This window comes from Gordionus sp. m RMFG-2023, chromosome 4 (assembly GCF_954871325.1).
Source record: "Gordionus sp. m RMFG-2023 chromosome 4, tfGorSpeb1-WG-v2, whole genome shotgun sequence".
Taxonomy (NCBI): domain Eukaryota; kingdom Metazoa; phylum Nematomorpha; class Gordioida; order Chordodea; family Parachordodidae; genus Gordionus; species Gordionus sp. m RMFG-2023.
The window spans coordinates 18,927,227-19,071,405 of record NC_088778.1 but is presented as its reverse complement, the minus strand read 5'-3'; the positions used below and the strand labels follow the sequence as shown (position 1 = coordinate 19,071,405).

Sequence of the window (144,179 nt, the reverse complement as noted above, 5' to 3'; positions counted from 1 at the left end):
TAAGGGGTTTATAAGAATTAAATCTGTCTAATATATGTATATATTAATGGTAGTTGAGAACTGAAATAAAATATATAAAAAGTTTTGCATAGGCCTTGGTTTATGATCAGGCCTGGCCATGTCTTCAAAATTTTTCAGGCCAATTTCTAGCCCATATTTAAAATTTAAAAATTTTTTGAAAAATGTTTAGCAAACTATTTCCAAGTCCAAATTAATTGTGAAAAATATTTACCATGCCCAGAAAAACTCAGAATAATTAATTTTTTTCTTGGATCCTGAAAAATAGTAAGGGGTTTATAAGAATTAAATCTGTCTAAATATGTATATATTAATTGGGAAAATTTTTCAAAATTATAATCAAATAAAGGGGAAATATCTGATTTACCTATCATTATATGAAATTCATGAATACATATTAAAGATCGTAACATTAAAAGGTGCTGGAAAATAAGGATCTACTATATGTCAAACAATATATATGGTTAAAAAAAATAATATTCTGAGTCAATTTTAAAATTGACACAGACAAATGTAAAATATTAAAAGGCAAAAATATAAAATAGTTCTGCATCATACCTTAATGAAATTGCTATCCCTATGTCGGCCATGACTAAAATACGAATTGCTATAAACTACGAATTGCCAGGTAAATTGCGAATTGCCATGTCTAAACTACGAATTGCGTAAATTAATGTTAAATTTAGATAAAATTATGGAAGATTGGATGACTAAACTACGAATTGCCGTATATAATGTTAAATTAAATAGAATAAACTACGAATTGCCGTATTTTATGTTAAATTAAAATGACTAAACTGCGAATTGCCGTATTTAATGTTAAAATAAAATGACTAAACTACGAATTGCCGTATCTAATCTTAAAATAAAGTGACTAAACTACGAATTGCCGTATCTAATCTTAAAATAAAGTGACTAAACTACGAATTGCCGTATCTAATCTTAAAATAAAGAGACTAAACTACGAATTGCCGTATTTAATATTAAAATAAAGTGACTAAACTACGAATTGCCGTATTTTATGTTAAATTAAAATGACTAAATTGCGAATTGCCGTATTTAATGTTAATAAAGTGACTAAACTACGAATTGCCGTATTTAATATTATAATAAAGTGACTAAACTACGAATTGCCGTATCTAATGTTAAAATAAAGTGACTAAACTACGAATTGCCGTATCTAATCATAAATTAAAATGATATAACTGCGAATTGCTGTATTTAATGTTAAAATATAGTGACTAAACTACCATGACTAAACTACGAATTGCCGTATTTAATATTATAATAAAGTGACTAAACTACGAATTGCCGTATCTAATGTTAAAATAAAGTGACTAAACTATGAATTGCCGTATCTAATCATAAATTAAAATGACTAAACTGCGAATTGCTGTATTTAATGTTAAAATATAGTGACTAAACTACGAATTGCCGTATCTAATGTTAAAATAAAGTGACTAAACTACGAATTGCCGTATCTAATCATAAATTAAAATGACTAAACTGCGAATTGCTGTATTTAATGTTAAAATATAGTGACTAAACTACCAATTGCCGTATTTTATGTTAAATTAAAATGACTAAACTGCGAATTGCCGTATTTAATGCCAAAATTAAGTGACTAAACTACGAATTGCCGTATTTAATATTATAATAAAGTGACTAAACTACGAATTGCCGTATCTAATCTTAAAATAAAGTGACTAAACTACGAATTGCCGTATCTAATCATAAATTAAAATGACTAAACTGCGAATTGCTGTATTTAATGTTAAAATATAGTGACTAAACTACCATGACTAAACTACGAATTGCCGTATTTAATATTATAATAAAGTGACTAAACTACGAATTGCCGTATCTAATGTTAAAATAAAGTGACTAAACTACGAATTGGCGTATCTAATCATAAATTAAAATGACTAAACTGCGAATTGCTGTATTTAATGTTAAAATATAGTGACTAAACTACCATGACTAAACTACGAATTGCCGTATTATAATAAAGTGACTAAACTACGAATTGCCGTATCTAATGTTAAAATAAAGTGACTAAACTACGAATTGCCGTATCTAATCATAAATTAAAATGACTAAACTGCGAATTGCTGTATTTAATGTTAAAATATAGTGACTAAACTACGAATTGCCGTATTTTATGTTAAATTAAAATGACTAAACTGCGAATTGCCCTATCTTATCTTAAATTAAAATGACTAAACTGCGAATTGCCGTATTTAATATTATAATAAAGTGACTAAACTACGAATTGCCGTATCTAATCTTAAAATAAAGTGACTAAACTACGAATTGCCGTATCTAATCATAAATTAAAATGACTAAACTGCGAATTACTGTATTTAATGTTTAAATAAAGTGACTAAACTACGATTTGCCGTATCTAATCTTAAATAAAGTGACTAAACTACGAATTGCAGTATTTTATGTAAAATTAAAATGACTAAACTGCGAATTGCAGCATCAAATCTTAAATTAAAATTACAAACTGCGAATTGCCGTATCGAATGTTAAAATAAAGTGACTAAACTACGAATTGCCGTATTTTATGTAAAATTAAAATGACTAAACTGCGAATTGCCCTATCTAATCTTAAATTAAAATGACTAAACTGCGAATTGCCCTATTTAATGTTAAAAAGTGACTAAACTACGAATTGCCGTTTTATTGTTAAAATAAACTACGAATTGCGGTAATTACTGTTAAATTAAAATGACTAAACTACGAATTGCCGTAATGAGTAAAATAATATGACTAAAAAGTGCGAATTGCACTATATAATGTTAAAATATATTGACTAAACTACGAATTTAGGTAATTAATGATTGAATTAGAATGAGTAAACTACCAATTGTGATAATTAATGTTATAATATAATTACTAAACAGCGAATTGCCGTATCTAATCTTAAATTATAATGACTAAATTGCAAATTGCCGTATTTAATGTTAGATTTAAACTACGAATTTCGTATTTAATGTTAAAATAAAGTGACTAAACTACGAATTACCGAATTTATGTTGAATACCCAACTGCTAATTGTCATATTTAATGTTAAATAAAATTACTAAACTACGAATTGCTGTAATTAATAATAAATTGTCATGACTTAACTACGAATTGCCGTATTTTATGTTTGATTAAAATGACTAAACTACAAATTGCCATATTTATTGTTAAAATAAAATGACTAAATTACGAATTGCCTTATTTAATGTTAAATTAAAATGACTAAACTACAAATTGCCGTATCTAATCTTAAAATAAAGTGACTAAATTACGAATTGCCGTTTAAATGTTAAAATAAACTACAAATTGCCATATTTATTGTTAAAATAAAATGACTAAATTACGAATTGCCCTATCTAATCTTAATTAAAATGACTAAACTACAAATTGCCGCATTTAATGTTAAAATAAAATGGCTAAACTACGAATTGCCGTTTTAATGTTAAAATAAAGTATGAATTGCGGTAATTACTGTTAAATTAAAATGACTAAACTACGAATTGCCGTAATGAGTAAAATAATATGACTAAAAAGTGCGAATTGCACTATATAATGTTAAAATATATTGACTAAACTACGAATTTAGGTAATTAATGATTGAATTATAATGAGTAAACTACCTATTGCGATAATTAATGTTATAATATAATTACTAAACAGCGAATTGCCGTATCTATTCTTAAATTATAATGACTAAATTGCGAATTGCCGTATTTAATGTTAAATTTAAACTACGAATGCCGTATTTAATGTTAAAATATAGTGACTAAACTACGAATTGCCGAATTTATGTTAAATACCCAACTGCGAATTGTCATATTTAATGTTAAATAAAATTACTAAACTACGAATTGCGGTAATTAATAATAAATTGTCATCACTTAACTACGAATTACCGTATTTTTTGTATGATTAAAATGACTAAACTACAAATTGCCATATTTATTGTTAAAATAAAATGACTAAATTACGAATTGCCTTATTTTATGTTAAATTAAAATGACTAAACTACGAATTGCAGTGTTTAATGGTTAAAATAAAGTGACTAAACTACGAATTGCCGTTTTAATGTTAAAATAAAATGACTAAACTACGAATTGCCGATTTAATGTTTAATTAAAATGATTAAACTATGAATTGCCATATTTAATATTATATTAAATTGTCTAAACAGTATATGATGTAAAATTATAATGGGTAAACTGCGAATTGTAATATATAACGTTAAATTATTCGAAATGCGTTAATGTTAAATTATAATTACTAAAATACGAATTGCCTTAATTTTTGTCAAATTAAATACAATATATGTTAAATTTAAATTACAAAACTGCGAATTACCGTATATTATGTTAAATTAAAATGACTAAACTACGAATTGCGGTATTAATCTTAAATTAAAATGACTAAACTGCGAATTGCCTTAATTAACATTACATTTAGATTTTGATAGAAAATAATGATGATAGCTAATCGTTTTAATTGGTCAAAAATATAAGATTTTATTAACTATATTACCCTACATTCATACTATCTCTGCCTTAATACAAAATTTAAACATTTTCCTATTTTATTTATAAAATTTATTGCAATTATTAGCGTTTATAGACATAATCCTCTCTATATATTGAAAAAAATTTAGATTATTAAAAATAACATAACATATTAAAGAGATATTTTATTTTACAATTTCATAATATATGAATCAAAAAAATGTAAATATATATTTAGAAAAAATTATAATTATTGACTAATTTTATTTAATTTCAATATATATATTTATTATAAATAATTTATTTAGTTCATAAATTTACAAAATAAAGATGCATTAATAATTTTCATCCGATTTTTTGTTTTTTATGTTATGAATGCACATTATAAATTTACTTAAAATAAAAATGAGTTATATAAATAATTTAATTTATAAATTTACAAACATTATTGATATCTGTTTGGATTTCCTTGTGATTTTTGATAGGGGACTTCTTTGTCGCTAAATGTTAAATACAGCATATATAAATTAATATATTTTATAGCATATTTTATAAATAAAAAAGGAATATTACGATAGCAATTTTTTTTCTTGTTGCAAGCTCAGGATATCCATAGTTCTACTAACATATTAAAAAATTATAATCATAAATGTAAAAATTCTATCTCAATTTTATTTTATAAATATTAAATTAGTAAATTTAAATAGTTTTCTATAGAAATGAAGGTTTTGTAAATAAAATCACCTTATTTCTCCTTTATTATAAAATAATATCTATAAACCTGATAAATTATCTCAAATTATTAAAAAATATTATTTGTGAAATATACTTTGCATTTGACATTTAATCACAGCTAAATATTTTTACAATTAATATAATTAAATATTAATTCTCAAGATGTGAGATTTAAAAAGTATTTAAGCTAATAAATTGTTTTTTTGCGATGTTCTTCTGAATTATAATTTTAATTTAGCATAGATAGGACCCTGCCAGCTAAAATTCTTTTATATAAAAATGTTTAATCTAAACCTTTATGATTTTTGGTTAAGAATGGTGGTTTTTCTTTTGAACAATATACAGCTGAAAACCATTGCTAGGAATATATTATTAGCATTTTTAAACGCTAGTTGAAATGTTAAATGTACGAGCGCTGTAAGGATCATCTACTTATATTAAAAAATTATATTTATAAATATGAAAGAATCCATGTGATATAGCTTATAATTACCAAGACAACGAACTTACATCTAATCAGTAGCCAATTATAATACTCGTTGTTGTAACCCGTTTATGGCATTGTAATATTTTATTTTTGAAATTATGTTTATCATTCATTTAAATAAAATATATTACTATTCTCCTGTAGACTTCTATATATTATTAAAAAATAATATCAAGCAAGTTTTGGAGGCCTGTAAATAGCTGCTTAAAATAATTAAAAACATTCGGCTAACGGATAAGATAATAAATATTTTTAAAAAAATAATTTGAAGATATTCCATAATTTATAATTTTAACTATATATTTCAATTTAAGATATTCAGTTAAACCAATTTAACTAAATGGGTCTCGAGGATTTTTTTAAAACTATTAACAATACATATATTATACTTTTATTTACAATATCAAAATAATTCAAAACAAAAAGAAATATATTCGTAATTATAAATATAATCATTTATCATTATTGGTGCACTATTTATATTACTTTATTTTAGACTGTTGGATTTTATTAGCTGATTATCTCCACTCTCCTTATTTATTTCATAATTTAACCATGATTTACTAGAAAACTCCACCAAATTTATCTTTATAAATCTCCTAATAACCGATTCAAATAGATGTCATTGTTTATGATATAGTCTAAAATACGAATTGCTAAAAACTACGAATTGCCAGGTAAATTGCGAATTGCAATGACTAAACTACGAATTGCGCAAATTAATGATATTATGATAAAATGTTGCGAAATAGGATGATTTATAATATAAAGTTAAAATGAATAAACTACGAATTGCCGTATTTTATGTTAAATTAAAACGACTAAAGTGAATCATGCTGTTATACAATAAATATTTTTATATATCACTAGAAATCCGATCCAGTGGATAATAATATTATATTTTTGTAATCTAATATACGCTTATTGACTTTTTTATTCATCATTTTTATATCTAATAATAAAATAATATTTTATTTCTGCCATTCCATGTCAAATCGATCAAACATTTTCGGCCGATCCCTTTTAAAATTCTTAAAAATTTCATGAATTATTAAGATAAGTAAGTAAATGAATGATAAAGCCCCCCCCCCAAGACCAAATTCCTGAGTCTGAGCCTCGAACAAATAACTTGTCCTAAAGACTTTTTTGCCTATTGTAAGGAAAATATTAAAGGTATAAGATTTATTTATTAATATATTTTATAATTTTTTTTTAAATAGATTTCTCTTACATTATGAAAAACGAATATGAGAAAGAGCTAATAATTTTAGAAGAGAGATTCAATAAAGCGCGTGCAATACCTGAAACGCAAATATTTCATACGTATCATCTAATTTCTCAGAATAAAATTGAGGCTAAATTTTATACAAATTCAACAGACTTCAAATTTTAAATTATGGATAGAATATGATTATCTATCTATATTTCTATAATATTAATAAAAAATTAAATTTAAGATAGTTAATATCGTAAATTTGATTTCAGTCTAATGGGCATGTATCCACACTGCCCCTCAGTTTTTGGTATATTTAAAAGAAATTGGAAATTTTTTAATATAAAAAGTGAAAATATACTGTTATAGGTAATAACAAAATTTTAACCTGAAATTTGTAATTTCCTATAGGGCCATCTATTTTTTCCAATTTTTGATAAATTGAAAGTCTCGAAAGCTTCGCCAAGGTTATGACATAGTATATATATTTTTAACAAAGGTGTTAAAATAAAAAGATAAAAAAAATTTCGAAAACAAACTCCCTTGCCAATGTTTATTGTTTTATGATTACTTATAACTTTATATATTATGTACCTTTTTACTATAATTAGTTTTTGAGATATAAATATTTTATATTTTACAGATTCTAAAATGGCTCTTTTTTGCACCATTGAGCCTCTTATCCATGGAACCAGGTGTGCTAGCGAACTAAAATAAATGGCTTTCTAATTTATGTAACCTATCTAAATAATTCCATAAATTTAACAAATTTAAAAGGGGTCGGCCGGTAGATGATCGATTCACGAGGAATGACCTTTAAATAATAAAATATTATTTTATATATATAATATAATAAAAAATAATAAAATAATATTTTATATATATTAAATGTCAGCCACTGACAGCAAAACTTTATAATTCTCAAAATTATACGCCTTTGGCTTTCACAAAACTTTCTTTTTCCTACTTTATCACTGACAGATAGTAAAATATCTACCAAATCTAGATAATTCTCCAAATACCAGCTCATGCCCTATATATAAATTATATTATGATATAGTAGATTCAAATAAATTGATGATAAATGATGTTGCATAAGGATAATAATGATAAAGCTTATCGCCAATATGAATGGATAATTAAATTAACTGCAATAATATATGCATTCGAATATAGGGATTATTGTATATTTCAGAAAATAAGTCTAAAGATTTTCAAATTGTTAGAATATTAGAATTTGGCACGTTATGACCAACATTTTTCATGATATAATTTAATTTTGAATTTTTTTTCTTACCATTATTTTCACGTAGACCTGACAAAATGTATTTGTCAAAAACATCTAATTAGAACTTAACCCATTATAAAATAGAATTGTTATAATTCCGAACTTACTCAGGGTGTTTAATCAGTATTGGGAGAGCAATTTAAGAATTATAGGTTTGTTAAATCTTTCTAAAATTAAATAAAAGATTAATTCTAATAATAATGATGTTTAATTACTTACCCTTGAGTACCTAAAATATATATGTCATTTCGCTTAATAATTATAATTTATCAAATTGTATGTTTACCTTTTCTTTATTAACTCTTTCCTTTGATTTTATTAATTTTATTTCCAAATATCGTTCGTTAAAAATAATAACATAAATTTCGCAGAATCCAAAATTATTCAAAACTAAACTTTTTTGAATTAACAATGTATATATATATATATAAAAAAATTAAACAATTTTCGAAGAATTAAATATATAAAATTTGCATATTTGAATATATATATAAAATTTATAGAAAAATATTATGTTCAATTTAAGATTATTTACATAGACAAATTACCCCAAAAATATTATCTTCGTCTACCATTTATTTATGAATAATCACTTTTCAAAATTAACATTCGAATTTGCATATACAACACCTCCTTCCTTTAGATCTCCCTTGCCCCCGAAGTGTTCGCTGATTCAACCATATTTCGCATCGGTAAATTCGTATTATTGTTCGCTGTCAACTCTACACTGGGACAATATCGTAACTTGTGTCCTCCCCCACAAGCCCAACATTCCACTCTCCTTCTTGTGTTATATGGTGCTATCCTGTGAACCCCTCTCGTTGGCGTCTCTTGTAGCCCATCTCCATATCTTTGTTTGGCTTCGTTCCTAGCGGCTTCTACCCATCTGTTGGACTCTTCTGAACCGTCAACCTCTCGGATCTCTATCTTCATTATTTTGTTACCCACTCTAACATAGGAGGCCATCTAAATCAAATACTTTATACACATATATATATATATATATAAAAATTAAACAATTTTCGAAGAATTAAATATATAAAATTTGCATATTTGAATATATATATAAAATTTATAGAAAAATATTATGTTCAATTTAAGATTATTTACATAGACAAATTACCCCAAAAATATTATCTTCGTCTACCATTTATTTATGAATAATCACTTTTCAAAATTAACATTCGAATTTGCATATACAACAATTATAATTGCTGAATTAATTAAATTAATCGTTTGGTAATAATATAACCTTTTTAAATTAAATAAATTAGAACAATAATGCATAGATAAGTAAATTATTAAAATATAATCACATATTTATTCTTATTTTTGATATTAATATTTATAGAAGAAGCATTTAATACAATGTTAGCCCACGCCTTATTTATATTAAATATGTATTTTTTTCAAACAAAGTAAAAATTTGACACTATTGTCTGTAACCGTTGTGGATATAGAGGGAGGGCAAAAAATTTTTGTAATTTTTCCACTGAGAAGATCAATTCCTTTTGCAATTCGAAATATTATTTCCTCACTAGGAGTGGGGGAAAGGGGGGGGGGGCTCAAACCCCTTGAAAAATTTCAATAGCCTCTTGAAGCGAAAAAATTTTCTGAGAATTTATTTTTTTCATAGCTCCCTGAACGTAAATATAGATTTGATTTGATTATTTAAAAATTAATAAGACTATCTAAGTTTTTATTAAATGAGTGCTATTTCATTTATTAATTTAGATTTATACATATAAATTATATTTTCACTATGTCGGCTTGCAATCAATTTCCATTTTAAAAATGGAATATCAATATCACTCATAATGTCTAAATATCAATTTAACATTAACAGTTGACGCTTAATTGATTTTAATTATTTAATTATTTTATAACCCCACATCTAAATAAATATAATTATTAATTGAAAATTAGCAAATTTATTGTAATTAGTCAAGTTCAAAATCTCTAATCAACTTATTATTCATTTTTAAATTTAATTACCATCTTCATAAAAATAGTCCAAACAAGTATAAGAAATTTCTTTATAAAAAAGTAAGTATTCATATAGTTGATAATCCTCTAATATATAGAATTGTTTACAAAATATTAGGTAACCACTTTTACAGACATATTTGATAGTTACAGAATATATTAGTTAATATTTTAATAAACTTTACTAATCAATGCTTTTGATAATAAATATAAATTACAATTTGCATTCAATTCTTTATGTTCATAATTAAACAACTTATTATACATCACATGATGGATGTAATCTTATTATATATCTATTTTCCCTTCTCTTTTTCAATGTGTTTTTAGGAAAGCTATTATTTCCTTCTCTCTAAAACAGTTTTGAGTTGAATAATTAATACGAGTATATTTATGATATTATTACACATTTCTATTATTTTAGGATATAATATACCAATGGTGCGACATAATTCCTATATAAAGGTAAAAACTTTTAACAACATTTATATAAAATTTTGATTTATTCATTTAAAATAACTAATATTCCATCCGCGGTCTCGGTGTGGGAGCTTACCGATAATTGTGATGTACAATATACGAGAGGACCCGTTCATGGAGACATCTTCTTCGAGTTTTATAACTTGAAGGAGATGTTACGTTACTATAAGGCCTTAAATGGCAAGTTTTTTGAATACCATGATTCAGAATTCGTGCAAATAAGATGCACATTTGTGAAGATTTGAACATCATCATTTTTATATTACGAAAAAATACATTAACATTTTTGTTTAAGATATATTATGTTAATGTAATATTTATAAAAGATAATAATAAATAGATATAAAATTACCTAATTACACACCTTATAAGTTTCCGAAGGTTATTGGACCACTGACTGAGGTTTACATAGAAAGGGTACTTGACTACTTTTCGACCAGCACATCACCGGACTCCGTTAAAATAAATACTTTCTAATTTATCTGATGTTGTGTTTGACAATATTAAATCTAATTGTTCAAATACTGAGATTTTAGATCTTAATATAGTGATTAAGAAATTAGGATACCTTTTACCAATACAGGATAAAAATATTTCAATTAACAAATTTAACTTAGCATGCCAAAATTCTAATGAAAATTTTTAGAATGGTACGTTAGAGTATCTAAATTAAATAAAAAATGTCATTTTTAAGATGATAGTAGGATAAAAGAAAAGTTAAGAACGTCTACCTTAAACGATAAAATAAAATATAAATTAAGTAAAAATATTAATTTAACCTTAAATGAAATGGTGGAGATAGGAAGTAAATTAGATAGCATTAATAATAAATCAGATATTGATAATATAAGTTATGTGAATTACGATAAAAAGTCCGATAAAGATAAAAACTTTAGCATTAAAAATAATTAGCACAAAGATTTGGTTCCATGTCAATTCAGCGAAACTTTTATCACGAATGTCGTTTATCGCGAATGAATTTTATAGCGAAACTTTTATCGCGAATCCACATTAGCGAATATTTTTCCGCGAAAACAATATAGCGAAACTGTTATCGCGAAACCTTTAAAGCGAATACATTAAAGCGAAATGTTTATCGCAAAAATTTTATATCGAAGTCAATATCGCGAAACATAAATCGCGAAGACAATATAACGAAAACTATTTTGCGAAATATAACGAGGGCTATTATTTTTATTAAAATAATTTATTTTATTTTATTTATATTTAATGTTAATATTTTATTTATCAACAAATATTATATGGGGTATGATTAAATACTGCATTGCTAAACTGCATTGCTAAAATGCATTGCTTAAAAGCAATTAATCATAATCAATCAAATTTTAATTATATAATTTTTTTTTTAAAATAATTTTCATAAACATTTTTTTTAATGTACATAAATCAATTTTTAATTAAGTAAAAAATTGATATTAAATATCAAATAATTTACAATTCTATTTTTACTTAATATTATTGGAAAAAAAATATAATTACTAACTTATTACAACTTAAATTTTATTTTTCGATTACAAAATTTAACAAATGAGGGCGTTAAATGCATATATATGAAAATATATGCTTAGGAAACCAGAATAATTATTGGATAGCGCTTTTTTTGTATTTGGGTGTAAATACATGTGAAAAACCTAAAAAAAATTAAAAAATATAGGTTTCTTTGACATTTAATTAATGAGTAGGTTTAGAATCGAAAAATAGATGAAAATTTGTATGGAACATATTTCTAACTTTATTGATCAAAATCTCTTCATTTTAAGTTTATACGTGTATATTTAGGTGTTAAACATTATCCTAAAAATTATTTTGCAAATATTATGATTTGACCGAATGCCGAGCTCAAAACCGACCACTTATTAAATATTCGATCGACCAAATTTCGTATTAATATAATTTGGAAAATGATCATTTTTGGTTTATTTATCTATAAATACGTGTAAATCATTATCCGAGAAAATATTTTAAAAATATCGTGATTTGACAGATAACCGATTTGAAACCGGGCCAATGACTAAATACTGCATTGCTGGCGTTATCCATGGAAAATTCTTCATTTTTGGTTTATACGTAAACAACAACGTGTTAAGCATTATCCTAAATAATTATTTAAAAATATTATGATTTGACCGAATGGCGAGCTCAAAACCGACACTTACTAAATATTCGATCGACCAAACTTGGTAGTTATATTATTTGGAAAATGTTCATTTTTGATTTATAAATACGTGTATAACATTATCCCAAAATATATTTTTAAAATATCGTGATTTGACCGATAACCGATTTGAAACCGAAATACTGCATTGCTGGCTTTATTCATGGAAAATTCTTCATTTTTGGTTTATACATGAACAATAAAGTGTTAATCATTATCCTGAAATATTTTTTAAATATATTATGATTTGTCCGAATGACGAGCTCAGACCCGACCACTTACAAAATATTCGATCGACCTAATTTGGTATTAATATTATCTGGAAAATGATCATTTGGGTTTATTTATTTATAAATACGTGTAAATCATTATCCCAAAAAATATTTTAAAAATATCGTGATTTGACAGATAACCGATTTGAAACCGGACCAATGACTAAATACTGCATTGCTGGCGTTATCCAAGGAAAATTCTTTATTTTTGGTTTAAGGTATTAAGCATTATCCTAAAAAATATTTAAAAATATCATGATTGACCGAAAGCCGTTCTAAAAACCCACCACTAACTAAATATTCGATCAAATTTGATAATAATATTAATTGAAAAGTTCATTTTTGTTTAGTTCGACGAAATGTTAAATCTAACCGATGACAATAAAACAGTCGGATCGGACGAACTCTTAGACAATGAGGAATTCTCCCCTGACTCGGAGGAACGTGTCTTACCTCCCCCGCAATAACATACTCATTAATGCTTGATAGCCTTTGGCACTAATACATTATATAGCAATCATAAATTGATATAGTACACATATTTTTGTAAATAAAACACAATATAGGGGGTAATAGTCCACCAAACCCAAATACTTAATTTTATAAGCGCCGATAAGCCCCTATATATCGATAGATCTATTTGCTATGCATTGTAAATTCGATAGACTTCCCTTGTCTTAGGGTCGGAAACTTATTAAGGATACCCTTCTCGGGTGAGCAAAAATAAAGTCCTATGCATATAAATGCCAACACAAGGTTATAAAATTAATTTTTATAAAACTTAAATCCTTTTTAACTCACCAGGGAACCCTAAAAAATTTCCGACCATTTTGTAATAAGCCATGATTTATATACAATGTAAACTCCGCCATATTTTAGTTTACCAAATTGTAACCAATTGTATTATATTGATAATTGTTTATATCAATCGTCTTTACTTTAAAATTGTAGATATATAGTTTAAATTAAGACAATTAGAAGGGCCTAGCACGGCCTCAGTTTACCAAATTAATTATGGCAGGAAATCAGACATTTTAAAAACAATATTTATTCTGGTTTCCTAAGAATATATTTTCGTATTTATGCATTTAACGCACTCTTATGGCTATATATTTGTTAAATTTTGTAATTGAAAAATAAAATTTAAGTTGTAATAAGCTAGTAAATATTTTTCTTTCCAAAAATATGTAAAAATAGAATTTTAAATTATTTGATATTTAATATCAATTTTTTACTTAATTAAAAATTGATATATGTAAAATAAAAAAAATGTTTTTGAAAAAATTTTTTTAAAAATTATTTATATAATCAAATTTTGATTGATTGTGATCAATTGCTTTTTAGCAATACATTTTAGCAATGCAGTTTAGCAATGCAGTATTTAGTCATACCGTAGTATATGATATATATTTTTTTAAAATTTATATTATTATATTATGAAATGAAAAATGGATTTCTTTTATTTGATATTTTTTTAATAAAAAAAATGATATGCTACTATTCTAATATTATTTTTGTTACAATTTATTAGCGATTTTCACGCCCAAGATTTTAAGTAAAAAATATTTTTTGAAGTTCAAAAAGATTTTTAAACATATTTTGATAAAAATTTTAAATCTTTTTTGACGAATTCTTTTGTGAATTTTATTATAAATAAACAATCTTTTAGGTGAAATCTTTTATAGTTTTTTTTATCATTTTTGTAAAATTATCTATTTTTTAAGTATATTAAAAGAGGTGGGTTTTCTAAATAATATTTTATAAAAATATTTTTATTTAACTTATTTATGTATATGATATTTTTAAGGATAATAATTTAATCTGACAATTTTTATATTCGTTATTGAAGATGTTCCTTGGAAAAATGACAATTATCATAATCGGTATTTTTAAACATATTAGATTTTTTTACGGTAAAATTAACATGTTAAATAAAATTTTAATTAAGATGCACAATATAAAAGTGACAATTATCATAATTGTTATTTTTAAAGTTTTTTAAATTTTTTTGACGTAAATCGGTTAAAATTAGTATTGTTTATTAATAAAACTTCAGTGAAGATATACCCTAAATGACAATTGTCATAATCCTTATTTTTAAAGTTTTTTGAATTTTTTTGATGCAAATGGGTAAAAATATAGATTGTAAACTTGTAAAATTAAAATCATGAAGATGTACCACAGTAAAGTGACAATTGTAATAATCGTTATTTTTAAACTTTTTTTGACGTATATGGGCCAAAATAAGTATTGATAACATGTTTAAATAAAACTTCAGTGTGAAGATGTACCCAAGAAAAGTGACAATTCAAAATCATTTTTAAAGTTTTTTGAATTTTTTTGACGCAAATGGGCAAAAAATATTGCTAACATTTTTAAATAAAACTTCAGTGAAGATGTACCCTAGATAAGTGACAATTGTCATAATCGTTATTTTTAAAGTTTTTTAAGCAAATGGGCAAAATAGAAATTGCTAACATGTTAAAATAAAATATCAATGAAGATGTACCATAGATAAGTGACAATTGTCATAATCGTTGTTTTTAAAGTTTTTTGAAATTTTTTGATACAAAAGGGTAAAAATATAGATTGTATAAATGTCAAATTAAAATTTCATGAAGATGTACCATATAAAAGTGATAATTGTCATAATCGTTATTTTTAAAAGTTTTTAAATTTTTTTGAAATAAATGGACTAAAATATAAATTGCTAACATGTTAAAATAATATTTCAGTGAAGATGTACCCTAGATAAGTGACAATAGTCATAATCGTTATTTTTAAAGTTTTTGAATTGTTTGACGCAATTGGACAAAGATATAAATTGTTAACATGTTAAAATAAAATTTCAGTCCAAACAAGATATTTTCATTCTCATGATCGTTGTTCCTTTTATTTTGCTTAAAATTTGATAATAATATGCAAAGTGATTATTAAAAATAGTTGTAATCTATGTTAAATTCTAAACTTTTAAGATATGGATTCACAATCTTATTCCTTTAATTAATAAATTTTAATTCTATCTTATAAAAATGTATAACCTTGCATTCACAGTTAGCAAATATTTTTGTATACTCGTGGCAAAATAGTGCTGAGTCTGAATTCAGGGTAGGATTTTTATAGAAAGAACTTAAAACCATATGAATATTATTTAGTAATATGATACAATCAACATCCTATATTTAATGTTAAGATTTTATTATGGTTAAAATGGCTAACAATCTATATTTTAACCCATTTACATCAAAGAACTTAAAAAATAACGATTAAAAAAATTGTCACTTTTCAATGGTATATCTTCATGAAATTTTAATTTAACACGTTTACTCAATATTTTAACTCATTTGCAACAAAAATAAAACCTTATTAACAACGATTATGACAATTATAACTTATCTATGGTACATCTTCACTGAAATTTTATTTTAACATGTAAGCAATTTATGTTTTTGCCCATTTGCGTCTAAAAAATTCAAATAATTTTAAAAATAACAATTATGACAATTGTCACCTTTCTATGGTGCATCCTCATGAAATTTTAATTTAACATGTTTACAATCTATTTTTTTACCCATTTGCGTCAAAAAAATTCAAAAAAGTTTAAAAATAACGATTATGACAATTGTCACTTATCTAGGGTACATCTTCTCTGAAATTTTATTTAAACATGTTTGCAATACTTATTTTAGCCCATTTACGTCAAAAAAATTCAAAAAGTTATAAAATAACGATTATGACAATTATCACTTTTCTATGGTACATCTTCATGAAATTTTAATTTAACATATTTACAATCTATATTTTTACCCATTTGCGTCAAAAAAATTCAAAAAACTTTAAAAATAACGATTATGACAATTGTCCCTTATATAAGGTGCATTTTCACTGAAATTTTATTTTAACATGTTAGCAATACATATTTTAGCCCATTTACGTCAAAAAAAATTTTTTAAAGTTATAAAATAACTATTATGACAATTGTGACTTTTTATGGTACATCTTCATAAAATTATAATTTAACATGTTTAATATTTATACTCATTTGCGTTAAAAAAATACAAAAAACTATAAAAATAATGATTTTAACAATTGTCACTTATCTAGGGTACATCTTCACTGAAGTTTTATTTAAATATGTTAACAATACTTATTTTAACGCATTTTGGTCAAAAAAATTCAAAAAACTTTAAAAAGTACGATTATGACAATTGTCACTTTTCAATGGTAGATCTTCATGAAATTTTAATTTAGCTTGTTTACAATCTATATTTTTACCCATTACAAAAAAAAATCAAAAAACTTTATAAAGACGATTATGACAATTGTCAATTTTCAATGGTAGATCTTCATGAAATTTTAATTAAGCATGATTACAATCTATATTTTTACCCATTTACAACAAAAAATTCAAAAAACTATAAACAACGATTATAACAATTTTAACTTATATCTATGGTACATCTTCACTGAAATTTTATTTTAACATGTAACAACTTATATTTTTGCCCATTTACGTCAAAAAATTGTAAAAAAAACTTTAAAAATAATGATTGTGACTATTGTCGCTTTTATATGGTACATCCTAATTGAAATTATAATTTAACATGTTAAAAAATACATATTTTTGCCCATTAGCTTTAAAAAAATCTAATATGTTTAAAAATACCGATTATAATAATTGCCATATTTCCAACATCTTCATTGAATTTATAATTTAATCGAGTTTCTTAAAATTCAAGTTAACATGTTGAGTTCACGACTCAAGTTGTAAAAATGAGTCGAGTTTTGAGTCGAAGTCGGGAGAAATTGACTTTTAACAATACTAAGTCAGACGTTAAAATATATTTATATATTATTTCTTTTTTTACCTCCCCTTCCCTACCTTGTTGAAAGAAGAAAAAAAATTATTTATTTTTCGTTTTATTTAACTTTTTCTTCCTTTCAAAAAAATAATTACATTTTTATATATTTAAATAAAAATATTATTCGTACTTACCTACCATCTTTTATACAAGCATCATATATAAAAATTGCACAAAACAAAAATCCTTAATTTTTTGTATTAGATTTACACAAAATTATTTTTATTTATTTATTTTTTAAAATAGTACTAATGATTTTTTTTTCTAAAAGTTATTTATAATACTTCAAAATTTATAAATATATTAGTTTTTTAATAGAATTAACTTCGGATTTTCCAAAATTTTAAGAGGCATTATTTTTGTATTCTACAATTAAAACCACTCTTAGCAAATAGATTATCTCGGCATGTTAAGTCTTAATAATTATTATGTAAGCCTTAAGATTGTAGTCATAGGTGGCACAAAAGTTTGGACATCTATCAGCGAAATGTCGAAATATAGGTGATAATAATAATTAAAAATACTTAAATCCCCGAACCAAAGTGAAATTATTTTCTTTCAAATATATTTAATATTTTTCTTTATTAAATTTAGCCTTTTTTGAAAATCGAGCCGTTTAACAACATTATATTTATATAAAATTCTCAAAAACATGATTAAAAAAACAAATTTATCTTTCATCAAAGGTAAGGTGGGACTATGAAGACCACAGTCATTTTAAAAATTTCAGTACTTAAAACAAGTATATGTGCGTAAAATAAAACTAATTTTCATTTTTTTTCAGTACTTCAAGAGTTTGGGTAAAGTCTTACATCCTATATATTTAACAATTTAATTTTGTGCTTTAATTATGGTCATTTTATAATTAGTATCCCTTCACCTAAATTTCATTAAATAAAGTGGTAAACGGTTATATTTGAGCCGATTTTTTTAAACTCACTATTTAATTAAGAAGAATATTACGCGAGCCATTTTTCTTATATATGGTACTAATATTTAGACATCTATTATCGGAATCTGAGGCTTAATAATTATTTTTCTACCTGAATTATTGACTTGATCGTTTTTAAAAATAGGCTCAAAACGAGCTATTTTCCAATATTACTTCGCTATATTCAATTTTATATAATAAATACACATGCAAATATTACTCTTTTATAGATTAATATTAAGAAATCTACATAACCTAGTTTCCAAAATAATTTAAAATTTCGACGATAAGGAATTGAAAATTAATTTGGTACAGATAATATTAAACAAAGTTATTTTGTACAATGATAATGTAATTTCCTTTAATCTCGATAAAAAAAACACAAGGTATAAATTTCATTGTTAGTTATTCAGGTAGGTTTTATCACCAAATACAACTAGTAGCTGGCCAAATATTTAAATTACAATATTAATGTGTAGTCCAGTCCAGGATTGCCAGGTCAAAATTTTAAAATTGCAGTAGAAATATAAAAATTGCTAAAAAAAATTTAAAGTGCCGGGTTTCGCCCGGGATTTTGAATTGACTTAGTTATCCGCCTGTTATTTTTTATAATTACTTTATATAAATACAAAGTCGATAACTATTTTTCAAAATAAAATAGTTACATATTTTTACTTATTAACATCTTGATTTATTAAAATATATTTATTTTATGCGAATGTATAAATAAGATTTTATAAAATATTGAAAAAACAGGGATGCGAACCCGACAAAATTTTTGCCCGGGTTCGGTTCGGGTTCGGTTCAGGGAAATATTTTTGAACCCAGGTTTGGTTCGGGTTCGGTTCGGGTTCAAGAATTTTTGAGTTGATAAAAAAAATTCTATATTTAAATCATAATAAAAAACTAGACATAAATTTGATATAAAAAATTAATTTTTTATTTTATTTATAGGCAAATATAGTTAAAAATACAAAGCATATAGTCATGTATCAATTAAAAATTTTATTTAGACGTATTAGCATAATATCTTCCAAGAGTTGTTCACTCATCCTCGATCTATGTGGTGAAAGAATGAATTTCAAATGTGAAAAAGATCTTTCAACGCTAACCTATGTTAAATGTATTTATATGTGAAAATATGAAAAATTAACTTGGGTTGCAGGAACAGCAAATAAGATTTTAGATAAAATATATAATTCAGGGTGTTCCAGCTTAGCAGACTCCCAAAAATGCAAAATATTTTCCTTCTTATCTAATCTTTTATAATCGCTAAATCCAGTAATTATTGTTCCAATACTTTTCTCAGCAATCGTTGGCCCTCTTTTAAGTATTTTCTCCTGCCTTTCTTTAAGTTGTATCAATTTCTCTAAATCATCTTCTTGTTCAATAACTTCATCGGAACTAATATCATCAGATAAAATCGGCGTTGTTAAGCTTTTAATTCGTCTCCATAAATTGACAAGATGTTTTTTCGCACAAATCTTATCATCATCACTAAGTAATACCTGTAATATTTAAGGATTTATATTGTTTATATTTAAATATTTCATAAAATAACAATTTTAATATAAATCTAAAATAATTAATTTACTAAGCTTTTAATTTTAACCTTGTATCTTGGGTCCAGGTATATGGCAGCTAAGAGAATTTCGTTCTTTATAAACCTTTCTTCTCTGTTCTTAAGACAAGAATATAGTAATTGAGCAAAATGGTTTGGATTTTTTTCCAGTTCGATGCAGCATCTTAACCATGCTGCATAAAAATCTGTCAGTGTTAACTGTTCAGATTGGAATTGTTTGGTTGCGATTTTTAGCGGTTTTAAAATTTCAACAATCGTTATTATCTCTTTCCAATCTTCAGTCAATAAATAACCAGATTGCTCTGTAAAAAAATCTTCGATATTGGGTTTTAGTAAAATCAGCCTTTCTAACATATCATGGGTTGAATGCCATCTGTGGCAATCTAACACAGGCTTAGGGAGTTTCATATTTTTTAATAACTTTTGGTAAGTGGGATGTCTTAATTTTAAATTTAGGCTCCTAGCCTTTGCAATGGTTTCCACAATAGGTGATAATTTTATAGCATCTTGAAGTGCCAGCTGAAGTGTGTGAGCTGCACACCGTACACTATAAATCGGATAGGATATAATAGTTGATAAAAAAGTATTTTGTATATCATCAATATCATATTTATATACATTTACATCCATATTTTCCTCATCTGCTGATTCATTCCTTATATCATAATCAGTTTCAGGTTGCAGGAGCTTTATAGCTCTTAAAAAATTACAACCATTATCAGAAGTAATTGTGTATATTTTTGTATTAATTTTAAATTTTAGTAAAGTTTTTAATATATTCTCCTGTACATCTCTCTTTCAGCTCTACAATTCCAAGAGTCCTCAAATTTATAATGGACTTTGATATAAATTGAATATTTACACCAAGAATTGACCTATCTAGTCGTTGAACTGCATCAACTTTTAAACTTAATAATTTTCCTTCTACCTCTCTCGATATTTTGTCTCTAATTGATTGGGCTGTTTTATTAATAGTTCTGGATAAATTTTCTTTGTTTATAACTAAATTGAGCCCAGATAGGAGTGGATTTATAATTCTTTGAAATCCCGAATTTTCAATAATTGATAAAGGCCGGCCATTTACAGTAACAAGTTCTAGTATAAAACTCATCAAATCATTAGATGATATATTTATACTTATATGCTTTTTTGGGAAAAAGGTTTCTATATTAATTTTAGGTTTTTTTGTCAATAACAATTCCTGATATTTGGTTTTTTTATTTAAATAATGAAAATATTCATTGTTGTGATTTCTTTCCAGGTGTCTTTCTAAATTTGACAAGTGATTACCAGACATTTTTACTTTGCAATATGAACATATTGATTTTTTTTCTATTGTATTAAGGGTAAAATGCCTATAATCTTAAATCTATAAAAAGAGAACAATTTTTTTAAATAGCAATGATTTCAGAATTAAAAAAGAGATATTTATAAATTTAATTTCATTTATAATATGCACTTCATTAATATCTTGTAAAAATTAAACTGAACCAAAAATAAATGATTAGCATATATAAATTTTAAAATCATTTTAATAAGTTCATAAAAACTGCCCTACATTTAACAATTTTTAGGTTAGATGTTTAGAATTTTTTAAATTAACAATATAATAATTTTTACTTTGATTTGTTAACCATTTTCTTCTAATTAATAATCTTTAAGAATAATAAGATAAAAATTTAAAAATAAATGGCGTAAATTAATTCAATTGTTTAAAATTTTTTAACACTCCAATAGGAATCGAGTATAAATTTAAAAATGGCATAAATGAATTAAGTTGTTTAAAATTTATTAAGACTTCATTTAATTGGAAATTTGAAAATATAATATTTGTATTTACATTGAACCCGATTGAACCCGGGTTCAAACAAAATTCTTGGGTTCGGTTCGGGGTTTTGAAAATTTTATAAATGGGGTTCAGGTTCGGTTCGGGTTCAGAGTTTTTTTCTAAAAACCCGGGTTCACTTCTCCGGGTTCGGGTTCGGTTCGAATCCCTGTGAAAAAATATGGAAAATTAGAGTTATAATAATATTAATTATATTTTATTTGAGATTTAAATAATGGAACTAAACGTTTACCATCGTTATTGAGATATTTATAAAATTGCTGGCATGACATATTATAATTTTATTTAATCATTAGTGCGGCCTCTAATGTTGTTAGAGCAATCCGATTTCTCTCCTTTCTCCAGGCAGTCTATACCAGGCTAAATCAACCATTAAAATGAGATAAGGAGAAAATATACCTGTTTTTTCCAAGTATGGGGATTTATCGTTATGAGGAAACTATTTCACCCATTTCTTCTCTGATTTTAGACCATCTAACTTTAAATATTCTGGCGAATCATAAAAAAAGAAGAATTATAATCTCCTCAAACAAGACATCAATATCTATCGGTATTTTTAATATATTTATTAAATTACAAAAACCATCAATTGATGGTTTCTGTTAGAGGTCTGGATTAGGCGGGTTAAAAAATTTAAGCAGGCGGGTGGAAAAATTTAAAATCATTTAAGTAAATATTTAAAAAAATGATTATTATGAACTTTTTGGATATTAAATATTAAATATTAAAATGTCCTTATTTGATATCATAAAAACTATTTTGTATATTTAAAACTACTTTGGTGGAAACAACAAGAAAAAGATTTGCTAAAGCTATAAAGATTAGCAAGTAAAATATTGGCAATTCCTGCAAATAGTACCTCTTCTGAACGAGAATTTAACATTGCTGGAAGGTTTTTACAACAAAAAAGAAAGTGTTTGAATCCATAAAATGTCGATTCATTATTATTTCTGCATTATAATTACATATAATATATTTATATAAGTATTTTATTTCAATGAATTTATGTGATAGTTGATTTTCTAGCCCAGTCTCCGGCAATAAGATATTAAAGAATTATATTATAAATTAAAATTACAATAAATAAAAATATATTAAGATCTCATTTTATCACAATAAGAACGATTATTTATTCGGATTATACTTTCTGATCGCCGCTCTAAAATTGGGGATGAGTCAACATGGATATATTATTATTAAGATAGTATAAAAAATAAATTATTTTTTTATTTGTGGAAATAGAGATACTTAAAAAATCTTTTAAAAATTTTTTTGAAATATTGTAAAAGGTGGTTAATAAGACGCTAATTTTTTGAAAAAATAACAGAAACCTTTGTAAAAACACGCTTTGAAATTCTAATTTTAAATAAAATCAGTTTTCCGAAAATAAAGAGGTATTTATTAGAGAATGTTCGCCCCATGAATCTTTTTCTACTGTTCAACTACACTGAAATATTAGAAGAAAAGGTTTTACAATATAGATTTTTGCTCTTTGATTTAATCAAGTTCATAAATAATAATTATGTCAATTGTCACTTTCCTTTGGTATATCTTCACTGAAATTTTAATTTAATAAATGAATATTATATATTTTTACCCATTTGATTTAAAAAAAATTCAAAAAAGTTCAAAGATAACGATTATGACAATTGTCACTTTCCTGTGGTACATCTTCATTGAAATTTTAATTTAACATGTTAACAATATAAATTTTAACCTATTTGCGACACAATAAATCAAATAAGTTAAAAAATAACGATTATGACAATTGTCACTTTGTGTTATATTACATCTTCATTGAAATTTTAATATAAACTTTTTTTTAAATATAAATTTTTACCCATATATGTCAATAATGATTGTCGGTAATTAAATTTTTTAAAAATAAAAGATCTTCAAATTTTACGATCTTCAATCTATTTTGAGCAAATGTACTGAATAATAAAATGTTTTATTTTAGAAATATTTTTAAATAAATAGATGGCGTTAAAGACTTGAATGTAAATTGTTACTTATATTCCGAAGGAGTTCATCAAGGGTCGGCTCTCAGCCCACTTCTCTTCATTACAGTAATAGATGTATTAGCACAGTCTATACCTCAAACAGTCCCGTGGAATATGATATTTTCAGATGATATTGTGATACTTGCCGAATCTAAGGATGAAATGAAAGAAAGACTAGTGAGTTGGATAAATATCCTAGAAACGCACGGATTAAAAGTAAATAGAGAAAAGACGGAGTATATGGTGATAGGAGGAGATGAAACAGAGAGTATTGATATAAATGAATGGCAGATATCGGCTTGAAAGCTGCAAATATTTGGGCTCCACTATACAAACAAACGGCACAATAGAAAAAGAGATAAAGAGTAAGATTAATCAAGGGTGGCTAAAGTGGAGATCTTTATCTGGAGTGCTATTTGATAAAAGAATCCCACACAAATTAAAGGGAAAAATTTACAGTTCCATAATACAACCAACTATTCTATATAGTTCGGAAACATGGCCAACCAAAGAAACAGACGAGAGAAGTCTACAAACCATGGAGATGAGAATGCTGAGGATGATTGCTGGGGTAACAAGAAAGGATAAAGTGCGCAGTACAAGAATACTAAGTAGTTTAAAAGTAGTGCCCATTAAGACTAAGTTAATGGTAAACAGACTTAGGTGGTATGGGCACACAATGAGAAGGCCTATGAACTATATAGTAAATAAAGTTAAGAGCTGATGGGCAAACGTAAAAGAGGAAGGCCAAAACTTTAATGGGGCCATAAAGTTAGAGCCAATATAAAGAAGTATAAATTAGATAAAAGAGATTGTATTAAAAACATAAAGTGGAGAGAGATGTTGAAGGAGCTTACCACCAGAAAAGGTGAAAGCTAAAGAGAAAAAAAAAATTTATTATCAAAAGCTTTTATTAGCAAAATTTTTTAAAATATTAAATGAAATATTTTATATAACTTACAAATACGCCTGTAAAAGTGCATTTTACCTAATATTTTATAACCAATTATATATAATAGAGGATTTTAAACTATATGTCTACTTATGTTTTAAAAAGAAATTTCATTTTTAGTAAAAGGATAGTAATTAAATTTAAATAGAATAATATAGTTGATTAGTGATTTTGAACTCAGCTGATTACAATATTAAATTAGTTAATTTTCAATTAATAAATGATTATATTTATTTAATTAGGGTTATAAAATAATTTAAATAATAAATGTCAATTAAGCTTCAACTGTTAAAGCTAAATTAATATTTAGTGAGTGATATTGATATTCTATTTTTAACACAGAATTTAATTGCAAGGTGACATAGTGTAATTTATATGTATTAATCTAATCTAATAATAAAAATAGACTTCATTTAATAAAAATTTAGATAGTCTTATTAATTCCTAAATATTAAAATTAAATCTATATTTACTTAATAAAATTATAAAAGAAATCATTCAGGGGGCAATTAAAAAATTTATTTTTAGTTCAATGGGATATTAAGGAGCCATTAAAAAAAATTTTGCTTCAGGGGGCTATTCAAATTGTTCAGAGGGCTCTGGCCCCTGCGCGCCCTTCCCTTGTGACGCCTTTGCGCTTTAGACAATAATAAATAAATAAATTATAATATGACATTAATGCGTTTATAAATATTATACTTTAAATTGAAATAAGACATTATTTTTTATTATATGTTACCAACATGTAACAAAACTAAGGATAATTTATCTTCATTGTACCTATGAATTCATTATCAGTTAATTTCAATTTATGATCATAATTCAACAAATCAAACATATGAAAAATATAATCATGTAAGTTATTAAAAAAATTAACTGTTATTTCATCGTTTAATAGATATATTTCAAGGTTTTCTAAGCATACATTTATATTAACTATAATTGATTAATATTACGTTATAAGTTATTATATATTTTATATTATAAGTTATTACTTTATTTTGGAATGGTATTTAAATTTATAATAAATTTTCTTCTAACTTTGGAATTGCTTGTAAATCTTCATTGATTTTACTAAATGGAATTCATAGCATATTGTCCAACTTCCATACATCTTCTTGATCATCACATTGAGTTGCATATTTGCACGAATTATCATATGAGATTTTTTTTCTTTTTATTTTAACATGTTAATTTCCCCATTACAACAAAATGTGAGAATGAAATTAATGGAATAGTCAGAGAAAAATTATCCGGAGTCTTTTTTCCAGGACCGGGGCACCATGCTAATATAGTGATGGAAACTCAAATTTTATTTTTTATTATTTCTAACTACAACAAAATCTTTTTTCAATTTGAATGCTTCACAAAAATGAATATAAAAATATATAAATAGTAAAAATAAAAGCTCAGTTATTTCATTGTTTAATAGATATAGTTCAAGGTTTTCTATGCATACATTTATATCAACTATAATTGATTAATATTTACGTTATAAGTTTAAATTTATAATAAATTTTTTCTAACGTGTATTTGGAATTGTTTGTAAATCTTCATTGATTTTACTAAATGGAATTCATAGCATATTGTCCAACTTCCATACATTTTCTTGATCATCACATTGAGTTGCATATTCGCATGAATTATCATATGAGATTTTTTCTTTTTATTTGAACGTGTTAATTTCCCCATTACAACAAAATGGGAGAATCAAATTAATGGAATAGTCAGAGAAAAATTATCCGAAGTCTTTTTTCCGGGACCGGGGCACCACGTTAATATAGTGATGGAAACACAAATTTTATATTTTATTATTTCTATCTACAACAAAATCTTTGTTGTATTTGAATGCTTCACATAAATGAATAAAAGCTCAATTAATCAAATACCCAAAAAAAGGTCAATACAAAGTTAATAGTTTAATTTTCATTATTAAACAACAATCAACAGTACAATATCAATCAAACTCTGAACCGAATGCCGTTAATGATAATCAACAGCTCAATGACAATTATATATAGTCAAGAAAAAATATGGAACTATAGAAACAGAAGTAAGAAAATTATTATTAAAATAAATAATAATAATTAATCATTTATTAGAATATATGTAAACATTTACTTACATTATTTTTATATATACGTAAATTGTATTCCTTAACCCGAGTTTGCCCTGTTGTATCTGTTGATTTCTAATTGACAGATATGGACGGATTTCAATATATTTTAGAGAAGATATTATATTACAATTAATTGTCTTTGTTTTAAAATCAGGTGATTAAAGATAATTTTAAACAGTAATAAATCACGACAAGTATCTATCCCTTTGAAGATTAGGCTATTTAAAGTTCTAATAATGGCTTCCCTTTACTATGGCGTGGAAACATGGAATGATACCAAGTCGAATAATAGCAAGATGCAGATATTTATTAATAAATGTCTAAGATACATAACTAGCACCTTTTACCCTCGTAATACTACAAATTATATGTTATGGGCGAGTTGCGATATTCTTCCTCTTCATAGAATAATAGAATATAAAAAATTGAGTTGGTGGGTCATATATAAAGACACCCTATACATCAGGCCCTTATAAAAAGAAAGACACTGCTCTAAGCCTTTTTTATCCTATAAAGGCAGCTGGTTTGAAAGAATTATAAGGTCTTTGGTGGAAGTAGACCTATCTTGGGAGTTTTTAAAGAGAGTTTCGACTGACAGGAAAATATTCAAATATATTTTGAGACTTATAAGCATAATGTAACAATTGGAAGTTTTTGAATTGTGAACTTAAGACCTAAATATAAAATATAAAAAAATATATATACTAAAATATGATTATTAATCTTTATTAAATAAATAACTATAATCAAATACAAAGTGAAAAACATAATCAAAATAAAAGAAAAATAAAATGAATATAAAAAAAATAAAAGTAAAAAATTAAAATGTAAAAATTAAAATCTAAGTTAAACAAAAAATAATATCATAATTTTTCCATTTATATCCTTTTTCTTTAATCAACATTTACATAGTCTCCATTTGCATCAAAATTTATTTCTTTTTTCTTGAGTAGATTTGAATATCTTTCGGCTTCGTAATTTTGTTTAAAAGTAACTTGCCTATCTTTCGTTTTTCTTAATTTAGTAAATTTGAATATTACCAAAATTACAACACATATGACAAATATCTGCTAAGTGAGGTAAAAATTGATAAACTATTCAATAATATGTATTTTAAGTTATTAAAACAGTGAGTTACTTTCTTGAAAAGAGGTTTTTAAGGAAATTTCTATTACGACAAATATTAGTTAAGCGAAAGGTTCGATTTTACAGCTGTATGAATTGAGAATACAATAAAACACTAGTTTAACTATGCAAACCTGAAGATGAGATGCAATAAAAATGTCATTATTATAAATTTAAGTATACACACTCTAGTTCCACTCACCATCAGCCAGTGGCGTAGCTACGGGGGTGGCTTTCGGGTTTAGACCCCTCCCAGAGCAAATTTTTTTTTTAGATTATACGTTCAAAAGACTTAAAAGTGACTTTGTATCAAATAAATACCATTAATATTTATATTTTTCTGGTTTTGATGTTTGTGAAAGGATATTATATTACTATTGAATTATTATTATAAAGTCATTGAGAATAATCTACTAAATTATAATAACATTATCTGCTAATTTATAATAACATTATCTACTAAATTATAATAACATTGTCTACTAAATTATAATAACATTATCTACTAAATTATAATAACATTATCTACTAAATTATAATAACATTTTCTACTAAATTATAATAACATTATCTACTAAATTATAATAACATTATTCATGCATTTAAAAATATTTATATATATTGCCGAAGATGTGGTTATGATTTTTAAGATAAACCCGGCCGAAGGCCGGGCAAAAGGGCCGAAGGCCCGTTTAAGGGGTCTGGGGGCGAAGCCCCCAGGATTTTATATGTATGGACCCCCTCTAAGGAAAATTCCTAGCTACGCCACTGCCATCAGCATTTCTCCTTCTTCATCACAATTCCCACAATACAATAATGCTATCACTAATGAAAATTTAAATTTATCAGTAAATGGATTATAAAATTAATGGCATTTGTCAGCAAAAATTTTATCACATCCTACTTATATGAATTTTGAATTTTAATTTACAGAACAATACATAAATTTAGCCATAAACATATCTGTGAATTTTAACCTCAAAGGTTTTCCCTCCTTGAGGCATATTATACTACTCTATTGCATCTTGGTGTTCAAGTATACACACTCTGGTTCCACTCACCATGAATATTTTTCCATCTTCATCTCAATTCCCACAACACAATAATGCTATTAATAATGATATAGATCAATTACCCCATTGTAAAACCATCTTTGCAATCAAAGCTTACATATCATGATCACATATAATAAACTGAAGATGGACAATGAAAATTATAAAATCATTCCAGATAGAAAATTTTAAATTTATTAGTAAATTGTATAAATGACAAAAATCTCTTCACATTCTACTTATATGAATTTTAATTTACAGAACAATACATAGATTTATCCATAAAAACATCTGTGATTTTTAACAATAATGATATTCACCTTCACCCTAAATATGATAAAAATTCATCCATAAGCCTACTAGACCTCAGCACAGCACCTACCAAATGCAACTGCCCATTATGTAATAAACTTATTAAAGTAACCAAATTGGGGCTATTGCCATCAGTAACCATAAAATAAAGTGTCGTCAATCTGGGTTACACATATCACCAGCAATTCCTAGAAACCTTAATGCCTCTGCCCTTGCTCTCACAATTAAATAACCCATAGTCATCATTCCCACATCATTGGCTGACGTGCTCACTAGCCCAATAATCCCTACCTTCACTGTCACAAAGGCTTCGACGTTTGACCCAGCCGACTCAAATGTAGGAATATTTCTAACGACACCAAAACCATTTTTAATTTTACGAATACCTAAAGAAGCAAGGCTTCAAGTTGTGAGACACCTGTCAAAAAACTTGATTTCCTTGTTAAATAATTATTCGTCTGTAAAACACTGGTTAGACACCACTACCTTACAAGTTCTTAATCCTGCCAGCAAAAAATCCCTGACCCAACAAATTAAGGATGCTACTATCTACCCCTTACCCATAAACCACATTACCACATCTTTTACGAGTGATGACACCGATAAAAATATAAATCACCAAAATGACCTGCAATTGGATAACCTGAATGTTAAATCCGCCATACGTCTGACAATATCCTTCAATAAGCTGGCACCCTACGATTTAGTAACTTATCAGGCCCTTCTCCTAAAACACCACTCATACGATTTTAAAAATGAAATACCGACTTACCCTAAAACTCCTATAATTGTGGCCACTTATACCCCAAGCGACGTTAGAAAGGCTATTCTCTCCTTCAAACGCGATTCCTCGCCTGGGTTCGATGGGTTTCGCCCAATATTCTTACAAGACCTAACCGCACCTTACATAACACAACAATGTGACGTTCTAGAAAAAATTACCCAATTAATCAACCATATTCTTACTGGAGGCATACCGCCTCCATTATTCCACTGCTATACGAAGCTAAACTGATCGCTCTCCATAAACCCAATAAAGATATTCGCCCAATCGCTATTGGAACCACTTGGCGCCGATTAACTGCCAAACTAGTAGTTAGCAGATTATTGTTCACAATATCCAATCACCTTTGCCCGAATCAATTAGGGGTCAACGTAAAAGGTGAATGTGAGGGATTCCTTCACATGACCCGGATGTATCTACAAACGGATCTCACCAACTATATCCTAGTCAAAATAGACTTCTGCCTTTAACTCTCTAAGGCTTGGAGCTTTTCTAAATCCTATTCTCACCCTCTACCCAGAATACTCACAATTTATCTTCGATTGTTATGCTAATCCCTCACATCTTCAATTCGGAGATAGATTGATTCCTTCTAGCGATGGTATACAACAAGTTGACCCTCTAGGTTTCTTTTTGTTCTGTCTGGGCATTAATAATCTAATACGAGACAATAATGACCAATGCAAGCTAAATCTCCATAATTGGTATATTGACGATGGTATACTAGGCGGCCCACCGACTGAAGTTATGAAGGCAATCCAAATAATAAAATCCAGCGAGAAAAGTTTGGGACTTCGAGTTAATCAAGACAAAAGCGAATATTGTCCTACCTTAACCACGATACTATGTTCAATCATACACCATTGATCGCTTTAACACATCTCGGATCTCCAGTAGGTAAAGACGAGTCCTTTATCAAGTTCTTTGCCGATATTCTACGAGAGATATCCCTTATGCGCGATACACTATCTAGCCTCCCAGCTCACCAAGCTTTTTTCTTATAACGGACTACCTTTTAATTCCAAGAATTTTATATACACTCCGAGAGTCACGGATCTTTCAATATGACGTCAACTTCGCTTGAACTGGAGATTAAACCCCTAACAGAAGATACACTCAATCTTAAATTTGGGGAATTATCATGGCTACTGGCTACCTTACCAACCAAATCCGGCGGCATTGGTATAAGGTCACCTTCCCTACTTTCTGTTAGTGCGTTCATATCCTCTCGCTTGTCCTGCGAGCCCATAATTCAAACACTAACAAAACACCTGACTCCTTACTCCTACAGGAAATTGATCTATGGAAGTCCCATTAATCGATCCTTCATCGTCGGCATTACAGAAGGATTGGAACTAGTTGGCACCTCCGTTGCATTCCTTAAATCGAGGAGCCAACCAGAGGACCATTCTCTACTCTTCTCCATTTCCGAAGGTAGTGGGTACGAATTTCTTAAAGCCTTCCCATCCCAAAACCTTGACCAGCTCCTAAGCAATGATGAGGTACGTCAGGCCAACGGTCTTAGACTGAATTGCGATATGGTAATACCTTATCACTGTATCCTTTGTCAAACGTTGGTCAACTCCAAAGGCCGTCACTCTCTAAACTGCAAGCGCTGTAAAGGCAGATTCATTAGACATTCAAAATGCAATGATACAATTGCCAGGGCCTTAAAATCTGCCGGCATCCCATCAACCCTCGAACCTACTAGCCTTTACAATTCCAATAGTAAGCCGCCGGTTGGTTCGACTATTGGAAGAGGGGGAATTCCTAACTTGGGATTTCTCATGCATCGATCCTCTTGCCCCTTCCAATATAAATAGAGATGCCATACTAGATGCGGAGGCGATTAAACTAGCTAAATATTCGTCATCTCTTCCCGCCAATTATACATTCTTACTATTAATCGCGACTACTTTAACGTCGTTCGGCTCTCATACCCTAGACTTCATTAAAGAGCTAGGAAAACGGATCTCTGCTAGGACCGAGGATCCCATCGAGTGATTCTACCTACGCCAACGATTAGCCATAAACATGGTAAAATACAATTATCTCAGCTTTATTTTTCAATATCCGAAACCCCGTGTTTAAACATCCTATGCATAGTATAGACTTTGGCCATTTTGTTGCCTATTATAATGTTAGCGCTAAAAGGGAACTTTAATCTCAATCAAAAAAAAAATAGCAACAATTAATGAATTTGTATAATTGTGATTTACTAATATTATATTTTTTTTTACTATTATTAAATTATCTTGATATAAATTGACGATATAACGAAATTATAACAAATGGACATTATATGAAAGTTAAATATCTATTAATTAATAAAATATACAAATCAAAAAAATAAATAAGTAATTATACTTATTACCAAAGTATTTTATTATTATAAGCCTGCTATTTTCCAGAAAAGGGGGTCCCTTAAAGGGAATTTATATTTCGATTTATTTCGGACTTTTTTCATAATGCATTCTAATCGTATCTAAATTGTATTTTATTTTAATTGTCACACTAAGTTTATCTATTTGATACTTATTAAAAGATGATCAAACTTCTACTTTAAAGTTATAAATTAAATTTAATCAATTGTGATTTTAGTTTTAAATTTATTCAATTGTGTTTTTAAGTAATAAATTAAATTTAAGCAATCATGTCATGCTATTAAAGATCAGAAGATACATTTGTTTATCAGTAAAATGATAATGGCTTCCCCTTAATGCCCTTTATAAATTATATCTTAAAGTAATATTAGACGGTTGTATTTGGAAGACTTTAAACAGTTTTCTACATCTATTATATTTCTCCTTATAATATAATTTCTACCTCCTGTTAAATCAAACTATTCACTTTATTGGAAGAGGGTTAGTTCCACTCATAAATTAGTTTCCTTGGTACAAGGTTTGTCGGTATCCTGAGAAAAATGGCATATTTATATGAAGGATAGACCTTCGTATAATTCACGTTCTCTTATTTTGGGTAGGTCTATGAGCAACGTGCAAGATAAGATAAGATTTACATGATCTGAAATACTGGTGTCAGAAAGTTTCAAAATTATTATCTTGATACAACAAATTATATATAATTTTTTTTATCATTAAAATTATTTATTAAAATTTTTATATATAAAATCTAAAAATATGTAAAAAAATAAAATAAACTTTAAGGAAATGGTTTTATAAATATTTAATCATGATTGACGCAATCAGTCTTTAAGGTTTCTATATAGGTTTACCAAAATCACGCATCTTCATGTTCGAACTCTTTCATTTTACAAAATCCATATTTTTAAAAGTGGTTTGTCGCAAATTCCACCCAAAGTCATAGAAACATTATTTATTATTAATATATCTAAATTTAGTTCTCTCATTGGAAAGGACTTTTTGTCATTGAGAGATTTTAACGACTTAGAAATTCAGCAGTTTTTATGGACTGCCTATGATTTAAAACATAGAATCAAAGAAAAAGAAGAGGTTATAAAAATAAATTTAATTTTTTAAAGTAATTGAAAAAGTATTTACCAATTCTACAAGGAAAATCGATTGCAATGATTTTCCAAAAGAGAAGTACACGCACAAGATTATCAATTGAATCAGGTGATAAGTCATGTATATAAATGTTATTTTATTTATAGGGGCCACAATTTTGGGTGCCCATCCAATATTCTTAAGCAATAATGATATACATCTTGGAGTTAATGAGAGCTTAAAAGATACTGCCAAGTTTTAATTTTTTTATATTAATTATTAAATAATTTCATTAATATTTGCCTATAAGCTGCCACCAAAAACCGAGGGAAGAGGCACTGGAGGTGTCATTTTTTAAATTTCTATCAAAAATTGTTTTTTTTTGTTATTTTTGGTAAATAATCAGATAAAAATATGATTTAGGTAATAAATTAAGATATTAATTAGGTAATATATGAAGTCAGATTAGAATATGATTTAGGTAATAAATTAAGATATTAATTAGGTAATATATGAAGACATGTAATATATTATGACAAAATATATAATTTACAAGTGAATAAATTAGATGATAATATTAATTAGAGACCTGCAAAATTAAAAAATTTAGCTTGCCAATTTTTCCCTAATATAAACCTGTTCTGTGGACCAAAACCCAAATTAAAAAAAAATCTTTTTAATAATATATCTCAAACTTAAAATGTATATATATTATTTTCTATTTTAATTTTATGGACCAGATTTGAATATATAGAAATAACTGATAATTGTTAATAAATTTTATCTTATTTTATTTTTTTAAAATATGAAAATGAATAGTAAATATTTCCCACCTCCTAAATTTTTTCATAATTCTGATATTTAATCGGGTAAATAAATAAGCAGAGAGGAAATATATATTAGTATTTTTGTGGCCATAGGCTGCACGAATATTTTTTATTGATTTGATTATGTTACCACTAGTCTGGGTTGATCAACCCTGCAGTACTAATAAATGGAATGTAAATAAATTTCATTCATTTAATCACATGTTATCAAGTCATGAATGAATGTATGCATAAATTAATGAATGAGTGTATAAATGAATGAATGAGTGTATAAATGAATGAATGAGTGTATAAATGAATGAATGAGTGTATAAATGAATGAATGAGTGTATAAATGAATGATTGATTGAGTACTAATATTAATAATAATTTATATAATATGGTAATATATATAGTATTAATTTTAATTTATGTAATATTTTAATATGCACTTATAAGGTGTCAATTAGTATGTAACCATTACTCAAAATAATATTTAACACTTATTATTTTTTTAAATTGGCTACTAATCTATTAATTTATAAGGAAAAAAATATATTTTTAAAAAGAAGAAAGAAAGCATTTTAAAGTATATTGGTTAATACATAATATTTGGGTAATTCCATTACAAATCTACCAGTGATTCGGCTGACCCTCAAAAATGAATAAAATTTGGCAATTTTAGTTATTTATGTTGTAGATGTTAATAAAATCTAAATTTTAGAGTGCCAGCTCAATCAGATACAAGAGAAATATACACCCTCAAAGTTGAAAATCGCTGATGCGTGATTTCATTAAATCTTGTTTTTTTGAAAAATACTTAAGATAGAGTTACAAATAATATATCATTTTATAGCCCTTGAATTTTTATATTGGAAAATATTTTTTTAAAAAATAAAAAAATCCAAAATGTTTTGTATTTTGGTAAAAATAAAAATTAACATTGTTTGGAAGGGATTTTTTTTGGGTGTTGATAATCTCTAAAAATGTTTATTACCTTTATATTAAGTTATTAAATAAAAAATCTCAATAGCCATTTGTTTTTTAATTTTATTATTTTTATAAATAAAAAAGAAAATATAGATGGCGTTATATTATTTTTTAAAATAATATATTATATTTAATATAAATAATAGTGATGTTAAAAGTTACTTTTGAAACATAACTAGTTACAGTTACTAGTTACATTGACAAAAACATAACTAGTTACAGTTACTAGTTACATTTTACAAAAGTAACTAGTTATTAGTTACAGTTATTTTCAAAAGTAACTAGTTACTTACTTTATACATCTTTTATATGCGCATTATTTATTTATTGAATGCATTTATTTAATATAAAAAAAATTAGGATAAACAAAGTATAATCAGTTATTTAAAATAATATATAATTTATTTATATAAAAAATATCGCAAAATTGAATATTTACATCCTATATAAAAATATATATTTGCATTGAAAAAAAAAACATTTATTTTTCATAAAAATTAGAATCTAATAAATGTTTATTTGCTTTTAACAACAAATTAATTTCAAAGTTATTATCTAGGAGACGTGCTCGTTTATCTCCAAAAACCAGCTTACCTGGCTGAATAAGCGCTCTACGGGAGCACTTGATGTTAGAACAACATTATATTTAATAAAGAGTAATTTTAACTTTGGAAAATCGTTATATAAAGAAAAAGTGTTGTTATTAGATTTGATAAAGTTTTCTATAAGTTCATTATCCAGAATATTTTGGCACTTTAGGTCAAAAAATTCAACTACATCAAGTGATGTTGGTTTTGAGCATGATTCATTCGTCTGGGATTCACTTTGAGGTATTAAGGTATTTATTAAATTTAAAATTTCCTCCTTTTTTGCTTTATTCCTTTCTTGCCTAATCCAAGGCCAGTCAGTTTTAAATAAAGGGTGAAGAATTGCAGCAATGATGTTGTCATTATCATAAAGATTATTAAACCTATAACATGTTATTATTAATTTATAAATAATTATTTGATTTTAGTTACCTTTTTTCAATACTAGCTAATATAGTATCCTTTAGAGGTTGACAATATTTTAATCCCTACACATCTGCCATACATATAAGTATTTGTGTTATTGTTGGGAACAATCAGACCTTTTCACAAAATTTTAAATTAATAAATTTAATTTAAAAATAAATTTAATTTAAAATTAATTTATCACAACATATTAAAAATAAAATTAATTATTTGAATATATCTTTAAAAGTAACTAGTTACTTTTGGCAGTTACATTTCAAAAATTTTAACTAGTTACTAGTTACAATTTTAAAAATATAACTAGTTACAGTTATTTTTTAGCCAAAGTAACTAGTTACTAACTAGTTACCTTAACATCACTAATAAATAAGTATTATATTGGTTATTAAAATTTAAAAAATCGATTAAGTATAACCAAGATATCTTGGGTCAATGAAGCAAGCTATACGGATATGATTATTAGGACGCTATATTTTTAAATTTTATATACAAACAATAATAAAAAATACCTTTTGTTTTAATCTTATCCCATTTTGCACTTATTAATAGAATTTCCTGAGGCGATAATTTATAGGTACATCCTATCACTGTTATGGTATCTTCTATCATTATTTGATAAATGGGCAACCATATTTTTTCCTCAATTGTTGGGTAAAAGATAGATGGTGATGGTCCTTGGGGATGTAAAAAGGAAATATATATCTCCGTAGTTATTTTATTTTTTTAGTAATGTGACCAACCACCAAAAATCGTCATAACATATACGATCCTTTAATATCGGCAAAAACAAATTATCGGCATTTGAGATATTGTTAATTTGAAAGTCCTCTGCATATGAATATATATATTAATATTTAAGTTTACTTAAACTCAAAGGTATTACAGCATGTATTTCCTGAGTTCCTGGAATGGGGCAAGCTAAATTGAATCTTTCTCGTAGTTTAATCTCTTCTAAATTGTATTATTCATTGGTTATATATGTAAAATTTACTGATTGCAAATTTTGTTTTGCAAACTGATATAAATCACAACTTGTTAAAATGTGTACAGAACTAGTGCGCTGAAGGCTTGATCATGCTGCTAATCTTTTTAATGTTCCACCAAGGCCTTTACATGGGTTTTTTCCGTGGGATGTTTTAGCTAGAGATCTGGTACCCGGCCCGGCGGGCCTAATATTTTTTAAGAAAATATGGGTCGGGTCGGTCCTTAGAAATTTTTTAAAATATATCTAAATTTATCAATTTTATGTTGAATTTTTTATGTAAAATAAAAATATGTGATTTTATTTATAGAAAGTAGACGCCAAATAACATATATCATTTATTTTGAGTAATTATAAAAATTAATTTCTATATTTAAATAAATTCGGGCTGGGCCGGGCAAAACTTTATAAAAAAATTTCGGGCCAAGCCGTGCTTGAAAAATAAGGCCCGATGCAGATCTTTAGTTTCAGCTGCTACACCAAAATCTGATTTATGATAAACACCGATTTAAAATTTTTTCTGTTCTTATATTGTGCAACTGATCCGTCAGAGCAGTAGTATATTTTACTTGGCTTTTTGCTTAACTGATTAGTCAAAAATAAACGAGAGTAGATTCACAGTGAAAGGGTATATATCTGCAAATTATGGCCTTAGGAAAAAATGGAATACGATATTTTATAATAGTTTGAATATAAAATTTTAAAATATGTTTACTTTGCAATATAGCATCCTAATAATAATCATATCTGTATGGGCTGCCTGCTTACATATCGCCCCATGACATCATATTAGTTATATTCATTTGATTTTTTAAATTTAAACCAATACAATTCATATTTTTATTAAAAATGTTATATAATAAGGATTTTTAAATATAACGTCATCTATATTATCTTTTTTATTTATATAAAAATTCAAATAAAATTAAAAAAACAAAAATGGCTATGGATATTTTTTATTAAATAGTTTAATATAAAGGTAATAAACATATTTAGAGAATATCAACACCTAATAATGTTGATTTTATATTTTTACCGGAAATTTTTAATATTTTTTTGATATTTTCCAATGTAAAATTTTAAGGTCTATAAAATGATATTAAATTTGTAATTCTGTCTTAAGTATTTTTTTAAATAAACAAGATTTAATGAAATCACGCATTGCGCGATTTTCGACTTAAAAGGCTTATATCTTTAGATCTAGTTGAGCTATCACTTTAAAATTTTGAAATACTAAAATATACAAAATAGATAACTATTAGGGCTGTGCCGATCCACATATTTTTCATTTATTCCTATCCGATATTGCTTCAAACCCGATCCGATACCGATCCGATATTTTTACTGTTTTTAATCACCCCCGTTTGAACCAAATGTAATTTAGAAATCAATATTTTTTATGCAAAATATCGAATTATGAATTTAGTTTAATTTTTTTATTTCTACAATTAAGACTATAATAAAGAAAATATATATTTAATAATATATCCATTTTATGTTGTAATTATAAAATTGTAATATTTAATATATAAAATTATAATATATTAGATTTTTTTAATAAATATGAGAGCCTCTAGATTTTCTGGGAATAAGCTTCTACGATATGGACTATCTATTCTCCTGCCGTACTGAAGACAGACTCAGATGATTCCGCAGATAACGCATTTTGCAAAATTATCTTTGTCTTTTGTAAATATTTCCATAATTCAGATACCATATTTAAAAGTCTTTTATCTAAAGTATAAATAAAAAAATTGGCGTTATTTAAAAAGATTTAAAATAAATAAAACTTTGGGTGTTCCTTTCTATTTTTATGAAAAAAAAACTTTTAAACTACTATAAATCTATTTTAAAAAAGAAATAAAATTTAAAAGAATTATTTAGAAAATATTATAATAATGTAAAATAAATATACATAACATAAAAATAACAAAAAAAAGAAAAGTAAGAAGATCGGATCGGGTTTTTACAGGTATCGGCCCGATCCGATATTTTCAGAAGACGCTAAATATCGGTGCCGATCCGATCTGATATTTAATATCGGCACAGCCCTAATAACTATCATGCCAAGTTTCGTTCGTTTTAAAGATGGTCGTCCGAAAATCTCGTTTTTTTGGTCGATATAATACCCATAATAAAACTTATTTTAATTTTCTTCTTAAATTTTTTTTGTAATTAACTTTATTATGAAGAATAAAAAAATTACACAGTTGGGCAATATCACGAATACATGTATCGAAGATACAAGATCTTTTGTATCTTTTACTCAGTACCTTTTTGACATTTTTAATAAGATGCTAGTATCTGTATCTATGATCCTTTATTCACAAAAGAATCTTATAACTTTTTCATTTGTTGACAAAAGATACAGATGATTAGGGATCAAAACCGAACCTGAACCGAACCGTTAAACCGCTAAAAACAGGTATTTTTTATCGAACCTAAACCACTATAATAATTTCTAGCCGAACCTCCTAACCGCTAAAATGCCTCTGAACCGGTTCGAGCCTTATGATTTTATGCCTATATAATAATATGTAAATTATTACTAGTCTATTGTAAAATTTTTAATTATATTCGAATTGTTTTATAGATTATTATCAATCATATTTGATTGATAAGTGTCAGTCATAATTTTTATAAACTTTAGTATATTGCCATTTTACAACATTTTTTAAATATTTTAAGCTTATAAATTATAATACATAGAGAAAATTAAATCCAATATATAAATTATTTATATATAGTATTATAAATGACACATCAAAATGTAATATCACTGATTGTTAAATAAATATGAAAGGCCATCATAAATCTTGAGCGTCACAATAAAAACCACCATCCATTTGATAAAATTAACAAAATATCACAACAAAGCCCAATAAAATAAAAAAGTTTAAGATGTCATCAAGTCAACAGGCGACAGAAGAAGCATTAAAAGAACAAACAATTTAATAAAACTAAATAAAAAAATAATCATCGATGATTGTATTATTTGGTAAAATATAATCAAAGAAATAAGTATTATAGTTAATTTTTCTAAAGAATTTAGGTTAAATAAAACTATGAATATTTTAAACTATTAGAGAAATCAGAGTAATCGATGCCCAGAATTTTATAAATTGTTTAATATCATATTGGCCAGCTACTCAAGTTAGTGTGGAAAGATTTTTTTCACAATTAAATTTATACTATCTTTTTATAGATGTAATTTCAGTGAGACAAATCTTGAAAATATTAATGTAAATAAAGTTAAATATTGTTCATATTATAATTAATCATTGATATTTATTTGTATGATTTATAATTTAAATATTATTTTATAATCTGCAATTAATAAAAATGAAGGTTTTATATATGTTTTTTATTTTAATGATTAACTAAAAAAATATACCTCCAGGGTTGCCATGTCTCCCCCCATCAGCAGGAGACTCCCGCAATTTTTTAGTTTAAACGCAGACATTTCTCTCCCGAAAAACTACCGCAATTTTTTAATTTCTCACGCAATTTTTTTTAGCATTTTAACGTATTTAATATATAAATAATAATTTTGAGAGACATAATTGATTATTTTTATATTTTTAAAATAAATTTTAAATATTTATTTGAAAATGTCCAGTTTGTAAATTTCTTTCTATCCTGTTTTATTTTTATCCAATAATTAATCAGCATCATTTCATTTATATAAGTCAGTACAGGGGGGTATATCAACATCGATTGCAATGCAAAAATATTCTCCATAAATAATAAATAATACAGATGCAACTACAGTTGCGGAAATCGTATACAACTATCATGTAGTTCAACATTCACAGAGCTATATCATCACAATGTTCGTCGAATCTTTCCCATTATATTAAACGACTCCAATATAAGTTCAAATCTTACTTGTGGTAGAACAAAAATGAGCAATGCTATTATAAGTGTTTTAGTACTTGAATCCTAGAGGTCAATTCTAGACGATTTGAAAGATGGGCATCCATACTCGATAGTGAAAAATCTAACGATGTAGCTAACCACATAATAGTAAATATAGCTGATTCAGAGTTATCAATGATTTGCATGTCAGCTTTCTGCACTGATAATGCCTCTTTAAATTTTAACAAAAACCAAAGTGTATTTACCGAATTGAGGCAGCACAATAATGAATTAATACCAATTGGCTGTATATGCCATATACTACATAATTCTTGCAAGTAGTCAATGAATGTACTATCTGTAGACGTCGAAATAATTGTGATGAAATATTTTAACGAATTTAGTTCATCAACTAAAAGAGTTAATGAATTAAGAGTTGTTGTGGTCTGACGAGTTGTTGCGATATGTACCTATCAGGTGGTTATCATTAATACCTGCCATCGATAGAATTTAAAAATTTTACAAACCCTTAAAAAAATACATCTTAAATAAAGATTTTAAAAGTTGTCCAAAAATTTTAAAAAATTTTTTGGGGTATAAAATGGCAAAAGCATATTTGGGATTAGTTTCACATGTAGGAAATCTACTTCATGCAGTTAATATTCAGTTGCAATCAGAATATTCTTTATTAATAAAGATTCACAAAATCATGCTACAGCTCTGTTCATCTCTACAGTTAAAAATTGATAATAAATTTTATCTATTGCTAAAAATATTATATTAAAATGTTCAAATAATACTCTAATTAATACATTTTTTAAATGAAGCAGATATTTTATTAAGACAATTTTAGAATATTTACAATCAAAATTTGATTTTAATAACTCTATTTATAAATGTATAAATTTTATGACCTTTAAAGAAACCATCAATTGATGGTAAAAATACCGAAAGACATTGATGTCTTGTTTGAGGAGATTGTAATTCTCTCTATTTTTTATGATTCGACAGAATACTTAAAGTTAGTACCTCATTCTAATGTCTCATCCGAGCTCATTTTTAGCCTGATGAGGACTGCCTGGAAAAAGGAGAGAAATTGGATTTCTTTAACAACATTAGAGGCCGAGCTAATGGTTAAACAAATTTATAATATGTCATGATAGAAATTTTATAAATATCTCAATAACGACGGTAAACGTTTAGTTCTATTATTTAAATCTCAAATAAAATATAATTAACATTATAACTATTTAATTTTCCATATTTTTTTTATATTTTATAAAATCGTATTTATACATTCGCATAAAATAAATATATTTTTTACATCGTAAATCAAAAATAGAGAGCATTACAATCTCCTCAAACAAGACATCAATGTCTATCGGTATTTTTAAAATATTTGAACATTTTAATTAGTGTTGTTAAACGGCTCATTTTGAGCCGATTTTAAAAAACGGCTAACTCAATATTTTATTAGGAAAATTTTTATGCAAACTTTAAGATTTTGCTCATAAGTGGCACAAAGGTTTGAACATCTATTAACGAAATCTCGAGGCTTAGACAGTATTTTTCAGGCTAAAATATTGAGTTAGCCATTTTTAATTAACGGCTCAAATCGAACCGTTTAACAACACTAATTTTAATATAGTTTTAGCAATGGCGTCATAAAATTTATTGTCAATTTTTAATAACATGAACACATCTGCAGCATAATTTTATGAATCTTTGTTAAGATTTTTCTGATTGCAACTGCACATTAACAGCATGTAGTAGATTTCCTACATGTGAAATCATTCCTAAATATACCTCTGCCATTCATTATTTAAAAAAAATTTCAAAATGTTAGGACAGCTTTTATAATCTATATTTAAGAAATATTTTTTTAATGGTTTATAAAATTTTATAATTCTATCGATGGCGGGTTAGGAACAAATCGCAACCAACATTGTGCTGACTTAATTCTATAAGCTCTGTTTTTTTCTAAATTCACCGAGGCATTATCAGATCAGAAAGCTGACATGCAATTTATTGATAATCCTGAGTCTGCTATATTTACCATTATATGGTTAACTATGTCTTTGGATTTTTCACTATTCGAGGGGAAAAAATTTAATAGTTTAATTGTAATGTCCCAAATTTTGTTGAAATAGCGGAGGATCAAGGGAAATATCCCTTATTAGATGCAACTGTTAGAATTGCATATGTTGCCCATCTTTCAAATATTCAAGAATCCTTCTGGATTCAGGTTCTAAAACATTGATCATATCCTTGCTCATTTTTGTTCTAAAAGTTTTCATTTATCTTGGAGTCGTTAAATATTATAGAGATAGATTCTACCTACATATTAAGTAATGATAAGTAGATCTGTGAATGTTGTAATACAAGATAAGTAATTATAATTGCCGCAACTGTAGTTGCATCTGTATTATTTCTTATTTATGGAGAATATTTTTTTTTTGCAATGAATGTAGATACACTCCCCTGCACTGATTATAATAATGTGATTGAACTATATTAAATAAAATAATTATCATTGAAATGAGTACAATATTATCTCATTATGTATTTAAACTTGATATAATTAAGCGCCTATCCCTATAATGTTATACACACACACGGTAGATTTCCAATTGCGTTCTTGCGGGATTTCGCATAAAATATTGTAAAATTAAAATCGTTTATTTTTTTATAAAATTTTATCTTTATTTACATTCTTTTATATTTAAAAAAGATAGTTGGTTTTTTTTTATAAATTAATATATTTTAATAAATCAATATATTTTAATAAATCATGATGTTATTTTATTTTGAAAAATATTTACCGACTTTGCATTTATAAATTATAAAAAATAATAGGCAGATAATTAAGTCAATTGGCCCGCAAAAAATTTTTTTTTAGCAATTTTTATATTTCTACCGCAATTTTCATATTTTTCCCGCAAAATACTAAATTTCTCCCGTGATTTGGAAATTTTAACCTGGCAACTCTGCTCCTTATACATAATTCGAATGTAGATTTGAATACAAAAATGTTCAAACCGTGATTTAAAGGTTCGACACGAACCGATATATTTATTTTTTACGAACCGAACTTGAACCTCGAACCGTTATTTTTATCCGAACCTGAACCTGAATCGAACCGATATTTGTTTCGGTTTGGATCTCTGCAGATGATTCTTTTTAACATTCATGTTTAAAAGATTTACATATCACAGAATATAACTTTATTTCTTCGTTGGAATCTTGTATCAATTTCCTTATTTTTATCGATCATATTTTAAATATATTGACAGCCAAAATTAGCTGGAAAATATTTAAGATAGATTAAAAATAGCGACACCCAAACGAAATTAGTAAAGAATATATTTTATGATAGAATATCATTACCAATTTTATGTATTCTATATTTAGAATCTTTAACACTCATGGTAATAAAGAAGAAGGTAGTGAAAATGAAATTATGGAAATAAGTTCCCCTGAATCAAATTTCAATCTTAATTTTTTAAAAATAATTCAATTAAAAATAGACAATGTACCGGCTGAATGTCAAATTTACAAACAAAAAAATGATAAAAACTATAAATTTTGTTAAACATAAATTCTATTATTTATATGATATTGTATGTTATTATATATTATATATTTTTTTAAATTAGAGATGGCATTTATACCCAATATAAGTTGTATATAAAAGAGCAGATAAGAAGACCAGCAAACTCCACCACCATAAAATTATGATTCAACTCAACCTAGTATAAGTTTCATTTAATGCTATTATAAAATAAACCCAATAGTTACACAAAATAAAATTGATAAGTTGATATATGCATTTATTGTCGAGAGTTTACACTCTTTGAGTCTTGTTGAAAAGCCTGAATTTATTACAATGATGGAAAGTTATTTAATATATATATATATAAATATTGATATGATATTCTTAATAATGTTGAATCATTTAAGATTTCAAGGAGGTCTTTGCGAGAATAATGTAGAAAATTTTTGAGAATCAAATAGATACTTTAAAAGTATTTTGAAGGCTAAGTCATATATCGGCACCATGGCAGATTTATGGTCTACATAAACCCGTAGTTTTATGGGAATAACAGCTCACTGAGTAATATATTATATTTTATTATTTTTAAAGATTGCACGCAAATAAAAACCTTGGCATATAGATAAATGCTTGGAATCTATTCATTTGATAAAATTGCAATTATTGGTAGAAGTGGAATTTCAGATAAACTAATTGCCACTGTTATGGATAATACATCCAATATGTCAAGTCATCTACTGAATATGGTATAAAATTAAATGATCTTGACGATGATTTTGAAGATTAGGATGACCTATTAGAATTTAATGAAATTAGGTGTGCCTACCACATTTGGTCATTATGCCATCAAAGATAGTCCAATATCATGCTCTAGGAATTTCACTATAAAGTAATAGGAAAATGTACAAAATTATGGAATGCATGTGGAAGGCTTAAATATTCCGAAAATATAAGGGAGATAACGAATGGTAATCAGCTGAAAGTTCCACGCATTACCAGTTGAAGTCGCCTATATTATAGTATGACTTCATTTCTTTTAAAATATAAATCACATTTAAATTTATTATGTGAAACAATTGATTGTCCCATTTTAAAGAAGCGTATATTGTTTATATTGAGGTGGTTTTAAATCCTGTAGCACTTGTATTAGACAAATTACAAAGGCAGAGTAGTTCATTTTATGGAGAATCAGTGCCCATACTATTGGGGGTTAAAAGGGACTTAGGTAAACTTAAAAATTCAGGTTTGCAAGATTGTCTACCTTTATTAAAAGCTGTCCAAGATGCTATGGGAAAAAGATTTGGAAAATTTTTTCCTATGATGAATATAATGATGCTTTTTAAGCATCATTGTCACAACAATATTTTAAGAACTTGATTGAGTCGGATGATAAAAAAAATATTATTACAAGGCTACCCTGACGAATACTTTTTGTAAGTCGATTTATAGAGTACCACTATAAATTTTTTAACTTAAATAATATTTTTATTATTAACCATTCTAAAATTCAAATAATTATCTATATCAGGTCGAATCAACGAAACATATCGTGAAACACTTGTTAGTTAAACACTTATTGCGAATGTCGTTTATCGCTAAGTAATTTTAGAGCCAAGGCAATATCACGAACTCGTTAAACTTATTTCTGCAAACACTTTTGAGCGAATATATTATCGCGTAATTGATTTTTTAATTGCTATTAAAAATCGAATAATGCGCAACGTTATAGTTTTCTTGATGAATTAAAAATAGGCAATAATCACTGGCCCAACCCAGATATCATTTATTTTTACTAGTAGGGATCAATTAACTAATGAATCCATTAATTATTTTATCCTTAGAATCCTGGTTAATAGTGCGCATTCTTATAAAATGAAACTTCAAAGAAGTTATGTAAAAATTAAAAGCATGATTGAATCCTATCTTTTAACCTATTTTTATAAGATATTATTTATAAAATTAAATATTTTAAAATAAAATATGCACCTTTAGTAATTGTCACGATATTACTTTTGCGATATTTTTCGCGAAATAGTTTTGGTTATATTGTAGCAAATTTTTTGCGATACTGACCTCGCTATAAAATTTTCGCAATTATTAGATCGCATTAAAAGTTTCGCTATTATATATTCTCTCAAAAATGTTTGCGATATGGGTTTCACATAAAAAATTTGCAATATCTTCGCATAATAGTATTCGCGAATGGGGATTCGCGATAAATGTTTCACTATAAAATCCATTCTAGGTCAAAGTTTCGATGAATTGACATGGTAAATATCATTTCGAAAATGTTCCAATTATATTTTATCTGCAGTAATACAAACTATTTATTGTTACAGCATAGCATATCATATAAATCATGTTATAATTGCAAATATAATGAATATTACCTTTTTACAGAGCATTACAATAAATTTGAAGTGATTATAATGCACAATAAAATGAATTATAATATTGCACAATATAATGAATATTGGTAAAAAAAAAATATTAGAGGGGAGACTTGGGTAAGGTAGGGTTTAATAAACCACTTAATCTCATTTTAAAATTAAATAACCAGAAGTAAAAATTTATCCTAATATAGTTTTTATTAGTTTACATCTATAGACAAAATATTTTGAATTAAAAATTTTATTTAAAAAATAAAATTTTGATGAAATTTTCAAAAAATTTTTACATGATAAAATTTTTATTTAAATATATATAATCATTTATATGTAAATTAAATTTTATAGCAAAGTTTTAACACTCTTCTAGAATTTGGATAAAGTTTTATGAGTATTTATTATCTAGATATTTCAATCATGATTTGTCAATTTTGAGCTAGCAAGGCTTGCTAAACCATACACGTCAACTATGGCAGTTAATAATGAAAAAAATTTCAAAATCTTGAAAAGACAATTTCATGACTGTTATGATTGATATTTAGGATTTATAGGATCATAATCTCCTTAAGATCCTTATATTTTTATGTCCAAAATGTTTATTAAATTAACCAAAATTTTTCAATTTTTATATATAATTAGCTTCAATTTATAAGTATTATGATATTTTGAACAATATAACAATAAAATTATTCTATACGTATCATTATTAATAAATAAAAATGCATTTCAATTTATTATTGCCTAAAAAAACCATTGATTTAGGAAAGTTAGCCCCTTGAATGGTTTGCCTCACCCCGCTATTGGGGCTTGTTGGAAAAAATTTACACTTTTGCAAAAAATCAAATTTAAAAAAATGATTATATTCTTAAATTTTTCACCTTAAAAATCGGTTCGAATAACCCCAGTCTCCCCTATATTTATATAATTATTATTCTTTAATAATATAATATTTAATTCATGTCCATTTGACCAATTAATTAAATTTGCAAAACGGAATAATCTTTTTACATGAGGATAGTAAAATAGAATTATATTTAAAATCTTTACGCTTATTTTTAAATAATTTAATACCACTAACTAGTGTTGTTAAACAGCTCATTTGAAATACAGGTATTCTCTTTACTGCCCAACCCTGATTATCAGATGCTTTCTGTATTAAACATTTTGATACTTATCAAGTATTCGCTTTACTGCCCAACCCTAATTACCAGATGCTTTCTATGTTGAGCAATATGATACTTTTTTTTGCCTTATATATACGAATATTACATAATCTCACTAAACTTCTACCAATTATTTAAAATTGATATTTAGTGTATTTTCAAGCTTAAGTGATATGATTGTGGCCCGTGTGTATGATCAAAATTTTTTAACGACATTAGCTAAAAATGCATCAGTTCCTGTTATTAATGCTTTATCCGATCATTCTCATCCTCTTCAAATATTAGCCGATTTTTTGACTTTACAAGTAATTGATTAGAAAAAATTTAAATAATTATTTACACTCTAATAGATTAGCCCTCTATTGCATCGCGTAAACTTGAGGCAACGTCTAAAATATTTTACTATAAATATTGTTATAAATGATATTAATCCAACGCGCATTATAATTTTAAGTAACATATATTTTGTAATAGTAATCATGAACATAGCATTATTTTTAATTCTTTTTATAAAATGGTTACCTTGGAAATTTAAATTCGTTATAAATCATTCAAATTTTAGTTGAATTCTATAAATATTTGAAAACTAGTAAAAATAACATCATTTATACAATTATTATATTTTTATAAATGTTTAAATTATAACATATTCTTTATTTCTAATAATATGGTTAGTTAATTTAAGTTAACATTGTGTATTTAGAGGATTTTTGTTATTATGAAATATTTATTGAAAATTTTATCAAATAAAATTTTATAATACCGGTAGAAAGTGAGGATTCTCATTTGAGTGAATCGTCTGATGAAGAATATGACATTGGTCAATTTAGCATTTCTTAAGTTTTAATAATTTTTTTTAGAGGTAATTGAATCAAATGATTCGGATATTGAAAGCATTGACTCAAGCCAACCAGATTAAGGATAGCCAGGACGACGAAATATATGGAAATCTTCCTTAACTAATGTCTCAGATTGGAAAGGCTGTTTACCCTTGGCCAATAAAGTTGAAAGTCCGATATATTACTTCAGAATTTTACTGGGAAATTTACTTCCACTAACAGTATTACAATCTAAACTTTATGCAATCCAAAAAGATCCTATTAGGCCCCTTTATTTACTGGATGAATTAGAACAATTCATAGGAATTCTCTATATGAGCATTATAAATCTGCCAAGAATTCGTTTATGTGCAGTTTCCGAATATGGCTAATATTATGTCATAAAAGGGTGAGAGTTCATAAAATTATGCTTCACCTAAATGATAACACAAAAGCTGGGGACCTAGGACATGATGTTCTTCATAAATTACGACCTATGCTAACGATCACAACAGTTATTTTAAAATAAATTATACTAAAAGAAAATCTATCTGTCGATGAGCAAGTTGTACCTTTCAAAGGGCAAAGTAATATGAAACAATACAACGTCCAAATCCTAAAAAGTGGGGGTTAAAATTTTTTTTATTATATGGAAATAATGGTATTTTTATCATTATGAAATGTATATGGATAAGATCTCTAAACCGAACAATCGGGGCTTGTGGGAATTCTGTTCTACGCATGGTTGTCGTAGCCCATTTGCAACAAAATTTTAAGTTATGTTTTGACAATTGGTTCTCAAGCAAAAACTTACTAGCTATATTAGCGCATAGGGAGATACAATGTGTATCAACGATTAGGGCTAATCGCCTCAAAAATTGTGTTTTGCCGACAGATCAAGAATTTTTAAAAAAGGGAAGAGGAATTTTTGTTGAAAAAAACGGTGATCAATGGAGTCGGTTTATCTGTTATCAAATGGTTTGACAATCGTTCCCTTTATCTAATGAGCAGCTTTATAGGGGCCCACCCAATATCTGACGTGAAACGATTCTATCGAAAAAAGGTAAGTATTAACGTGAAGTGTCCAGCTATTGTTAAAAATTACAAAAAAACATGGGCGAAGTGGATCTTATAGATTCCCTACTAGCGCTATATAGAATTCATATCAGGTCCCGAAAATAGTATCTAGCATTTCATATATTTGATCTGATGCCTGCTAATGAATGGCTATTATATCAGAAGGATTTTAACCTGTTACAAATTCTAAGGAGGGAGCAGGAATCGCTCTTATATTGTAAAATAAGTCGCAGATGTCTCATGTAAAGGAAATAAAAGTACCAATTCAAATTCGAGTAATAGACGGATATTGGCGCAATCCGAGTATAAAAAAAATGTAAAAGAGGTTCAGCGCAGCGGTAACCAAATCCGGAAAGACCAATTTGCACATTGGCCGAGGTATAATGGCAAAAAGATCAGGTGCAAATTACCAGGATTTAAGGGTAATACGAAAGTAGCATGCGACAAATGCGGGGTATCATTATTTTTTACAAAAACTGATTTTTTGCCCTTGTATATCATTTTTATACAATCTGTTATGTATTCTAGTTAACATATTCCAAAATATTCAAAAGATTCGGGAGAAAAATTTGTTACCTTCTTTAGATATATATGAGAGTTAAAAATGAGTATTTATTATAAAATTTTCGCTTTAATTAGTTTAGCGTGCAATAGAGGGTTACGAAAGAAAGTATATTTAGATTAAAATATTTTCAGAAATAAATTTTATTAATTTAATAGATTAGCGAAGGTTATTAAGTGTAATAGATTGTTATATGGCCTCCAGGTCTAAAACTTGATTTCGGCCTAGAGATGGTTTTAAAATTAAAATGATATCAACCCAAGTAGGAACTAAATATTTTAACAAAGGGGCTTTATTTAAAAAAAATATTAAATTATTATTTGGAAAATCATATATGCCATTAAATATTCATTTGCATCTCATATTTTCAATTTTCCTTTTATACAGCCAAAATTATTTAAAATGATGAAATTTTAAAAATCAGGACCTGGCCATAAAATAATATAGATGTTTAAAATTCTGACCTCACCCCCGGGCGTAAAAGTTATATATTAAAAAAGTTTTATTCTAGAAAATAAATAACCATTATTGCTAGGGGATATTAAATATCGATAATTTAAATTAGAAGGATATTAGGTTATATTATAATAATTTGAATATTATTAAATTTGAGTTGTTAATCCTTATACTTACAAATTGAAGCCTTTTCCTTTTGAGTTGTATTTCGAGTAATGTATGTTTATAGTGGTGTGGAAATATGTAAATTGATAATCTTAACAGAGGGTTTTAAAGAAAAAACCGTTTACTCTATCTCTTAATCTGTAAGCACTATATTGGACTTTCATTTAAACTAAAATAATTTCAATTTAAATTGAACTATAAGTCGTATATGATTTGAACTATAAGTCGTATATGATTTGATCTATCAAGATGAGCAAAAAAAGTATTTGGGCAGAAGTGGGATTCAAGAGGGTATTTTTTCTACTAAAACTTCCGCTCAAAATAGATTTGAAGACAAATATGCATACTTCTTCTATATGTAATCCTTTTTATTTATAAATATCTTAATTTTACATTTCCAGATAATATTCCTATAATCGGCTGGTTAACTCAAACCTGGAGATTAAGTTAAAAAAATGAATTAAATCTTGGCTAAGTTGTTTTAAAGTCTGCCTAGGGTTTTAATTTTTAGAATCCTACTCGAAATTAAGCTAAAAAATTTGATTAACATTGTAGCTAAGCGGTTTTGAGTCGACTCGAATTATAATTGAATACAAAAATAAATGGGAAATAATTATTATAAAAAAATTCGCTATCAGGCGCTAAGAAGCAGCTAGTTAATATTAAAGATACCTGGTACTCCCCGTTCAATAGTTAAATAATAGAACTCTTATTGTAAAAGCTTTAAACATACCATCCAATCTATTAATCTTCAATCATATTTACTAATTACACTACAATTACACTGAAGTTGAAGCAAAGCCATAAAATAAATGTTTATAAGTACTAGTGTTATTAAATGGCTCGATTTAGCCGATTTTAAATTAATATTTTAACCAACTTAATATTACGTAAATCTCGAGATTTCATGAATACATGTCCAAACCTTTCTTTCATCTATGAACAAAATCTTCAGGTTTGTGTAATATTTTTTGGCTAAAACTTTGAGTTAGTGTTTTTATAAATCGAGCTGTTTAGCAAACTAATAAGTACAAATATTGAAACAACCAATTCTCACATACTAGTAATTTATTATATAAGTAGGGAGACCGGGGTTGGTGGGACATTTTCCTTTCAAACCTTAATAATTTTATTAATCGACTAATCTGAACAAGTAAAACATCTTCTGAATCCCATAAGTATAGGCTATTTGAAATAATTAATATTTAGATAATTGGATTTCAAAAATTTTTTTTTGTACTAACCATGACAGACTCTGTGTACTTTGTGACACTCATGAAATAGAGGTTTAAATAAATTTAAAATCAGTATTCCAGTAAGACTAGAAACTATAACACATTTGATTTTATTGATAATATTGTAATTCATAACTAATAAATATAAAAAAAATTAGCAAAATTTATTTTGTTAAAAAAAAATTTGGAAAATAAATTTTTAAACATAAACAAAGTGAAAGATAAGTATTTAATTATATTTATTGCACAAAAAAAATCATCAAATTTGGCACAACTTTCTTGTGCCCATCCAATACAACCCATGAATTGGTAGCTTTCATAATTATTTTTATATTTTTTGTGACATATATGCAAATATTTTCATTTATTTTTTTAATAATTTTAGTTAATCTGGACTTCTTTTCATTTCCTGTGTTATTACCCAGAGGTTTTATAAGTTTTTATAAGATTTTGTCTTTATTTTTAATTATAGGATTTCTTACAGGGTAAAGATGAAAATATTTTAGATTTTTTCCTTCTTTTGTTGTCTATATTTCTCACAAGTTCAGGAAGTGTATATATATTCTCATATCAAATAAATTATCTTCTTTATATTGACTTATATCTTTATAATTTGAGAAGTTCTCTTATGCCTCTGAGGGCGGTAAGGTATTATTTTCTAAATTTGCAGGGTTCGAAATATTTAATGGTTCAGGTGTTGATTTTTCTAATGTTGTTTGACTATTGTCTTTAAAAACTACGTGTGAATTATCCATTATCAGAATTATTATATGCCCATTACTTCAAATGATTTATAATGTTTTTAATAGTTATGGTAAGTGGTATTATATTTTTTACTACTTTTGGAATGTCATAAATATTAAATAATTTATTTAAATTGCTGCGCATCTAGTAGCCGACGTAGTTATAATATTTTTTTATGGCCCAAAAATGCATCTGCCAAGGGCTTGCATTTTATAAGACGTATGTGGAGCAGAGACCTTCATGGGCCTTAATTTTTTGACCAAGCCCGGCTCAGACCCGCAGTAAAAAATTTTTTTAGGCCCAAGCCTGGCTCGGCTCATATCTAATGTTGAAAAAAATTCCCAAATATTAATAAATGATATAAACATTTTAATTTATATTTTCAAATATCATTTAAAAATAATATATTATCAAGAATTTCATTGTTTAAATTTGTCCTTCTCTCTTCGATAACTCTTCCAATAGTGCAGAAATTTCGTTTACTCGAAGCATTTAATGCTGGAATTGCATGAATTTTTTTGGCTAATCGTGATGATTTTGGCAAAATTTTTTCATGCTTCTTCCACCAATCTAGGATGATCATCATAATTAATATCCTCTTCCTTAAGCTTAATATCCAAATATAAATTATCCTCATCAGCATCAGTCTCATTATTAAGCATTGTATCATCCTCCCATGAAGACATATCCATTAATGAGGATGAAGCTAAACATATTATATTGCTAAAAAGATTCATAAAAAATAAATTATTGGTAGCTCTGGTAGTACTCTTCGAAGTAGGGGCTGCACTTCATCCAGATCTGAAGATGTACCTAAAAATATTATATAGATGAAAACATTTATAAAAAATATGTTACTTATAACTTTGGTATCATTCCTTAAAGTAGGGTCAAATACTTCATCCAGATCATATATAGGAATAGGTTGATACTCCGAATAATATTTCGTTATCGCTCTAACAGAATTTTTTACATCTAATGCTTTTTCCAAAGTAAGCATTCTTAATTGGCGGAATTTTGGGCTTAAAAATGTTGCGATTTTGAGGAGAATATTTAATTGAAATTTTGATATTAAAAATTCCTTAGCTCTTAATTTCAATTTTATTGTTATTTTGATGTGCATAACATAAAATATTACACACTGGTAAATTTGCTAATTTTTTATAGATTAATAAAACTTTAAATAATGTGGGCTTTGTATCCCCATCAAGCTCTTTGGTTGAACTGATTATAAGGAGTCAACATTTCTATTAATGTTTTCAATGCGCTTTTATCAATAACATTTAGCATGTATTCCATATATCTTTTCTGTTAAGAATCTAAAATATCCTCATATTGTTCATATATGCTTTTGAACATTTTTAATTTTGAATTCCATCTTGTTTCAACATCTTGGCAAAGTGACTTTGATAGATTCTTGTTATATCCACTTTGTTTAAAATATTTAGTTAGTGATTTGCATTGTAGAATGAGGTTATATAATAAGGATGTAGATTAGTGTTGCGTAATCGGCTAATTTTAGCCGAGATTTTAGGTAAAAAATCGGATAAGCCTAATTAGGTAAAGCCTAAAAATCGGCTAAACCTAATTAGGCTAAGCCTAAAAATTGGCTTAAATAAATTAGTCAAAAATTCTGCATCGATGCCTAGCATTAATTATTATTTATTTATTTTATTTTTTAATGTAAATATTTTATTATTATCAACAAATAAACATGGTATGATTTAATATTTTTTATTTATATTGTTTTATTTTGAAATGAAAATAAATTTATTTATTTGATGTTTTTTTTAATAAAAAAAATAATATGCTGCTATATTGTAAAAATGTAATATTCTTTTTAATATAATATATTAGTGATTTTCACAATCTTCTTTGTAAATACATCTTTTATTGAGGAATTATATTGTAAATTTTATTAGATAAATAAACAATCATTTAGGTGAAATCTTTTATATTTTTTTTAAAATTATCTATTTTTTATTAAATGAGGTGGATTTTATGAAACATTTTTGATGTTATTTTATATGATCTTTTTAAGGATAATATTTTAATGTGACAATTGTCATAATCGTTATTTTATAAATTTTTTGAATTTTTTTGAAGAAAGTATGTTAAAATAAGTATTAATAACATGTGTAAATAAAAATTTAGTGAAGATGTAAAAATGAAAAGTGACAATTGTCATAATCTTTATTTTTAAAGTTTTTTGAATTTTTTTGACGAAAATATATTGAAATAAGTATTAATAACATGTGTAAATATAAATTTAGAGAAGATGTACCATAGATAAGCGACAATTGTCATAATCATTATTTTTAAAGTTTTTTGAATTTTTTTGACGAAAATATGTTAAAATAAGTATTAATAACATGTGTAAATATAAATTTAGTGAAGATGTACCAATGAAAAGTGACAATTGTCATAATCGTTATTTTTAAAGTTTTTTGAATTTTTTTGACGAAAATAAAATAAGTATTAATAACATGTGTAAATATAAATTTAGTGAAGATGTACCAAAGAAAAGTGACAATTGTCATAATCGTTATTTTTAAAATTTTTTGGATTTTTTTGAAGAAAATATGTTAAAATAAGTATTAAAAACATGTTTAAATAAAAATTTAGTGAAGATGTACCATAGAAAAGTGACAATTGTCATAATCGTTATTTTATAAGTTTTTTGAATTTTTTGACGACAATATGTTAAAATAAATATTAATAACATGTGTAAATAAAATTTAGGGAAGATGTACCGTAGAAAAGTGACAATTGTTATAATCGTTATTTTTAGAGTTTTTTGAATTTTATTGACAAAAATATTTTAAAATAAGTATTGATAACATGTTTAATTAAAAATTTAGTGAAGATGTACTCTAGATAAGCGACAATTGTCATAATCGTTATTTTTAAAGTTTTTTGATTTTTGCTGACGAAAATAGTTAATTTGCATCCGATATTGATTTTAAAATAGAAAAAAATTTTACCCAAATTTTAAACAAGATTGTCTGATGAAAATTGGCAAAAAAATAATAATTTCTAACTTAGGATAAAATATTATGATATATATTTTGTATATTAATTTCTGACCCGATGAACGGATGTAATAAAATGCCAATTTGCTCCTGTTTTTGGGGAAGAATTACCATATATTTTTTCTATGGCACATACATAATCGTTAATTTTAAAGTTTTTTGAATTTTTTTGAAGAAAATATGTTAAAATAAGTATTGATAACATGTTTAAATAAAATTTAGTGAAGATGTACCATAGAAAATTGACATTGTCATAATGGTTATTTTTAAAGTTTTTTGAATTTTTTTGACGAAAATATGTTAAAATAAGTATTAATAACATGTGTAAATATAAATTTAGTGAAGATGTACCAATGAAAAGTGACAATTGTCATAATCGTTATTTTAAATTTTTTGAATTTTTTTGACGAAAATATGTTAAAATAAGTATTAATAACATGTGTAAATATAAATTTAGTGAAGATGTACCAAAGAAAAGTGACAATTGTCATAATCGTTATTTTTAAAGTTTTTTGAATTTTTTTGACGACAATATGTTAAAATAAGTATTATTAACATGTTTAAATAAAAATTTAGTGAAGATGTACCATAGAAAACTGACAATTGTCATAATCGCTATTTTTAAAGTTTTTTGAATTTTTTTGACCAAAATATGTTAAAATAAGTATTAATAACATGTGTAAATATAAATTTAGTGAAGATGTACCAATGAAAAGTGACATTTGTCATAATCGTTAATTTTAAAGTTTTTGAATTTTTTGAAGAAAATATGTTAAAATAAGTATTGATAACATGTTTAAATAAAATTTAGTGAAGATGTACCATAGAAAATTGACATTGTCATAATGGTTATTTTTAAAGTTTTTTGAATTTTTTTGACGAAAATATGTTAAAATAAGTATTAATAACATGTGTAAATATAAATTTAGTGAAGATGTACCAATGAAAAGTGACAATTGTCATAATCGTTATTTTAAATTTTTTGAATTTTTTTGACGAAAATATGTTAAAATAAGTATTAATAACATGTGTAAATATAAATTTAGTGAAGATGTACCAATGAAAAGTGACAATTGTCATAATCGTTATTTTTAAAGTTTTTTGAATTTTATTGACAAAGATATTTTAAAATAAGTATTGATAACATGTTTAAATAAAAATTTAGTGAAGATGTACTATAGAAAAGTGATAATTGTCATAATCGTTATTTTTAAAATTTCTTTGATGTAAATGAGTAAAAATATAGATTGTAAAATTAAAATTGCCTGAGTATATGCCATAGAAAAACATATGGTAATAATAGATTCTTCCCCAAAAACAGGAGCAAATTGGCATTTTATTACATTTGTTCATCGGGTCAGAAATCAATATGCAAAATTTATATCATAATATCTAATCCTAAGTTAGAAATTATTATTTTTTTACCAATTTTCACCAGACAATCTTGTTTAAAATTTGGGTAAACTTTTTTTTCTATTTTAAAATCAATATCGATGCAAGATAACTATTTTCGTCAAAAAAAATCAAAAAACTTTAAAAATAACGATTATGACAATTGTCGCTTATCTAGAGAACATCTTCACTAAATTTTTATTTAAACATGTTATCAATACTTATTTTAAAATATCTTTGTCAATAAAATTCAAAAAACTTTAAAAATAACGATTATGACAATTGTCACTTTTCATTGGTACATCTTCACTAAATTTATATTTACACATGTTATTAATACTTATTTTAACATATTTTCGTCAAAAAAATTCAAAAAATTTAAAATAACGATTATGACAATTGTCACTTTTTTATGGCACATCTTCACTAAATTTTAATTTAAACATGTTTTTAATATTTATTTTAACATATTTTCTTCAAAAAAATTCAAAAAACTTTAAAAATAATAATTATGACAAATGTCACTTTTCATTGGTACTTCTTCACTAAATTTATATTTACACATGTTATTAATACTTATTTTAACATATTTTCTTCAAAAAAATTCAAAAAACTTTAAAATTAACGATTATGACAAATGTCACTTTTCATTGGTACATCTTCACTAAATTTATATTTACACATGTTATTAATACTTATTTTAACATATTTTCGTCAAAAAAATTCAAAAAACTTTAAAAATAGCGATTATGACAATTGTCACTTTTCATTGGTACATCTTCACTAAATTTATATTTACACATGTTATTAATACTTATTTTAACATATTTTCGTCAAAAAAATTCAAAAAACTTTAAAAATAACGATTATGACAATTGTCACTTTTCTATGGTACATCTTCACTAAATTTATATTTACACATGTTATTAATACTTATTTTAACAAATTTTCGTCAAAAAAATTCAAAAAACTTTAAAATTAACCATTATGACAATTGTCACTTTTCATTGGTACATCTTCACTAAATTTATATTTACACATGTTATTAATACTTATTTTAACATATTTTCGTCAAAAAACTTTAAAAATAACGATTATGACAATTGTCACTTTTCTATGGTACATCTTCACTAAATTTATATTTACACATGTTATTAATACTTATTTTAACAAATTTTCGTCAAAAAAATTCAAAAACTTTAAAATTAACCATTATGACAATTGTCACTTTTCATTGGTACATCTTCACTAAATTTATATTTACACATGTTATTAATACTTATTTTAACATATTTTCGTCAAAAAAATTCAAAAAACTTTAAAAATAACCATTATGACAATGTCAATTTTCTATGGTACATCTTCACTAAATTTATATTTACACATGTTATTAATTCTTATTTTAACATATTTTCGTCAAAAAAATTCGAAAAACTTTAAAAATAACGATTATGACAATTGTCACTTTTCATTGGTACATCTTCACTAAATTTGTATTTACACATGTTATTAATACTTATTTTAACATACTTCCTTCAAAAAAATTCAAAAAACTTATAAAAGAACGATTATGACAATTGTCACATTAAAATATTATCCTTAAAAAGATCATATAAAATAACATCAAAAAAGTTTCATAAAATCCACCTTATTTAATAATAAATAGATAATTTTAAAAAAATGATAAAAGATTTCACCTAAAAGATTGTTTATTTATCTAATAAAATTTACAATATAATTCCTCAATAAAAGATGTATTTACAAAGAAGATTGTGAAAATCACTAATAAATTATATTATAAAGAATATTACATTTTTACAATATAGCAGCATATAATTTTTTTTATTAAAAAAACATCAAATAAATAAATTTATTTTCATTTCAAAATATAATAATATAAATAAAAAATATTAAATCATAACATGTTTATTTATTGATAATAATAAAATATTTACATTAAATATAAATAAAATAAATTATTTTACTAAAATAAATAAATAATAATTAATGCTAAGCATCGATGCAGAATTTTGACTAATTTATTTTAGCCAATTAGGCTTAGCCGATTTTTAGGCTTAGCCAATTTTTAGGCTTAGCCGATTTTTAGGCTTAGCCAATTTTTAGGCTTAGCCGATTTTTAGGCTTAGCCGATTTTTGAGGCTTAGCCTAACTAGGCTTAGCCGATTTTTCCACCTAAAATCTCGGCTAAGCGGTTTTTAGTCGGCTAAAATTAGCCGATTACGCAACACTAATGGCACATACTCAGGCAATTTTAATTTTACAATCTATATTTTTACCCATTTACATCAAAGAAATTTTAAAAATAACGATTGTGACAATTGTCACTTTTATATGGTTCATCTTCACTAAATTTTTATTTAATTATGTTATTATTACTCATTTTAACATATTTTCTTCAAAAATCTTTAAAAATTACGATTATGACAATTGTCACTTTTCATTGGTACATCTTCACTAAATTTATATTTACACATGTTATTAATACTTATTTTAACATATTTTCTTCAAAAAAATTCAAAAAACTTATAAAATAACGATTATGACAATTGTCACATTAAAATATTATCCTTAAAAAGATCATATTAAATCATCAAAAAAGTTTCATAAAATCCACCTCATTTAAATAAAAATAGATAATTTAAAAAAAATTATAAAAGATTGTTTATTTATCTAATAAAATTTACAATACAATTCCTCAATAAAAGATGTATTTACAAAGAAGATTGTGAAAATCACTAATAAATTATATTAAAAAGAATATTACATTTTTACAATATAGCAGCATATTATTTTTTTTATTAAATAAACATCAAATAAATAAATTTATTTTCATTTCAAAATAAAACAATATAAATAAAAAATATTAAATCATATCATGTTTATTTGTTGATAATAATAAAATATTTACATTAAATATAAATAAAATAAATTATTTTACTAAAATAAATAAATAATAATTAATGCGCATCGATGCAGAATTTTGACTAATTTAATTTTAGCCGATTTATATAGGCTTGGTTAGACGATTTTTAGGCTTAACCAAATTAGGCTTAACCTTAATAGGCTTAGCCTAATTAGGCTGAGGCGTAGTTTTTAGCCGATTACGCAACACTAGTTTAGATATTTGCATATATTTTAGAGAAAAGGTATTTCTTAAAATAATGTTAATGAGATTAGCTGAACAGTTTAATCGTTTATATGGTTCTTAAGCCTTTATCAAGTTGCTACCGATGAATGTGATTTTATAAAATGCATCAGGCATATCCAAGTTTTGTAAAATTAGAAACAAGTTCTTTGTGAATGTTTTCACTTGTTTTTTTATCTTCTAAAAAAAGTTAAATATATAAAACACGTTTTTTTAATTTCCATTTAATTATATAGTGAGTTAATGTTATATATGTGTGCTTAAAGTCATCTGTGTATAAATCAGTTGTTGCACCACAAAAAGAATTTATTAAACAATTTTGTACTTCTGGGAATATATTTTTGTGCAAATTTTGAGACATATCATTTATATGTCTTGATATAGTTATAGGACTTGGCAAAATATTTTCAACATCAATCAAACCCTTCTTTGAACCAACCAATAAAATATTATGCTAAATGATTAAAGCCTTTACCAGCTATATATTGAAATGGGCGAATATATACAGCACAAAATTTTACACATCTATTGATAACTTCCTTTTTTTCACTCGTATATGATGCTTTATCATTTAAATTGGATGAAAAAAAGATAATTTAATTTTAGGATTTGGTTTACATTTATGCCTTGATAAATGGGATGATCCTACTTTTTGTGAATATGAAAGTATGTCTTGGCATGTTTTACATTGAACATATCCAATTTTATTATTATGATTGTCTATTATTATACTAAAAGAATCCCAGACTTTGCTCTTCAATGAGTTGTTTTCAAATAATTTATATTATTGAGAATGTAATTTTTTAACTATTTCATTTTTATTCATTATATCTAAAAAAAATTGAAAATACTACAATTTATTACAGAGGAGAAAGTCATAAGTGTTGTAGTGAAATAATAAAAGAAGCCAGAATTATCAAAAAAATTGTACAGAATGCAGATTTATTTGGTGCAAATTTATTGGCCAGAAAAAAATCATGATGAATTTTAGCAATATGATGATGATAAAAAATCAAATTTATATATTCTAAATATTAGTTGTACTATTATATTAAAGGTCAAATCTGTTGGTCATTCAAAATAAATCTATTCATTCATTATCGTTACATAATTCCCACATATAAAAGAAAACACAAAAAATGAATTAATTCAGAGAAATGAGTGTTATGTTACATATTAACAGCTTTCTTAACATTCAATCTCATTCGTTTAATACACATAGGATATACATAGAAAGCCAATTGAATTTATAAATGATATAAAATCCTTATTTCAATTATTGTAATTATCATTACCTTAATCATTTTAAATATCATCTTTATAGCCTTATATTTAATTTCTAATTAATATTGGATTTGTCACACTAAAGAATTAACAGTATGATCCAGTTTTATAAGAATGAAATAAAAAGTGATTTTTAAATAAAAATATCATGGTATTTTATATAATTAAGTGTAGGAATTACCTATAATAGTCTTACACTTCAAATCAGTTATGTCAGGAATAAGTCCAATTTCCGATTTTAAAGAAAAAACAAAATTAAAACTCTACCAAGTTGTCTAGGAAATGGGATAAATGATTTGTTAAATTTGTCCAAATAAATTTCCTTAAAATAATCTAAATTTGATAAAAAAAATTTGGCGCAAGCATGGCCCAATTAAAAAATTTCCAAAAGCCCAGGCCGGGTATGGGCCTGCGGGCCGGTGTAGTATTGTAAAATCAATACCATCTAAAATATACCGTATTGATAATTTATGACCGAACCACAACTTTTACGAATAAAATCTAAAATTAATGAATGAAATTGGTACATTTAAATTTAATAAATTTATATTAAGCAATAACAGATAAATATCAAACAATAAAAGAATACTTAGCAATAGGGAATTATCCTTTACTGCTTAAATTGGTACATTTAAATTTATAATTATAAATTTATATCAAGCAATAACAGATAAACATCAAACAATAAAAGAATACTTAGTAACAGGGAAATATCCTTTACTGCTTAAATTGGTACATACATTTAAATTAATAACAGATAAATATCATGCAATATAAGAATATTTAGTAACAGGAAAATATCCTAAATATATATCAAGCAATAACAAATAAATATCAAAAATAACAGATAAATATCAAACAATAGAAGAATACTTAATAACAGGAAAATATCCTTTACTGCCTAAAATTTAAATAATATTTAATATAGGCATCTTCATATCATTATAATTGTATCATAATGTAATATACTCAATTTTTTGTGATAATTATGTTTCCTTGATATATTTTCTTTTTATAATATTTTTCTTGTATTTTTGAAATAAAATTATGTTTAATTTATATAGTATTAAGAAATCAGTCAGTTTAATATTATAGTAATAAAATAAAGTTTCAGTTTAAAAGAATAATTTAAAACATTAAGATTTTATTTTAAATTTTATTTTATAAATTTCTATATATAAATATTTTGTATGTCATAAATATAAGTGTTTTAATCAACTAAAAATATAATTGTATATGCATCTAAAAAATAAAATGACGATTTAATGAAGCCAACAGGAAATGATTAAAACACAATCAGAGTGATAGATATTGTTTACAAATAATGGGTTAATATAAAAATTACATAAGATATAAATGTAAAATAAATAAATTGAAATAATTATATAAAAGAATAAAAAATCAATTTATATTAAATAAATTTTTACAAATCAAAAATCGCCGCCAATATTTTTGAAGCGATGAAAAAATATAAATAATAAATATTTTACAATTTTAATGGCCGCCAATATATTTGAAACGATGAAGAAATATATAATGAAAAATATTTTACAATTTTAATGGCCGCCAATATATTTGAAACGATGAAAAAGCAGGGTTGGCAAGTCGGTCAATTGACTGGTCAAATTCAGTCAGTTGACCTGAGGAGTATTTGAACTGGTCAAATGCTCTAAAAAAATCTAAAGAAAAAAATTAAAAATATGTTTAAAATAGAAAAAACTATATAAATATATGTGATCACAATGTTGCTTATTTTTTGGGTTCCCAATATCAACATGAGCATCTCACCAGTAGTTAATTCAATGAAGTATATGATATAATTCAAGAATTAGCCATTTTAAAAGGTTGTAATGACCAAAATATTTTAAGTGATATAATTAATTTTAGAAGCAAAATCAGCATGTTTAATAACAAATTATGTGGAAAACAGTAATTTCTATAAAAAACAATCAATTCCGACCTCAAGTTAATAGATTGAACTTTGCCATCATGCCCATTAAGAGACTAACAACTCCTAGTTCTTCTTAAGAAATCGGTCGATTTTGGTTAAAATTCTTTTGAAAATTGAAATTGAAAGATCTCGACATCAGGAAAATTGATTAAAAAATATAAGAAAATGATAATATTGAATATAAGTCAGAACAAGACTCTGCCACAGAGGGCTAAACGTTAGTTATTGAATGACAATGAATTTAAAAAATTAATATTATAGATTCATTTTAATTGACTTAAAAAAACATATATACCGAAACTTATTTCACCGGTCAAATGCACAACCCTGTGAAAAAATATATAGTGAATAGATATGTTAATTTCAATGGGCGCCAATATATATGAGGCGATGAAAACATCTCTTAAAAATCAATACGGTATTGATTCTACAATACCAAAATATCACAAAGGTATTGAATCTACGATGAAAATATAAATACGGTATTGAAACTACAATGGGTATATATTTCACAATCCTACACCGGCCCGGCCCATGAAGGTCTCTTATGTGGAGGTAAGGATAGCAAGATAATGCCAGATTTTAAGCAAAAATCAATAGCACCAAGAGATTGGTGCGAACTATGATTGTCTAGAATCAATAACATAGGCTTTTCAAGAAGTGGCCTCACATCCGCAAAATGTTCTAAATAACCCATAAATTCCACTTCTTGCATTCAACCTGACCCATTTGAGAGCCTATGCAACCATTAGGTCCATCTCTTATAAAATGATCAATAAACTTTTTCCTTAGGAAAAGGAACATAGACGGGATGGTATTCCCTAGCGAGAACTATGGTTACTAGGGTTCCTCTTTCAGCAGGTCATAGCTGCAACTTGTGAAATCAATACCAATACCCATTGTAGTTTCAATATCGTATTTATATTATTGTAGATTCAATACCTTTGTGATATTGTGGTATTGTAGAATCAATACCGTATTGATTTTTAAGAGATGTTTTCATCCCTTCAAATATATTGGCGCCCATTGAAAGTAACATTTATTCACTATATATTTTTTCATCGTTTCAAATATATTGGCGGCCATTAAAATTGTAAAATATTTATTCATTATATATTTCTTCATCGTTTCAAATATATTGGCGGCCATTAAAATTGTAAAATATTTATTATTTATATTTTTCATCGCTTCAAAAATATTGGCGGCCATTTTTGATTTGTAAAAAATTTATTTAAAATATATTTAATAGTTTTAAATATATTTGATATAAAAATGATTTTCTATTCTTTTATATAATTATTTCAGGGAATTTATTTATTTTACATTGATATCCTGTGTAATTTTTATTTATTAACCCATTATTTGTAATAATTTTCTTCATATGGTTAAAATTATGTTTATTCTACTCCATCCTGCAGAAAATTTTAATTAAATACAATGTATATAAGTTTTCTTCATTTATAATCATATTATTGGGATCTCTAGCCTTAAAATTTTAATAGACAAAAGCTTAAGCTAATCATAGACAAAGGAGGGTTTCTATTACATAAAAGAATCTCAATCAATATCTATCACTCTGATTATGTCTTAATCATTTCCTGTTGGCTTCATAAAATCGTCATTTTATTTTTTAGATGCATATACAATTATATTTTTAGTTGATTAAAATTTAACACTTATATTTATGACATACAAAATTTTTTTATATAGAAACTTATAAATCTTTTAAACTGAAACTTTATTTTATTGCAATAATATTAAACTGACTGATTTCTTAATACTATATAAATTAAACATAATTTTATTTCATAAAAACAAGAAAAATATTATAAAAAGAAAATATATCAAGGAAACATAATTATCACAAAAAATTGAGTATATTTAGACATGTGCGCCGACAGCATTTTCGGCGGTGGCGTTTCTTTTTTTAAAATGATCGGCTGGCGGCGGCGAATCGATTTAGACGCCGCCACAAAAATCGGTGGCGGCGTCAAATATTTTTCTAACTTAAATTTTTTTAAGTAAAATTATAAATTCATTGGAAACACTTTTAAAATAAAATTTATACTTTATTATGTTTATAACTATAATTTAATGATTTTATTAAGTTATAATTATCATGAATAAATATTATTTTATTAAGATTTAAAGGACATAATAATGATCTTTTAGAGTTCAGAGTGAGCCCAGCTATAGAAAATACAATCTCGCTGGGTGTGCTTGTAGCTCGAACGCACAGGACCTTTCTAGCTAATATTGAATGTTTAGGAAGATCGAATGCTCTTCCAAAAATCTAAGACATCTTTTATCTCCAAACTATAAGGCGAAAATAATGAATAACACTCTTTTTCTAAACTAGTTAAATAGTGTTGTTGGTTCCAGGTTATTGTTTTGAATAGATGAATGCTTCGTAGCCAATGACTTAAGATAATCGAGTTTTGAAGCAACTTCCGTCGTTTTACATTCGTTTAATGCGTCCGTGTAAGACCGTAGAGAGGTAGCGTGTTGACATAAAAATTCAACCGGAGTAATATTTTTTTCCTTTAAATATTCATTTACTATGTTTATTGATTGAAAACGAGGATCCAAAAGTGCTCCTAACACCTAAGTAAAAAAAATAAAAGAAAGAATAATGTATAAAATATTATTTTAAAATACTACCTGAAGATCGGTTATTGGAAATCTATGATCAAATTTAGTAAGCATATATTGTTTAAGGGATGCTATGGGTGGACTATCATTTTCTTTTACAATTAAATGATTTTTATTTCACTACGAAATAATAAGGCTAAATTTATAGTAACTCCTTTTTGGACAGATAAAAATTCAACAGTTTGTTAGAAGGTTTTAAGAAAATTTAAAAGTTCATACACCAAGTCCCAATCGGTGTTAAATAATTTGAGATCCGGTTTCTCCATTCTATTTAATAGAATATTTATAGGATTTTTGTTATTGCCAGTCACACTTTCCAGCATTATTAAACTACTATGCCAACGTGTAGGCACATTTAATTTTAAGGTTTTATGTTTTTTCTCATATGATTTTTGATTTTCACTATCATCATCAAACCCCAAACGATCTTCATAAAAAGGATCATTATCATCCAAATCTAAAATATCCGATGTATATGATATCGATTCAAAACATTTTTTATTTTCTATATCGTTTATATTTTCAAAATCCTCTGTTTTGAATCTTAAGGCAACTAATTTTCAATTTTATTAACTTTTTTTATTCCATCGACTGTCACTAGATTATGTAATTCATGCCCCAAACATAAATGATAGTCATATTCTCCTAGACGAACACTTCTTTACATTGGGTCCTGCATCCGTAACCATTTGAATTTTCTTGGACCCTAAATCAAATTCATTTTCAACTTTTTCTATTTCGGAAAGAATAGTTTCAGCGGTATGTTTTTGGGTGACATGATGTGTCGCCGATAAATACAATATTAAAATTATTATCTATTTCGTGAAAAGTAAAGGTGATATAATTTCGCAGTCTATATTTGTCTGTCCACATATCAAAAGTTATAGCACAAAATTTAGGACCTACATTAATTTGTTGGCATATGTATGCTTTCATTGATAAATAAACATCATCTAATCCACTCCGGCTAAGTGTTGTTCTGTCAGGTAATTCTTTGGCATCTGAAATAATGCTATATTTCTACATAATAAAAAGTTAATAATAAAATATTATGCCATAAAAAATTCTAAATGTGGGATGTTATAAAATAATTAAATATCTTAACAAATAAAAATTAAGATTGCCCTATAAAAAATTATAATGATTTTACAAATAACCTTTAGAAAATCTTGCATTCCAGTATTATTTATAGAAGAGAATGGCATTAAATCCTTGCAACACATGAGAACATAATTCCTAACCAGAATCCATTTTTTATCTTTTATAGGGTCAGTTGTATCTTTTACAATGGGTTTGAAAAATAACTTTAAATTTTGTTTAGATATTTCTTCTTTACATGATAAATCATGTTTGTCAAGTAAATGTTTTATTATATTTGATGTGCTGATATTTTTTGAAAAAGATTTGATTGGATAACTAATTAAAAAATTTACTAATATTTATAAAATAATCAAAAAATTTACTCTGAAAATGAAGAATTATTTTCATCCTCACCATCTTTATCAAGTGCTATTTGCAAGCATATATTACAAAAGACTTTATCTATAGCAACACTGGTTCTCTTATTATTTGTGTCAGTTTTTAATATTAAGGATCCAAAATGTTTCCATGCAAAAGAAGGTTTTGCTTGCAAGGATATACTATATTTTGTTACAGGGTATTGCAATGCTGCATCCATTATAATTATTTTAGTCCTGGTATTTTTATATATGTTATAATGGCAACAAAATAAAAATCATTAAATAAAATTTCTATTATGATAAAAAATAAATTTTATATAACGAGTTGTAAATTATTTGAATCAAAATAAAAGAATAAAATATAGATTTACCTTTTCAAATTTAATGTCCTAATCTTATTTTATCTAGCACGTTGGTCACAAACCTGCCCAAAGTGAGCGAATAAGGATTGTATACAAATCAAATTTATAGCAAATAATATTTATTAATTTTAAAAAATAAAATCGCATTTTTTAATAATTCAAAAAATATTTAATATTTTTCTTATATTCATAAATAATATATAAAATAAATAATAAAAAATATGTATCACGCCTCCATGCCGCCGAATTTTTACATCGGCGGAGGCGTGTTGCGCGCCGACATTTTTATGGCGCGCGGCGTCGCTGTGGTCAAAATCATCGGCGGCGGCGCATTTGACCGGCGGCGCACATGTCTAAGTATATAGTGTTGTTAAACGGCTAAGCCGAGTCGACTTAGCTGCGACTCAAACCTAGTTTCTAGTCGATAAAACGACTTTGACTCGAGTCGACTAAATGAGCCGCATTGGTCGGCTCACTTAGTCGGCTCGCTGTAGTCGGCTCGCTGTAGTCGGCTCGTTGGGTCTGCTCAATTTTTTTGTTTTTTTATAAAATCTGGTAAATTGCTAAATTTTGGGGAATGATTAATGTGAACAAAATTTTAATAAGAATATGTTGTTTTAGTTTTTCGTATTTTTTTGGGCTAACATGTTTAAATGAAATTTTAGTGAAAATGTACCCTTGATAAGTGACAATTGTCATAATCGTTGTTTTTAAAGTTTTTCGAATTTTGATGTAAATGGGCTAAAATAAGCATTGCTAACATGTTTAACATCTCTCTGAAATAGGTGTAAACTTGTTTATATGGCTGTATATTTCCTTGTATGAAATTTTAGTGAAAATGTACCCTTGATAAATGACAATTGTCATAATCGTTGTTTTTGAAGTTTTTCGAATTTTTTTGATGTAAATGGGCTAAAATAAGCATTGCTAACATGTTTAAATGAAATTTTAGTGAAAATGTATTCTTGATAAGTGACAATTGTCATAATCGTTGTTTTTAAAGTTTTTCGAATTTTTTTGATGTAAATGGGCTAAAATAAGCATTGCTAACATGTTTAAATGAAATTTTAGTGAAAATGTACCCTTGATAAGTGACAATTGTCATAATCGTTGTTTTTAAAGTTTTTCGAATTTTTTTGATGTAAATGGGCTAAAATAAGCATTGCTAACATGTTTAAATGAAATCTTAGTTAAAATATACCCTTGATAAGTGACAATTGTCATAATCGTTGTTTTTAAAGTTTTTCAAATTTTTTTGATGTAAATTGGCTAAAATAAGCATTGCTAACATGTTTAAATGAAATTTTAGTGAAAATGTACCCTTGATAAGTGAAATTGTCATAATCGTTGTTTTTAAAGTTTTTCGAATTTTTTTGATGTAAATGGGCTAAAATAAGCATTGCTAACATGTTTGAATGAAATTTTAGTGAAAATGTACCCTTGATAAGTGACAATTGTCATAATCGTTGTTTTTAAAGTTTTTCGTATTTTTTTGATGTAAATGGGCTAAAATAAGCATTGCTAACATGTTTAAATAAAATTTTAGTGAAGATGTACCCTAGATACAGGGTTTCCCATTCAAAATAAGAAAATCTTAATATTTTTTTAATTTTTCTTTAACTTTTATTTATTTTAGTTATTCCTTTTTAATTTATTTCTAAATTTTTGCGATTTCATAACGTTTTTTTTCTTACTGTATCTTTTCTCAATTTATTTCTAACCTTTTGTGATTTTCTTTACTTTTATTTTTCATACTATATCTTCTCTCAATTTATTTTTCTTCAATTTATAAATTTAGGTCCATTTTTTTAACAATTTACGTTTTTTTTCATCATACATACAGATATAATATTCTTTTTATGATTTATACATTTTAATCTTTTGCATATATTTTAACCTTTTCAATCTGGTCTTTTTTAATCTTTATTTTTTTGAGCATTTATCTATTTTTTCTTCTCATTTTTGATAATTATTTTTGCTAGTTTAGTTCATTACAAAATCCCTGTATATATAATTTTGTTTATTAAAGACCATTTAGTTAAAACATATGTTTTATACCTAACTTTGATAAAACTAATTTATAAATTAAAAAAAAATAAGGATGCATTTTTTTTACTATAATCTTTATTTATAATATAACATATACTTTAAATTATAATAATGTATAAATAATATATGCTGAAAAATTATTTCCAAAGGCCTTCCTTTAAATTTAATATATTTATGTCCCATGAATTTAGCGACAGGCATTGTTTAAGAGTTGAAGAGGACATTCTATTTCGTTTGTTCGTCAAGGTATCGGCAGCTCTAGAAAATACTCTTTCGCTGGCAACAGATGTTGTTTGTTGCCCTAAATAATCTCTAGCCATATTCGATAATTTTGGAAATCTCTTGGCATTTCCAGACCACCAGCTAAGAACATCCACTGTTGTCTTTGCCACTGGATCCGACAAATAATCCTCAATCTCTTCTAAAGCAGAATCAGGCACAATATAGGCATCTCTAAATTAAAATATGAATGATTATATATAATTAATTAGGATTAATTTCTATATTTACCTTCTCAACTCATTCAAAATATTTACCGACATCAAATTTGATTCGGTCTCCTCGAAATGGTATTGGTGAGAAGTAGGTGCTTGATACGTACTAAACAAAATCTTCAATCTTTCATAGTATCCAATTGTATTAATAAAACTCGGTAGAAAATTTGTTTTGATACTTGGATCAAGAAAACTACCTACGTAGTTTTCAAATGTCGTCATATGCGATATATATATATTGCATTTATCTAGCATCTTCATCGAGGCCCTTTTAATAGCCTCAATTTGATGATAAGCCTCATGCCTATCTAACGTTCTATAAATTTTATCTATATATAGAATGGCCATTCCAATTGTAGGGGACTTTTCTGTACATATTTCGCATGTAATTTTATAAAATGGATATAAAAATATTTCGAGATGCTTCAAAAATTCACAATCATCAATAGTTATATTAAAATTTTCTTCTCCAAAAATTTTCTTCCCCAAATCCTTGATAGCCTGGATGTGCTAAATAAAATAAAATATTATCGAAAATTAAATATTATTATAATACTTTATTAATACTAGATAACATTATGAATTTGCTATTCCATCTAGTTACCACATCCATTGGTATTCGTGTACCACTAATTTTTGTAAATTCTTGCATCCATTTCGGACTTTTATGTAATTTTTTTACAAATTTTTCTACCATACCTAGCTCTTTCGAAAAGAAATCTATACCTTCCTTCACAATAATGTTTATAACATGCGCAAGGCATCTATGACTATTAATGCCCTTTTTATATTTTGATTGAAAATTTTTATTTATTAAATCTAGGGCGACTATTATATTGGAGCCATTGACATGTGTGATGGCTAAAATTTTTTTTTCTATTTTAAAGTTCTCAATAGATTCTATAATTAGCTCACAAATATCTTCACCTTTGTGAGGGTAGGGAAACTATAGAATATCTAGCAAAAAATTTTTTAATATCCAGAATTCGTCAATAAAATGTACGGTAATCGCACAATATGATATGGAATTTTGTGACCATATATCCGTGGTTAGAGAAACTAATCCCGTGACATTACTTAAAATTTTAATTATGCCATCTTTGGTACTTAAGAATATATTCAATAAATACCTTTTTGCAGTTTGGCGACAAACTATCTTTATATTTTTATTTGCATATAATATCCTTAAAGGTTTCGCTCTCCAAAATATTGAAAGATATGTTATTCCTTATAAGGCATCTTAATATTAATTTATTCATATAAAGATTTTCGGTATCAGATAGTTTTCTGGCTCCGAACAACGAATCAGGAATTGCAATAAAATTGGTGGATAAAGCTTCAGGATGCATAGACTTCATATGCCTTCGTAAATTTGCTAAAAATATTATATAAGTAATTAAAGATAAATATAAAATCTGAATGGGGAGAAAAAAATGAAATTTTCCAAATATTAAAGATAAAGATGGTAGATAAATCTATTCTGATTTAATTAGACCTGTACCCGGCCGTTAATTTTATTTACGCAGGAACAGCCGTCAATTTTATTCAAGCTCTAATTTTATGTTTTTTAAATATCTATTTAATTTATAAAATAAATTTGAAATCTAATGGGGCGAAAACAAGAATTGGAACCGGGCAAAAATTTTGCCGGGTTCGCATCCCTGGTCGATAATGTTTTTGCCGTAAAGATTTAATATCATTTGATTCTATAAACAATGAAGGAATAACTGATTTTCTAAAGTTTTAAAATTTAAATAAAATGATTATTAAAAAATTAATTGTCCAAGAAATATAAGATAATTATTTCTCGTCAGAATAGAAATTACATAAATGTAAATTGGTGTGAGACAGGAAATAGTTGAAAAAATGAATTAAACCATATAAACAATATGTTAAAAAAGAGCGCCCAAATAAATTATAAAAAAATGTAATTCATTGTTTTATAAATTAAATTCATTAAAAAAACTTTTTAAATAAATTTCGTGCCACCGTCGCCGACAATTTAGTAGGCGGTGGCATAATCTGCACGCCGCAGAACCCCGATGAAAAAATTATAAATCGCCGCGGTAGATTGCGACATCGGCGCACAGGTCTAGATATTATATTAGAAGTAGATTCATCTAATGAAGGTGTAGATAATGTGGAAAAGCCTTTTAAATTAAAATTAGTTATTTTAATCAGTTGTTAAAGTAACGGGTTATCATTTTGGTAGTGTTAGGTATTAGCATAAAAAATACTACCACTGATAATTTATTTTAAAATAAAGGATATTGATATAATAGAAAATCCTACTTTTACATATATTAAATTATGCAATTTCATTATAAGTAAAAAATAAAACAAATTTATCTCTAATTTTTTTTTATAAAAAGTAACCTAAAATTAGCCAAAGCTGCTTATAAAAAAAATAATAGCTAATAGCGCATTATGATAGATATCGCGTTATATTTTTAAGGGGTTATTAAACAACTGATTTTAATTTGGTACTTTTATTGAATTAATACACATAAAATATAGGTAAAAATTATGAATGATTATTTAAAAAAATATACTTGTCGCTGTACTCACTCTATACATCTTTTGGCATAAGGAACATTTCCTATGCGTTTTTTGGGGAGTATAGAGAAAATAATTTTTAATATTAGAATTATCAGAAATATTTATAAAATTTTCCCTATCCATTTCCAACATTGAACTACATCTAAACTCAGTGTCAGTATGGGTCTATATAAAATAAATAATTTTTTTAAAAAATAATTCGTGCCTGGCGTGGTTTGAAAAATGTATAGTTTCAAATAAGAATAGGCTCATCTTCAATTTTTAAAAGATTAATAATAAAATTTAAAGAAATATTTATTTATATTCCTCTAAAATTATGAGAGATGGAATAAAAAAATTCACTAATCGGATGCTGAGCCAATTAGCATATTAGGTATTAATTCTATTGTTAAAATACCTCAATTAAATATAAATAAGAGCAGCAGGATTGCTAGTTGATTAAATAAAATAATAAGCAGATTCAAATTAACTTCGAAATCTAAATTATTATAATTATCAAATTAAAAAAATCATATTGATAAATTTTAGCAAAATTATGTAAAAAAACTCATCTTCAATATTAAATATACATATAGTTTACCTCTATCCCTGTAATTTCTTGTTGGGACTGTGATGATTGTACAACTGAATATAAATAACTCGAATTAAAATCCATGGAAATATACTTAAAAAAATTTTTATTTAGTCTGTCTTCCCTAATGTTTTATATAATAAAAATTTTCTAATGTGTTTTGAAAATAAGAATTTAAAAATGATTATATTTTATTAATTTAAATATCGTTTGGTATTACAGTTAAGGTAAACCAAACGATTAATTTATAATTTAGCAATTGTTATATTGTCTGCCAAAAACATTAAATATAATTTCAAAAAATAATTATCAAAAATGAGAAGAAAAAATAGATAAATGCTCAAAAAAATAAAGATTAAAAATGACCAGATTGAAAAGGTTAAAATATATGCAAAATATTAAAATGTATAAATCATAAAAAGAATATTATATCTGTATGTATGATGAAAAAAAACGTAAATTGTTAAAAAAATGGACCTAAATTTATAAATTGAAGAAAAATAAATTGAGAGAAGATATAGTATGAAAAATAAAAGTAAAGAAAATCACAAAAGGTTAGAAATAAATTGAGAAAAGATACAGTAAGAAAAAAAACGTTATGAAATCGCAAAAATTTAGAAATAAATTAAAAAGGAATAACTAAAATAAATAAAAGTTAAAGAAAAATTAAAAAAATATTAAGATTTTCTTATTTTGAATGGGAAACCCTGTATCTAGGGTACATCTTCACTAAAATTTTATTTAAACATGTTAGCAATGCTTATTTTAGCCCATTTACATCAAAAAAATACGAAAAACTTTAAAAACAACGATTATGACAATTGTCACTTATCAAGGGTACATTTTCACTAAAATTTCATTCAAACATGTTAGCAATGCTTATTTTAGCCCATTTACATCAAAAAAATTCGAAAAACTTTAAAAACAACGATTATGACAATTGTCTTATCAAGGGTACATTTTCACTAAGATTTCATTTAAACATGTTAGCAATGCTTATTTTAGCCCATTTACATCAAAAAAATTCGAAAAACTTTAAAAACAACGATTATGACAAATGTCACTTATCAAGGGTACATTTTCACTAAAATTTCATTTAAACATGTTAGCAATGCTTATTTTAGCCCATTTACATCAAAAAAATTCGAAAAACTTTAAAAACAACGATTATGACAATTGTCACTTATCAAGGGTACATTTTCACTAAAATTTCATTTAAACATGTTAGCAATGCTTATTTTAGCCCATTTACATCAAAAAAATTCGAAAAACTTTAAAAACAACGATTATGACAATTGTCACTTATCAAGGGTACATTTTCACTAAAATTTCATTTAAACATGTTAGCCTTAGCAATACTTATTTTAACCCATTTATGCCAAAAAATACGAAAAACTAAAACAACATATTCTTATTATAATTTTGTTCACATTAATCATTTCCCCAAAATTTAGCAATTTACCAGATTTTATAAAAAAAACAAAAAAATTGAGCAGACTAAACGAGCCGACTAAGTGAGTCGGCTCATTCGGCTCCTTGATCGGCTTGAGTCGGAGCCGTTTTTTACGACTCGAGTCGCAAGTCGTAAGAACTCGACTTTTTAACAACACTAAAGTATATTACATTATGATACAATTATAATGATATGAAGATGCCTATATTAAATATTATTTAAATTTTAGGCAGTAAAGGATATTTTCCTGTTACTAAGTATTCTTCTATTGTTTGATGTTTATCTGATTGCTTGGTATAAATTTATATTTTTAAACGTACCAATTTATATTTTCCTGTTACTAAGTATCTTTTATTGTTTGATATTTATCTGTTATTGCTTGATATAAATTTATAAATTGAAATGTACCAATTTAAGCAGTAAATCATATTTTCATGTTACTAAGTATTCTTTTATTGTTTGATATTTATCTCTTATTGCTTGATATAAATTTATAATTATAAATTTAAATGTACCAATTTAAGCAGTAAAGAATATTTTCCTGTTACTAAGTATTCTTACATTGCATGATATTTATCTGTTATTGCTTGATATTAATTTAAATGTACCAATTTAAACAGTAAAGGATATTTTCCTGTTACTAACTATTCTTTTGATGTTTATCTGTTATTGCTTGATATAAATTTATAATTATAAATTTAAATGTACCAATCTAGGCAGTAAAGGATAATTCCCTATTGCTAAGTATTCTTTTATTGTTTGATATATATCTGTTATTGCTTGATATAAATTTATTAAATTTAAATGTACTAATTTCATTTATTAATTTTAGATTTTATTCGTAAAAGTTGAGGTTAGGTCATAAATTATCAATACGATATAGATTTTATAATACTACACCAGCCCTGGTATTTAAAAAATTTTTTTTGGTCCAGCCCGGTCTGGGTCTAAAGAATAATTTTAAGCCTGGCCCGGGTATATTTAAAAAATTAAAATACTGCACGGCCCGTGTATCCACTCTTAGTACCTTGTCAACAGGTCTTTGATTTAACGAAAAGATAAAATAAGATGGGGGAGGGGACTATCATATGTAATATAATTATTTCATTCCTAAAATTCGCATAATTTGAATAAACTTATACTTTGTGAAGACCTAAGAAATGTACTTCCTTGGATGATTAACAGAATAAATCATTATAGATAAAATTTGCATTATCTGACATAAAATAATTATTCAAAATTTTTTAAGAAGATTATTTTAATATTAACGATGAATGAAATTTGATACAACACATTTACAAAATGAAAAATTTAAGATATTGACTGTTTTACCAAATTCTCTGTATCCAAGGCAAGGATAGCAAAAATATTGGTCAAGGAAAAGGGTGTTTTATCCAATCCAAATATTATAAAGGCTGTTAGACTATTTTTAGATAATTCGAAAATTTCATAATTCCGATTAAAAATGTCCATATGATGCCTGATTAAATACTTTTTATATCAATAAAGGTTAAAAGAGAAAGCCAATCAAAGAAAATACTTATTTTATGCTAACCTAAGGAATTATATTCTAATTTTAAAAAATTTATTGATAAAAAGTAAGCTTTAATAAATTTGCAGGTTTAAAACCAATTTTTTTTTCTAAACTATAATGATTGGTTTTCTTAAAATGAAATTTTTTTTTTATTACTGGTGTAGTAAGTAATAAATATATGAATAAAATTTAATCTAAGCTATTGTGAACCTGAAGTTGGAATCAAAACGGAATGACATTTTTTTACCAAAGGGTTAATAGAAAGAGATATCTTCAGCGTTCATATGAGAATCAAATATAAAACACATTAGGTTCATTTAATTTTTATAAATCAAATATTACTGAAATTAATTACACACATGTAAAAGATGAATATGAAAATATAAGATCAAGCTCATCCCTGAATCAGAAGTTTCATTCTTTTATGTCACTTAGGGAAAATTAAATTAAAGTATATTTTCATATTGTGAAAATTAATGAATTTACAATATATAAAAATTAAATTTTGTCTTCAACAAATTATAACCACAAATTTATTTATATATTTTTTAGCTATTTTATATAACCAAAGTCCCCCCCCCCCATTTCCCCCCTGGATTATAAATAATTATACTTTTAAATATTATACATAAAATATATGATCTTTTGACTTATAATACAATTTTTGATTAATATCAAATATTTATTTAGAATATTTACAATAGACTAGATTAAAATGTCATATCTCCTAAACCTAAACTCGGCCTAACTTGAAAATTTGCTTATTTATTTATTAATTCTATATCTATACACAAAAAAAATTTGAGAGAAAAAAAATTAATTTGATTCTATTACCATTTCCGGTTTTTGACATTTAAATTTTTTTAAAAATAATTAACATCTTTAAAGGTCTATTATTAGGCTAAATAAAGAAATTTAAATTACACTTCTAGCTCAATTATATCCAAAGATATTTAAAATTAAAGGGAGAATTTTCTCCAAAATGCCCCATTATTTTGACATTTAGAGGCCCGTATCTCAGCAGCTATTTAGAGTTGGAGGCTAAAATTTTATTTTTTTCTTAGTTATAAGATATACAAACTCTTGTAAAAATTTTAGATTGAGGGGGTAGGGTTATATAATTATGATTTTGATGAATAATAAAAAAATTATTTAAAAAGGGTTGAATATATGCTAAACTAAGAATATAACAGACTAAAATGTTTTTTTTAAAGTTTTGATGGGCAACTATATAAATTAAGCAAAAATCATGGTCTCAACGCGGTGCTCAAATTATACAAGGTTGACACAAAATAAAAAATTTACGAAAAATATATTTAAATACAAGTATCTTGACTTGACGAATACTTTGGGGATAGATTTTTAAATATTAATTACCAATTACAATTTTTTTTACTTAAAAGCGATTTTATTAAACATTTTCTAAAAATCTGATAATTATGTGAATAATAGATTTGCGGTCATTATATTTTAAAAATTTTATCACAGTATACAAGAAATCCTCCTCCCCATAGCAAAAATTTTGAAAAAATATAAAAATTTCTCATAAATTTAAAATTGCAAAGTATTCTATTTCAAATAGGTTATATTATCTTTAAAGTTTTAACAAAAAAGGTAAAATTAATTTAAATATTTATTCCTAGTATGCTAACATTTTATCCCCCGAAAATTTAAAGTTTATTTTCTTACATTTTTTTAAACCTTAAACAATGATTAGAAAATTTTATCAACCAAAATTTTATCAACCAAAATTCTATCTAATAACTATGATTAGACAATTATTTTGGAGACTCCTTGTTCTAAAAGAATTAACTGCAAAAGCCATTACCAACAAGATGGTATCTGCGACATCAAGCTGTTACAGAATTTTGATCTAAAGAGTCTATTCTGAGGGCTCTTAGAGAAAATCAAAATGGTTTGAACTAGATAATTCGCCTGAACTAATATAATTATTAGATTCAATACGACAGCCGATTTTTATTACATTGGAATGTTTTAATAAATTATTTAATTACACAATAATTTTATGCAATCTTTTTCAAAAAATGATCTGGATTTGGCTCAGGTTATGAGAATCGTGAATATTATCATATTACAACTTCGAAAACTAAGAGATATATCGACAAATAATTTCACGAGATTTTTGTGATTCTTAAGGCGAAATTGTATTATTTTGTGATTCGCAAACTTGCACCTGACAAGCAAATAGTTTCAATATTAACCTTGATTTAAGAAGATTATTATAAAATAACTGTTGTTACTTTCCTTTTGGATTCATTTTTGACTCAAATCAATGAACGATTTATCAATCATTAAATGTCGATCATTTCTGAACGATATTTAATTAACTTTTCAGATCTAGTAATAATTTTTAACAATATTATATTCCCTATTATATATTTTCTAATATTTTATTATTTGTGTTCAAAATTGTCATTTTTTAAAAAATGATTAGTTATAATCAATTTTATTATTTGTGTTCGAAATTGTCATTTTTTAAAATATGATTGGTTATAATAAATTTTATACGATGATTAACCCTTCCCCACACCCACCTTTCCCTTAGAAAATTTTTGGCTACGCGCTTGACAGAATTATTATTATATATTATTTAATATTATAAAGAAAATATATAAAACAATTTCAAATAATTTATGCTTTTTTTTATTATTGATATTGGAAGATATTTGTTAAGGTGAGCAGGGAATTGTCAAATAGAATATTTATTAATTTAATTTATCTAAAAAATATTACTACACAACTATAAATTACATGTTTTTACAATCAATCAAATTCTTAATCATGTGTCATGTGAATGAAATAATATAATTGTTTTAAATGTTTATATGTTAATAGATAATCATTTTATAAAATACAACGAATGAATGAAATTGCAATTATGCTAAACAACATCTAGTATAAATAAAATAATTATAAATATAAATCCATATTTAACATTCCACCCTCTAAAGGAAGCCTAGGTTCTCCTTGGGCAAAAAAAAAGTTCTAAGTCTATGATCTTGCGCGCTTGTTGTTCAATCTTTGCAAAACGGTTTTGTTGTTCATTTCGTTTGACATTGATTTGTCATACTTCTTTTAATTATTATCATTGTATGTTATTAAATATATATGCGAAGCAGAATGTAGGAATTATTGAATAACGTCGGAATAGAATAAGAATCGTCGAGTAATCGAGATATAATTAATTTAACGAATATTGAATTTGATTAAGAATAATAGAAGCAGAATAAATTTATCAAATATTGAATAATTGAAATAAATAAATAATTGGTCGCGTCGCGTTTTATTTTTTTTATATTATATAAATTGCGTTTTAAATAATAGCGTTTTAGGTTTTTCTCAATTTCGCGTTTTATAAATAGATATCATAATGTGTCATTTTATATCAATTTTTTTAATTCCGCGTTCTTTTTATAATATCATTTATATTTATTCTTGATTACGCGTTTTTTTTAAAAGAATTTTTTTTATTTTTATTTTATGTATTTTTTAATAAAAGATGATATATAAGTTTTATATTATATGTATTTTTAATAAAAAATTATATATAAATTTTATATTATATGTATTTTTAATGAAAAATGATATGTACGTCTGTACATCTTTCTCTCTCTTTAAAGATTTAAACCTTGTGTTCTTATTTTTTAATTTAAAAAGTATTTTAAAATAATAATTCTTCATGAGATTGCTTTTAGTAAAAAATAATTTCTTAAGCCTCAAATATTTAGAAAAAGATCTCCTCATCACACCTTTATGTATTTTCTAAAATGAAGACGTTCAGTTTTTATATGACTTCTCTTTGTGATACTTTTAATTGTCTTCAAAATTTTAAGTTTCAAATTTTTTTTATCGCATTTAGTATTACTTATAAGAGTTTTTTTAATTTTATAATTTTCTTTAATATTTGTATCATTAACTTCTTTTATTATAAATATTTCTTTAAATTAAATCATATGATTTATATCTTTTAATTTATATGTTTCAATTACATTTTGATATAGACTTAAAATTATAGTTTTATTTTTAGAGTAGAAATTTTTATTATCATAATTTTTATTACGAATGTGTTCATCACTACGAATATCTTCCTTATCATGGAATTTATAGTTATGACCTCTAAAGTTGTTAGTGTTATAATTGTTATTGTCTCTACAATTACTATTTTCATAATATCTAAAATTATTAATATTACAATTTCTATTACAATTATCATATCTTTTAACAAAGTTTTGCCCAAAGTGTTTTTAAAATACTAATTAGGTTAATAATCATTATAATTTCTTTTGTTATAATTATGATTTCTATTATTATTATAATAACCTAATCACTAGTATTATAATTTTTTTTAGAACGAATTTTGTCAATATGATTTATATTATAATCCTGGAATTAAATTAAAATGGCCTATCTTCATAATATTTTTTAATTATACCTAAGAATTCATCTTTAGGCAATTCAGACTCACATTTGGTCATAATTCCAGAAATCAAAAATACGGAAAATATCAATAGGTAGTTCATTAAGAAATTTAACTGTTAATTCATTATTAAGTTAATATTTTTTTAAGGTTATCTATGTAATCATATATGTTCATTATGACTGACTTATATTTAAGTTATTTTATTAAGTCATTTTATACTATAGGTTACGACTCTTGGATTGGAATTTTATAATAACTTTTTTTCTTACTTGGATTTAGAATATTTTGTAAATCATCATTGGTTTCACTATATAGAATTCATAGTCTATTGTCCAACTATCATATTGGTTCTTGTAAGTTTATATACCCAATTTTAATTAGTTTGCCATTGCCCATGATTAATTCTTCTAGTTTGATATTTAGTTTGACAATTCTCCTGCCCATAGGATTCATCCATTTTATCACCATTTGGTACGATTCCAGTGTCATAATCTAAATTATTTATTGAAGCAAAAAATTAAAAGATTTTAAAAATATAATTTCCGCTGCCACCATGTTAAGGTGAGGATGGAATTGTCAAATAGAATATTTATTAATTTAATTTATCTAAAAAATATTACACAATCAATCAAATTCTTAATCTTGTCTCATATGAATGAAATAATATAGTTGTTTTAGATTTTAATATGTTAATAGATAATCATTTTATAAAATACAAAATGAATGAAATAAATTGCAATTTATGCTAAACAACATCTAGTATAAATAAAATAATTATAAATATAAATGGGTAATTCCATACCAAATCGATAACTTTTCGGCCCGACCTTTTTAATTTCGATAAAATTTTGTATGCTGAGAGAATATCATTTGAAAGCATCGAATCCAAAATTTTAGCTTCCTAGTACTCATAGTTCCAGAGATATTATGGTCAAAAGTGCCAAAAATGACCTTTTTCGAAAAATACGATTTTTTGAAACTGAGATAAGTTAAAAAATAATGATTTTAAGTTATATGTCATTTTGTAACTCTATAAAAGGCCTTTTATTAAATATTAAGAATTTTTTTGAAATAACATTGTTGCGGTTTTTATTTACGTTATAAATTTTAAACTTAAAAATTCCAGGTGTTTCGCTTTCCAAATTTTTTTGAATTTATATTTTCTTATTCTCTAACTTTATATCTATTCATAAAAAAATTTAAACTTGGGACTGCCATGGGTTTTTTAGTTATTACGATTTAAAAAATCAAAAAATAAATATTTTTTTCGCTCTTTTATAAAATAACGTGTTTTGTTATAATTATTATTTTTTTTCACTTTTAAACATAAATAATTAGATTTTCCAGCTTTAATATCATGAAATGAGATTATTTAACTGCGGTTATAACCTTTTTTTTTGTAAAAAATTTTAATTTTCTAAAAATTATTTTATAAATTTTAAAGATATAATAGATAAATTAAAATTCATGAAAGATATTACCTATTTTCAGTTTTTCATTAAATTTAGTTTTTTTGACGCTATGAAAATTTCGTTTTGCGATAAATTATATGTACGCCCAGTAGCCGTTTATGGGCTAACTATTGTTAAAATATTATTTTTTGGTATGAAAAGGATATTTTGTGCAGCTGGATAAACAAAAGAATTTGCTGGTCCTTTAGGGTGAAGAAAAATTATTTTTTACTTCATCTCTAATTACATTCACTTCTTGTACAAATCTTAACCACCAATCGTTTTCATATGCACATGTTACATATCCTCTAATCTCATCGATTATCAGATCCTCAATCAAATATCTTCACGTGGATATATTGACATTCGTTGCAATCAATAAAATAACAGGTGGGTAACGGGGGATTGCAAATCATTCTGCCTATAACATTTTTATAAGTTGTTATGCATTCTCAGCATTTTTAGTCAATGTTGCTACTTAAAATCATAAGTTTAATATTCTGATGTATGCTACAAACGCATACACTATGTGTTCCACTAGCCCCTGCTAATATACAATTTTTTAGTCTTAAGCTAGCAAATTTCGAAAATCCAATTGTTAAGTTTGAATTACTCGCCTTAAAATGATTATATAATTCTTTCAAATTATTAAAAACTAACCTTTTTGAGCGTTCACTCGTTCCCCCTTTTCAATGATAGATATGCAATCTTTTTTTCCTGGTAATACCTACTAACTTTATCAATGCAAAAATTTTTTTTAAACAATATCAACTGTTTTTTGATTGAGATATTTTGCAGGCTTTCGATTTGGAGTTGAAAGACCTTTTCTTTTAAAATGATTTTGGAATTATATGCCATATGATATGTAGCGTTGAATGTCGTTTTTATTTTATTTGCGCTCCAATTAGGAGGCAGAATGGTCAGCAATTGATATTTTTTATTTTTGGGATATTTTAATTTCATGTTATTGAGTATATCATTATTATCTTTCGTATCCGAATCTGGATTGTTAATTATTATATCTGTAATCGCTTTTGTTATTTTTGCTGCCTTTTTTTTGGATAATTTTTTTCGGTTAGTTTTATTTTCTTAATAGGAGATATTCCTATTTCATTTAAAGTTATATTGATTTATTTCTATTGATGTTGATGCTGTTATTTACATATTCACTATCAGAATTTTTATTTTCGATATTTTTTTGTGATAACCTTTTACGGCATTTATCACAAATATAATGTTCCGCCTCAATGTTTGGATATTGTGTCATCCACGTCATGACTTTGCGCAGGTTCTTTTTATAATTAAAGTGTTTAGATTCTTTAAAAGGATTTACGCATTTATATTTATACATTATAAATAATTTTAAGAAGAAAAATAATTAATATCAAAATATTTGTAAAATAAAAATTAATTAATATTAGGGCAGGTACATGAAAATTAGCCTTTATCTTTCAACAATTAAATAATAAATTTTCTTGTATGAGATATCGGAATCTTAACTATCTTTTTAGGTAATTTAATCATTTATTATAAAAACTAATTTTTACAAATTATCAATATAGCAATAATAATAAGTAGTGATATGCATCGAGCCTAATTTTTCAAACCCAGCCCGGCCCGACCCGGCCCGAATTTATTTAAATATAGGAATTAATTTTTATAATTACTCAAAATAAAAGACATATGTTATATGTCGTTTAGTTTCAATAAATAAAATCAAATATTTTTATTTTACATAAAAAATTCAATATAAAATTGATAAATGTATATATATTTAAAAAAGTTTCCAAGGTCCGACCCGACCCAGCCCGAATTTTTTTCCAAAATATTAGCCCGGCCCGAACCTGATTATTTTAAATAGAATTAGGCCCAAAGCCCGCCCGGGCCGGGCCTAACTTTGCAAATCTCTCATAATAAGTAAGCCTATCAAACGATCTATATAATATTTTTTCCTGATAGTAATGCTGGAAAATCTTATTATTTATGTTTAAAAGTGAAAAAAAGTGAAAAAAAATAATAATTATAACAAAATACGTTATTTTATAAAGGAGCGCCATCTATTTTTGAAAAATATTTATTTTTTGATTTTTTAAATCGTAATAACTAAAAAACCCATGGCTGTCCCAAGTTTAAATTTTTTTATGAATAGATATAAGGTTAGAGAATAAGAAAATATTAAATTCAAAAAAATTTGGAAAGCGAAACACCTGGAATTTTATGTTTAAAATTTATAACGTAAATAAAAACCGCAACAATATTATTTCAAAAAAATCTTTAATATTTAATAAAAGGCCTTTAATAGAGTTACAAAATGACATACAACTTATATTCTTAAAATCATTATTTTTTAACTTATCTCAATTTTAAAAAATCGTATTTTTCGAAAAAAGGTCATTTTTAGCGTTTTTGACCATTGATATCTCTGGAACTATGAGTACTAGGAAGCTAAAATTTTGGATTCGATGCTTTCAAATGATATTCTCTCAGTATACAAAATTTTATCGAAATTAAAAAGGTCGGGCCGAAAAGTTATCGATTTGGTATGGAATTACCCAAATCCATATTTAACAATATTGATACTTAATGACATAGAGAATGTGGAGGCTCTTCCAGATACTATGGTAAAAATATCTTATAAAAATCATAATATCTTTAAAAGATGTTTAATGGAAATGAAACCTATATCTTCGAAATCGACATTATTTTAAAAAAAAAATTTTCAGCTTTATTTAAATTGGATGTAATGGATAAGATCTTGATTTTTTCTCTAATTCTGATTACAATGATTATTTAAAAAAATACATTTTGCATTTTATAATTTAATTTATATTAGAGATGTAAAAAGCCCGCTTGCGGGTCTGTTATCCGGGCAAAATATTTAACGGGTTCGGCAATTAATAATTCGGGCCTATCCTCGCAAATCTCTGATTTGTAAAATTTTATTCGGCCACCCAGGCATTATTTATACACAATACACATATCAAATTACAATTAATTCAAGTGTATCTTTTGAAAAAATAAATACAGTTTAAAAATTTATTAACTATCTGGGTCTTACTTTTTGTAAAATTTTTATGGACCGGCTTAGAAATTAGCAAAAAATTTTTCTGGACGGACAATTTAAATAATGGGCTGGGAAATTTGTTCAAAGAATCTAATCTGACGATACATTACAATAAGATACCGAAAAGTGAAAAGAACCCTCAGAGATGGAGGCAGCTATCTGTCCTATTTTTTAAAAAATGAGTGATCCTCATAAGTCGAAATTTGGAGGCATGAAACTACTATATCACTGTGTAAAGCACTACGAAAAAATGATAAAAAAGAATGTGTGAAACATAGATGAAATAAGTTAGGATTTATAACTGGATCAACGACTGATGCAATTCATACAATTAGACAAATGAGTGAAAAACATAGGGAAAGAAACAAGAATCTTTATATAGTTTTTCTCGATGTAGAGGAAATTTTTGATCTAATTCCAAGAAAATTTTAGGCTTTACCCAGCATAAGGCCCCCAAAAATGTAAGAATCACACAAAACATGTATAAGAACCATACTACAGTGATCCAAAGCATAAATGACACATCATATGCTTCTCAATAGCCCAAAAAAATTATCATTATTCGGCTCTTAGCTCCTTTACTCTACTTTCATAATCGTGAATGCTCTGTTGCAGACCAACTCGGAGTTTACTCCATCTAACATGATTTTCGCAATCCTTTATGGTAAGCGAAAATAATTCCCCGGATAATTATTATCTGGGGAAATTATCCGTTAAAAAATTCCATCGGAATTATTCCCGGGAAAAATTCAGCCTGAAATAAAATCTCGGGAAAAAATCTTCCTAGAAAAATAAATTCCTGCATAAAATAATACTTTGAAAATATTTCTCTGCAAAAAAATCTATTATTTAGCTTATAAAAATATAAACGGAAAAAAATTCCCCTAAATAAAAATTTAACTTCTCTAAAATAATTTTAGAAATTATCAAAAAAGATCCTAGAACTAGAATCTTTGTGAAGAAAATGGATTAGAATATATTGTAAACATGTTACATTAAGATTTTATTAAAGATTTATTTCAGAAGAATTTCAAATATTTCTTAGGACACAGAGAACGTAAAATATGAATGCCAATGAAACTAGCAGTTGATATGGGGAAAATTTACTAGAGTTGGAACGTTCAATTCCAAAAAACGGGCGTTATACCATAAAAATTATAAGTAATTTATGGAAGGGAGAAACAGAAGTTATATTCAATTTTTACTCATCAGGAAAACAAATATATTTCAGAATTATATTATTTAAATAACATTTATAACTTTAATATTGTTCGTACAATAAAATGAAAATATTATGATTGCTTATCTGTAAAATTTAAAAGCAAATTTGGGAAAAGGTGTTTAATAAGCAAAAAAGGTAAGTTTTGAAATTTATGATGCTCAGGGCAGATTAGTAACACATATCAGTTTTTTAATTAAAATTATCAATATTTTTTATTTTTTGACAGCATTTCATTTGAATGGCAATAAAAAAATATTTTAGTAAGCATTTTAAATGAAAGTTTGATAAAATTTTAATTTTTTAGTCAATTTAAATTTTTTTTTCCCCATTTTATTGGTCTTCTAAATTTGTTAAAATATATTTTAGTATCTAAAAAAATCGAAAATTTTGGAAATTTTTTCTTTCTGTATTATAGTAAATCACGGGCTGAAAGTCAGCAATGAAAAAAACATAATATATGGTAATAGGCGGGTAAACAGATATAATTGATATAAATAAATTGCAACTAGGCTGTAAATATCTAGTTTCCACTCTACAAAGCAATGGCACATTCAGATAAAAGAATAAGATGATATATCAGGATGGTTGAGATGGAGATATTTATCAGGAGCGCTCTTTGACAATTCCACACAAGAGGAAGATAAACTGTAGAAGTTACAAATCGTCATTAACCTGGAATAAACCAAACGACTACTCAAATTACATAGATGCGCTATTAACCCAACTAATACTTCAACCATCGAATTAATACTTCTTTTGGTTACAAACAAAAATTCTCCGAATTACTTAAGCGAATACTGAAGTATTCAAAAAAATAAGTGGCACCTCCCCCCCCCTTCCCACCCCACAACCTATTATTTCACTTGTTCATAATATTATATAAATTTATATTAAATAATATATTTTTATAATTCAGGAACATTTTGGCTTTTTAAAAGATTTGAAAATAGCATGGATAGGAGATGGTAACAATATATTACATTCACTTCTACTAGGAGCTCCTAAAATGGGCATGCATCTAAATTATGCTACCCCTAAAGTATATAAAAATAAACATTGATATACAATAAAATTAAGATTTTTTAAGGCAACCAAAATTATGTCGCCTTTCGGGGTATTTCTTACTAAGCAAACCATTTATCAATTTTTATTTATTTAAATCGCATATAAACAGAGTTGGGCAAGTCCTCCAGAAAAAGAATCTTATAGACACAGATTCTTTAAAAAAGTGAATTTTGAATACAGATACTAGTATCTTTCTAAATATCAAAATATACAACATAAAAGATATTTGTATCTTTTATTAAATTAGAATATCTTAAATACAAGATACTTTTAAATTATCAATACCAAATTAAAATACAGTTTTTATTATTTATTCGTGTAGAACATAACATACCTATATAATAAAAATTAATATTTATAATAATTAATAAAATATTTGATAATGAATTATAATAATCAAACATTTTAATATAAGTATTAGCCCATTCTTGGCATAATTAGGAGGGAGACTACTATTTTTAATGAAAGTTTAAATATTAATTTGCAAAAGAGTATTTAAAATAGATTCATTATTTTATAAGATAATCAGATTTTTCAAATAATTAATCATTTGACCTTTGCCGTTGGCTTGCTTAACATAGTGCAAAAACTAATAAACTTTCAATTGGGGCTGATGAAGGTATAGTATTATATTTAAAAAAAATTTCATTGGAAGGATAATAATTAAGCATTTATAATGGTATTTCGACTTTCTTTATTATAATTTTAAACCTCCAGCTTAATTTTATATGTATTATTGTAATCAGCAACATTTGCTTCACCAGAAGAAAAATAAGCGTCATTTTATCTATTAGATGTTAAATATATTGGTGCTATATACTCTGGTATAGTTTCTTTTAATGATATATTTTTAAAATATTTTATCATCCCACTCAATTCATAAGTTCTTAAAATATAGATGTGATTTGATACCAAAAAGCTTCATTATATTCATACCTTAGGAAAATATTTTCTTTCTATTTCCCATACCATCTTTTTAACCATATATAAATAATATACTTTAATAAGCTACTGAGTATAAGATGCAAAAGGATCTTGTATCATAGATACAAATATTCGCGGTACTGCCCAATTCTGTATATAAATATAAATTGCAAGATATAACATTTTTTAAAAAGATAATATAAAAATAATTAATTATTTAAAAAAAATTCATATATTAATGAATGTAGAAAATTATGTATGTATATATATATTAATTATAAGTTAAAAAAATGTTGTCATTTAACATTTCGTTTTTTTTGTTGAATATTAATTAATATTTTATAAAGTATGCTTAGTTTTTATTGTACTATTATAAATAACTTCATTTATTCTCTTTTGCATTATATTGATTCCCTTCCTTGCAAATAATTTTTTTATTCTCATTTGCATTATATTTATTGATTGTTTTCCAAAATAAGGAAACAACAATATTATAAAGATATATTTATGCCCACTTTTCCCCTTTTTAATGTATTTATTGATTGTATTCCAAAATAAGGAAACAACAATATTATAAAGATACATTGATTCCCCTCCTTATTGTAATTATTAATTGATTCCAAAATAAGGAAACAACAATAATATAAAGATACATTAATTCCCCATCCCATTATAATAATTGTATTTCAAATAAGGACATAACAAATTGAAATAAGGCAATATTTCTCTTTCCCATTATATTTATTTCACTTTCCCATTATATTTATTTCCCTTTCCTATTATATTTATTTCCCTTTCCCATTATATTTATTTCTCTCCTTTACAATTATTACAAAGGTACAATTAATTTCGCTCTCATGCCAAGCGAGCTCTTTCTCCTCTATCATTAATTTCAGTTACTTCCCCATCATAAATTATGCCATCACTGTCATTTATTATATAGATTTGAATGGTATTGGATTTTAGAGTTTTTTTTTATTTTAAGTGGTGCATGTTACTTGATTGTAAATATTGTAAAATAATATTTTATTTTCAATTTATATTTTAATGTTTAAGGCGTTATTTAAATTGTATTGTGACTTGATAATTGGATATTATATATATATATATTCACTTTTGAGTTTTAAAGTTGATTTTTTTAAAAAAAATTAAATTCTTATATATATGATATTTTTCACATAAAAAATTATACTTTTTTCTTAAATAAAACTACATAAAATAATATACACATTTTTCTTAAATAAAACTACATAAAATAATATATACATTTTTCTTAAATAAAACGACATAAAATAATAAATAATCATCTCATTATCAAAATCATTCTCATATTATTATCGACTCAAACCCCAAAGTTATTGCAAGTTTTCCCCCCTTGCAATATTCCATCCACTCTCGAACCAGTGAGCCTCTCAAACGAAAACGCCCCTTCTTTCCTTGGACTAATGGTCTTCCGCTCGCTTGGGACTATACCTGTGTCGATTTTGCAGCAAAGTCCAACCTCTCATTATCTACCATCGAAAAATAGAAATCCTAAAAAAAACAAATACACTGGCCTCACCAACACTGTGTTCATACCAATCATTACCAATACCCTAGGCATGTTTGGAAGTGAGGACCTCAATTTCTTTAAAATCATAAAATGACAGAGCTCAGGAGACCCCAATGAAGGATTTTACCATTTTTTAAGTATTCACTCATCTTTAGGGTGATATGTATCCCTTTTTTTAAATATATTTTTTTCTCTTATTTCCTTTTTACGTTTTTCTTTTTTTAAATGTAATTTTTTAATTATCCTCATTTGTTTTTTATTATATATTTTTAATTCAATAGTGCATATATCCTATCATCAGATTAAAAAAAAATTTTAAATAGATATACAAAATATATAAAAATATTTAAAATATAATAAATATCAAAAACGGTATAAAGATCGGGGATGATATAAAGCGAGAAAAAAATAGTAGACTACTATTAAAGTTGATATAGTTCGCTTAAAGTATATCTATGGTCAACCTTCTGAAAGTTTGCTGATTTGTGACCCTGAAATGATAGGAATAAAAAAATGGTCATTTGAAATTTCTGTGTATTTGGAGAGTTGTTCTCTTGTGGTTAATTATGTTGAGGGCCTGGTTGGAAGGAGCAAGGGGGGTCAATACATGAGTAGTCCCATACCAATAAATGGCCTTTCCTCATCAGAATTTGAATGATCCCATCAGGATGCTTACCGCCTCATCAAAAAAGACCATGGGGTTCTAGTTTAGAGGGTATTTGAGCTGATTTCAAGGCTTGTTGTATGATTGAGTTACATTGCGTATGCCTGATAAATCGACCATTTCAGGACCGACAATGTATACTGTTTTAAAATGAAAGAAATTGTAATGCCTTTTTAACTGATAATTACCTTTTATTAAGTTAATTTAATTTATAAAATACAAACTGTAATCGAACTAATAATATATCACAAATTACAAATTTATAAATTTAACTCCTTTGTTTTTATAAAAGCACAAATAAATAAGAATCAATTTATCGTTATTCAGAGCAAGCTCTCTTTACCATATATCCATCTAAGGGCTTTTTCACGTGCCCACCACCTTATCTCACTTATTTTTTGCAGCCTTCTCAACTTATTTTGGTCAGATGAATTATTCTGTTTTACCCAAGCATCCATCTCTTTATCTGATTCACCGACCTGGATTTTATTCGATTTCAATGAATTTAGAACAAGAAATGTTGGCTATATTATTTCTACAATAAATCAATGTATAAAAATATAATATAATAAATTAATCAAAACTTAGCTTTCACTCTACTCAAAAGGAGCGTTTTCACCTCAATTGAAAAAAAACAAAGAAAAGAACCTGGTAATGATGTATAGCGTCAAGCGACTTTATTGATATTTTATGCATTAAAATATAGTAAACGACATGACAATTCTCAAGAAATGTGATATTAAAATCATAGAGATATCATTAAATATAAATAAATGATAATAGAAAATAATGTGAATATAATAATATATTTTTTTTCTAATCGGCCTCTTTTTGGATATTTTCCTCTGATCGGCCTCAAAAATAGACATTTTCTCGCGGTCTCATGGGCAAAATGCCCAACTGGTCTTATGGCCAGTCCGCCCCTGAAGGCGAATACTAATGGTGTGGGTAAGTTTTATTGGAAAGTTGAAGATTGACAGAAGAAATGGCTTCGAAAAAAAACTTATGTACAGTACTAGTACTGTTATTAAGCAGAAAAGAATAGAATGCGGTCTGTAGATTGCAGACTAATAAGAGTATTATAACGCAGCGAGCAAATACAGGCACATCCCAGTCATTCTTCTATGGGTTGTGGGAGGATGAGAATCAACATTGTTTAGTGCTTTCCACAAATATATGGCCTTGATTAAAGAAAAGCCTTATTTGCTGACAAGAGGTTACTCGATATGAAAGAAGTTATTGCTAGGTCATAGGGGTTAATGCCCAATCCCCCGAATTTGGTTGTGAGCGAAGCTTGGGCCCAAGCGGTTTCGTCAAATCTTTTCCGGTAGGTCCTTTTTTCCATTTTCGTATGTTTTAAGTGGAAGAGGATATTTAAAAATGGGTGTTAAAAGGAGTGCATAGAATATCTTTGGAATAAAAAATAATTTTTTAACAAGAAAAGGGATTTGTATGATGGGAGAAGAGTATATATATCCCCCAATTTAAGGATGATGTTAAGAATTTTGATTATTAAAAAATTTATGTAAAAAAACTATGATTTATGTAATAAAAATAACTATTTATGGTAATATTCATTTTTTGCATTTTAATAATAAAATCATTTCCATACTATCACCGCCAAGCCTAGAGCGACGATCAGAAAGTATAAACTTCGCCTCTAAATAATCTCTCAACACTACCACTTGAGGACAAGGTAGATTATATAAATATTTTTTATATAAAAAAAATTATCAAAAATACTCATTTGAATTTTTAGATTTAAAAAACGCGTCTAGGGGAATTATATTAGAATCCTTTATTTCAAAAAAATCATCAATCGATGCCGTTTTTAAGGTTCTAACTAGGGCTTCTTTGTTTACTATCTCAGTCATTAATGTCTGGCTACAAAAAATGTTGTACCAGGGGATACAGTTTTAATCATCATGGTAAATGATGGATTATCCACCAATGATATTGGCTTAACTGTATTAATTATAAAATCGACAATAACTTTATCAGCCAGTTTCTGAGAAATATTGGCATGTGCAATGATCAATTTAGCTTGAATTGAATTGGTCTTTTTGAATATAGTCCTCTTTACTAAAATTATTAAGATGTTTTTCTATCTCTTTAAAATTGTTGGCATGAACATTCTTACAAAATAAAAATACTATTAGAATATAAAAATGACAATTACTTTTAGGTGTTTGAGGTTATATCTATTAGATTTATTTAAGGATATATTTTTTACAGTTTGAACAATTAAATTTGTAGCCACCATTTGTTTTTACATTAATTTAGTGCTGTAAAGTAACGTCGGTACCTTTTTTGAATAAAAAAACGCCATTCGTTACCCTTTTCTACAGGTAACGAGTAACGGTAACGCGTTTCTTCTTTTTGAGTAACGGTAACGCAAAACGGTATTTGTTACTTTAAATTTTTTCTTAAAAAATATTAAGAAAAGAAAAATATGTTTTATTGTACTATAAGATTACTTTTTATTTTTTAATATAAAATATTTAAGCCGAGTTTTTAAAACATATTAACCACCATTCCTTCATTTTTACTTTAAATTATCGTTGTTAAATTTTTAGTCGAAACTTAATCTATTAATATTCAATCAAAATTTAAAGTAAATGTTAATAATAATATGATTTATTTTAATAATATTCTTACTATAGGTGAGGATGATTTAACTCTTCCCTAGCCCAATTTGAAACATATTTTACACCAATAAAGTAAATTAAGAGTACAAAGTCTACATTTTGTAAATGTAAATTATGTCTTAGCAAATATTTTAACCTCAATGTCCAAGTTCAAATATAAAAAAACATGAAGGTAAAAAGATGAATTAATATATTATAATTTTAAACATTACTTTAATAATAAAATATTAAATCATGGGTATTATAAAATAACTATTAAAGGAAGTATTCTTTCACAATATTTTGAAAGCTTTATCATAAAATTAAAATCAATTAAATTATACTATAGTATAGGGCTGGGAACCAAGATTAAAAACCCAAGATTAACAAAATATTGGTATTGGTTCAAAATATTAGTTAGATCTAAACAATATCTATATTTCTTGTTTTAGTATTGCTATTGGTTTAATTTCATTGTTAATAAATTTAAAGAATAAAATAGTGATTTTAAAAAACTTTGTTTAAATAAATATATATATGGAATAAAACTATGAAGCAAGATTGTTTTAGAGAACCTAGATATTTTTCCTGATTCCTTTTTAAATAGTAATTCTGAAAAATATAAGAAATTGAAAAATTATTTTTGGCAATCATAATTTCTATTTTTAATGTTTTCCTATTAAATTAAAAGATTTATATTTAAAGATAAGTTATTTTTTATAAAAAATTCAGGAATTAATAATATTTTAATTAAAAAATTATAGGCTGTATATTCCTCAAAAATGAAAAAGATTAATGAATGTGAATAGTAATAAAAAAAACTGAAGCCAATCAACTCACTCATTGAGATACAGAATCCACCTACATCAAAAATAAAAATAGCACAATCAGTTGTTTATGAAATCAGTTTTTAATTTTCTAATTAAAGAATTACAACCATTTCCAATTGTAGATAGCAATACATTTATTAATATTATCAAAATTGGAACCAACGAAAAATGTGATGTTTAGACCTACCCTCGTTAAAAATTAACAAAGCATATGACAACATGGCAAAGAAATTAGGGAATTTATTGTATATAAAAATTGTCTGTACAACTGGATTCTTGGTCAGCTTATCATCGGTATATAAAATATAAATTCTTATATAGGGATGACGGTACACATATAAAAGCTTTCAAGTAAAAAAAAATTATAATATATTTATTAAAAATTTATACCCCTGCCATTAATTGATCTATTTGAAAAACAAAATACTAATGATAATATTGTATACTTATCTAAGCATCATTCCTGTTCAGCACACACTAATCTCATTGCAAGTGCTGATATTGAAAAGGCAGGTAACGATTTACATTTTAAAACCATTTCAAAAATTACATTTTCTAAGTGTTAGCTATTGTGGAAAAAACATTGCATCCATTTTTAAGGAAGATATCTAATTAAACCTAACAAGATGGAACTCTTTTTATAACTATGTGAAATTAATAGATATTAAGGAGAATTGCCAAAAATTGGACGAATCTTGTGATAAATCTGAATTACAGAGATATTCAGATAAAAACAAATATGGATGAATATTGTATGGTTAGTGTTAATTAATAAATATATATGATTTTATATATTATGGAACCGATTGCTACTGCTTTTTCAATTTGGGATATTTCACTCCCACGATAATTATAATATTGAAACTTAATAAAATGGCTTTAAATAATTTCAAGTTTTGTAAGCCGCTTATTAATTCAATCCTGAAAGGGATAGATAGAAGGTATACAGTTCAAATATTACTTACAAGCTATGTTTTGATTATCTTTTATTTTCAATAAATTCAAACACATCTATAAAGTTGAATATATACTATTAGGGATGTACCGATATTTCACCTATTTTAAAATATCGGTTATCGGCCAATATTATAAAATTTACCGATCCGATATAAAATGGCGTCTTTAACAAAAATAAAATGTTATAAATTTTTTAAAAAAAGTTATATCTAAAATCATTTATTTTTATAAATAAATTTTTTTAATAATAATAATTAATTAATAAACATTCTGCCATATTGTTATTTTTTTGGGCATTCTGTTTATAAAAGTGTGCTACAATCTCTTCAGAATCTGTTTTTAGTGAAGCTGGTGATATTGACAGTTACCATCGCATCAGGCTGATTTCTGATAAATTGGAAATTCTGGTATTTCTAAAAAGAAATCTTCGATATATTAATGTTAAAAATTATTTTAAATATTTATTCATATTTCATAATATATTTGTTTTTACTTGTTATGTATATAGATTAATATTGTTACTTAATATAAAAAAATGATTTAACAATAGAAATATTTTATATACTTTTAGAATTGCAATAGAATTGAAAATAAACTATAACTGATTATTATATTATATTTAAATGACATAAGTTATGGTATAATTAAATTATAGATGTTATATTAATAAAAAGTATATTACAAATTAAAACCATTGGTATCTTTACAGAATACAAATTAGATATGATATCGGATCGGTAATCGGCCGATATCAATTTAATATCGGGAATATTGGATCGGAACGGCTTCCAAAAAGTGATATTGGTACACCCCTATATACTATAATAATTCACCCGCTATTTAAATTGGATTGGCCCTGGATAAAAGGTCAACAAAGGAAGAATGCTTGAACTTATTTCTAGTTTGAGAAAGATCTTGATAAAGAAATAGCAGACTAAATTCCTTTATCAAACATATATACCACAATATTTTCTGATAAAGATACAATTTTTTTAATGAGGAAAGAATGAAGATCTTTGTTAAGATGATCAATTAAGCTTTTTCAAGATAAAGATAATTCTTTAAATATATTTAATAAATTCTCCAAATTAAAATTTATATTTATTAAATATAATACAACTCTCCCATCCTCTGCGCCAAAGAACATGTTTTTTGCACGGCGAAAGGTGTGTTGAGCACTTGTTTGTCTGATCAAAATTTTGAAAATTAATTAAAAATTGTTATAAAAAGATGTTATCTTATATATAATATATAATATTATTTTTATATAAATTATAATTATATATATGAAAATTATTTTTATAAAAAGATCTTATCTTATTATATATTCTTTTTGTATAGTTTTTTTTAATATTATTTGCATGAAAAAAATAAATATATTTTGTGTATATAATATTTAATTTTTAAGGAACGAGTAACTCGTTACTTTTTTGAAGAGTTAGTAAGGCACGTTCCTTTTTTTAAAAGGTAACGAGTAACGATAACGCGTTCCTTTTTTCAGACGCAACGAGTAACGGTAACGCATATCTTTTTTGTACTAACGTTTACAGCACTACATTAATTTGAAAATATTTTCAAATTTTGTAAATGAAAAATTTGTATTATTGTTATCAAATAACATTATCTTCCAGGGTACCTTCCATTTCATTAATATCATAATTGTCTGATTCACTTACATCGATTAGGATATCCATTTGCGATGACATTTTAAATAATTTACACCATATGATTTAGGTTTATAATACAAATTAAAAATATAAATTTTAATTTCAAAATTAAATAATAAATTATGATATTATATTTAAATTTTCATGTTTATAGTTACATTCATTATATTTTTAAAAAGTAGCGCACTACAGTAGCGAGCTACTTTAACTGTAAATCTAATGCAGTGAATTTGAAAGCATGAGTGTTAGGAGCGTTTGAATTTAATTGGGTGAATTCGGATTGAGCGAGAATCAGATGGCTCTGCTCATTTCGTGAATTATGTTAACTGTTTTGTCAATATCTTAGGGACCACTCAAGATTCCATTATCGATGTACCAAGCATATAGAGTAACTAAAGAGTAACTAAAGAGTTTATAGATTTTATTATATCATTGATTCTAAGACTAAAAAATAAGGATCCGAGGCGGTCACCTTGAATACCCTCAACTGAAAGTATTTTTTCCGTGTTGAATTATAAGATTGTAGGAAATAGGTAGCAGGAGAAGAGGAATTTGGTGTAAGCAGGGAAATGGGAGGAATAAGGAAGGTGTCGCTGGTAAGAGTGTTTTAAGGGTTGACAAACTGAATTTTCACTCAAACTTCGTTTGTTAAGTTATTTTCGAGATGAAATCTTGTTACTTCACACCCACCAGGTGCTCCTACACCCAATTGGTAATGGCTGAGGATGTGATGCTTCATGTTGGATTCTTGAAGAAATGAATTTTGCTACTTCTGCAATACGTTGAACCAATGGCGATGGGCCGAATATCCTTAATGAGTTTTCGGAGTGCGATGAGTTTGGCGCCTCAGAGTAAGGGGGTTACAAAACTGGGTATCTCCATTTAAGATTTTATTGCATAAGTTGATAATTTTAGTGAGAATCAAAGAATATTTACATATCAAGGAAGTGGCTATAGGAAGATTGGTCTCAAGTCCATGAGTTGAGTCGCGATGAAAAGATAGGATTGATTTCCTTACTTCTTCCTTTATGGAATCTAAGAGTATCATTGGTGGGTTACTTTTTGTTTTGTTTTGGGGATGTGCATAGATGGCTATCTTGAAGACGGGTAAAGATGTTAAAACTGGCGTCCTTTATTTGTTGAGTTAAGAATATCTGGATTGATATGTCTGATATTTTAAATGTGTTGAATCCGTATTAGAGGACCATTTTTCTTCTTTGTTAAAATTTTGCAGGAGAGTGGAGATGCAGTCACTGAGAGATGATTTGGCTACTTGTATCCTCGATCTTTGTGTATTCTGGATATGATGCTTGGTTTTGTGGTATTGAGAAATATGTCTACGAAAGATTCATTAGAATTGATGGGTGTTCTGTGAATATAATTGGAATAGAGTTGGTATTCAGAATGGAAGCCCGAGTTTAAAATGAGGACACGTGACATTGACCGGTCCATGAATCCTGAATAAACCATTATTTGTTAAATGTATTAGCGTCAAGAAGGGACAAATTTTGGGTTTAAAGTGTGGCCATTATTATTATATGACGCTGTAATAAATAAAGCAGAAGATAAATATAATGAGTGTGAAGGAAGTTGAAAAAAACACGAATAAGCCCGAATAAATATAAAATAAAGCGCAATCATGATTAAATCCAAAACTAATGCTAAATTGAAAAATATCCGTAGGAATGCGAATGAAAAATGAGAGCGAATTAAGAATTATTAATGTGCGATGGAAACTTATTTAATTTTGAGTGAGCAAATGAAATCTGAAACCGATGCGAAACTGAACAATGTCTGAAGCAATTCGAATGAATAAAAATTGAGGCGAAGAAAACGTATTAATTTTGTCAGAAAAAGTGAATGATTAAATCGAAAATCGATGTGAAACCGAAAGATGTCCAAAGCAATGCGAATAAATGAAGTTTGAGAGCGAGAGGTACGAGTTATTAATATGCGATAGAAACATATTTAATTTTCGAGTATTAATTAAGTGGTTGTAATCGAACCCAATACTAATATAAATTAAACAAAAAAGCACTCTAATTAATATTGCTTTTGAAAATTAAAACTGCATTTAAAATAAAGGTTATTTGTTACTAGAAATGAACATTGCAACTTTTTATCGCAAATCAAAATTTGTGAAGGCTCGATAATGAATAAATCAAACGCTGAAGCGAGATGGAAAAAAAATTTCCCAAATAAAGTGAGCGAATCAAATTGAGAGCGAGAGACACGAATTATTAATGTGCGAATAACGAATGTTTGATTTTGCGTGAATAAATTAAAATTTGTGCAATGAAATATGAGAAAATTAAATCGCGTGATATTTGATGCGTAAACGGAGTAACAGCTAATTCAATGGGTAATTCGCTCAATATTGACTGGTTTTTCTAAATATGAACCTTGAACTTAACAATAACAACCAGTGATGCGTAAACTAAACGATTTTTAATAATAATATTAAATAAGAAAATAAATTAACAAAAATATTTTCCGTAAAATGAAGCAGTTATAAAAAATTAATTTGTTAAAAAATTAATTTGTATATTTTTTATATAACAAAAATAGCGGTTTAATTTACAAAAGAATATGACTATATATTAATATAAAATGACTAAATTTAAAATTCATGTAAAATTTTATTTTTTAATAAAAATAAGTATGTATCTTTTCACGAATAATTAATTTTTAAAGCATATATAATTTTTTGTTTTTACTAATTATTACATTCTGAATTTTTCTTAAATTTTTAACAATCTTTATACAGGACCATTCTATTCCATCCTTTTAAAATTGCTAAAAATTTATGGAAATATTTAGATAAGTGAAAAATGAGAAAGCCGGTGTACACCTGGTTCCTGAGATACAGGGCTTCAATTGTGACAAAAATTGTGACTTTCGAATCTGTAAAATTTTTAAATGCTTATATATCAAAGAATATTTATAGTAAAAATAAACATAATATATCAAATTGTAGGGTCTATAATAAGAAAATTAGGGTTTATTTATTCTTTAACTTCCCGTTTATTTATATTGTTTTACCCGTGTTTTTAGTCAATAATGGGAGTTTGTTTTCGAATTTTTTTTGTTGCATTTATTCAGACACCTTTTAAATACATATGATGTGAAAACCTTGGCAACGCAATCGGCACTTCCGAAATATTCGTTTTTACCAAAAATTGAAATTTTTATTTGCGTAAATTAGATGGCGCTATATAATTCTATAAATCCGGGTTGTGCATTTGACCGGTCAAATACGATTCGGTCAATTGACTGATATTTGACAGGTCAAATTCAAATAAATGTTTTTTACGCCATTATAAACTTTATTTTGTATATATATAATATTATAATAAATCTATATAACATTAAATGTCATAATATTTTTTTAAATTCATTCTATAGTTGTTTCGTCCTCCATAGAAAACTCTTATTCCGACTCATAGATAATATCATTATTTTCTGTAATATTTTTAATCAATCTTAAATTATGGTATACTCTTACCAATTTTCCTGTTGTAGAAACAAACTATTTCTGTTTTTCGTATGAATATTTCCCCAAACCGACCAATTTCTTTCTGATGAAGAAGTTGAACTAGGAAATGTTAGTAAAATATTAGCTACTTCTCTTAATGGGCAAAGTGCATTCCATCAATTTGAGGCCGAAATCTGATTGTTCCTTATGGAAATTACCACTTTGGTTATTAAATATGCCGCTTTTACTTTTGAAATTTATTATATCACTTAAAATATTTTAATTATCACCACCTTGTAAAATACTTAATTCTTGTATCATATTACATGCTTCATCAAATTCAATACTAGTAAGATGCTCCCCTTGATTGTGGGTCCAATAAATAAGCAGCACCACATGTATTTAGATCATTTTTTCTCTTTTCAAACATAACTTTAATTTTTTTTCTTCTTCAGATGGAGAAAATATAGTCATGGCATGATTGTATTATGTGTTTTTCCAAATTAAGCATCTCGTTTTTTACCTGAGCTAAAGTACATTTATCCCCTTGCACTTTCAACAATAAGGTAGCTAAAGGTTTAAGTATATCTAAAAATTTTAAATTTTTCGTCCAAAATATTTCTTCATTTAATATATTATTTGTAATCTCTTTAGGACAAATATCACATACAGATTCTTCAACAACTGATGCTTTAAGTGTTTTCTTACATATTTGTATTCGCTCCATACATTTTATTGACGATCCCCATCTTGCTTGGCTAAATGTACTTAATGTAGATGGTATACTATGTTGATTCCTATTACGGGAAAATACTATAGCTGGTATATGTGTTTATTCTTGAAAAATTTAACAATTTTTTTAATTTTTGAAATATGGTAACTGAAGCCGTTCAAAATCGTGAAAGAATAACTGCAAAGTATGCGCTGCACAGCCATAACATTGTATATGATTATAAATAGATTCAGATTTTAGAATTCTCCAGGCTGCTTTTATGTTAGCGGCATTATCAGTAATTAAAGAATATACTTTTACCGGATTCAATTCATGAATTATATTTTTAAATTCCTGGGCAATATAATCTGCCATATGACGATTTTCCTCAGTATTTAAAAATTTGTAGAATGGAACAGGCGTCATCACCATAAAATTAATAATACTTTCGTTTCTGATGTTGTTTAAGCCATCTGATACAATTGATAAGTGAGGTTTATCTATTATATCTGCAACTCTCGCCTCCATATCTCCTGACGCGTTGTCTAAAAAATAACCATCCAGCTGTCTGGGTAGTAAATAGGACGTAATTCTATCTTTAAAACCGGTTATACAAGATTGAGATTTGCATATAATCGCCTTGTTTGTAGATTGATTGGAGATAATGGAATCAAATTTTCTTGAGTCACAAGACAAAATATTGTCAATTTGATAATCATTTTCGATAATTTCACCCTTTTCTTCGTCAGAGCTAGAAGTATTACAAACTACATTTATGGGATTTTTTGTAGAAATTGAAATTTTGGAATTTGAATAAAATTTTTCCTAAATTATGGCAGGGCACACAGTACGGCTGCTTAATAAATGCTTGACCATTCTATCAACGTAGGTAATATTACATCTTGCAAAACCTGCATACCGCTTTAACTGATTTTCCATCGCGTACTTCTTTAAAATGTTTCCAAACTTGATGCTTTTGTTTGACCATAATCCCTAATATATGAAAAATTAATTAAAAAAGATTTTGATTATTGTAAAGTTAATCAAACTTAATTATTTTATAATTATCGCTAATTATTTCAATAATTTGGCTTAATATTATAATATAATATATAACATTTTACCAGAATTGAATAAATTATTTTGTAAATCTGACCAGAACAAATAAAAAGAAAATTAATTTTTATATTCAAATGTAGCAAGTGGAAGTAAAATAAATGAGAATTAATATAATTTATACTGGGCGAAATATTAAATAAATTTAAATTCATTAAAAATATAAACCATGACAGCTAAATTATTGTATTTATTTATTTTAGTAACAAAAAAAATTCTTTTGTTTTGGATTATTTATTATGCATATATATTTTAAACTTAATAAGATTGATAAACATGCGTTTAATGCATACTAGTTAATTTATTGAAAATATTTATTCTCTAATAATATTTTAGAGTATTTTACCGGTCAAATACTCCTCCCATCAATTGACCGAATCTGCTATAAATTATTGTTAAAATTTTGTTTCTAATTTACCAATAGTAGGATATTTTTACTTTTTATATTTTGAATTTTTAATAATGTACCAAATAAACTGAGGGGCTGTGGGGCCAAATGTCCCTTGGACATGTTAATAATATCCAATTATAAATATCTTTCCTATAAATTTTTTATTATTATATTAATGATAACCATTGCTTGTCATAGATACATGTTATTTATTCTTTTTATTTATGATAACATTGTCAGAAATACGTGTTATATATTAATTTATTTTTTCATTATAATAAATTCGCATTAATATTCTATGTTGTATTTAATATTTGCAATTCTGTTAAATTTAAATAAAATTTAACTTCTATTTTATCCGGGGAAATTGGATAAAAATATGAAATTTTTGCGCTTCTGATATTGTAAGAGCTTTATTGAATCTCTTTTCTAAAATTAAATTATTTTCCCTTTCACATGTTCGTCTTTCATAATATAGGAGAAATCTATTCTTTAATAAAAATAATTAATAATATATATTAATATTAGATAATTATGTCTTTAATATTTTCCCTATAATAGGCAAACAACTCTTTATGTCAAGTTATTTGTTCTTAAACAGGTATTTATAAACTAACTCTGGCCACTAAGTTTGACTGTAACTCATACTCCATCACATGCCCATTTGCCATGAGATTTCCCAGAAATTACACTCAGCTTTTATACCAAAATCTTCTTCATGGTGGAAAAGATTGATTATATTTTTGCCTGAAAAGTGGAGCGGCTTTAAATTCTCGGTTAAGTAGCGGACTAAATATTTTTGGAGTAAATGAATGGCAATTTTATTATGAATGGGAGATTCTGATATAATTTCGTAACTTAAATGATTTAAATTTTAAATATCTTGTAATTAATCACAAAAGGATGAATGATGACTTGTCCTTTAGTCCAGTAAAATCCTTGTATTTCATCTTGAACCCAAAAGCATAATTTTCGGAAAAATCTCCCTTATTCTCCTTCATTTAAAATCATCTTAATAGAATTCGTGCCTTAAAAAGTTTTTGAGAATTTTAAAATTAAGGTTCAATTTTTCACACCTTTGAGGCTATATCTCGGGAACCAGATGTGATAGCGAGTTAAAATAAGCGGCTTTCTTATTTTTTTTTTACCTATCTAAATAATTATAGCAATTTTTAACAATTTTAAAAATGATCGGCCTAAAATAGGCCTTTTTGATCGATCTGTCATGGTTGGGGAGCGGGAGCTAGCTCCATTTAGGGCTGGTGGAGGAGCGCCGCTCCACCGCTCCTTTAAATTTAATGTATAAATTGATTTATTTTTTAAATATTAATTATATTTATTAATTAAAATTCAATAAAAATGAAATTTTATTTAATTTAAATTTATCCATTATTAAATGTTTAGCCTAGTTTTATATTGGTTTTTCATCTAATCATTTTAAATATTAAACATCAAGTTTTCCTTTTTATATTGAAAATTTTCTGGAAAATCTTGTAAGTCATATTCATTTTATAGATATAATAAAAAATAGTTTTAAATATTATTGATTTAGAAGATAATATATTGGATAAATATTTTTTAAATAATGATACCAAAATTACTATTTTTGATAAATTCCCTGAATTAAAAAATATCTTTTTAAAATACAATACCCCGCTTCCCTCTAGTACTCCTGTGGAGTGCCTATTTAGTTTTGCAAAACAGGATAGGGGAGAGGTGTGGATGTTTTTTAGATTCTAATTTAGAAAATTTATTACTTTTAAGAGCTAATATATTTTGATAGATCATTTAATATAAATAAAGCTTTTTGATAAAAAAAAATATGATTTTGTTTTTTTGTATACCTTCTAAAAAAAATGAAAATTAAAGGAGCGGTTATGGAGTGGCACTCCATTACTTGGAACGGGAGCTAGTTCCTTTTAAAAATGTAGTAGCGGGAGCTAGCTCCTTTTAAGAAGGTAAAAGCGGGGGCGGGAGCTAGCTCCTTTTAAGAAGGTAAAAGCGGGGGCGGGAGCTAGCTACTTTTAAAAAGGAGCGTTAACAACTGGTATAAATAATATCATGAGTAAAAATATAATTCTAAAATTTTAATATTATTTTTTAAATATTTTTTACTATTTTTTAATTTGAACACATGATGTTAATATCTGACTTCTTTTTTCCTATTATTTTTTATTCCTTATCACTTTATTATTATATAGAATAGGATGTGGCTTTCAAAATAATTAAATTTCCAATAATAGAAATTGACTCTGCAATCTAGCTACCGAGAAGGTTTAACTATCGGCGGCTATTACACTGTCAAAATGATGTAAACCTGAACTATAACCCGTCTAATCCATTTTACTGTACCAGACCGAACCACGAACTATTTTTTTGAATGTAGGGTTTAGGGTTCAAGAATATTTCAAAAGATTTTTACTTATTTTATTTTTTCTCTATTTATATGAAAATTATTTTATTTTTTTAAATTATAAAAAATTTGAATAGTGTTGAAAAATATTTATTGAAAAATTAAAATGTAAAATATTTATATAATAAAAAAACATTAAATATTTAAAACATAATTATTTTTTTTATTTTCAATAATATTAAAACATTTTTTATGAAAATAATTTTTGTCCATTTTATTTAAATTTAAAATTTTTCTAGATACCTTGTCTTAAACGCGATACTGGGTTAAAGATTTTTCACTGAACCTAAACCATTTTTTTATAAAGAGGGTTCACAGCCCTGCTTTTAATTAAGTATATCATTCTGCTTTTAATTAAGTGCATGTAGTTAAAAGATAATTTTTAAAACCAACTTTTATGCAATAAAGGAGGCTTAGTACGATCACCCATAGCCTATTCAATTAGTGGTTTCATCTCATCCAGATTGGCAAGCTCCAAAATAATAACTGATCACTTGTCCTTGCCAGATGCACTGCTTGACGAAGCCTATATCATATGGAAAGCCTCAGTCGGAGATGAATGTCAACCACCAGCCTCCCATCAAAAGGATTGGAACAATCCAATTATTGCAAAGTCCGTTGATTACCCTTTTTTCGACCCTACTATCTGAAGATTATGCCCTATTAGCTTCCCTCAACCAAGGTTCAGGACATGAATACTTGAACGCCATCCCCTCTAAAAATCTTGATCTCGAACTTTCAAATCAAGAATCAGTTTTGCTGTAGCCATTTGCTTAAATGTAACAGCCTCAGTTTCATATAAGTGCGCCAAGTGCAATAAGCCAGTAAGTCAAACTGGTAGTCATTGCCTCCAATGCATCTTTAGCAGTGGACGCTCAATCCAGCATAACAGATGCAATGCTCTCATAAAACGAGTTCAGTCCGCAGGCTTTCCTGCCACTTTAGGACCCCCAGGTCTCTTTACGGATGGGAGACGACCAGATGGAATTACACAAATTCCTTGGAGAATGGCCGATTTCTAGCGTGGGATTTCTCCTATGTTGACCCCCTCTCACTCTCCAACATCAATAAGGACATTTTAAAATACACAGAAGATTTTAAAACGAATAAATATGTGGATATTCCTGATGAGTATAAATTCGTATCAATTGTCATTGGAAGTTAGGCTCTTAACGTAATTAAAAGATTGGCAGAGCCTTAAAAACGAAATCAGGAGACCCAAAAGAAGGCGTCTACTTACGTCGCATAGGAATTCAGATTATAAAATCTAATTTCACATGCTTCATAGGTTCATTCCCTGAGGAATTAATCTCTTCTTCTTCCCTAAATTATAGAATTCCCTCCCCCCCCCCCCCCATTCTTTCTCATATAATCATTTGCATTAATTATATTCATTATATTAATTTATTATTATTATACTTTGTATTATTAAAATTTTATCTATAAATCGAAATTTTTATTTTGAAAAAAAAAGAATGTCCTAATTTTTTAAATATATACAATTTATTTTATTTTCAAATAATTTTTTTTTAAAACTTTTTCGCCAATTCATTTAATAAATGTGTTGTTACAGGATTTTAAATTCTTCCATTAATAAAATATTTACAAGCTAAATTTAAACGACGTATATAGGTGGAAATTTTAATGGAAGAAATGTCCATAAGGAAGCATATCCACTGGGATGATAAGCAATACCATGGTTTTGAATAATTAAAAAATTTTGTGGTAAAAGGGACTTTTATTTACTTTTAATCTGTCCTACTTCTATCCACAAATTTTATTATTTTTACAATGTCATCAGAAATAGTTTTATTAATTCTAAATATGATCCGAATGATTATTATGATATTGATTATTATTTAATTAATATAAGAAATAACGGGTGAAGGGGGCTTATATATCCCTCATCGAGTGTCATAAGAAGATGCCAAATAATAACTTTTTATTTTCAAATACTTGAATTAATTTAATAAAATATAAAAAGGTTACCCTTATGTTAGAGAATTATGTATTTTCGAATATAATTGGTTTCCAGAGTGGTACATATGCTAGATAAGTAATTAGGATCCCTAATTTCCAAATATTATTAAACTCATAGTCCGTAGTTATAAATCATTTTATTTCTTCCTTTTTAGAGAAAAGAAAGCTTAAATTTAAAATAAATATTAGAAATAAATTAATTAAAAATATTATATATTATTAGACAATAATTTTTATTATAAAAACATATTTTTGGATTTATTTTTATATTTTCTTTCATTTTGTAATTTATCAATTCTTCCAAGAAAATCAAAAATCTTTACATGAATTTGCATTTATTTTATTTTATATTATTAAAATATATTCATATTCTGTTGTAAATTACCATTTTCGTTATATAAAAAATATCACCGGCCAGGCCAGGCCCGGATATTAATTTTTTTAAATTTACCAGGGCTGGGCCGGGCCGGGCCTGAAAAATTTTTTAAAAAAAATCCGGGCCGGGCCGTACAAATGGTACCTCTCTAGGTCTCTGAAATTATACAAATTAAGTTTTTTAAAAATGCTTCATCTTGCGAAATTTTTTTTGTTAACTTTATTTTCTTTATATATTATTATAAAAATTGTTTAATGTATATTTAATTTTCTACATTCTTTAATATATGAATTTTAAAAAACATATACCTTGAGATTTGAAATTAAACTAATGCAATTTAATAAGATGCTATAATTTTTCTAAAATGTTTTATAAAAAATTAATCTTGAAAATTTTTAAATGTAATTTATATTTAAGATCTCTAAAGAAATTAAAAATTTTTACATTTTTGCTAATAAATTTTTTTATATAAAAGTTTTCAGACTAAATATATATTGTATTCCATATTAAATCTACCAAAAAAGTCAATTCTCAACCCGACCCCCTTCGATTTTTTTAAAAATTTGTATGTGGTAATATATACACTAACTAATAAAAATGTAAAATTCTTCTTTTCAAATCGGTTACTTCATGAGACATGGCCATTTTTACAAAAATTCCAAAATACACTATATTTAATTATAAATATCTCAAAAAGTCATTAAACTAAAAACGCAGTTTAAATTTTATTAAATAGCTCTAAAGTAGCCCTTTAGTAAGATATAAAATTTATTATATTAAACCGAAAAAATAAAAATTGCTTTTTTTTTCTTTCAAATTTTTTTTTACAGATAGACATTGTACTTATATTTTTACAAAATCCTATATTGGGACGAGTACTGGGTCAATAGTTATTACACTTTAAATACAAATAGTTTGGCTTGAATCCTATATTATATCAAATGTATAGTAATTTACGAAACAAATAAAAAGAAAATTTGTTTGGGATAGGGACGGTGTAATGTTTTAAAAAGTGATATTGACGTTTATGACTGACATATAAATATTAAATATAATAAATTTAGTGATATTGGCATTTATAACTGACGTATGAATAATAAATATTATTTTTTCTATATCCTATGATATTTAAGGCAATTTTGCCTTATTCTCTTTAGAAATTATTAGATTTAATATTAAGTATTAAAAATTTATATATTTATTTAAGGTTTAATTCGAAAATATCAAAGATTAACATATAAATCTTGCACTATCTATTATCACGTTACTGCTCAAAGTTAGAAACAATTTTCAGAATAATTTATTAAAATCCTTTATTTAATTTGTAAATATAAAGATCAAAAAAATCAATTAATAATATATGCGATATAAATAATATATGCTATATGCGATATAAATATGCGATATAAATAATATATGCTATATGCGATATAAATAATATATGCGATATAAATATTAATTAAAATTAATTATGCGATCGTTCGCTATGATTTATTAAATAAATATTTACATTAAATTTTTTAATGGGCATATAGTATGGCCAGGCGCGTGCGCAGGAATTTGGTCTGGGAGGGGGGATAATAAATTTTTTTGAGAAATATTATTGTTTTTTAAAAATATCAAGCATAAATTTATTAGGACTAATAACTATTCCTAATACACAATTTTAAATTAATGTGAATTATAAAAAAATTATATGTAAAGAATCACTTAAATGACCCAAAATAGAAATTTGAATTTTTTGAGCCTTTAAAAAAAAGTTTCTTAGGAATAATTGTATTTTGTATGTTATATATTTACAATGTAAAATCCAATCTTCGTTGGAATTGAGCTAATTTTTCAATTATCTCATCCTTGCTTGTCGTCAAATGCCTATGAATATTCAAAAAATCCAAACCTTTCAATCTACTTTCACATGTTGTACTTCTTGGTATGTATTTCAGAGACCTGCAGGCCCGGCTCCTGGGCCGGACAATATTTTAATTTTTTTAATTATGCCAAGGCCGGGCCCAAAATTTTTTTTAAAAAACACCCGGGCCGGACCTAAATTTTCTTAAAAAAACACCCAAGCCGGGCTGTATTTTTTAAAACAGCCTATATTTGAAATCGTTATTATTAGCTATAAAAATCAAAAATAAATATAATTTATTTTTAAAAAAATCCAGGCCGGGCCTGAAAATTTTATTTTAAAAAAAGCCGGGCCGAGCTTGTAAATTTAAAAAAAAGCCGAGCGGCCTAAAAAATTTTTTAAAAATAGCGTAAAAAATCTTTTAAAAAAATCCGGGCCGTGCCCTGCAAATGGTACTTCTGCAGGCTTCTGTTATTCTTCTTAAAAAAGAGAGTGTTCTCTCATTAGTTTACTAATGGGAAGAGTTTATAAACCCTTTTAATACATTGGGAATTTAATCTAAAATGTGTTTGAAATAATGCAGAGCTACCATAGCATTTTTTGGGACTATATCAACTATAGTTAATCTTATAAACATAGTTATTCAGCTAGTAAGGCATCATAAGATACTTTAACATCTTCATAATAAATATCTAACAAATATTTTTTTTTTCTATCACCATCTGAAAAAGGTTGAAGGCTTTTGTGGAAGTAATATTTGCAGATGTAAGTGTTGCATGATATATTAAAAATTCATTTATTTGGGTTATAAATGTATCTGCATCTAAGATAAACTCTTCTACTGATCCTATATTAATAATTTAACGATGAGCTTGCCTTGCTGTCGAGGGAGACAAATATTAAACACGTATAGCTCTGCTTTTGACTCAACAATAAAATATAAAATAGGAAATTCTTCATCAACATTAGCCCTAATTTCCTTGAGTTCTGATAAAATGCTCCCCGCTATTCTCATCTTCTTAATCAAATCATTGTCATGTTTTTGAAAAGTAATACTTAAAATAGTTGTATAATTAAGTAATACATTCTAATGAGAAATAAAATTTGGAATAAGCATTGAATCCAATAATTTTCTTGCTTCTGAGGAAATATTTCTTTCAGGCCATTGTAATATTTCAGTAATAGCAAATAATTGGCTATTCTAACTCCTTAATAGCTGTTAGTGCTTGATGGAAGAGGCTCTATCTCGTTGGACAAGGTTGCAATTTCTTTTTCCCTGTTGGACCAGAAGTTTCAGAAATAATTATTATTTGACTAGAAATTTGAAAATGGTAGATAAATATTACGCCACTAAAAATTTGAAAATAATAAGTAAATATTACGGAAAACTTGAAATCGAAATTAATTGATAAAATAACTTATGAATGTGATAATGTAATATAATATATATTTAATATGAGATACGAATAAATATTAACAAATATAAATTAATATAAACAATAATATTTTTGAAAAATATATCCGGCATCTGCATTTTTTGGCTTTGGGGGGGGGGGATTTGCCCCCCCCGCTGCGTACGCCAATGAGTATGCCCATTTGTAAATAGTATGTATTAAAATATTTGTCTGGAGCATAATTGCCATTGCAACTATCTCCACCTCTGTACCATAAACGGCATTTTGAGCCATGCCCGTCCTCTCCAGGTACGCGTCAACGGGTTCTCCCAGAAACCCCTCCATCTGCTCTGCCACGTCTTTACTTTTCATAAAGCGCGCACATTCCGATCTCAGGAAGTGATAGTGGCATTCATCCTCGCAAATTTCTTTGCTTATACATCTATAATAATGATTAACAATTTAATTTATTTTAATTATCCATACCTGAAAAGACAATTACCATCGCCAATTATCCGTTCAGTGGAAAAATTTTCACTCATGATGCCATTTTTAAATTTGGGATATCTTTTCTTGATATCCCAATTATAGCGAAGTGAGTGGTATATTTTCCAATTCCTATTTGTAGGAATAAAAAGATTTTTAACATCTTTTTTAGAAACCACTGTCTCTAATATAATTTCATCTTCTAAAAAATATGTATAAATCTACTAATTATGCAAATTTATACCGTTCCTATTGAGCTTGTCTACTTCGCCATCTACAATCTTCAAGTTGGAAGGCGGGGCACCTATTAAATTAAAAAATTAATTTTATCAATTCTTAAAAATATTACTATAAGGTCGATGCTCATCAGGCTTTAGCATTCAATGCTTCACTGATTGTTTTAACTCCATCATCTAAAAAATATGTATATTAAATATTTTTTTATTATACCTTTTTTGTTTTGACAATTTTAATCCTCTCCAATTATCGTATTTAATAATTTCAAAACTAGACATTTTAAAAAAGATTTAATATTAAATATGAAAATATTACCCTTCATATGATTTTCTTCCGAATTAAGCTTTACATTTTTAATTGCTTGTTCTTGAAAATTTTCTTCATCATCTAAAAAAAGGAATATTATTTAATAATTAAGTCAATTGTATGCCTTTAATGGTAGAAGAATGAAACTTTTGACTTGGTAACCTGGGAACTGTTTAAAAGTTATTTAATAAATTTTTAAAAGTTTTAACCTTTTTTCTGTCTTGCTTTAATTGTGTCATCTTGATAAATATATAAATATAAAATTTATTTATTTATAAACTATACCTTTTCTTAACATAATGTTTTATGTTACAAATATTTGGTCGGGTTTTTACCTGTTTCCCACTAGCACTTATTAGCTATATTGCCTAAATATTATAAATATTTTTTTGTTAAAAATCATAATTTATACTTTTGACAATCCAAACTATTGTAAAAGGACCCAGCCAAGGCCGTGTCATTTTTCCACCCTTCCTATCAGCTCGACGGCTGTTCCAGATAAGCACCTTATCATTTATCTTATAGGGAGCATTTTTCCCAGTATGGCGGGTTCTATAATCCCTCTGCTGCTTGAGCTGGGCAAGATTAATATTGCCCATGGCAATATTATGTATGTCCTGCATCTTGCTAACAATACTTTGAAAATGCTTTTCCCTATCTATCTCCTCAACATTGTCAGGATCTATATAATTTTCCTCATCATTCTTTAAATAGGGATATAATATATAGTATATAATTTATAATTGGTATACCCCATAAGCTTGTATTGCTTTTCTACCATACATCAGCTCAAAGGGCGTGAATTTCGATGTGTCATGACAAGATGTGTTATAGGCAAATAATATCCCAGGCAAGGCATCTGTCCAAACTAAATAATCATCTTCAATACACTTTAGAAGTGCATTCTGGATTGTTCTATTAACCCTTTCAACCATGCCATTTGCTTGAGGGTGATAAACACTTGTCACCCACTGCATGGTCCCCACGAGTTTGTGATAATTAGTGCTAACTTCATTCACAAACTCCCGTCCTTGATCATTAATTTGAATCTTCTAAAATTAATATTTTATTATCAAATAAATCATACTTTTGCCCTGCCATATGTGCATAGTAACGAATAAAGGAATTTCGATGATTTAGCTGTTTTATCCTTTAAAGGCATGGCTACAACATATTTACTGAAGTAATCAACAGCTACTGCAATATATTTATAGCCATCCTCACTTTCTGGCAAAGTACACAAATCAACTCCTATTTGTGACCATACCTTTTATAAAATAACAGATTAATGTTATATATTCTACTAGGAAAGAAATTTAACTAGTATATATAATGTAGTATATATAAAAGTTGAGTCAAAAATCATTGATTAAGAAAAGTCAATATAAGATTTAGGTAAGGTAACATATAATTAATGCTTAATGTTGTAATATGCTAAGTAATGAACTTATTATGTGAAGTAGAAAGAAAAACAGACAAAAAACTAATACTTAATATGATAAATGTATGTTTATAAAAATAAATTTGTTATATTAAGATTAAACCTGCTTTAAAACTATTCAGAGTATTAAGATTGATAAAATATGCTTGTATGTCGATTAAAATTTAACTAATAAGGGTATTAAGGCAATATTAAATCAATACCAGACTGATATACATGTTATGTGGAGCTGAAACCTACTTGATATTGATAAAAAATTAAGTCAAAAATAATATAGTTATGAGGCAAAGACAATAAAGTATATTAAGGCAAAACATTTTAGGAAATTTTAAAATTGAAAAGAATGTAACAGGGTTAGATAAAATATAACAGGTAAAGACACATTACTGACATATTACCTAACTAGAGAATATGAGTATATATACTGTTAGATTAAAGCTAAATTCATGCTACATTATGATTAAAGATAAAAGGAGAAAAGGATAAGAAAAAATATACCTGTTTTGAGAAGACTAATTAAGACTTAGACACCAATTAGAAATAGGTTTTGAAAGCAAAAATACTTTACTATTTTTGAGATATTAGTTGTCCTTCTAAAAAAACGCTTCACGATCTTGACTTCTTGAGATATTCATTTTTGAAGATTTCATTGCAAATATCGTTTTTAATAATCTATATTTTACATTACAAAAAAAAATTCAGGATACTAGAATAAAATATCAGTCATCAGCTCCTTAAGAATAATGTTTCTTGATTGACATGAGCACTTTTTCAAAAAAATATCATAAAAATTACATTGATCTAAATATACTCTGATATGTAAATACATTATAATCGAACAATATAATCTGAAAATACTCCACAAATAAGCTTAAAGGAGTATATAAAAAAATGGAGTATTTTTAAAACGTTACACCGGATATATTTTTTTATAAATTTTTTGCGTCGTGTTAGAAAAATAGGCCCTATCACTAGTAGACATTGTGTCAGTTTCGCTATTTTATTTTAGAAAGAAAATAACTGTAAATATATTTATAACTTTATTTAGCCACATGAATATGAATTAATATTGTAATAAACATATTAATTAAATAATTTCAACATTAAATAATCTAATGAATTAGAAAAAAATTTGACTTTCATTTTCCTTCCATTGGAATAAATGAATGATATTTTTGTGTTCCGTGAATTCGTTTGGCTGTTAAAAATCTATTTTCGAGATTGGTTTCCATTCTTAAATATTTAATGATGCTGACAAACATGTAATTAATCCCCGGGATATTAATTCTCGCATAATTATATAAATCCATAGGAGTTAGTATATGATAAGGACGTTGCAGGCTTGCTTTAGCCGCCAACCTCTTAGTAATTCTCTCTAACTATTGTGTGGAGTTTTGCCATGTTCAGTTGCATAAAAATGTCATTCTGCCTTGATCCCAAAATCATTATAATGGTTATAGAGGTTTACACAGTTTTTTTTGTTTCTTTACTGGGTAACAGCTCCATCAGAAAAATAAAAAAATTTTGATATCAAATCTTTCTTTCAAGAATAGAATTAATTTTATTTGATATAAATCAAAGCTGTATAAGATTCAGGATTATTGCTTGGTAGATCAGGTTCAGAATCGCTAAATGTTTCATTAATAGTTGAGGTAGAAGGTAAGTTAATAGAAGGTAATGTCAAAGGAATAGAGTAGAAGTTAAAGGTAAGATGGGATTTGTTGAATATTTTTTTAATTTTTTTCGGCAAGAACTACAAATTTTTTGATTAATTAATAGCTAAAATTCAAAAACACCTCTAAGATCGTAACGTACTGAATGAAATTTATTCGAAAGGGGTTAGAGCACTTTACTGGAATAGAAATAACTTTTGTAGACATTCTTTTGATGAGAAATTAAAGATACGTATTAATTTTATATAATTTTTTTAAATTAATAAATAAATTAGATAATGAATACTTTAATTTAATATCTTTGAAAAATGACTATGTAAAATTAATCAATAAAAATGACGGCTGTTGCTGTTGGAAATAATTTTGAATATGACTTTATGCCTAATATAATTATTTTGTTTGATAATTAATTATGAGTAGATTAAAATAATCTTTAAAATGGAAATATATTTCTGACGATCGTAAAGATAATTAATTATCCGGCAATGAAAAATAAACTATATCATTCACTCACAGAGTTGCCAGGTCAAAAATTTAGAATTTAAGGAAAAATTTTTTTTTGGGAGGGGGGGGGCGAATATAGATCTTTAGGTGGGATGAAGAGATTATTGAGTTCACTTTTTATTATCATAGTTGTTACTTTATTACTTTACAAAATCATTATTTATTCCTTATAATGCTTCCAAATTAAGGCGTTGCGTTATAATTAAAATATACAATACAATTTAAAAACGCAAAATAATCAGATTTTTTAGGATTTTAGTTTTAATAGTATTATTCACATATATTGCCACTTTTTTTAAAAAAAAATAATTACTCTATATATGCTATAATATAGGATTTAAGCCATACTACTTATATTTAAAGTGTAATAACTATTGGCCCAGTACTCGTCCCAATCTAGGATTTTGTACAAATATTAAGAAATATAATGTCTATCTAAAATAAATAACATATTAAAGGGCTATTCTACAGCTATTTAATAAAATTTAAATTGTGTTTTTAGCTTAATTACTTTTTGAGATATTTATTAAACATGATGTATTTTGGAATTTCCGCTTTTCTAAAGATGGCCATATCTCATGAAGTAAACTGAGTTGAGAATTAAAATATTATATTTTTACTAGTTAGTGTATATATTACCATCATACAAATATTTAAAAAATTATAAGAGGGTCGGGTTGAATCTTCAGTAGATTTGATATGGAATACAACATATTTTAAATTAAATTTTGTCATGCATAAAAATATTAACAATATTTTCGCTAATTTAATATCTCATAATTAATCTTTAATTAAATGTGAAAATCTAGGCCAGGTTGCGGGATGCTATAGCTTTTTTAATAGGCATTTATTTTTAACAAAAAAAATCAACTATATTTCTATGAACACCAGAAGATACTAGTTTGGCTAGCTAGGATCACGATAACATAGGTTGACTTGTTTTTTTAAATTATGACATTAATCGGCAAATTTTTAGCAGGTGATATTACTTAGATAAAATTTTAATATAAAAAATAATTATGAACACTATATTTTTTTTCAAAACCTTTCTTATTAAAAAATAACAGAACAAAAATTAATGTAAATTATGTTATTTAAATTAATTTATAATGTAAATTATGTTATTTACATTATTAATTATTAAAATATCTATGCTATAATATCGCCCAGCTATAATAAAATAGTGTTACCGCAATATTTTTATATAATACTTATCCTTGTTTAGATGATATCTGTTTATAATATTAACAAATGAAAAATATTTATATAGGGTTATGAACCTGATAAACAAGTTGTCACGGTAGCGATGGAATTAAGTAAACAAGTAAAATAAAATATATATTAAGCTATTCAACATTTTAAAATTTTAAGTATCATACAAAATTGCGCTACTTTACCGATCCCAAAGAAGCTATTAAAGATAGTAACGTTGTTATAACTGATACATGGGTTAGTATGGGGCAAGAAGATGAAAGGGATAAACGGATGAAAGCATTTGAAGGATATCAAATTGACAAACATGTTTACAATACAAATATATGGCTTCTTTGTAAAATGTAATCATGTTGCTATTAGAGTTTTAACTTCACTTCAATCTATATTACAGTAAAGCGATTTAAAATAACAATATGATCCTTCGAGTTTGCCTTATTCAAAAAATAGGTCTGAATCTGTCCAGACGTTATTTTTAACCTGTTCGCCCTCCATTTACTTGGGAGGGTCGGACCTTTTCGAAAAGGTAAACCAAAAGTAAAGTTAGAGCCTTATATAATCAGACTATCCTGAGTCAAGTATACTTGGATTAGCCATTTCTTTTGGCTAATACTAAGTCTTAGCCAATTTTTTGACTATAGCTAAATTTTATCCTATTATTTTTGGTTAAATATTATCCGATTTTTTTGGTTAAATTTTAGCCTTATATGTTATTTTATGGCACTATCGAGTTAATTTTAGTATTCTTTTATGGTTATTCCTCTACCATTTTTTTCACTCAGACTTATTCTTATCCATTTATTATTTTAGGTTTGGCCTTGTATTTTATACACTACTGCACTTTCTTCCCCGAATTTTTTTTCCCAGGCAACCTATGCAAAATATTTTTTTCTTGCCGGCAATTTATGCAGAATTTATTCTAGGGCTAGGTCGACTATGAATTCAATTGGTGCAAGATATAGTTACGGGCCAAAGCCTGTTTAAATTCCTTGACGCGCCATGCTATTGAATTTAATTTATTCTGAGGTTGCCAAAATCATTATTTTAAATATGTTTGATTAAAATATATAGATAATATGATTCATAAGGGTTTTCAATTTTTTTTGGGTAAAAATAAACTTTTTAATATACGCTTTAAAATCTTGATAAAAGTTACTCTAGAAAATAAAGTAATTAGCTATAGCTAGTGCAAATTTTTTCAAATTAACTTGTAACTAGGTACAGTTCAAAGGTAACTAGTTACATTGAAAGTTATTATATATCTCAGCTAGTGTTATCTAAAACCTCGATTTAGCAGGTTTTAAAAAACTGCAAAATAGATTTTAGTCACAAAATTTTATCTACAGGTAGGCAAGGGGAAGACCCCCGCCCCCATGGAAAATATGACTAGATAAAATTTTTGTTTTTAAAATACTTGTATGTTAATATCTAAACGAAAATGTGCTTTCTTTTTTTTAAATCTGATAAAACCTAAATTTTCTAATTCTAAAATCATCTAGGAAATTTCTTCTTCTATTTAAAAACTGCGTGAAATAATTTTAAAAACCTACGAATTAACAATATAATCAAAATTTTATATAAAAAATTTGTTTATATTAATTTTAAAATATTAGAACGGGAAGCTTCCTAATGACGTCATAATTTTTATGACATCGTCGTTTAACCTTCTTTATTTAAATTGTAAAAAAGCACTTAGTATTACTTTACTAAACAATCGTTCAACTTTAGCGCTTGATGGTAAAAATAAGCTATTATTACCGTTATCAATTTTACCGTAACCACTCCATCTTATTTTGGTATATTTTCCGAAGATGCCACAAATCTATTTGACTACTTTTTATGTCACTACTAAATTATAAAAGCATTGCTACGCGAGTGGCATCGAGTCTCATATTTAAAAGATGATAAAAAGTTGATGTTTTATGATGATGATGTTGTTAAAATTATAGATCTCATATTTAATTTTTTTATATTATAATTGCTTTGGTGCTTCTAGAGTCTTCGCTCAATTGAATCTTGTCTAATAACTTTATTATTTATTCTGTTTATTAAGCGGATTTATATAATAAACAAAAGTTTATGCTATTAAGCATTACATATTGTCTTAAACAATATTAGAACTTTCAAAAGTTTGGTTAACTTAATGTCAAGGGCTGCGTTCTAATTTAAGATTCATATCAGATTTTTGAAAATATAACTCGATTTAACTAATTTTACTTCTTATATCTATTAAATAAACTGTTAAGAACAAATAATCTCTATAAAGAGATCCAAATATTTTTTGAATCAGGGAAACCAGGTCAACGTACCATATCTGGTTATTTATTGTTTTATCACAAATAAATTTTTGAATTGAAATAGTTTCACATATGATTCTTATAGTGCACTATAACATAAAAAGCATTTTTTTCAAAAATATTATGATTTTGAGCGTTGTTAAATAGCCCATGGGTCGTTTTTTAAAAACTATCCGATCAATATTTTAACCAAAATAATATTATGTAAGCCTGTAGATTTTGCTCATAGATGGAAAAAAGTTTGGACCTCTATTTGCCAAATCTTGAGGCTTAACATAATATTATTTCGGATAAAATCTTAATCGGACATTTTAAAAATCGGGCCATTTAACAAACCTAGCGCTAGATGCCATTGAAGTTAGGCAAATGGGTTTTGTTTATATTCATAGTAAACCAAAATATTATTTTTTCATAATAATTATAAAAAAAATTCCAGAAAATTCATAATTTTATTGTTATTCTGATTAGTGATCTGCATTGGGCCTAATATTTCAAGCCCGGCTCGACCCAACCCGATTTTTTTGAAAAAAATTTTACCGGCCCGACACGAATTTATTTAAATATAGAAATTAATTTTTTTAAAAAAATTATAAAAACTGAAAATAAAAGATATATGTCATATGGCGTTTAGTTTCTTTAAATAAAATCAAATATTTTTATTTTACATAAAAAATTCAACATAAAATTGATAAATTTAGAGATATTTTAAAAAATTTCCAAAGCCCGACCCGGTTCGAATTTTTAAAGGCTCGGCCTGAAGCCCGTTTGGGGGCCGCGCCTACGTTTGCAGATCTTTAATTCTTATTATATTCTTTCATATAAAAATACGTTGAATATATTATTATGAATTTTTTTATCATTTTATTTTAATCATATTTTTATAACAGTTTTTAAATATATTAGAATATTCAGATGGATATTTATTTGCGTGACATTATAAAGCAAAAATAAAAGAAGGCTTTGAATCTTAGATTAGGAGGAGCAGTTATACATTTACTCAAAATTGTCTAAATACCCTCTTTGCATTTTATAGTTTTTTACATTTCTAATATCGCATTCGAAACACCTTGGATTTTCGCAACTGATACTATAAGAGAAAATAAACTTGAAAATTCTCCCCTGGAAACAATTAAATTATGGCAAAAAAGGAAAGTGTCTATTATGATTACCGATATGAAAAGCCAAATGAAATATTTGTGGTTCGATGAAAAGATAGATGGTGACAGTTGCATTAACATGCAAAGCTCTTAGCCCTCGTGCAACGTGGCATGATTCTTTCAAAATATTTTTTCAAAAATAAAAATTATACAACCTAGGCTCATAAATTCATATAATTCTCAAGTGGGTGGCGTTGATATAATCGATAACATAATTTAATATATAGAATAAATATACTAGGTAAAAAAATTATGGTGGCCTATTTTTATAAATTTTTTTGATGTAGCAATGATAAATTTATGAAGGTTATGGAATCGAGTTAATCGATGATAAAAAATCATTAGAGGAGACCGGGGTTCTATTGTCTATAAAAAATAGAAGTACTATATAGACAATGCAATTTTATTCTTTACATATATCTCTACAGTAGAAATTAATATTTAAGAAAAAAATCATTAATTTTTAATTAATGTGAGATTTAAAAAAATAAAAATTTAAGTTTTATGAATTTTTCACATTGCGTGTCATAGCCCTTCTTTATTTTTAGATTTTTAAAAATTTTTGATATAAAAGTGTTGATTCTTAAATGAATAAAAATAAATTGTGAAATATGTTAAATTTATTAGGGTTTATCTACGGTATGACTAAATACTGCATGGCTAAAATGCATTGCTAAAAAGCTATTATTCATAATCAATCAAAATTTGATTATATAATTTTTTTTTTTAAGTAATTTTCAGAAACATTTTTTTAATGTAGTAAAAAATTGAGATAAAACAAATAATTTAAAATTCTATTTTTACAATATTATTCGAATAAAAATAATATTTACTAGCTTATTAAAACTTAAATTTTATTTTTCAATTGCAAAATTTAACAAATATATAACCATAAGAGGGCGTTAAATGCATAAATATGAAAATATATTCTTAGGAAACCAGAATATATTGGAAAGCGCTTATTTTATATTTGGGTGTAAATACATGTGTAAAACCTAAAAAAATTTAAAAATAGAGGTTTCTTTGACATTTAATTAATGAGTAGGTTTAGAATCGAAAAAGAATAAAAAATTTGTAAGGCACATATTGCTTGCGTTTGATCAAAATCTCTTCATTTTTGGTTTATAAGTGTATATTTAGGTGTTAAGCATTATCCTAAAAAATATTTTGAAAATATTATGATTTGACCGAAAGCCAAGCTCAAAACCGACTATACTAAATATTCAATCAAATTTGGTAGTAATATTAATTGGAATTCATTTTTGGTTTATTTTCTATAAATACGAGTAAATCATTATCCCAAAAAATATTTTAAAAATATCGTGATTTGACCGATAACCGATTACCGAAATACTGTATTGCGTTATCCATGGAAGTTTCTTCATTTTTGGTTTATATACAATAACGTGTTAAGCATTATCCTAAAAAATATTTTGAAAATATTATGATTTGACCGAATGCCGAGCTCAAAACCGCCCACTTACTAAATATTCGATTGACCAAATTTGGTAGTGATATTAATTGGAAAGAGTTCATTTTTGGTTTATTTATCTATAAATACGTGTAAAACATTAACCAAAAAAATATTTTAAAAATATCGTGATTTGACCGATAACCGATTTGAAACCGAAATATTGCATTGCTGGCGTTATCCATGGAAAAAATTTTATTTTTGGTTTATACGTGTACAATAACGTGTTAAGCATTATCCTAAAAAATATTTTGAAAATATTATGATTTGAATGCCGAGCTCAAAACCGACCACTTACTAAATATTCTATCGACCAAATTTGGTAGTAATATTATTTGGAAAATGTTCATTTTTGGTTTATTTATCTATAAATACGTGTAAAACATTAACCAAAAAAATATTTTAAAAATATCGTGATTTGACCGATAACCGATTTGAAACCGAAATATTGCATTGCTGGCGTTATCCATGGAAAAAATTTTATTTTTGGTTTATACGTGTACAATAACGTGTTAAGCATTATCCTAAAAAATATTTTGAAAATATTATGATTTGACCGAATGCCGAGCTCAAAACCGACCACTTACTAAATATTCTATCGACCAAATTTGGTAGTAATATTATTTGGAAAATGTTCATTTTTGGTTTATTTATCTATAAATACGTGTAAAACATTAACCAAAAAAATATTTTAAAAATATCGTGATTTGACCGATAACCGATTTGAAACCGAAATATTGCATTGCTGGCGTTATCCATGGAAGAATCTTTATTTTTGGTTTAACGTGTACAATAACGTGTTGAGCATTATCCCAAAAAATATTTTGAAAATATTATGTGACCGAATGCGGCTCAAAACCGATCAGATACTAATATTCGATCGACAAAATTTGTTAGTAATATTATAAAAATGTTCATTTTTGGTTTATACATTTATAAATACGTGTAAAACATTATCCTAAAAAATATTTTGAAAATAAAATATTATGATTTGACCGAATGCCGAGCTCAAAACCGTCCACTTACTAAATATTCGATTGACCAAATTTGGTAGTAATATTAATTGGAAAATGTTCATTTTTGGATTATATATCTATAAATACGTGTAAAACATTATCCAAAAGAATATTTTAAAAGTATCCTGATTTGACTGATTTTGGTTTGTTAAGCCTTATCCTAAAAAATAGAAAATAACATGATTGACCGAATGCCGTGTTCAAAACCAACCACTTACTAAATATTCGATCAGATTTAATAGTAATATTGATTGAAAAGTGACGAAACGTTAAATCTAACCGAAAGCAATAATATGGTCGGATAGGATGAACTCTTGGCCTACGGGGAACGCTTCCCTGGCCCCGAGCAAGTGCCTTACCTCCCCCGCAATAACATACTCTTTAATACTTGATAGCCTTTGACACTAATACATTATAGAGCAATCATAAATTGATAATTAATACACATATTTTTGTTAATAAAACATCAATATAGGGGGTAATAGGCCATCAAACGCAAATACTTAATTTTATACAGCGCTGAATGTTCGATAGACCTATTTGCTAAGCATTATAAAGTCGATAGACTTCCCGTCTTTTAGTCGGAAACTTATTGGTATACCCTCCTAGAGTGAGCAGAAATATGCATATAAATGAAAACACAAGGTTATAAAATTACTTTTTATCAAATTTGAATTAATAACCTTTTTAACTCACTAGGTATACCCTTAAAAATTTCCGACCATTATTGTAATAAGCCATGATTTATATACAATGTAAACTCCGCCATATTTTTGTTTACCTAATAGTTTGTTAAAAGATTCTTTTTAAATGGATCTATATACAGATACATCGTCTAAAAATTTATCTAGATACAGATAAAGCTTCTAAAAAGTTATCTTGATACAGATACAATTTAAAATATATCTATATATAGATACATTTTTTATTATACTCTTAGATAAGGTTTGAATACACATAAATTAGGATTCTATTGTGAAAATTCATGAAATGATCCAAAAAATTTATTGACTCGATATCACATTTATCAAAATATAACTAAAATAATGATTTTTAGATATTAATATAATATATGATTAATATAAATAATTATTATATATCATTAATAAAATAATATAATATATGATTAAATGATTATAAATAATTATTAGATTTCAGTAACAACCACTATCTGTCGGCAAATTATATTTTTTTTTGTGGAGCTAATGTTTTGATCATTTTTATAAATGAAGGATTTTCAACAATTGAAAATGGCTGAATGCTATCTATAATAAAATCAGTTATTAAATCATCTAAAGTGGTTTGGGTTAAAATCTGAGGTCTCTTGGAAAAAAAATCAATGGACGATGAGCCTAGTCCAATATTTTCTTTAATAGATTTTTTCTCCTTCCCCTTTTTTATTTGGATTAAGAGTGTTTGATGTTTTCTCTTAAAATTTAAAATTAAAATTGTAAACATTTATTAGTATCTATACCCTTAAATGTTTTACAATGTTGCAAGTTGAGGTAATGCTAACTGAAATTTGCATATTTTTTGGTAGACATGACAAACATTTTACTAACAGAGATTTGTTTTCTTTATTTTGAGATATTATTTTAAAATATGGTCTATAAATTGGCCATGGAAGAATGTCATCATTTTCGTCATCAATATTAATCTTAAAAATTAATATAATAGAATAAAATAAAATACCAATTCCATTGCAATTAAAAATGGCAAATTCCTTGAGGTGGATTGTAATATCAGAATTTGCTTGTTATTGATAACTCGGACATAATATTTAATTAATATTTATATATTCTTTTTTATATATAAGTTTTAATATTTTACATATATATATATAATTTTTTAATATATATATAATATTAAGTTATATGCTCATATGAAATTAAATAAATTTTTCATTCAAGTATTTTTATTTATAATATAAAAAAGCGTTAAATATAAGTATATCAAAATGTATCTTAAAAAGTATCTAAAAACAGATACAGATATCTCTAAAATAATATCTAGATACAGATACTTTAATCAAAAATCTATCCAGATACAGATACCACATTTTTATATCTAGATACTTTAACAACTCTGCCTAATAGTAACCAATTGTATTATATTGATAATTGTTTATATTAATCGTCTTTACTTTAAAAATATAGATATATAATTAAAATAAAGACAATTAGAAGGGCCTGGCACTGCCTCAGCTTACCAAATAAAATATGGCAGGAAATCAGACATTTTTAAAACAATATGATTTATCTATAATATATATAAAAGCCTTGTCACTCTGTGACAGTCACACTTTCACGATTTATAATATATATATTTAAAAAACCGTTAATTTTGAACAGTGTCTATGGCGTAATCGGTAAAAGCGTCTATTACAAGTCTGATAGACTTAGGTTCAAATCTCAGCAATGATTTTTTTTTCTTAATCAACTTGGTGGTTCCGTCCTTTGAGATGTTAACTAAATCCCCATTGGACCTGAAAATTCTTAATCAACTTGGTGGTTCCGTCCTTTGAGATGTTAACTAAATCCCCATTGGACCTGAAAATGTTGTCATTTGCAGATCTCTGGTGGTAAATACATGGGAAAATAAAAGTGGCAGACGCATATCATTTATAAATGGATTCTTTGGCCGAGGTAAAATCCATTATGATGCTGTTTCTGATGTCATCCTGATTAGAGATCTGCAATAGGCAAGTTTTGGTACAACTACCTGCTCACATATTTAAATATTTTGTTTAACTTGCCTGTCCAATGTATAAAAATTATTATATTGGTTGATTTGGCTCTTTATGTATTATTTTAATGTTTTTTACTTAAACTTATAAATTATATGATAAAAAAATAACATCTAATAATATCTATCTATAATAATAATTATATATATAAAAGCCGCGTCACTCACAATGTTAACAGTGTCACAATTTATAATATATATTTAAAAATTCACGATTTTTTAAAAGCGTCTGTGGCCTAATCAGCAAGAGCCTCGCTCACAATTACGAAGGTCATGGGGTTCGAATCCCAGTAAAGTTTTTTTTTTTTACTTAATCTGGCAAAATTAATTAAATAGAAGATAAAATAATTAACTGTTACATATTCACATACGATTCAAAGTTTGTTGCTATTTTATAATTTAAACTATTAAATTGGTAATCTTATATTTTAAAATATTTCAATACGTAATAGCCAATAGTATTTTTAATCATACCATATCAAACACTAATTCATTAAAGCATCCATTAAAATAATGCATTTCCTTCTTATCTTCTTATACATCATAAACATATATCTATCTATCTATAATAATGTATATAAAAGCGGTGTGATAGTCACAGTGTCACAATTTATCATATATATTTAAAAAATTGTCAACTTTGAAAAGGTCTGTGGCCTAATCGGCAAGAGCGTCGCACGAATCTGATGGCTTTGAGTTCGAATCCCAGCAATGCATTTTTTTGTTAATCCAACTTTGTATACTTTTATTTATTATATTAATTTCTTTATTTTTTTTAATTTTTATTATTTATGTACTTAATAAAAAATTTAATTTTGCTAGATGTGGGTTTTGTACATTGTTATCATAGAAACAGATTTCGGATTTGGACTTATTAAGAATGAGTCTTTTAAAATTGGCTTCAAGAAATTGAAAACCAATTATTTTAGGAAGAGCATCACAGATTGTTCCATCATCAAGATACCAAAATTTATATTCAAATCAAATTTAGATTTAAGATAATGGATGAGATAATGAATACCAAGGTAATATAAACGAAGACGTTTTTCCCCTGCTGAATCTATTGTCAAAATCTATGACATGTGGGCTGAATAAGAGTTTTAATGTTGTATGTCTCTAGGAATTTTGAATAAACAGGAAATTTGTGATAAAAACAATTTATGAAATGTTCACGAAATTTGCTATTGAAAGCATTTTTAAAGTCTACTTTGATAATAGCGATTTTAGGAGGAGGATTTTGGAATACAAATGGTATGCGAAGGAAGCTATGCCTTCTCCCTTAACACCAAATCCTAATTGATAAATATACTTAATAAGTTAAGACCCTGGGTTTTGACCCATCGCAATTATTTTTGCCAATAATCTTCTAAATAGGCCATTGCAATGGGGTGGATACCACCACAGTGTTTGTGAGATAATCAGGTTTGCTCCCGTCATTGATTCGAATCTATTATGGCAGGTCTTTTTTTAAAAGAGTATTTAGGAAGGTTTTAAAAGCATTTAAATGATTCTTTGAGAAGAATGTAGATATTATACGAAGTGAGAGAGCAAAAACCATTGCATCTGGATGTGGAAAATTTCTTAAAAGAATTGATAAATATCATAACTCACAAATCATATTTTTATTATTCCATATTTTTCATAAAATATTTGGCCTTTCTCTAAAAATTTATAGAAATCTTGGAAGGATGAATATGGATAATCTATTCCTCTTATTTGACTATTCTGATTCATCCATTGTCAAATAAAGTAAAATTTATTATTTATCCATGCGGAGAAAATTCTGATTACCTGTCATTCTTGACGGGCTATCAGCTAGTAATTATATAATAATTTGAAATTTTAACGGCTAATATTTGAAATTATTATTTATTTGCTTATTATTTTTTTTACGTACTTTCACTTTTCATTTATTTTAGCTTTAGGAAAATGCCAAAATATTTTTTAAAAAATTATAATTTTAAATTTTTATTATTTTAAATTTTCATGAAATTGAAAAATACCAGGCATTTAGGTAATCTCGACGGAGGTGGAGGGAGGATTAATTTTTTGTAATACTGAAATTATTTTTTTTGGAACATTAAAAATTTATTAATAATTAAGATTATTTATTAAGTGGTGGGGTTTGAGTTCGGCATTCGGTCAAATCATAATATTTTTATTTTCAAAATATTTTTTGGGATAATGTTTTACACGTATTTTAGATAAATAAACCAAAAATGAACATTTTTCAAATAATATTACTACCAAATTTGGTCAATCGAATATTTATTAAGTGGTCGGATTTGAGCTCGGCATTCGGTCAAATCATAAGATTTTCAAAATATTTTTGGGGATAATGCTTAACACGTTAATGTACACGTATAAATCATGAAGAATTTTCCATGGATAACGCCAGCAATGCAGTATTTCGGTTTCAAATCGGTTATCGGTCAAATCACAATTTTTTTTGAAATATTTTTTGGGTTATTGATTTACACGTATTTATAGATAAATTAACCAAAAATGAACTCTTTCCAATTAATATTACTACCAAATTTGGACAATCGATTATTTAGTAAGTGGTCGGTTTTGAGCTCGGCATTCGGTCAAATCATAATATTTTCAAGATATTTTTTAGGATAATGCTTAACACCTAAATATACACTTATAAACCAAAAATGAAAAGATTTTGATCAATAACGCCTATGTGCCTTACAAATTTTCTATTATTTTTCGATTCTAAACCTACTCATTAATTAAATGTCAAAGAAACCTATATTTGTTAAAAAAAATTTTAGGTTTTTCGCATGACCCAAATATAAAAAAGGCGCTATCCAATAATTATTCTGGTTTTCTATTTATGCATTTAACGTCCTCTTAGGGATATATATTGTTAAATTTGCAATTGAAAAATAAAATTTAAGTTGTTATAAGCTAGTAAATATATTTTTTTTCCAATAATATTAAGTAAAAATAGAATTTTAAATTATTTGATATTTAATCTCAATTTTTTACTTAATAAAAATTGATTTGTGTACATTAAAAAAAATGTTTCTGAAAATTATTTTTAAAAAGATATTATATTGATTATGATTAATTGCTTTTTAGCAATGCAGTTTAACAATGCAGTATTTAGTCATTACGTTTATCTATATCATATATATCACGGAAGATCTTGTTGTCACTTAAAACTGTCATATAATTACAAAAATAAAGTCAATCATCATCATATTGTTATTAGTGGTCTTAGACAAGCTAGTGGCTTCTGATATTTTTATAAATTTAATTGGATTTTTTTTATTCAAAATAATCCCTGCTTAAAAAATGGCTAATACGTACCTCACCAAAACCTGCCCCAGGTCTTCACAATTAATTAAAATTTAAATTACCATAAATTGTATTAAGCACCTTATTAAAATACATGTTTGGCTTAAATTTCAAATCTCAAAGTTTATTAGTTTTTAAATTATTTGAGAAGGAAATACCTACTCCAGGAACACACTATCCCCGGTCTCCCCTACTTACACTTCCGCGGGAAATAACGGCGACACTTTTAATAACTCCCTCATAAACGAAAAGAGGGGTACAAGTAAAGGCCCCTTTAATAAATTACTAACTAAATGAAACAACGGAAAATTTTTTATGTGGTCAACAACGAATAATGATAACAAAAGACGACGGTGTAAATTTGGAAGATATATATGTTACACATGTCATATATCATTACATATTCATTGTTTTAGAAAATTTCATATAAAAAATTGCAATATTATTTATTCAATTTTTTTCCGATGATTTAAGATTATTTTACTTTTATAACCCTAATGGCCTACTTTGCAGATATGCAACTATTCAAATTTCATGTTTAGGATGCTTTCTTTCGCGGATTTTTTTATGATTTCTTATTTTGACTAAAATAAAATTTGAAATAATCAAGAATTTATATTGGCTGGAAAAAGTCTAATCATACTTACACATAATTGATTTTTGAATCGTAATTTAAAATCCAATATTTAAGACTCGGCCTAGGCGAGTCTTTATCTTTATTTCGCATATAACTGGTTTTTGTTTATTGACTGGAAAAACTGATTAATGAATTAATAAGTAGGGGAGGCCGGAGATCTTATGAGCCTTGGGGTTTTCTTTTAGAGTCTCAACTCTAATGTTAATATTTTAACAAAATTTATATAACTATATTATTATGCACATGCGGCTATAATTTGTTTATTATCGGATCACAAATAAAATTTTGTTAACACAATATATGATTTATACCCTCAAAAGCAACTTTTTAATTGCTGCAATTTATAAAAAATAATAAAGATTTTAATTATCCAATAACTATCTCATATAAAAGTTAAACCCTATTCTATTAAAAATTATTCTTTATTTGAACAATAAAAATGTTTAAACTACCATAAAATTGATTTGAATGATATAAGGCCTGGGCCTACTTTTCAGAGCTTCATGAGCTTTTCAGGAGTTATTTTTAAAATTTATTTTTATTTATTGAAGTATGAATATGCTAAGAAATTATATTAGAAAAATGAAACAGATAAAATCATTAATATATTTAATGAAAATCCGTCCCTGCTAGGCCATTATGGAGAAAGCAAACTTAAGTTATGCAACAGTGAAGAGATATAAATCAAGATTAATGAAACAACAAGATTTTAATTGTCTTCACCAAGACAAATATTCAAAAAAGAGCAAGAAACTATATAAAACAATTATCCAATAATTGCATCTAAAATGTTTATAAGTCTTTTTTCCAAGTAAATTTTTTTTGAGTACATGGATCCTGATGTAATGTCAATCCATTCTTTATTTGTTTAAATATGCTCCCCGGTCTCCCTACTAACCATTCATAACATTTTGGCTCACCTAGATATTCAGTGCTTCTATTTCTTTCCTGGCCAATCTTGGCAATTTTTTAAAATTTTTCATCTCAAATTGGTTTGAAATACGTACTAATTATTAATATAAATTTCAGAGATGCTTTCAAATATTGGCTGACTTTACGCTTCTAACGTGATATCATAACTTGTAATTCAGTTACGTTTTATGTGACTGGCAAAATTGATTAAAGAATTAATAATGCACTCGATATTAACGCAAGCCAGAGATTAGAACTTCTATATTCTCCCTTCTGTCATGATGCTAATTTTGACAATTTTTTTCTTATTTTACCAATAATACCTTTTCCCTTTAAACTATCCAAAAAATAGCAATAAAATGTATAATAAAGTATTATTTAATGGTTTGGTGGTTTTTGAATTGGTGTTTCCAAAAGTTTGACTCACTTCATGCTTAAAGTTTGACGTCATAGCTTTCATGTTTATAACTCTGGTTCTTAACACAAAACTCAGCATTTTTAATTTAATATTTTTATTATACAAAATAATTTTGCGATTTAGAAATTTTTATTAAAGGAATTAAAATCGAATAAAGTTTAAATAGAGGTATATAAAATATTTATTTGATCCGAAAAAATATGTAAATTCATAATGCAATATTTTTTTGAAAAAATTTGGGCTAATAATTTTTTAATTGAGTATACTAACAAAATAAAATATTTACAAAATTGGTGTCTGGGATGAAATCAGTGAATATCTAATGAGGTTTTTAAAAATATTTTAATAAGCATTATTTGCCCCCTTCCTTTGCCGTATGAAAATATTGAAATAAAAAAATAATGATATGAAACTCTTAGACATGCATGTTTTATTTATGTTTCTCCACGGTCTACCAAAGGGTCATAATGATTTTTTTTTAAATCCTTTCTACGCTTGGGTATATCTAAAAATATTTTTTTAATTTTTATGAAAATATTTAGCCATACCTCTATTAGTCATTACTTTTTGTTTTGGTTCTGAGAGGTAAAGTCAAAGAAACCTATAAAAAATATTAATAAAGGCTTTGCTTTATGTATATAATCATAAAATCTTAAAAGCGCTGATTTATCATGTCTGAAATAATATATTAAATCAATTAAATTTTTTAATTTATTTATTAAATTTTAAAATATAAAATTTTGAAAATATAAATAATCTCTTTTTTCTTAATTTTAATTAGAAATATTTTGTCTAGATCTGGATAATGTAATTTTAAAAAATTATTATTGTTAATTCTGTTCAATTACCCAACCGCAACTTTGTTCTGGTTGTAGTGTTCCTGTTGACTCGAAGATACAAAGGAAGTATCCCTAGACACAATCAACGCAATGGTATTATTCAACGAGCCCTTAAATTTGCCCAGATTCCATCGATCCTAGAACCTATCGGTTTTTTGGATATGATGAACGCCCAGGGAGCATAACCAAAATTCCTGGGGAAGGGGAATTTCTAATTTGGAACTATTCCTGTTTAGGTCCCCCTAGCCCCTAAAAATCTTAACACAAACATCTTTGATATTAAAGAGCTGTTTAAAATAAATAAATATTCGGGAATATAGGAAGAACACATTTTTGTACCTATAATCTCCTCTACATTAGCCACATTTGATAGCCATACTTTAACCTTCTTCAAAGAATTCGATAGCCGTAAAATTGCCCATGAACCCATCGCTATTCATAAATCTAATCACATCAGCTTCTGGAATAACCTGGCTCTTTTAAAAATCCGTTTTCCATATTATATTTTTTTTGATGGGATATTTTAAAAATAATTATAATTATAATAATGCAGGATAACTTGTTTCGATCCTAATTAATTAAAAATAATAGTAAAAACCATATTTAGTGTTATTAAAAACCCGATTCGGGTAACCCGATTAAGATTATAACCGAAATAATATTGTGTAAGCTTGATGATTTTGCTCATAGTGGCAGAAAGGTTTTTATAGGTATAAAGGCGTAGAAATGATTTCTAAAAAATTTTTTTAAGTGAAAACGGGCAGGAAATTTTTTTAAAGCTTTTTTGATCTGGGTCAGAAACCTTCACAGGCCGGCGCATAGGCTATATTATATTTTATAGCAGTTGCTAACTTAAAAAAATATTGCAAACTTTTTCTTTTAATAATAATAAATTTCAGCGTTGTAACAAAATGATTGCCTAAATACACTTAAATACTATAGGCTTGGGCCACGCTTGTGGAAATTTTTGAAACTTATTATGGGCTTGGGAATTTTTTTCAATTATTAAATATGGGTTGCGGGCCTAAATCGGGCTTGATCAAAAAATTCAGGTCCATGAAGGTTTCGGGATAAGTCGTGCTTAGAAAATTTTCTTGCCGGCCCGGACAATTTATACATATAATATCAATCAGGTTCTTTCAAATATCTCATTTTTATTAAAATTTAATAAGCCAGTTCCGGTATCTAAATTTTTGAGATATTTGTTTCAATATCAAGATAATATTTTGATTTGAAGACAATAAATTAAAATATGCTAATTTCTTTATTATTCAAAAGTCTAACTAAAATACTAAATCTATAAATAATATATTAAATTCACAAAAAATTAAACAGTTTATGATATGATACAATTACAAATGTACAATTGATTTAAAAAACGGTTGTTGTAGATATCCTAGAGGCGAGATATAAGAGCCTTAATTTATATTGTGAAAAATTTAGGCATTATGTGATGGCCAGAAAATCTATACAATAAAATTTAATTGGCCAAGGCAGACTTTTCTCCAGGCTTACTTTTCATATAATTTTTAATACCAAAATATAAAATTCATTTTTAATTTTCATTTTAAAAATGAAAAATTATATAATGTTTATCATGATAATTGTTAATAGAGGTGGGTGCGGGACTAAACCCGCTCACTGTGGCAATAAAAAAATTCACGCTTACCATCAAAAGATTTTTGACTCGTCCCGTCCGCTCACTAAAGGCAATATTTTGATTCACTGTGTTTTTAAAATTTTTCAAAACTATTGTTATAATTTTACACTTTTTGAATTTATTCTATTTATTTCTCTAATTTCATAATCTATATTAACAATAAAAAATTAATACACTATAAATCGAAATTTTTATTTAGAAAAAGAAGAATGCCCATCTTTTTTTTATTTCAATTGTGTATACCTTTCCTCTAATAAGAGGGGCTACAGAAAATAACCTTTCACTAGAAACCGAACTTGCCGGGCTGACAAAATTTTACTCGCTAATTTTTTCAAAAAAGGAAATGAATATTCCTGCTTCCAAAACTTCAAAATATTATCTTTTATTTGTCTTATGACCGATGATCTTTTAAGTTCATTCTCACAGCTTTCATCAGTAGATGTTGATGCTTCATCAGAATAATCTAGAAAATTCTCTAAATATTTCATTTAGAATATATCTTTTATGAGTATATAGGATAGGTTGAATTAGGAAAGTTATAAATGATAGTTGGCATTGACTTGTGCATATCATCTAATATTATATCATTTAGCATTTTTAATGCTTTATATACATCATTATTTTTTCTTCTTCTATTAAAAACTATAGAATTTTGAAATTCGGATCTAGAATAAAGCCTACCTTATGTAGTGTCTGCATAATAAATCTTTATTTTAAAAGAAATCTTGTTCTATTTTTTAAAGTTTTGATTATTATTGTATCACGTTCAGAAGTTTAACAAAATTTTGCTAATTTTTGTTTCAATAGATAAACTTCATTTATTATGGGACGAGAATCTGCGCTCAGATTATCCGAGCATTCTTTAAATATTGATAAAAATTTACAGGGTTCTCATTCAAAAAAGGAAAAGTCCTAATCAGAAAAGGAAACGTTTCAATCATAAAAGGAAAAGGTCCGATCAGAAAAGGTTCAATTAAAAAAGGAAAAAGCTCAAACAAAAAAGGAAAAGTGTCAATCAAAAAAGGAAAAGTCTCAAAGGTTTAGGAAAAAGTTCGATCAAAAAAGAAAAAATGTCAGGAAAAGGTCCAATCAAAGTGTCAATTGAAAAAGAAAAATTCCCAAAAGGAAAGGAAAAGTGTCAATCAAAAAAGCAAAATTCCCATTCAAAAAAGGAAAATCGTAATTTTTTTAAATTTCTTGTCATTCTTTCTTAAATTTTTATTTATTTTTGTTATTCCTTCTTATTTTATTTCTAACTTTTTGCGATTTCTTTACTTTATTTTTCTTACTATATCTTCTCTCAATTTATTTTTCTTCTCAATTTATTTTTCTTCTCATTTTTGATAATTCTTTTGTTTTTTTAAAAATAATTTATAAATTTAAGTCCATTTTTTAAACAATTCTTTTACGTTTTTTCCTACATATATTCTTTTTATGATTTTTTCTCTTTATATTGTAATCTGTTACATACATTTCTATTTTCAATCTCTTTAAGTCATTTTTAATAGTTATTTTTTTGACCTTTTCTCAATTTTTTTTTCTTCTCATTTTTGATAATTTTAAAAATAAGAATTTAAGAATGATTATTGTTTTTAATTGCAATTGCTAAATTAAATTATCATTTGGTTATAATGTACCTTTTTAAAATTAAATAAGTTTGAACTGTAATACCAAATGATCATAAATTAATAAAATATAATCATTTTTAAATTCTTATTTTTAAAATTATCAAAAATAAGAAAAAAAAAATTGAGAAAAGGTCAAAAAAATAAAGATTAAAAATGACTTAAAGAGATTGAAAAGGTTAGAAATGTATGTAAAAGATTACAATATAAGGAGAAAAAAATCAAAAAAGAATATTGTATGTATGATGAAAAAAACGTAAAGAATTGTTAAAAAAGGACCTAAATTTATTTTTAAAAAAGACAAAAAAATTATCAAAAATGAGAAGAAAAATAAATTGAGAAAAGATATAATAAGAAAAATAAAGTAAAGAAATCGCAAAAAGTTTGAATAAATTGAGAAAAGATACAGTAAAAAAAATAACAAAGAAATCGCAAAAAGTTAGAAATAAAATAAGAAGGAATAACCAAAATAAATAAAAAATTAAGAAAAATTGACAAGTAATTTTTAAAAAATTACGATTTTCCTTTTTTGAATGGGAATTTTGCTTTTTTTGAATGACTTTTCCTTTCCTTTTTCGATTGAAACTTTTCCTTTTTTAATTGGACCTTTTTCTTCTTTGTTTGACACTTTTCCTTTTTGGATTGAACCTATTCCTTTTTTGTTTGGGCCTTTTCCTCTTTTGATTGGGACTTTTCCTTTTTTGAATGGGAACCCTGTATTAAACTTGTGTATGATGTTGATATCTAATTCTTGCTTGCTAAACAAGTACACCTGTATTTCAGTATATGATTTTAAGTAATTCTGTATCATGATATTTACAGGTTCCATCTCGTTATTACAACTTGTTTAAGGATGTGGCTTAGCTTGCTTATTAACTGTAGATTGTTGAAATATTGTACTATTTTCTTACACCATATATTTAAGGCTATTTCAGTTAATTGTCAAAAATATAATGCATAATATTATTTTGTATATGGCATATACATGCTAGCGTTTCTTCATCTTTGAAAGCATTTGCTCCGTTATCAGTGACACATCTATACATTTATTAAAATAATTATCTTTCTGTGTATTCTTCTAAAATTGAATTGACTACACTTTTAATATTGACGCCTGTTTTCATTTCCTTTGTTTAATTCAAAATCTTTAATGACAATATGACTTGTAAGGGTTAAAAAGCTTCGATTTTTATAGTCATCCATCCAAAAATCAGTTGTTATGAACAAGTAATTATTATTGATCATGCTTTGGATCTAAATTTCATCGTATATTTTTAGGGCTATAGTATTCATGAGAGTTTTCAGACTCACAGGTATATCATTTATATATTGTCCAATGTAACACCAAAATTTATTAACTCTTGGCCTAGCATGTAAAATCCTTCACTTTCTATTGTATTTAAAGACCTAAGATCTTTACAAATAAAATATAACTGAATTTTTTGTTAAAAAGTTTAAGCAAAATTTAGCAAAAAGTCTCGCGATAAAACACCTAAACATAAATAGAAAATAGAACTAACGGCATGATACCTAATTTCCTTATAAAATATGGAGGATTTTTTGTTTTCAAAAATTATTCTTTTAAAAAATAAATAAATTAAATTAGAAAATATATATAATTTTAAAAATTAAAATTTCCGTGATTCATGGGAAATTTATGTTCACGCCCAATCTTGACCGGGAAAAATTTTAGAAAGGCCCGTCGCGCTTAATAATTTAAAATTTATTCACACTCACGTCGTGACCCACCATGACACAATAGGTCACGCGTAATCTCACGGCCCGTCCCTACCTCTAAATTAAGCTAGTGATTGTTCCCGTCAGACCATTTGCTAAATAACGACCAATTTTTCAAAAACCGGCGAAACAACCAACATATTAAAAAGAATGACAATTATGATAATTGTTATCTTTCTAGATTAAAATGTCATGGAAATTAAATATAAGTAATTTCAAAAAACTCAAATTACATTTAATATCAGCAATAATTTACTATAGAAAACATAAATAATATATATTATGTTTTAGATGTGTAAAATAAGAATGGTTGCATAAGGAAAGTAAAATACTTAGTTAATGCTGACCTTTTGCCCAAAAAAATGGTTTCTAAAGTTTAAGCAATAGAAAATCGACTAAGGAACATCTGTTTACATTCTATAATTAGATTTCTTCTCTAAGAGTCGTCTAAAGCTTAGTCTTAACCAAAAAAATCGGCTAATGATAAGTACTGCCAAAGGTAGTGTTGAACCAATCAGTATTTTATTTATTGTCATATAATATATTTAAAAAATTATAATTTTCGAAGTTGTCTGGGGCTTAGTCGGTAAGAGCTTGGCTTGCCAATCCGATAATTTTGGGTTCGAATTCAGCAAAGTGTATACTATTTTCAAAGTCAACTTGATTATATTAAGGGGGATGATATACAGTAGATCGATATCGGAGGCGATCGCGTGATTCCATCACTTAATATATAAAAAAAATATAGGTCGTTTGTAACAAATTAGGCTGTTGTTTAGAAAATTATATGTCGACTTGGCAGTATTTAATATTAAACAATACCCAATTTACTTTATAAAAGTTGTTTATGTTAAGAACGAAATTTTTCACTTTGTAAATATATTTAGATGACTAAATTAGCTTCACACGATTGGGTTTTCTTACATTGCTTACCACGAAAGTCTTATGAAGTCACGGATGAAATATTTTATAGCGATAAATCTTTGGTATGGAAGGAAGCTGAAAATCGAAAGTGGACTTTTATGGTGAAAGATCGTTTTTTTATATTGATAATTTTTGATTATGATAAAGATTAGTATCATAGCTACGCTTATTGCGTAGTATCTAAAAATTAGCAATCATGACCTTTTTAACTAATCCGATCCCATCATATATATCAGAGACCTGCAGGCCCAGCCCTAACCGGTGTAACCTGATATTTTAACTTAAATTTAAATTAACTCCCTTTAATAATACTGACATTTATGATTGTCGTTATAATATATTTTAATAAAATTTAGTAATACTGACATTTATGACTGACGTATTGTGTTAAAAGTTTCTATTATTATACTGACATTAATGACTGACATGTAATGTTAAAAGTTTCTATTTAGTAATACTGACATTAATGACTTACATATAATGTTAAAAGTTTCTATAATTTATACTGACTAGTGCTGACATGTAATATTAAAAGTTTATATATAGCAATATTGACATGATAGGTGATACTTAAAGTTAATAAGTTTGCTATATTGACGTTTATGAGTAACAGATAATTTAAATTTTCTAATATTGAAATTTATGAGAGATAATTTCTGATATTTATTAATATAACATCTAAGTTTTATTTTCAATCTTTTCAAATACCAACCTTATACAAACTAGATTAATAAAATTGAAATTCGATTCAAAATTTAATTTCAAAAATTAATCCATGATGCTCCAAATGCCAACTATCATTAACTATGGTTGATATAGTCCCAAAACATGGTATGGATACTTTGCATAATTTCAAAAATGTTTGACTATCTTCCTAATACATTAAAATTATTATTTAAGCAACTCTTCCCATTAGTATTACAACTAATGAGAGTCCATTCTCTTATTTAAGAAAAATAAAAACATACATAAGAGGTACAACTTCTGAAAGTAGATTGAATGATTTAACCCTTTTGAATATATATGCATTTGACACTAAGCACGATTGAGATAATTAAAAAATTATCTCAATCCCAACTAAAAAATAAAATTGCACAGATAACATGAGTAAAAAACATATTATAAGTTTGTGATGTAAAATCCAATCCGTTATATATTTATTCACGAATACTTTATTATAAATCATTAAACTTACAAAATACAATTATTCTTAAGAAACTTGTGTATTAATTTATATTTCCAACATTTAAATTTTTTAAATATATTTTATATATTTATTTTAAAGGCTCAAAAAATTTAAAATTTATATTTTATTTTATAGTAATTCATATGCTGTTTATAATCCCAACTAAAAAATAAAATTGCACAGATAACATGAGTAAAAAACATATTATAAGTTTGTGATGTAAAATCCAATCCGTTATATATTTATTCACGAATACTTTATTATAAATCATTAAACTTACAAAATACAATTATTCTTAAGAAACTTGTGTATTAATTTATATTTCCAACATTTAAATTTTTTAAATATATTTTATATATTTATTTTAAAGGCTCAAAAAATTTCTATTTTATTTTATACTAATTCATATGCTGTTTATATTCATTTAATATTTTATAATTCACATTAATTTGAATTGCTATTATTTATTATCTAAAAAAATATAATTACCCCCCCTCCCTCGCTCCCCCAGTAAATTTATATGTACGCATCATTTAATTTTTTAAATTTTTAATGCATCATTTAAATTACATAAAAAAACATATGTCTTCTTTTCCTTAAGCAGGATATGGTATGTTTAGTTGGTTTTTGAATTTTTTTTAATGCGCATGCACCTAAAATATTTTTATATAATTTAGCATATTTAAAAGAGTTGCTAACTTAAAAAATATTGCAAATTTTTTCTTCTAATAATAATAATCTTCAGTATTATATGCAAAAGGATTGCCTAATTGTTTATTTCAATTATACAATTAATTAAATTTTTGGATATAAGTTTGGCAAAATTTTTTGAAACTTATTATGGGCTTAGGATTTTTTTCAATATTAAATATAGACTCCTGGGACTAAACATCTTTTACACGGCCTGGGCCGGGCTTGGTCAAAATATAAAGCCTTTAATCCCAATAGTTTAAAAATAAAAACCATTTAATGTATTAAAGAAAAATTTATTTTTTTAAAAAGTTAAATTTATAACTTTAATTAACGGGTTAAAATCATTGCATCATTTTAAATTCATCATATGAGAGTATCGCATATTGCGACATTATATTTGCCCTCTTTTTAATTAAGAGATTTTTACAACTTTAATACTATGACTAATTTTTTTTATAATTTTTAATTATATAATATTTATTTATTTCTAAAAAATACCTTTTATTTATAGGCTGTTATGCTACATTTGCTCAAATCATATTTTCCGCGTAATTTCAAACCAAACTTTACCAAAATAGATTAATCTTGTTGGATATTTTTACAATTTTATTAATTATATATATTATAGAAAAATTATTTTACCTTGTTAAAAATTCAAAATTTTCTAAAAATTTGTAATTTATGTCAAACATAATTTATTTTTCGATTTTATAAAAAGTAAATTAAATTGAATTTTATGGCAATATGAAGGCGATTTTTGAAACTGAAAAATAAAAATTAAATATTTAAGACAATTTCATACATATGATTTTTAAGCAATAATTAGATTTAAATTCTTCCGGGCGATTTTTGACATGCCTGTGCAGGGGTCTTTTTTATAATATTAAATTGCTTTATGATATTAAATAAGTTAGAATATATCTTTATTAAACTCAGATATATAAGAACCTGACGAAGTAATATATTTGGTATTTTAAAAAGATATATATATATAAATTGCGATTTTATAGGTGATTCCTTACGATAAATAACCAACATCGAATAGTTGATATAAGATAATTTTCGATCTAGAATTGGATTGTTAAAAGTGGGGAAAGCTATTTTAAAGGTTAGATTCAAATATAAGAAAAATTATAGATTAATATAAGTGAAAAATTGAGAGGTAATTTATAATACTACTTCCAAATAAATTTATGTGCATCAATCTCTTACCAACAAATGTTATTGATATGTTTTTAACTAATTTTTAAAATTATCAATTTTTCAAAAATTTGTTATTTAAACGTGTTACATAATACTTATTTAGCAAAGTTTCAAAGCCAAATCGCCTTTCTACAGGTTTCTTTAAACTTTTATAACCAAATTTACAACTTGATGACTTTGAAAAAAATTCTGGTAAAATTTGTTGAATATTTGCCTTTGATGTAGTAAAAAAAAATTTATGATTAAATTGAGTTAACATTTAGGTCAAATAACTTTTTCATGTCATTACTTAGCACTTTCATCCAAATGTCTCTGGTCACCTTCAAGGTCTTGTTCCCTCCACTTCCAATCAACCTTTGCCTTATCAAATGTTTAAACCATCTCAGTCTTTTATTCTCAGACATCACCTATTCCAATACTTTTTCTCTGTTCCTGGCTTGTTTTCATTTCTCGTAGAGATACTCCGCATATCCCGATTCTCATCTTCGTTCTTTCTAATTTGGCTTAGTGAGTCGCATAAATTGCTCATATCTCTTCACTATTACAACTTATCACACAGCTTGCACAAACTTTTTCCCTTCAAAGCTAGAGAGATATTTTTATCAGTTAAAGTTAAAGACATCTCTAAAATTCTTTCAAGCACATATTATCCTTAACACTAATCTCAGGTCAACGCGTCCATCTACACTTAGAATATCGGCTAGGCAACAGAACTTACTTTTTTTAGCTTATTCCTCTTCCACCAGTCATATTTCAGTCATCTTTCACCCCTTTTAAATACTTTCTAAATGCAAAGACGTGCTTGCCTTTTGCAGGCTTCCCTTTACACCACTCTACCTATTGTGAACCTTAATGATTTCCCTCCTCCTTCGGCGGTCATTTTTCCACATTATTAATTACACCTTTTTTAATTATAATGATACTCCAAAGAATAACTTAGATTATTCTACGCTATATTGTAAATGTAAAAAAGTTATTTATAGAACATGAATTCAATTAAAAACCTCCTCATTTACAGTTAATGCAAAAAATGGAAACAAACTTTTCATAACCCCCCCCCCCCCCTCTTCCCAAATCTTGTAGACACTGATCGTTCATGCCACGTCTATGAGTGTATATTAGAGCATTTTCCCCTCTCTTAGTATCTTTCCTGCATTTGCCCTAAAAATAGAAATAGCATAGTGTTTCATCGGAGTAAAATGAAAAGAGTTATAGCGGAAGAAATTGAAATTAAAAATAATGAAATTAAAAAGGAAAAAAATGAAAGGGAATTAAAAAGGAAAAAAATGATAGGGAATTAAAAAACGTTAATGAAAATGAAAAAATGACGGAAGAAATGTTAAATATAAAGGATGAAATATGGAGAATTTTAAATGAAAATATGATAGAAGGAATGAGAAAAAGTGTTAATATTATTTGGTCGGGAGATGAACGAAAAGGTATTAATAATAAAAGAATAGATATTAAAGATGAACAAGGAATGAGAGGTGATAAACGAAATACTGCTAGTCATGCAGAGAATTATGGGAGAAGATATGAAAAAGATTTCAGAAGAGATCGAATGAATGATAAGGAATACGATCATTTTAAAGAGTATAATACGCCAATGAGCTTGCAGAGAAATGAAAAGGAAAATTGAGAAAGAGAGAATCTTTTTCGGGACAGATTCAATCAACAAAAGAATATGCATGTGGGGAATTGGGGCATATAAGTATAAATTGTATTCAGAACTGTGCGACGTTTAACAAGCAATCGATTAAATGTAATAGATGTGGAGGAGTAGGGCATAGCAGTGAAAATTATGTTCCGACGTATCGTATTAATGGAATTAATCAAAAATTTCAATGTGAAAGGTGTGGAAAAATGGGACATTCTAAAGAGAACTGTTATGTAAGAGAACCGATAGGGGAAGCAATTCCGGCAGTAAAATATTTAGCGCCAGCATCAAATGTAAGAATGGTACAAAATAATGATGCTTTGAAGGGGGGAGAAGGTAAAGGTGAAAGTATGATTATGTGTTTCAAATGTAGGAATGGAGGACATCTGGCGATAGAATGGAGATGTTACTTAATGATAGCGAAAATAGTAAAATGGAAGTTATTACATCAAAGACTGACATGAGATTTTCAGTGTGTAGAGATAAAGAAGTTTAAGAAATTTAGTAGATAAGAAAAATATAAATTTAGTAAATGGTGAAAATATGAAAAATTATATATTTCCAATTTTAAAATTAAAGGGCAAAAGTGAGAAGGATAAATGTCCTCTTGTGGAAATGGTTGTAGGAAGTAGAGAATTGTCTATGTTGTTGGATACAGGTGCTGCGATATTGATTGTAAGTTA

The 144,179-nt window shown here is 26.1% G+C and overlaps 3 protein-coding genes across 4 annotated transcripts; 1 reads left to right on the top strand and 2 right to left on the bottom strand.

Annotated features, from left to right (window-relative positions):
- The first annotated feature begins 33,947 nt into the window (after window positions 1-33,947).
- LOC135929093 (ornithine transcarbamylase, mitochondrial-like) lies at window positions 33,948-141,296 on the top strand. 2 transcript variants are annotated; one of them, XM_065465594.1, is made up of 10 exons: window positions 33,948-34,066; window positions 34,108-34,219; window positions 34,261-34,342; window positions 34,381-34,468; window positions 49,117-49,270; window positions 89,076-89,198; window positions 118,069-118,122; window positions 118,170-118,319; window positions 138,721-138,858; window positions 141,148-141,296. In XM_065465594.1, exons 1-10 carry the CDS (start codon window positions 33,999-34,001, stop codon window positions 141,217-141,219), a joined length of 1,041 nt encoding a protein of 346 aa, XP_065321666.1. In that variant the 5' UTR covers window positions 33,948-33,998; the 3' UTR covers window positions 141,220-141,296. The 2 variants fall into 2 exon arrangements, with proteins under 2 accessions (XP_065321666.1, XP_065321667.1); XM_065465595.1 differs by lacking the exons at window positions 118,069-118,122; window positions 118,170-118,319; window positions 138,721-138,858; window positions 141,148-141,296 and adding an exon at window positions 91,504-91,994.
- LOC135928060 (uncharacterized) lies at window positions 110,378-113,419 on the bottom strand. The gene is made up of 7 exons (XM_065464391.1): window positions 113,390-113,419; window positions 113,328-113,349; window positions 113,190-113,261; window positions 112,882-112,941; window positions 112,638-112,839; window positions 112,398-112,593; window positions 110,378-110,392 (listed from the first exon to the last, which is right to left on the bottom strand). Exons 1-7 carry the CDS (start codon window positions 113,417-113,419, stop codon window positions 110,378-110,380), a joined length of 597 nt encoding a protein of 198 aa, XP_065320463.1.
- On the bottom strand, window positions 113,390-113,992 carry LOC135928944 (uncharacterized). The gene is made up of 4 exons (XM_065465400.1): window positions 113,933-113,992; window positions 113,593-113,884; window positions 113,466-113,548; window positions 113,390-113,419 (listed from the first exon to the last, which is right to left on the bottom strand). The coding sequence occupies exons 1-3, from the start codon at window positions 113,963-113,965 to the stop codon at window positions 113,526-113,528; spliced, it is 348 nt and encodes a 115-aa protein (XP_065321472.1). The 5' UTR covers window positions 113,966-113,992; the 3' UTR covers window positions 113,390-113,419; window positions 113,466-113,525.
- Window positions 141,297-144,179: the final 2,883 nt, after the last annotated feature.

Coding starts and splice junctions, on each gene's coding strand:
- LOC135929093 (XM_065465594.1), top strand. CDS start 33,999: ATGTTCGAACTCTTTCATTTTACAAAATCCATATTTTTAAAAGTGGTT. Junction 34,469..49,116: donor AGCTTAAAAGATACTGCCAA/GTTTTAATTTTT, acceptor ATTGATATTTAG/TGTATTTTCAAGCTTAAGTG. Junction 138,859..141,147: donor ATCGAAAGTGGACTTTTATG/GTGAAAGATCGT, acceptor TTTTATTTATAG/GCTGTTATGCTACATTTGCT.
- LOC135928060 (XM_065464391.1), bottom strand. CDS start 113,419: ATGACACAATTAAAGCAAGACAGAAAAAAG. Junction 113,350..113,389: donor TAAAGCAAGACAGAAAAAAG/GTTAAAACTTTT, acceptor ACTTTTAAACAG/TTCCCAGGTTACCAAGTCAA. Junction 112,942..113,189: donor GGAAGAAAATCATATGAAGG/GTAATATTTTCA, acceptor TTAATTTAATAG/GTGCCCCGCCTTCCAACTTG.
- LOC135928944 (XM_065465400.1), bottom strand. CDS start 113,965: ATGTATGGTAGAAAAGCAATACAAGCTTATGGG. Junction 113,885..113,932: donor AAGCAATACAAGCTTATGGG/GTATACCAATTA, acceptor CCCTATTTAAAG/AATGATGAGGAAAATTATAT. Junction 113,549..113,592: donor AATAGTTTGGATTGTCAAAA/GTATAAATTATG, acceptor TATAATATTTAG/GCAATATAGCTAATAAGTGC.